Source organism: Pteropus vampyrus, unplaced genomic scaffold (assembly GCF_000151845.1).
Source record: "Pteropus vampyrus isolate Shadow unplaced genomic scaffold, Pvam_2.0 Scaffold543, whole genome shotgun sequence".
Lineage (NCBI taxonomy): Eukaryota > Metazoa > Chordata > Mammalia > Chiroptera > Pteropodidae > Pteropus > Pteropus vampyrus.
In genome coordinates, this window is record NW_011889324.1 from 380,875 (window position 1) to 521,009 (window position 140,135).

The 140,135-nt window shown below is 39.7% G+C and overlaps 5 protein-coding genes, 1 non-coding gene and 1 pseudogene across 7 annotated transcripts in view; 5 read left to right on the plus strand and 2 right to left on the minus strand.

Annotated features, from left to right (window-relative positions):
• LOC105308074 (60S ribosomal protein L36a) overlaps nt 1–2,080 on the minus strand; it is a 16,706-nt gene extending 14,626 nt beyond the window's left edge. Inside the window, exon 1 of the mRNA XM_023525234.1 lies at nt 2,047–2,080. Coding sequence (XP_023381002.1) covers nt 2,047–2,080 — 34 coding nt within the window. The remainder of the gene's footprint in view (nt 1–2,046) is intronic.
• Nucleotides 1–24,502, plus strand: part of BTK (Bruton tyrosine kinase) — a 32,115-nt gene extending 7,613 nt beyond the window's left edge. The window contains exons 2-19 of one of the 2 annotated variants that reach the window (XM_011383804.1): nt 3,264–3,434; nt 3,961–4,059; nt 6,060–6,128; nt 7,683–7,764; nt 14,163–14,291; nt 14,611–14,678; nt 15,600–15,787; nt 16,032–16,094; nt 16,695–16,749; nt 17,022–17,101; nt 17,280–17,407; nt 18,281–18,355; nt 18,865–19,036; nt 19,546–19,762; nt 20,750–20,814; nt 21,412–21,530; nt 22,062–22,219; nt 24,001–24,496. In XM_011383804.1, the coding sequence (XP_011382106.1) occupies nt 3,294–3,434; nt 3,961–4,059; nt 6,060–6,128; nt 7,683–7,764; nt 14,163–14,291; nt 14,611–14,678; nt 15,600–15,787; nt 16,032–16,094; nt 16,695–16,749; nt 17,022–17,101; nt 17,280–17,407; nt 18,281–18,355; nt 18,865–19,036; nt 19,546–19,762; nt 20,750–20,814; nt 21,412–21,530; nt 22,062–22,219; nt 24,001–24,072 (1,980 nt within the window). In that variant the 5' untranslated portion in view covers nt 3,264–3,293 and the 3' untranslated portion in view covers nt 24,073–24,496. Of the gene's footprint in view, nt 1–3,263; nt 3,435–3,960; nt 4,060–6,059; nt 6,129–7,682; nt 7,765–14,162; nt 14,292–14,610; nt 14,679–15,599; nt 15,788–16,031; nt 16,095–16,694; nt 16,750–17,021; nt 17,102–17,279; nt 17,408–18,280; nt 18,356–18,864; nt 19,037–19,545; nt 19,763–20,749; nt 20,815–21,411; nt 21,531–22,061; nt 22,220–24,000 lie in introns of both variants that reach the window. The other variant, XM_011383805.1, reaches the window with a different exon arrangement.
• On the plus strand, nt 9,626–9,744 carry LOC111733249. Its single transcript, XR_002777914.1, has one exon. It is a non-coding gene; the product is annotated as a 5S ribosomal RNA (ribosomal RNA).
• LOC111733257 lies at nt 12,732–12,850 on the plus strand (annotated as a pseudogene).
• An 861-nt stretch (nt 24,503–25,363) lies between the features above and the next one.
• On the plus strand, nt 25,364–28,195 carry TIMM8A (translocase of inner mitochondrial membrane 8A). Its single transcript, XM_011383806.2, has 2 exons — nt 25,364–25,587; nt 27,165–28,195. Exons 1-2 carry the CDS (start codon nt 25,456–25,458, stop codon nt 27,324–27,326), a joined length of 294 nt encoding a protein of 97 aa, XP_011382108.1. The 5' UTR covers nt 25,364–25,455; the 3' UTR covers nt 27,327–28,195.
• Nucleotides 28,196–54,187: 25,992 nt separating this feature from the next.
• TAF7L (TATA-box binding protein associated factor 7 like) lies at nt 54,188–71,195 on the plus strand. Its single transcript, XM_023525241.1, has 13 exons — nt 54,188–54,486; nt 57,340–57,407; nt 58,233–58,311; nt 58,900–59,033; nt 59,670–59,796; nt 60,038–60,093; nt 62,347–62,388; nt 63,261–63,333; nt 63,675–63,770; nt 64,187–64,429; nt 64,627–64,739; nt 66,832–66,891; nt 70,424–71,195. Exons 1-13 carry the CDS (start codon nt 54,231–54,233, stop codon nt 70,466–70,468), a joined length of 1,392 nt encoding a protein of 463 aa, XP_023381009.1. The 5' UTR covers nt 54,188–54,230; the 3' UTR covers nt 70,469–71,195.
• A 6,331-nt stretch (nt 71,196–77,526) lies between these two features.
• DRP2 (dystrophin related protein 2) lies at nt 77,527–115,824 on the minus strand. The gene is made up of 23 exons (XM_023525236.1): nt 115,785–115,824; nt 103,961–104,137; nt 99,834–99,997; nt 98,057–98,213; nt 96,555–96,675; nt 94,764–95,032; nt 94,225–94,371; nt 93,699–93,777; nt 91,904–91,964; nt 91,548–91,609; nt 90,444–90,518; nt 89,313–89,514; nt 89,004–89,089; nt 87,232–87,389; nt 86,729–86,895; nt 85,026–85,137; nt 83,710–83,846; nt 83,332–83,397; nt 83,013–83,078; nt 82,048–82,191; nt 80,015–80,252; nt 78,731–78,851; nt 77,527–78,406 (listed from the first exon to the last, which is right to left on the minus strand). The coding sequence occupies exons 2-23, from the start codon at nt 104,066–104,068 to the stop codon at nt 78,282–78,284; spliced, it is 2,865 nt and encodes a 954-aa protein (XP_023381004.1). The 5' UTR covers nt 104,069–104,137; nt 115,785–115,824; the 3' UTR covers nt 77,527–78,281.
• Nucleotides 115,825–140,135: the final 24,311 nt, after the last annotated feature.

Consider the following 140,135-nt stretch of genomic DNA (forward strand, 5'->3'; position numbering starts at 1 on the left):
TATCACTTAAAATGTTTCTTTTATTTAAATGTTCTACAAATTTTTATTTTTAAAATTATGGTAAAATACATATAATATAAAATGTATCATTTTAATTAGTTTCAAGTATACAGTACATTGGTTAGACATCAATATAGTTAGTAAAATGTTCCCCCCAATTGCTCCCTCCCCTGACCCTCCACCGAGCCAATGTATTAATGCTAATTCCCATCCCCGTGACCATCCGTCAGCTACTAATTTGTACTTCTTTAACCCTTCACCCCATTCTTCCAGCCCTTCAAACTCCCCTTCCCTCTGTCCATCACCATATTGTCCACTATATTTGCTAGTCTGTTTTTGATTAGTTTGTCCTTTCCATTCCTTAAATTCCACAGATAAGTGAAATCATATAGTGTTTATCTTTCTCTGTCTGACTTAAATATCTTCTAGGTTCATCACAGCAATATCTTTTTCCATCCCCTTCCTTTTCATATGTAGAGGTCTTGTTTTCTTACCCTTTTAGCCGCTCCATCCCTTGGTTGGAGTACTTAATTCTTTTCCATTTAAGGTACTTATTGATAGGAATGTAGTTGTTACCATTCTTTATTCCTATTTTTGATACATGTTTTTTCTTCTTAAAGAAGTCCCTCCAACATTTCCTGTAATTCTGGCTTGGTGATGATAAATTCTTTTAGTTTATTTTTGTGTGGGAAGCTCTTTATCTGTCCTTCAACTCTAAATGATAGCTTTGCTGGATAAATTATTCTTGGTTGTATATCCTGGGTCTTCATTCTTTCGAATATTTTTTTGCCAAGTCCTTCTGTCCTGCATAGTCTCTCTTGAGAAATCAGCTGCCAGTCGTATGGATGTTCCCTTCTATGTAATTATTTTTCTCTTGCAGCTTTAAATTTTTTTTCTTTGTATTCAACCTTTGGCATTTTAATTATGATGTGTCTTAGTGTGAGCCTCTTTGGATCCCTGATTTTTGGAATCCTCTGAGCTTCCTGGGGTTTTATGTCCATTTCCTTCACCAGGTTAGGGAAGTTTTCCATCATTATTTCTTCAAACAGTTGTTCAACATCTTGATTTTCTTCACTTACTTCAGATGAATATTTGGAGCCTTAATAGTGTCCCATATCCTCCTTAAATCATCTTTATAGTCTTGGCCTCTTTTTTCTTGCCATCCTGTTTGAGTGTCCTGATTGGCGTTCCTGTCCTCTAGAAAGGGCATGTGATCCTCTTCTATATTCACTTTGTTTATTCTTTTGTTTATTCCATTTAATATGCTTGTCATCTCAGATAATGTGTTCTCCATTTCAGACTAGTTCCCTCTTATAATCTCCATCTCCATTTTTATCTCTTTGTTGGAGTTCTCTACATTTCTCTAAAGTTCATTGAGCATCTTTATAACCAGTGTTTTGGACTCTGTAGAAGTTACATTACTTGACTCCATTATATCTGGATCTCTGTTCTGTTCTCTCATATGGTTTCTGATTCTTTGTCTTCCCATTTTGGCTGCCTTTCCATGTCTGTTTCTATGTACTAAGCAAAGCTCCTAAGTTTCCTGGTCTTATTAGTGTGGATTTGTGAAGTAGGTGTCCAGTGGCACAGTCCCGAGAGGGGCTCAGCTGCAGGCCAAATTTAGCCCAAGCCTCTACCCCTCCAGGGCCACCCGTTAAGATTCAGCAAGCAATCCACAGATGCTGTGCTTATAGTTGCCTCAAAAGGCCACACCAGAAACCGAGGCCAGCTGCCTCCAGTGTGAGTCTAAAGACTGCTCAGCAAGGAGCACCTGACTTGCTGAGGATATACCTGGATGTGGCTTGGTTGGAGCCATGAATTGGGGGACATGGGGTTTCAGGAATCCTCTGAGTGGAGCAACCTCTGTTATCTAGTTTGATGACATCACAGTTATGGCGGCTCTGTGTCCGCGCACTGGGAGTGGAGTGGGCTCAACAGGGGACAATGGATACCGCCAGCACTTCTGTACAGAGAGAGTCTTGCCTAAACTCTCACATCGACAATATCTTCCTGTAAGTCTCTCATGCCCCCTGCATGCAGACAAACGGGCACTGGTGCTCAGAGCGAGCAGGTCCGTCATCGTGAAAATCCCCTCACAGATGAGGCCCCTTTAAGAGATGTCTGCCGCTGCCACTGTCACTGCCACTACCGCAGCTTCTGTCTCACTCAGCCACTCGAGACCGGGCAGCCCCGCATCCTTGCCCTGTCCTGCCTTCTGCCGTTGCAGGTGATTTCTTAGATTTCTCCCTAGTTGTGTGGCTTGTTCACCTAGATCCCAGGTGATTTTTCTTTGCTGCTGCTCCTTGTTTCCATCGCAACTTTGATTTGGTCACTAGAGGGATGAACAGAGCCTCTATCATCTATGCCATTTTTTTTTCTCCCCTCTCCCATGGTGACTTTTTATAACTTTCTTTGCCTTTCTCTATTTCAGTTACCTAAACTAAATCTTTCCGGGGTACTGTAAATTTGGAGAGGCTAATCAAGTTACTTTTCATAAACGATCAGAGTTGACACCCATAAGAGTAAGACAGTTGCATCGCTTTTGCATGATGCTGTTTAAAAAAACTAATGTAATCAGAAAGATGGGGAAAAGCCAAAAACAAAAACAAAAACGACTCCCTCCCAAAAAATTATTTTTCAATTTTAAAATAAAGCTTTCATCCTTTATAGCTCAGCCAGTGGGTGATGGGCAAAATCGGTTGGGCGGCAGTTAGTATACGTCTATAACTGCAGGTGCAGCCTCCATATCCTTATTAGACCTCTTGGTTACAGACCTCAGTGGGACAATGTTTGAAAAATTATATTCACTGTCTAGGAAATTGGGAACTGAAAGTCCAATATCTGCCTCACTGGAGTTCTGGCACCTGCATTATCCCTTCTGGGGATATCAGGGTCAACAGCTGCACAGAGACTTTTGCTGTTCACAGATTCTGCATGTATCATAAAAGGGCAGTTAGTATAAATTTGCCTCTAGACATTACCTAGCACACAGGTACATGTCATTTGGCATCCAGAGTGCTCCAAGAACTCAGTTTATGTGAGTTCACAATGTAGAACCAATTCCTCCAATTCAATATTCATCTACTATACCTAAAAACTGACAGAGATAGGGGATGTGGAAGGTGGATGGCAAGGTAGGAAGAAGGTCTTTTGTTAGCTTTATAAGTTTCTGTTCCATTCGAAACTAGGTGGCTAGGCTGAGGGGGAACCAGGGGAGATGAGGATTAATGTGCTGGGTTGACAAGAACTTTCATTATCAACAGCAAACAAGTGAGCTCCAGAAATAAGAAGCTATGGCTGCAGTGATACTGGAGAGCATCTTTCTGAAGCGATCCCAGCAGAAAAAGAAAACATCACCTTTAAACTTCAAGAAGCGCCTCTTTCTCTTGACTGTGCACAAACTTTCCTACTATGAGTATGACTTTGAACGTGGGGTAAGTTTCTCTGCTGTGAAACCCGAGTATCAAAAACTTGGCCTTAGATATCCGTTGGGGAGGAAGTAGAGGCTTTTTGGTGGGAGGAGGAAGATGGAAGGGGCCCAAGTACATTTCAAACTCAGCAAAATGTTTCCTAGCCTAGAACTAGCTACAGCCATGCTGGAAAAAAAAAAAATTCAAAGGTACTGAGAAGCTGTGGGGAAAATTTTACCATGGGATCTTGCCATAGGTGAGCACTCATTAAATGATTGTTGAGAATGAAATCTAAGACTTGGAAATTGCTTTCTTATTTTTTTAAGATAAAGACAGTCATCCACTCTTCCATAGTATTTCCCCTCCATCTGGTAGTCAAAAGAGATTAGATTAATAGATCTGAAAGTTGATTTTTTCAAAATGACAGGTCCTGATAATAGAGTGTGGGTGTCACCTCACTATGTTGAATGATTAGATAACAAAATCTAATCATCTGGTTGCTTAATCACCCTTAATCTTTCTCCATTTTCTTCCTCATTCACTTTCTTAGAGAAGAGGCAGTAAGAAGGGTTCAATAGATGTTGAGAAGATCACCTGCGTTGAAACAGTGGTTCCTGAAAAAAATCCTCCCCCTGAAAGACAGATTCCGGTAAGGAGAGATTATTGTCAGAGGAATGGGGCGGGAGAGCAGTTAAGAAATTTGGAACACTGCAGTTCTCTGTAAATAAACTAGTGGTGTAATGTGGAACACAGAAAAGCTTCTGTATAAAATTCTTCACTCTGCCATGTATTGATTATAACGAGTCTTAGCATCTTTCCCCCAGATGGAGAACAACTCACTTAATCTAGAAAATTTGTAACACCAATTTTAAGATAACATCATATCAAGTTTACAAACTGATCAGAGATCATGGGTTTTACTCTTTCGGGTACCAGGATCAGATTTACAGGCTTGAGTTTTTCTCCACTAGCAACGCATACAACCACACTAAAATATATGTTATATATTTGAAACATAGAATTATACTACACATCTTGCTTTGCAAACTACATTTTCAATTTAACAACATATGAAAACTTTTCCCAATGACAATACTCTTTAATAACATGAGTTTCGTGACTGCATAATATTCCTTATCTTGGGTATATTGTATTAAAATTTGTTTAATCCATTTACTATTATTGCACATTTAAGTTATTTCTAATTACTTGATATTATAAACCATTTTGGAGGAACATCTTTTCATGCATCTGTACGTGCTTTTATTTTTTTCCTTATAATAATTTCCTAGTAGTAAAATTTTGTCTTCTCTTTATGAAGTCTGTGCATTTTGGTTACTTTTACCTTTTTTATTCTATTTTGTTTTCTAGAAGTGAAATTTGAATTTCATACTCTCCTACAAACTATGTGTGAGAGTTTCTATTTCTCTGCATTCTTTTTTAATACCAGATTTTTTTAATTTTTGTTAATTTGGCAGCCAAGAAAAATGGCATTTCACTGCTGTCTTATTTTGCAATTGTTTTTGTTACTCATAAGGTTAAACAATTATACATCTATAGCTTATTTATATTTTTTCATTTGCAAATTGCCTGTTAATTTTTGCCCATCTTTCTACTGAAATGTTTACCTTATTCCTAGTAGTTTTTAAGATATTTCAATATATTAAGCATATTAATCCTTTAACTGTAATAATATGTTGAAAATGTTTTTTAACCTTTTCATTTATCTTTGAATTTTGTTTATGGTGGGGGTGTTTTTGTTTTTGTTTTTGTTTTTTACCATACAAGGTTTTAACGTCTATATCATCAAATTAGCTTACTTTTTCTTAATGATTCTAATCTTTAGCATTATATTAGAAAAGCCTTGCAAGATTATATAAATGGGTAAACTTTTTCTCAGTCATTCCTAGTTTCATTTTTTATATTAAGCTCTTGAATCCATCCAGAATTTACCTTGGCATATGGCATGAAATAGCTACCTAACTCCTCACTACCAATATCAGTGGTTAATGTTCTAGCACCATTTATTGAGTAACCTCCCTTTCCTTAATGATTTGAGATGCCTGATGGTTTTTTAAAATTTTATTTTATTATTAGTTTCAGGTATACAGCACATTGGTTAGACATTTATACAGTTTATGAAACATTGGTTAGACATTTATACAATTTATAAAACAACCCTCCTAATTGCTTTTTCTCTCCTCTGGCTCTTCACTTAGCCATTACATTAATGCTCAATGCATTCCCTATGCTATGCTCCCCATCCCCATGACCATCTACCAGCTACTAATTTGTACTTCTTTAACCCTTCACCCCATTCTCCCAGCCCTTCAACCCCTCTCCCCTCTGGCCATCACCAGACTCTCCTCTATATTTGAGTCTGTTTTTGATTGGTTTGTTCTTTTTGTTTCTTAGATTCTTAGATTCTTCATATAAGTGAAATCATATGATATTTATCTTTCTCTCTCATGTTCTGGATTCCATGGATATGTGTCCTTATCGGGTTATAGGAATTAGTCACTAAGAATTTGCATTGTCTGTGCAGGGGAGCCTTCTGAAGCTACAGCGAAGAATTCCCAGTACCTAAGAAAATCCAGAAAAGAACAATGCATCAACTAATAACCATGTTTTCTTCTTCTTTCATTGCAGAGAAGGGGTGAAGAATCCAGTGAAATGGAGCAGATCTCAATCATTGAAAGGTTCCCTTATCCCTTCCAGGTGAGGTATTTTCTCTCACCAGCTCTCAAAGGGACTTGTAATTGTTAGGGACGGAGTGGGAGATATAGGGAAGGATACTAGGTCCCAAGGAACAGAAGTTGAGGTAGACAAGAAGGTTGGACTGAGAAATGAGACTGCCATGGGCTGAGAGCATTTGCTTTTTTATTTTCCCAATCTAACATAGTTTCTTTTAGTCTCTACACCTCAGAGACTCCATAATGGCATTAATTCTGTTATGGTGTGTCTTGTCTATGATAACTACATTGAGGAAGATGCTGGGTTTGTCGAGTGAGCATTTCGCTTCCTTCTGGTTCTGCCTATCTGTCTAATGGTGGTCACGTGAGTTGAAAAGTCAGAAAAGGGGAGAGAAGGAGTAGTATTAGGAAGTTTGGTATGGGGAAGGCTTATTAGACTTACACATAAATTTAAATTCTATTGTAGTTTGAAATAACTAAGGAGGCACGTAGACATCTGTTTGGTTGATGCATTGTAAGCCATACAAGAGAACGAGAGCTTCAGATTTGGCTTGCTTATGTCCTGAGAACTCTGTAGGCCACATGTCATGAATATAGCAGCCTCTGCAACAGTGAAAGACAGAAAAGGAAGTGGAAAGTCTCAGGGGAGGGGTCTTTCTGTCATGGATTTATGAGCACAGCAAGACTAAAAAGCAAAAAGAAAAATGTAAAAGGATCTTGTCCATGTCCTTGATTGTATCAAAGTTTACAAAACCTGTGAAGGAAGGGTGTTTTAGACATACTTTTGCTACCGTTGTGTTTCAACAAGATGACATTGTTTAGCTGGGCTAGTTGATAATGGTAAACAGATAATTCAAAATTAATTTACATTTGACTTTAGAATCCATTATATGATATCTAGTAAGTCTGCGAAACATCTTATATGTTTTATGCACCTCCACAACACTTAGCACAATGCCTTGTATATGTGAAGTGTTAAAAAAATCCTGACTGTTTGATTTGATGACAATGCTTAATTTACTTTACTCTTTTTGAAGTAGGGTTGTGGTTCCAAGTTTGGTTTATTTTGGCAAATATTGGCAAGGGGAGACTACTAGGCAGTGAGGGGAAAATTAGCCATGAGTTAAAATTTTACTTCATATTTTCCAAGTGAATAATCTGTATGTACTAACCAAGACTTAAGTTATACAAATCATTACTTCAGTTCTTCCTTATACAAACTCAAAGTTTAATAAGGTCATAAAATAGCTTTTGTTGGTTAAACAAAAATCTTGTCTCCACCACAGCTGAAGGAAACGTCGTGAACTAAGTTTACATACAAATTGAAACATAACTCAAGAGAACCTAGGAGTATTCAGTAAGCTAAGACTTCCTAAATCCTACATCCTGAATTTGAATTGCTTAGGAATTCTGCAGATAATTCACATGACACTGGCCCAGTTACTGACTGAAGACTTTGCCTTCCTTTGTTTTCCACTATGCATATACAAAGTTGTAGCTTAAGATTTGATCCTTCAAGGGTTTTCTTCTTTTTTTTTCTGAATTCTAATTGCTGAAGTCTGTGTGTCCATTGTCTCAGGTTGTATATGATGAAGGGCCTCTCTATGTCTTCTCCCCAACTGAAGAACTGAGGAAACGTTGGATTCACCAGCTTAAAAATGGTGAGAATTGTTTGTAAAATAAACAAGTTTCCAAAGAAAGAAAGAAGGAAAGGAAGAAAAGCGGAGAGAAGCGGGGGCGGCAGAAGGGGGAGAGATTGGAGAAAGAGAGGTGGAAGGGAAGGAGGACAAGAGAAGGAGGGGGAGCAGGAGAGAAATAATTTTCCCCACATTACTGATGCAGCTGAGTTTCACATTCCATCATATGAATAAAAAATTACACGCTAGACTAAAAATTTCAACCCAGTTCCACCACTATCTCTGTAGTGCAATTTTGTCATTGTAGGTACCTCCATTTCCCTATTTACAAAAATCTCCATTCTTTACACTGATTACAAGGGTGAGGTGGGGTGGCATTTAAAGGTTATTGAAATATTTTGAATCCTCAGTATGTAATACTTGGTCCCCAAAAATTAAATAGATGATTATGAGAGTGCTTGAAGTCAGAGTGGGGAACCTTATTCCAAGCCCTCTTCTACCACTAATAAGCTGAATGACCTTTGACAAATAGGTCAACACACTTATTTTAGGCTCAGTTTCTTCTTCTGATATAGGAATAATAACGATGTCTGCCATACCTACCTCCAAGGTTGTCCTAAGGATCAAATGAAGTAATATATGTGAAAGCACATGGAAAACTGTAAAGCACTGTACAGAAAGCACTATACATATCTTCACTGTGGATGAATATTTTCCAAGGAACTATTTCATATTCCTAGCTTTGTGAAGACCTAAAGTTAAACAGTTTCAGCATTTCATATAAACCATACAGTGTGCTCAGATAAACTTGACTGTAAATGCTTGTAGCACAGGATGCATGCACACACATTTGAGTGTATATATAGCCACATGTCAAGTGACCGAGAGATTAACTGGTTGAATTAACATCAGGAAAGGCTGCCTAGAGAAACAGGAAGGATGGCAGACTGATAACAGCATGGTTGGGTTATTGCGTGACAGCAATAACCTTTGTCTTAATAAACATGTAGATTCTGATACCTGGTGGCTGACTATACCAGCTTTGTTCACTCCTTTGAATGCAAGTCAATTAGTTGAAATAAAAATGACCAAATTTTTCAAGCTGAAAGGGGAAAGGAGTAAGGAAGAAAAGGGTCATTTATTGAATTCTTGCTATGTGCTAGACTCCAAGCTAAATACTTTATATTTATTATTTCATTTAATTCTCATAGCTACTCTGGCAAAACAACAACAACAATAATAATAACACTTAATGAGCACTTACTGTGTACCAGGCTCTGGGCCAAGTGCTTTGAATATAATAGCTCATTAAATCCTCACAATAAGCCTATGAAGTATGTATTATTCTCTTGTTTACAGGGGAGAGAACTAAAGCTCAAAAAGATTAAGTAATTTTTTCAAAGGCACACAGCTTGTGAGTGGGGAAGCATGGATTCTTACCACATCCCTAGGTCTATATGATTCCAGAGACTAAGCTCATTACATAGTTTTATGCTGCTTAGTTCTCAAGTTCAGAAATTGCACTTGTGGTTGGTAGCAAGATACAGCCATGCACTGCATAAAGACATTTCAATCAACAACAGATCACATATGCGATGGTAGTCTCAAGATTATAATGGAGCTGAAAAATTCCTATTGCTTAGTGACAATGTAGCCACCATAATATTGTAGTTCAGTGCATTACTCACGTATTTGTGGTGTTACTGAGCTACCAGTTATATAAAAGTAGAGCACATACAATTATGTACAGTACATATTACTTGATAATGGTAAAAGCGACTGTTACTGGTTTATGTATTTACTATACTATACTTCTTATCATTATTTTAGAGTATACTCTTTCTACTCATAAAAAAATGTTTTCTGTCAAAAAGTGTGCAGTGTTGTCTACAGCCATGCCACCCTGAACAAACCCGATCCCATCTGATCTCAGAAGCTAAGCAGGGTCAGGCCTGGTTAGTACTTGGATGGGAGACCACCTAGGAAGACCAGGTGCTGTAGGTGTAAAAAATAAAAAATAAGGGATTGTAAGCTGGCAAGGTCTTTGCAATCTGTGAGGTCAACTAAAGGTTGCCTCACCTAAAAAAAAAAATGTGTGCAATGTTATACAGGCAGCAGCCTCACACATCTCATGTTTACCACATCTCTTGATTACATCATTTTCTCTTATACTTGATTTCATCTCATGTAGTTTTATACAGTAACTTGCTGTACAGGCTTGTAGCCTAGGAGCAATACATTATACCATATAGCCTAGGTGTGTAGGCTCCACCATTTAGGTTAGTGTTGGGTGTACTCTATAATGTTCGCACAATGATTAAATCATCTAATGATGCATTTCTCAGAATTCCAGTCATTAAACAGTATAAGTCTGTATTCTAGAGTAAGGCTATGCTGAGTATTGCAAATGGGTGATATCTTGCACCATACAGTTAAGTTCTTAGTATGTTTTGAGATAAGAGGCCTGCATTAGACCTTGGGGTACAAAACAAGCAAACGCTTCAATAGTGCTTATTAGGATCCAGGATCCTCTAAGTTCTTTACATGTGTTAAGTTATTTCTTTCTAATATTAACCATATAAGACAGTTGTTTTCATTATTCCCATTTACAGATGAGAAAACTGAGGTACAGAGAAGTTAAGTAACTGGCCCAAAAGCACTCAGTAAGTGGTAGGGTCAGGCTTTGAATTTCATGCTCTGAATGAATAGGCTATTTCCAAGCCAGGGAAATATTTGCAGAGGCTGAAATAGGAGCTCCAGAGGTCATATATATTTGTACTTCTTCAGTTCTCTCCACAGTGCCACACACGGTGCCTTGCACACAAAAAGGGGCCAATAGTTCTGTTAATTGATTTTTCTGTTAGAGTACACAACTACCACCAACTTGTGCTCCACATTGATGGACAGCTAGGATTTAGTTTGGAAACAGGGGAAGGTGGATATGTTAGCTGAGGGAGAAACAAAAGAGAAAAAATGTGGCATGTACAAGTTAGTAACTCCTTTACACTTCAAATACTAATTTCAAAACCAGTCGTAGGTTAGCCCAACAAATATTTATTGACTGCCTACTATATTCGAGGTATGAGTAATGACCAAGGATAAGAATATCCAGCTTATAAACTTGGTTTATTTACTCAGATATTAACCTTACTATATTGATTAGGCACTGCTACTAAAGTTCATTAGGTAAAATTACAGTAAAAATAAAGCCAAAACAAAAATAGAACACCACCACTTCAGTTGGGTCATTAGCATGAGTAGGTGCAATTTTGCCTTCTCTTCCTTTATGTTTTACTGAAGGCATTTTTTTCCAGTTATTCCAGACCTGGGTGTATGTCTTGTTGAACCTGCTTGGGCTGACAACATGAGCCAAGATGTAGATGCCTTGCAACAAAGATCATAGTTGTTGGAAGATTTAGGTGCAAGTTCTAACAACCCCAGGGCAGCCCAAGGTGCTAGCAATGCCAATAGAAAAATAGTCTAGGAGCCATAAAATCCCACTCTGATGATGATGTCCCACTTTAGGGTAAAAATGCACCAATTAAAAATCACTAACATGAGAAGGGGACCTCATCAGAATCCAGGTGCTGTGAAGGGGCATGAGGGAGCCTTCTGAAGTGCTGGATCTGAGTGATGGTTAAATAATTGTAAACAAACGTGGTTAGCTACATACCTTAGATCTGTGCACTTTATGTGTAAGTTATATCTCAATTTAAAAAGTAAGGTCTAAGTAACCTAATATCTATCTGCTACCTTTTTTCCGCAGCACTTTCAATGAAAAGTTGTATGCCTGAGAACTTAGCCATGGGCTCTCTCCTTTCATTTCTTTGAACATGGTAGTGGACAATTCTACGTTACAGCACCACAGATGTTTGGCTATATTCACTCTAGAATCTTTGTTTAGTCAAGCTGAATAGAGCCTATCCTAATAGCAACTTCAAATATAATCAAATGATGTGACTTCACCAAAATGAATAAGCATGGCCTTGGCAAAACTCCAACAACCAATATGGAGAGGAATAATTCATTCATTCCTGAAACAGAATTTTAAACATTATCCTGATAAATATGTATATGAGACAGTAGACCATCAAGTATTTGCAGAATGTGTGCCAACCATAAGTGCTTCCCATACAGGGCTGGCTCTATGCATTGGTGAAGTAAGCAGTCTCTCCTAGCATTCCCACTTGAACACTGTCTTAATCAGCTCTAGCTGTCATAACAAAATACCATAGACTGGGTGGCTTAAACATTTATTTTTCACAGTTCTGGAAGCTGAGGAGTCTAAGATCGGGGTGCCATGTGCTTTGGTTCTTAGTGAGAACTCTCTGCCTGACTTGCAGACTGGCCACTCTCTCATTGTGTCTTCACATGGCAGAGAGAATCTCTCTCTTGAGTCTCTTCTAATAAGAGCACTAATCCCATCATAAGGGCTCCTCTCTTATGACCTAATTACCTCCCAAAGGCTCCACTTCTCAATACCATCACATTGGGAAGCTTCATAATGTGAATTTTGAGGGGACACAAACATTCAGTCCATAATAGACACTCTGCTTTTGCAATTCTCTCCTAAGTAGCTAAAAATACCAGCTCCGGATTAGCCAACAAAGAAAGGGCAATCCTTTTAAAGGGACCTCTTCAGAGGCAGACATTATTTGGTAATGTAAGCTTGGTTTTTAATGAGTATGCTGGAGGTGAAGCGAGCAGGAAGCCTTATGTCCTCTCATTATCACATTAGCATAGCTTAGTTTACGAGTAACTAGTTGTTAAGAATTGTTAGCATATCTACTGGTGCCTAGGCCTGCATCTGAGAGTTTTCAAATCTCTGGGTGAAGTGTAGTGCCATGGGAGGAGGGGCAGAGTGTAGAGGCAATAGAGATAATCAGTCCTTGCTGGGAGAATTATACAGAATATTATTCAGAATTTCCAGTGCATGGTAATAATAAAAGTCAAACAGACTTTTGGTTGGTTTTACTATTATTTTAAAATTCTCCAACAGCCATACCACCCTGAACACGCCCAATCTTGTCTGATCTCAGAAGCTAAGCAGGGTCGGACCTGGTTAGTACTTGGATGGGAGACCACCTAGAAAGACCAGGTGCTGTAGGCTTTAAAAAAAAATTCTCTACAGACTGTGCAGCTCCTCACAACCTGGACCCCATCTGAATAGCTCCCACCACCTTGCATTTGGTACAATGGTGTAAGGGAGTGCTGAAAAAGTGAAGGGTGAGGGTAGGCAGGGTAGAGTAGATACAAATCTTCAAATACAAAAAAAAAAAAAATGCTATCTTAATGTTTTCTAAACAAATAATGTTTAGAAAACATTAAGATAGCATTTTTTTAAGACAGCACTTTCGTTCCTTTGCCTTTAAAAAGCACCTGGCCACCAGAATCTTCTAGGCCTTCCCCCAAACCCTAAGTGAGTGGAGCGTGACTAGCAAGCTCTTAAGGGCTGGAGTTGGTCTCCACAAAGGAAGGTTTTGTTTGTTTTTTATCTTTTTAAAAAAGTTATGCAGGGCTTCCTAGTAGTAGTAAAGGCTGAAATGTGTATGTCTTCAAATGTGCATATTCTTAGACCACCCTAGGTCTTTGCCCTAATGCTAGCTATTGTCAGTTATTTCAGTTGTCTTTGCTCCTCTGTTATCTAACAACATGATTCTAGGATGACTTGTCTAACCAACTTCATGTTAAGGTTCTTGAGTTGCCACAGTATTAAAAGCCATAAGACCAATTCCTCCTATCTACAGACCACTCTATTCTTTCCAAAGTACTTTGGCTTCTGGGATATCTTTTGAGCCTCACAACCCTGTGAGGGAAAAGGAGCCGCTGTGTTTATCTTCCGCAATGAATTCAACCCACCTCGGTGGCCCTAGGAAGATTGAAACTCTGTTTATTCTACAGGCAGAATCTAGAGGCAAAATCACCTTCATTTGCCCCTGAGCTCACTCTGTTGACTATTCTATGAACACAGAAATCCTGATGCAGAAGTTCTCATTAAGGCAAATATCGCTAAAAGATCACTCAAGGAGCTAGGACATTGGTATATTAGAAGCTGGAGTGAGAGTTTGGCTTGGGCAAATTGTGTCCCTTATCTGGAAAAGAACACCATAATCAACACCTGTCTTACAGGAAAATTGTAATGACTACCGGGAAAACATAGATAACGTGTTTTTGTTCTGGGCTCTGGAGACATCAGCTATTCTTATCATGTTGGTCAGGAGATAGTCATCATGGCTGACCACTGAAGATAACTGCACAGAAGCTCTCTGGGGCCAGACAACTGGCCCTGTTGTCTGCTTCCCTTCAGGGTAGCAGAAGAAAGTGCAGTTGTTTGAAGTTCACTACTAAGCTCAAAGAGGAAAACACGCAAATGTTGGATTTTCCCTCATCTCAGATGTGATCTCTCTTCTCTCCTGTTACAGTAATCCGGTACAACAGTGATCTGGTACAGAAATACCATCCGTGCTTCTGGATTGATGGGCAGTATCTCTGCTGCTCTCAGACAGCCAAAAATGCTATGGGCTGCCAAATTTTGGAAAACAGGAATGGAAGTAAGAGATCTGATCAATACAATTTCTCCCTCTTTTGACTGTGTCATCCACTCTCTCAAGGGTCTATCAAACCCAGGTTTGTACATTTTGGTCACTGTACAAAAAGACCTGGGAGAAGGGATCTGTGGGGGCCAAAATTCAGCCGGTGCTCTACTCTCCACGCTGTGCAACTTGGCACAGGACTGTTATCCGCCCAGACTTTTCCTAACTTGCCTAAAGGTATTGTGGACCAAGAGCAAAGTCCCTAACCAAACCTAACCTGTCCCGGGACCCTTTCCTAAGATGCATTCTATACCATCACTGGTTTCTTATTTTGCAGGTTTAAAACCTGGGAGTTCTCATAGGAAGACAAAAAAGCCTCTTCCTCCCACGCCTGAGGAGGACCAGGTATACAGGGAAATTGGGTGCTGCTACTGCTCAAATGGAAACTTACAGTCACCCTGGAAGACATACCAGAGTCTTAGAATTCCCCTGGGATTTGGCACTGTTAATTGGTGCTCTTGCTGAGACAGGATTTATTCTAATTAGGACTTCCTTTTCAGTGGAATGATACAGGGCTGTTAGGAAGCTCTTGTTAACCATTTAATCCAATCATTTGTTTAAAGCAAAATAAAGCCCAGTTTTAAAAATAAAAAATATTTTCAAACATAAAGTTGAAAGAATTTAATCACGAACACCCATATACCCAATACCTTGATCCTACCGGTAATATATTACTTTAAAACTTTACTTTTTGGTTACTTTTTGAGGTCTAGAAAGCCCTTCCTCATACCTAGGCGGACCTTGGAGATATTGTGAGTTGGGTTCCAGACCATTACAATAAAGCGAGTTGCAATTTTTTGCTGATGGGAGGTCTTGCCTTGAATTTGTAAAAAATGCAACATCTGTGAAGCACAATAAAGCAGGGCAGGAATTATGCTCATTTTACAAACAAGAAAACTGAATTTTAAAGCCACTTATTAGGTTCATGTACAAATTTAGTGCCAAATAGGTTTCCTGATCATATCTGTACATGGTTTTTGTCTGAAAAGTTTTAAAAATACTGACGGCTGGGCCCCATCTCCAGATATTTTGATGTAATTGTTCTGGGAAACTGCCTGGGTGTTGGGATTGTTAAATGCTCCCTAGAGATTCTGATATGCATTCCAGCTGGGAACCCCTGTCTAAGTACTTAAGAATGGCTGCTGAGTAAACTTTTATTATGCCTGATTTGGGTTAGAATGGTGTTTCTAGTAAGCCAGAGAGTTGGGAGAGGAAAGTATTCGATGTCTAGCCAAACTACCCTACTTTTTCCTCCTACCTACACAGATCTTAAAAAAACCACTGCCCCCTGAACCAACAGCAGCACCCGTCTCCACAAGCGAGCTGAAAAAGGTTGTAGCCCTTTATGATTACATGCCAATGAATGCAAATGATTTACAGCTGCGGAAGGGTGATGAATATTTTATTCTGGAGGAGAGCAATTTACCCTGGTGGCGAGCACGAGATAAAAATGGGTGAGTCCACTCCAGCCCTACACATGGCCACCTCTCCAAGTCTGTAGGGTCTGGCCCACATGTTATTGTACACATATAATCTATGCTGCATGTGCAGAAGCTACACACTTCATGGACCTAGCCATGTGTTAGTGACATGATCCTCTTTGAGGGAGAGGCGTGATTTATATACCTCCATTTGAGACTGGTTTTGAGCCCAGGGATGGGGAGTGCTGGAGGATCTACCACAATGTCTCCTCTACAGGCAGGAAGGCTACATCCCTAATAACTATGTCACTGAAGCAGAAGACTCCATTGAAATGTATGAGTGAGTATGCTTATGGTCCCAGCTCAAAATCTTCCAGAAGGAATAAAATATAGCATATACTTTTTTGTAGTTTCAACAAAATTTTGATTTCAAGATACTTATTAAGATCACTGCCAGCTAGGTCAAATGATGTCACCACCCCCAAGTTAGTAGTACCTACGTCTTACCCTCCTCCCAAACACCTTCTGCTTATGAGAGTTGGAGAGGTCACCATGCCCCCCAAATCCAGAAGAACCACACTCAAAGAAAGAATTGACAGCCTGATAGGAAACATTTGAAAGAGTGAACGTGTCAAACTTCTGCCGTCGTTTGTTCTCCGTAAATATAGAGGTGGATTGTCCTTGAATGCTCCATCCCTGATCCCTTCCCTGCAACCCCTGCCGCCTACCTTTGCCCTCTACTCTCCATATCTATGAATTTTCAGTGCCAACTAGGTTCTGGGAAAGGAATGCAATTGTGTTATGCACATGATAGGCACTCAATAAATAGGGGTTCAGTGAATTGACTGAATCACTGGCATGGATGAGCCCTAGAGGTCGCTCTAGTCTCAGAATCGCTTACACCATGGCATAGAAGCCACTCGAGCACTCTTTTCATCAGGTGGTATTCAAAACACATGACTCGGAGTCAAGCTGAAGAACTGCTAAAGCAAGAGGTAAGGGTGCGACCACAAACAAACAGCATTCTCCTTGTACAAGTGAGGATCTTGAGTTGAAGGCTTGCTGCTGCCTGATACCTCCATGCAAGGCAGTGTCAAGGCCATCATTTTATGGGGTTCTCATTACAGTTTTCAGTATCATCACCTGAAACATGGAATGTGGCAGTGAAATCAGGGGTGGTTATATTTTCTCCCTGGTTTGGGCAGGTGGGATGCAGGTGTGGGCACCACTTCCTCCTTACAGTCAGCTTCTTTTTTTATTGTTTCAGGGGAAGGAAGGAGGTTTCATTGTCAGAGACTCCAGCAAAGCTGGAAAATATACTGTGTCTGTGTTTGCTAAATCTACAGGGTGAGTGCTACTGTTCCAAGGCCTTGGGGACAAAGGACAGGGGTACCCATCCAACAGCTCCTTAATGGCGTGTCTCTCCTATTTCCTTTGTCCCTAAACTCAAAACTCATCTTGCCTCACTTTTTGGGTCCCACTGACCCTTGTTCTCAAGTTGCTGACTCAGAATCCACTTCTTCAGGGACCCTCAAGGGATGATACGCCATTATGTTGTGTGTTCCACACCTCAGAACCAGTATTACCTGGCTGAGAAGCACCTCTTCAGCACCATCCCTGAGCTCATTAACTACCATCAGCATAATTCTGCAGGTGAGTATCAATGGCACCAAAGATGAAGGAATGTGATAAGTAGCAGAAGTGATTCAGAACAAGGTGATGAGGGGAAGAATAAGCCTCACAGGGCAGTGCAAATCAATCAGTGAAAGTCAACTCTTGTGATGCTGGTGGAGGTCAACTAAAGAGTTGGTCAAAGGCAGACTTTATACCCATAGGGAGTGACTTCTTATTTGACGATTGATGCTCAGTACTAAGGATAGACATAAAAGAGACTGGTGATTAATCAATCAGCAAGTATTCATTGAGTTACTACTGTGTACTCGATAGTAAAGGAGAATGCAGGAAAATTATTAACCGAGATCTTTGCCCTCAAAGAATATACAGGTTAGAAAACATCAGAAGACAGTTTCTCAGTACAGTAAGTCCACACTTAACATTGCCAATAGGTTCTGTGACTTTAAGTAAAACAACATATTACAAAACCAATTTTACCATAGGCTAATTGATATAAACAGGAGTTAAGTTCCTATGGTATCTCATCAACATTAAAACAAAATGACATTATTCAAGGACATGCTGTAGTGTAGACATTCTAAAAACTGGAGATCGATGAGGGAAAAAGCTTCATTGAGAAGGTAGAATGTGAGTTAAGCCTGGGCTGGGAGGTTGGGGTGTATTTAGTTGGGGAGTATATTTCAATTAGTATTTTCTCTTTTTTGTCCTTGAGAACTCTTTTATGAGAGGAGACACTTCCAGACCAAAAACAAAAGGGTTTGTGGAGATCTTCTGGGATTCAAAATGTACTAGGAAAATGAACATCAGAAGTGTGAGGTTTCAAGTGAGGGTGTGTGAGGTATCCTACCTCCTATACTTCACTAGGAGCATGACCCTCTCTGTATGTTTCAGGACTCATATCTAGGCTCAAATATCCAGTGTCTCAGCAAAACAAGAATGCACCTTCCACTGCAGGCCTGGGCTACGGTAACTGCTTATTTCTCTAGGGTAGGGTGGACTAGCCAGCCATTTGTCCTTGCAAATCTACCTTTAGCAGATCCAATTAGACCTTGCCTCACAAGAGTCCTTGCAGCACACTGTTCTGCACCAACTGCCTCAAGGAAGGTTAAGACAGAGCCAAACACATTATTTAATGATTTTTCTCCCTCTTGTGGCTCCTACTGGAACTGCAAAAACATAGATTCATAAATTATTATTATTATTATTTTAAATTGTTTAAAAAAATCATAAAGGGTTTTAAGAGGTTGTCTAGTCTATCTTCTTGCCTTATGGCTGACTTGCATCTAAAATCCCCAGATTCTTCCAATCAGTAACCTCTTGTCCCTGACATTTACCCGAGCAAAGATGGATTAATACTCCTGAGAATTTCCCTTTTACTTCTTGCCTATTTCTGCACCCAGTAGGTATTCTTACCTATTGTAGGAATTATACATACATGATTCCCAAAGGCTCACACCAAGGCTTTGTTGTTATAGGATCATGGGAAATTGATCCAAAGGACCTGACCTTTTTGAAGGAGCTGGGGACTGGACAATTTGGGGTAGTGAAGTATGGGAAATGGAGAGGCCAGTATGATGTGGCCATCAAGATGATCAAAGAAGGCTCCATGTCTGAGGATGAGTTCATTGAAGAAGCCAAAGTCATGATGTGAGTTACAGACCAAACTCAACTCTTAATCCAGTGGCTGGAGTCTAGGAATTACCAGGACAACCGACTGTGGTTTAAGATGACTTTCAGAGTAAGAGATTTGGGACCAGGGCCTCCTTTGATTGGTGGGAGTCCTAACTGCTAGGGTAATCATTTATCTGCTTTAGATATTGGTTGAAATTAGTGTTGATCATGGTGTTTACCATCTCAGTAGCATTTGGGGGTGGTTGTGGAAAATGAGATTTTCAAAAGGAAGACTGATTCTGATTTACCCTTAGTGTTCATTCAGCCCTGGGCTTCTTTCCTGATCTATTAATGGACTCCAAGTCCCTGCTCACTTCATATATTAGGCCCTCTTGGGGTTCAGAGTAAGAAGGAGGAAAGTCAACTTGCTATTGTCATCCCTTATCTGGCACTCTACACCCAGGCTGACCCCTTTCCACCCCAGCTCCTTTCTGACTGGTATGCAGAGCCAGAAGGTGTGGACTGGTTTGTGGCCTCTCCTATAGGAATCTTTCCCATGAGAAGCTGGTGCAGTTGTATGGGGTCTGCACCAAGCAGCGCCCCATCTTCATCATCACTGAATACATGGCCAATGGATGCCTCCTGAACTACCTGAGGGAGATGCGCCACCACTTCCAGACTCAGCAGCTGCTGGAGATGTGCAAAGATGTCTGCGAAGCCATGGAATATCTGGAGTCAAAGCAGTTCCTTCACCGAGACCTGGTGGGGCCTCAGAAGGATTGGCCTGGGACCAAGGGCTGAGGGGTGGGAAGTAGCAGAGAAAGACGTGGATGAGGAGGGTTGCTGGAGCCATCATTTCAATTTTATCTAGAAAACACTAAAAGTTAGGTGAGCCTCTGCCCCAGTAGTCAGCCAGTAAGGATCTTCCTCCTCAACACTACAAGTTCTGTCATGGTGGGAGTTAGAGCATTCACTCACTCCCGGCCCCCTCCCTACCACATCAAGGAAATGGTAGGGGCCGAAGGACAATCCTGCTTCCCAATGGGACTACTCCTGGCACAGAGCCATCATTTGGTTAAAGCAGAGTCACAAACTGGGGGCCTGTGGGTATATATTTTTAATGTTATATATTATTTAGCAAGCACTTAACATTTCACATTAAAAAAAAAAAACCTGAGTTTCCAGCTTTTCTTGAAAATCTAGACCATCTTGTAACACCGAGTCCACAGTCTCACACAGGGCATGCTAACAGTGGGCTGGAGTTGAGGAGCAGCTGCTTCCTTTAGACCAGCAGAGTGCTCTTAACTCTCCTGCAATCTCCACTCACCCTGCTTCACTCTTATCACTTTGCTGCCTGGCCTTCAGAAGCATCAGAGTTTTCGCCCCTGTTTATTTGTCAGGCCAAGGCTCATTGTCAGAAAAACAGGAAACAAAACACACTTGCCCTTAATTCTCCCTTAATTCTCTCAGCATTTCAGTGCAGACAAGGGTGTCATGGAATTGCCGACATGAATGAAATCATTCGCATGTCCTTAGTGTTTTACTTATGACTACACAGCAGGTTGCTTTACATGTGGTAGAAATACATCGACATTTCTCAGTGGCATCGATGGACTCCTATTAGGTGGGAAATGTCTCTAGTTGAAGGAGATGATGCTGTCCTGGCTTCACTCCCTTGGTGAGTGGAAGCTTTGGGCCTTTAACCTGTGTGCCAGGGATGGAGTTTCACTGCTATCTGTTGCATTACAGGCAGCTCGAAACTGTTTGGTGAATGATCAAGGAGTTGTTAAAGTATCTGACTTTGGCCTGTCCCGGTGAGTGTGCTTTTTCATTTTTCCCTCGAAAAGTAAAAATGGCACAGTACAAAATGAGGAGGCATTATAATTTGTAATCCTGTCCCTTTCTTTTATTCTCTTTCTAGTCTTTCCCGACATCTTTCTATACCTTTTCTTTCTCTGAATGATATGTCACTTCTTTCATCCTTTTGTTTTATTGTTTTATCTTTTTCTTCTCCTTCCTCTCTCATTTTAAGCGAATTTTCCCAATACCTTATCTTGATCCGATAGTCCTGTTCACTTTACTCCATCCCTCTTTCTTTCCTGATCAGTCTAAGTCCTGCTGGCAACTACAGAATAGAGGGTGGGGAAGGAGAAGAAAAAAAAGAGAAATAGAGAAGAGGACGGGAGTACCTACTATATCTTATTTTATTCCATCTTTGCTGTTACCATATTGTCAATCAGGAAAGCTAAATCAGATAGGAAAACAGGAATATGTTAACAATAACATTCATAAAAGACACTGGCTGGCCTATAGATGTGTATTTATGTAACTCTTATGACTGTGCCAAGAAAACTTAAAAAAATATCAAGCTCTCCAAATCCTAACAGTAACAAGTCCTGAATCTTTTGCAGGTATGTTCTAGATGACGAATATACAAGCTCAGTAGGCTCCAAATTTCCAGTCCGATGGTCTCCACCAGAAGTCCTTATGTACAGCAAGTTCAGTAGCAAATCTGACATTTGGGCTTTTGGTGAGTGGATACGATTATATAGATTATACAGCTCAAAGGAAGAGGAAAGCATTGGGGAAATTGACACTTTGCAACCTGCACAGAGATTATTTGTTCTTGCTTTAATTCATCGAATCCTTAGAAAGTGCTTACTATGTCAGGAACCACAGGGTTTCTGAAGATAAAGCCAGCAAACTAGACATGACCCTTGCCTTCTTAGAACTTACAATATATTGAGGAGAACAAACAATTCATTCAGTGTTCGACAGCTTCTGAATACTGATTATGTACCAGGGACTCTGTCGGACACTATAATCACAAAGACAAATAAGATGCCGTCTCTCTCCTGGAAGAGCTAATTAGGCCCAGTGCAACCCTGATTATCCCCAAATATGGTCAGTACTATAGCAGAAGTTTGAAAAAAAAAATGCAAAAAGCATAGAGTGGGGAATCAGATGAATCTAATATTCGAGGTTGATATAGAAAGATTAGGATCTCTACTCTCCGAAAAGACTGTAAACTGACTTAATACTTTTAAAAATCATTTTCTAGGGGTTTTGATGTGGGAAATTTACTCTCTGGGGAAGATGCCATATGAAAGATTTACTAACAGTGAAACTGCTGAACACATTGCCCAAGGCCTACGTCTCTACAGGCCTCATTTAGCTTCAGAGCGGGTATATACCATAATGTACAGCTGCTGGCATGAGGTAAGTGTTTTATTGAGACCTCTTAAATCATTTCCTTGAACCTACTTTCCCATTTAGCTGGCCTGGCATCCAGTCCCCACTCTCCCTGGCTGCATGGAGCTGCACACATTTTCAGACCGCAGCCTGCACCCCAACCCTTTGATGGCCAGAGGCTTTCCCAGGCCCACTCCAGTTCCCACTAGAGTATTACTAGCAGACCCCAATACCAACTCAGCCTTAGGCAGAAGGGTTGTTGTGAGGCTATGTCACCTAGCACACGCAGGCAGCCAAAGGCACTCAGACAAATTGGGCATTAAAAAAGAAAAGTCATTAAAATTCGTGTTCATTCCTTTGGGAGTCATTGGCTCTTTCTTTTAATTTACTAACTGCCAAACTTTTCTGGCTGTGGTCTTAAGTGAAATTTAAAACAAACAAATAAACAAACAAAAACTCCTATGACCTTAAAGGAAACTAAAATAGGTAGCGTTCTTTTTTTTTTAGTGTGGTATAATATGGGGCATGTAGATAGATGTGGTAGTTTGAAAATAAGAAGCCTGTCCCACTATTACTAAAATGCTTTGCTGCTATCACCTTGGATTCTTCCATTTTTCAGTAGATACTTGGCAACCTTAATTCAACAACCTGAATCTCTAGTAGGAAATAAAATGCTGTGCTCTTAGTTTTGCCCCTCTAGAAACAGGGAAAGACAGCATCCAACAAGCACATATGTGAATCTGGAGCCCATTCGATGGGGGTGAAAAATTGGGAATCTGGATCAGAGCGTGGCACTTTTCTCTTCAACAAATGACCGAGGTCACAAAGAAAGTGTGGGGAAAGGAAGACCCCGTTGGAGTTATGTTCCTTCTCTCCACTGTGCCATGCAGGATTAAGGGCGATTGGCCATGCTCCCTCCTAACTAGGACATCCTCACCCTGCTAGTTAACTGCTTCAGACAGGCACTTTCTCCATAATTTGTTTAAAGTAGTAGTCTTGAAACTGGATGTACATCAGAATCCCTGTGGAACTCTTAAAACTACAGATGACTAGGCCTTATCTCCAGAGATTCTTATTAGGTAAGTCTGGAGAAGGACCCAGTAATGTCTTTTTAAACTTCCCAGGAAATTCTGATACTCAGCTAGTTTTGAGAACCACTAATTCAAAGTAACAAGAAATTGATGGCTTTTTGGTTCTGATGGATTGAGACCTTTTCTGGCAGGAATATGCCCTGAATCACTAAATACTTCAGGGGCTTATGGACCATGGCTATCACAAAGGGCCTTAGTCTGGAAGCCAGACAGTATAAATGAAAGATCCCAAGTGCTCAGGATGCCTGCCCAGTGATACAGCTGGTGGTCTTGAAATGTTAATTCTTTTGTTAACTTTGGCTATGAGATGGTAGAAACGATGTTTGAAACCAAATTAAAAATTATCACAGCTTGTAGTATTTCAGTTCTGTCAACCACTTAAACTTGTTTGGTAGCCATTTTTCAGTTGAAGATCCAAAATAAGAATGCATTGGTATGTAGTGATTCAGGACAATGAATTTGCCCTGTTTTAATCAATATGTTTGTCAGTTTAGTTTGCAAATTGTCCTCATCACATTAATAACCTGAGTTACTAAAGATGAAAATTGTACAAGAATTTTATGGAACACAACTATTTTTTTTCCTTTTTCTTTGTAATCTACAGGTTATGTTACTGGGCATATAGTGTATACTTAATAAAAATTTGCTGCTTACTACGTTTCTCTTAGATTCTGGATTCTAGCCCACTATAACACTCTACTTTTTCTTTGGTTATAGAAAGCAGATGAACGTCCCACTTTCAAAATTCTTCTGAGCAACATTCTAGATATCATGGATGAAGAATCCTGAGCTCACCAATAAGCTTCCTGGTTCTATTCTCCTCCACAAGCCCCAATTTCACTTTCTAGGAGGAAAACCCAGGCTACAGGTTCTGGAGCCTTTGTGCTCTAGCTGAATACACACAAACCCTTCTCTATATTTAGGACTGCCTCTCTTCTTTGATTCCCTGGGATAGTACCTCTGAGCAAAGGCTAAGGAATTATTGTGCCTGGTGCTGTCACCCAAGGAAATTTCCCAAGAGTATTAAGAGACTGAATTTGGGATAGAAACGGTTTTGGGGAGAGAGGGATGTAAATAGCCTCACAAGGGGTCCAACAGCTCTTTGGGTAGACATTAGAGCTTGGGGGAAGGGAGACCGAATTTGGCAAGAATATAACCATGTCATAAAAATGGGAGGAGAAGGTGTTTTGATAAAATAAAATTATCAGAAAGCATGAAAGTTTCTTGCTATCTCGATTAATCATGCAGCCTCCCTGGAGCACCCTATCCCAGTGTTCCAGGAAACTGTTGTCTGACATTGGTTTGGCATAGTCCTACTTCGACAACTGGACAGATCCTTGGCATTTAATCCCTCTGGCTCTTGAAAAATTCTGCCTCTGAATCAGAGATGAACTGACAAGCCAAAGCACAGTGCCCGGCACACAGTCAGCATGCAATATTCTGGAATGAAGTTGATGGTTGGGAACAAATTCTGCTGGAGACTCTTTTCCCCACATCAAGAGAGGACAACCATTACAGAGCCAGGGGCCCCAGACGGCTAAGAGATGAGCCTAGCAGTCCGGGCAGGGAATCAACACAGCAGCTGGGAAAGCGCGGGCCAATTTGGAAGCGGGCAGGGGCGGGGCCGTTGGGCCGGTCGGGAATGGGCCACGTGGTCTGCAGTAACTTCGTTTTCTACTTTTCTTTTGTTTTTGGAATAATGTCGGCCAGCGCAGTGACCCTGACACCTCAGGTGCTGGCGGGAGCATGGCCCGAGGGCAGCCGGGCGGAGGGCAGGGGGTGAGGCTGGGGGCGCAGTGGGGATCGGGACGCGGGGGCAGCTGGGGCGGAGGAGTGCTCGGAGAGGTCAGGGGCTGGAAGTGTGGCAGATGGCACAAGTGGAGGGCGCGGCAAGAGGCGGGGCGCGCTGGCAGCCGGAAAGGGCACCCAGTGAGGGCGCGGGGGCTGGAGGAGGGGCTGACGGCTCCGGCGGGAGAGGGACGCACGGGCAGCCGGGAGGACCGCCTGGTAGAGAGTAGGGGGTGGGGCGCGCACGTGGCCTCGCGCAGGCGCATTGCGCTCACAGGGGGCGGTCCCTTAGGTGGTGGATTGTGGTTCCGGTTCCTTCGCCGAGACACGTGAAGGTCGGGGAGTTGGTACGGAGTTGGTCTTGGCACGCGTGGCGGCGCCGGGATGGATTCCTCCTCATCTTCCTCCGCAGCGGGTTTGGGCTCGGTGGACCCGCAGCTGCAGCATTTCATTGAGGTGGAGACTCAGAAGCAGCGCTTCCAGCAGCTAGTGCACCAGATGACGGAACTTTGTTGGGTGAGGATCCTGGGGCCGGGACCTGGCCACTGTACCTACGTTCCGCCTGTCCTTGCCCCGCGGGACTAGCTACGACGTCCGGGATTCGGGGAAGGGGAGCATTTGACAGTACCCTTTGGTTCCCTTAGGTTCTTCAGGCCCAGCCGGGTGGGGGAAAGGGTGACTTCGCTTCTCAGGGGACTGTCACTCCAGACTTCGGCTTTCTTGGTACAGAGGATTGGGGATCATAAGACTGGGGATTATACCACTGTCCCAACTAGCACTTTAGGCACTGAAGTTGAAGCTGCCTAGTGCTGCTCAGCAAGACTGATGGGAGTCCCCGATACTGGGCTCTAGTTTTTGGAACCCCCAGTCACAGGGAGTCAGTGAATCTCCTGTTCCGGGACTCCTCAGGGTTTACCTTGATTACCTAGTTCCTCTAACCGTTGTCCGTGAGAAACGAGTGGCTCTAGCCCACTATCCATAAAAGTAGTCTAATCTCTCCCAACATACACAGTTACTTGCCTTCTTGTTGGATTGTTGTGTAATATCAAGCCGTTTTGGATCTGAAGTTTGGAGAACTGAGTATGTCCTGTGAGGGGACTTGGGCAAAAGGGTGAAAGGCATCTGCAGTTTGGGATCAAAGTGTTCTCTGGCTGCCAAGGACAACATAACTGCCTTGACATACAAAATTCACAGAATTCAGAGGATAGGGGTAATTTTCCTTGGAGGCAGAGGTCCGAGGCTTCTGTACACAGCAGAGAATAATGAAGGAAATTCATTTGAATCGCTTAACTTGAATTATATACAGTCATCGGTTTTCATAGTCCTTTTCCCATAAACTTATGGTATTGCTGGACTCTGACCCTTAACAAATATTTAACTCTTGTCTCTTGGACCAGAGTGCTTTCTTCTTCTTTTTTTTTTTTTTTAAGAAATCTGTGATTCACTACATTTGGGCGAGGGGAGAGGGGCGGTTAAGGACTCCTCTAAGAATCTGTAAACTTTAGGAAAATTCATACCATTTCCCATTCATCTTTTTCCCCCATTCATCTTGAGAAGATTCAAGAACCTCTGGCTTAAGTAGACAAGGTCACTTAATTACAGAATCTCGGGTCATAGATTTTCCTTTTTTCCTTGGTAGGTTTTGGGGTGTCTTGCTGCAGTGATTTCTCCTTCCACCTCTTTATTCTGCAGTTAAAGGTATTTAATGTATTTGGCATTGTGGAGTTGTAACCAAATTCATTGGAGGATTAATTCACTTGTATTTTGCCATTTTCTTTGTTCTGTAACATCTCAGCTCCACAACTTTCTGGCCCTATGACTTTAGGCAAAATATCACTGTGCCACAGCTTCCCTCTTTGTAAAATGAGGATTAATAATAGTACCTATTTCATAGGTTTGTTATGAAAATTTGATGTAAGGCTATAGAAAATTGTTTGCCACAAAGTAAGCTGCTGCCAAATGTGAACTATTATTAACATATCATTTTACTATTTTTAGGTGAAATGTTTTCTTTAAACACTAAGAAGTTATTCCCCCTCGCCCTTTGTTTTCCCCCAAGTTCCCTTTGTGATTCTGTATTTTGTCCTGAGCAGGAGAAGTGCATGGACAAGCCTGGGCCAAAGTTGGACAGTCGGGCTGAGGCCTGTTTTGTGAACTGCGTTGAGCGCTTCATTGATACAAGCCAATTCATCTTGAATCGACTGGAACAGACCCAGAAATCCAAGCCAGTCTTCTCAGAAAGCCTTTCTGACTGACTTTAGTGTTACCTTTTTGTAAAAGGAAATTCGTTCAAGAAATGAAGAGTAGTTGATGGGATGGTTGAAGAAAAGGCCATGGGGGGATTGGCTCCCACCTTTGTCACTCTTGGGACATCCTGTCATCTGAGAATGAACAAAGACCAATTTTTTGTTTGTGTTTGGCGTTTGAGGGTTATATGCATATTTGGTTGTGTTTTTTTTTTTTAATGTTAATCTTGTGAAAACAATTGACAGATGAATGGAAAACTTTACTAGATGCATATTACTGTATGTGGGACTATGTTTTTCTCAAAGTCCCATTAACTGCTTCCTATAATTTGGGTAGTGGAACTGCTTTCTATAATTTGTTAGTGGGACCACATGGGTAAAATCTGTCATTTGTGTGGATTCATTTCAGATTTCTGACATGGATAAACATCTTTATGTCTCTGAGAAAGGGCAACAGTGAGGGAAGAGTAACTTGGTACTTAACCGTAGGCCTCCTGATCTAGTGTTTTGACCATCAGTGCTGGAAAAAAATCTATGGGATATTCATACAATGCAGTTAGCTTTCTGAGTTATCTCCCTTCCTTATACTGTGATTGAGGTAGTACAGATAGCCTGAGTGTCTAGAGGCCTTTGGTTTTAAAGGCATCTAGCCAGTGAACATAATTCTCATTACTAAACTACCGCAAGGAAGAAGTGAACTTACCCTGAATATCAGGGTCCAAGAAATTCAAAGATGTGCCTAAATAAATTATGAAGATTTAGGCCTGTTGAAAACTAACAGCAGTTTCAGGTAGAGGTGCATGCCTAATGTTAGTCAGTATAGATTCCATTTACTGTGTTCTTTTGATTACTGAAATAAATGCTTCCACAAGATTCAACTCTGTGATTGAGAAGGCTTTTTATTCTGGTTATCACCTGCATCCTGGAGAGATTTGGTGTGGGCTGGTTCCAAGGCTGAAATGTAGTCAGTGTGGGTACCTGCTCTGGGCAAGGTACAATACAGTATTCCAGGGACCTCTCACCTTTTTGCAAGAAATGAGAACCTTTAAATGAGATGGGGAGGGAAGAAATTCAGTGCAGATAGTCAATTCCCTGAGTGTAGTATTAGAGGTTATATTGACTGGATTTCTCTCTTCTTCAAATCTCAGTAGACTGGAGTATATACCTGGAGTGGAACTATCTGTTGGGTGTTTCTAGTACAAGTCCATGAAAGTTGGGGAAATACACATTTCCAGAAGCCTCTAGTCCTTTTAGCTTTCCCCCATATAGGCACAACAACGAAATTTTTAAAAATCCTGATGAAAACAATTCGACCAACATTTAAGTGCTTACTTTGTGTCAGACACTGTTTTTGGTGCCAGGGATTCAGCAGTGCCCCAAAACAAAGTCTCTGCACATTTGGAGCTTATATTCTAGTGAGAGGAGACAGGAAACAAACATGTAAATGTGTCAATATAATGAGTACCACAGAGAAAAAGCAAAGGGAATATTTGTGGGGTGTTGTTATTTGAGGTAGGATGGTTAGAGATGGCCTCCTTGGGTCAGTGGCATCTCAGCAGAGACCTGAATTAAGTGAACAAGCCAGGTAGGTATCTGGGAGAAGAACATTTCAAGCAGAGGTGGCGGCAAGTCCAAAGGCCCCAGGGTGGGAGATGCATTCTGTGATGCTATAGTAGAACAGTCAAAAGGTCAGTATGGCTGGAATGACATGAGTAAGAATGATAAAGTCAGAGAAATCTGCCTGAGATGGATTGAGGCTGGCAGTGGGGGTGTGCACTGATCACGTAGGGCATCGTAAGCCATTGCAAAAACTTGGCTTTTACCCAGCATGGGTAGCCATTTGAGAATTGTTAGCAGACAAGTGATGTGATATAACAAATTTTAGGAGGGTTTGGCAGCTGTATGGAGAACATGTGCCTGGTAAAGAAAGTAGTAGCAGCAGCAGAGTAGTAAGAATAACGTCATTTTGAAGTCCAGGAGAAATCAGCCTTCTAGGTTAGGTGTCTTAACACATATACCTTGTATCTATATGCCCCTATTGATTTTTTTTCCGTACAAAATTTAGTGTGTTGATGTAAAACTTCAAGTCAAAGGAAGGGTCCTTTGGTCTTTTCCTTCTTCCTTTCTATTATATATTATTTATTATTTACTTTATTATATCAATATTCTTATTCTTTCATCTAGTATTAAAGTATTCTCATTACATTTAGAAACAAACTTAAATGTCTTCTACAGTTTTATTGCTTGCTCAGCTAATATACATAATGAGAAAGAGGTTCTGTCAGATTCACAAAATATGCTTAAGCACCAAGGATGTGTCCAACACTACTAGGCTCAAGACAATGAGAAAGAAGAGGTAGAATATCATTCTCAAAGAGGCAAAGCCTATACAATATAATTACGGTACTTTTGGCTACACAGAAATGCATAAAAGGGACAATTAGGATATAGCAAACCAGGATTCAGATGTGCTGATCAGGAGCACTAAAACAAAGCGGCCAACAATTTTGAGATGTATCTGCAATATGCTAATAATAGTTATGCTTTACTGGGGGTGTGCATAATATTTGCCACACATTGTACTAACTATGTTACATGGGTCATCTTTTTAAAAATTATACCAACTCTATGAGAGCGGAACTATTATTAACATACTCATTTTATAGATGGAGAAGCTGAGGCTCTGAGGGATAAACTTATTCAAGTTTACACAGCTAATAAATTGCAAGAATGGAATTTTAACCCAGGCAGTTTGACTCCAGAGCTCATGGTCTGAACTACTATACTAAATTGCCTCCTAATATGTATTTAAAGATAGGAAGTAATGTTTCTTTAAAAGGCAGGGCCGGAATGACCAAAACATTTCATTCCAGAGATAGCATGGTATAGTGGAAAGATCATACGTTTTAAAGTTAGCAGAACTGGGTTCAAATCCTGACTCTGCCAACACCTGTGTGACCTTAAGGAAGTCACTTAACCTCTTTGATCCTCAGTTTCTTTATAAAACTGAGATAGTAATGCCTACTTTACAGGGTTGAAGTATGAGATCACCTGTAGAGTGCTTGGTACACCGTAGATGCTTTAATTGATGATATTGGTATTCAGAACTGAGCATCTTTGATAACTCTGGCAGAGTCATCTGGGAAAACAAGAGAAAAGCAAGAAGTCACTTAATGAAGTTGACTAATTGATGAAGTGGCACAGCTAATGGAGCATGTAATATTAAGAATTTTGAGTTTTGCAATCAATGGAAACTGGAGGAGGAGTTTAAACAGTGGAGTGATATAATATTTGTACATTTTAATGACAAAAGTACTACACACTTGTTTTAAAATTTTAAAACGATATAGAATTACTTAGAAGTCCTCTTACTCTCACATATGCATTGAGAAAGATCACTTTAGCAGCTATATGGTAGCTGAATTAAAGCAGAGAAATAGTAATGAGTATTTCACTAATTCAGGCAAGGGAGTATGGAGGGTTCAGTTCAGATAGTGGAAGTGGGGATGGACAGGAGGAAACATTAGGAATATGGGGTTGCTGTGAGAGAGAAATCTGGAGTAAAGTGGAAAGGAAGTAAAACAGATGATAGGGAAGGAGGTAGGGTATAGAATAATGTGCCAATGCGAGGATGCTGTGGGGTTCGAAGGTCAGCAAAAGTGACTGGAAGAGAGGAAGATAACAGAACTGACCACGCTGAACGGGCCACAGAGAGGAAGTTACACAAATGGCACTCCCCAGTTCCATAGCTTCAGTATGTGGGTAAACCCTGGAGTTGTTTCTCATCACCTTCCAATTTAAGGACCATAAGAATACCCATAAAGTCAGAAATATTTAAAAGATTACTCACAAATATAGTCTTCTATATTTTTAACAGGAAAATTTAGAAACAAGCCTCAAGGGAAAAAAAGATAAAATATCACTTGAGTTTAATTTTTCCAATGCCAGATTTATAATTTATTTTTTAACAGGGAATATTTTCTTTCTTTAAAATTAAGTTTATTGGAATAACATTGGTTAATGCAATTATATAATTTTCAGGTGTGCATTACAATTTGACATCTGTATATTCTATTGTGTGTTTACCACCCAAAGTCCAGTTTCCTTCAGCTACCATATATTTGATCCCCTTTACCCACTTCACCCTCCCCCGACGCCCTTATATTTGACCCCTTTTAATCGTCTACCTACCCCCTCCTACCCCACCCCATATCCTCTGGTAACCACTAGTCCATAGTACATGTCCATGAGTCTCTGCTTGTTTGTCCTGTTCATGTGTTGCTTTTAGTTTTATATCCCATATATAAGTGATATCATGTGATTTTTGACTTTTTCTGTTTGGCTTATTTCACTTAGCATGATTATTTCGAGATCCATCTATGTTGTCGCAAATGGCAGAATTTCATCTCTTCTCATGGCTGAGTAATATTCCATTGTATATATGTACCACCGCTTCTTTAGCCAGTCATCTGTCATAGGACACTTCGGTTGCTTCCATGTCCTGACATTGAATAATGCTGCTGTGAACATCGGTGTGCAGATATCTTTTTCAAATCTTTGGGGAAAATAACCAATAGAAGGATTTCTGGATCATATGATAGATCAATTCTTAGTTTTTTGAGGAACCTCGATACTGTTTTCCATAGTGGCTGTACATATTTGCAGTTCCACCAGCAGCGTATGAGAGTTCCCTTTTTCTCCGCATCCTCTCCAACATTTATTATTACTTGTCCTATTGATTCTAGCTATTCTAACAGGTATGAGATGGTATCTCATTGTGGTTTTGATTTGCATTTGCCTAATAGCTAGCAATGTTGAGCATCTTTTCAAATATTTGTTGGCCATTTGTATGTCCTCTAGGGGAAAGTGTCTGTTCAGGTCCTCTGCCCATTTTTTGATTGGATCATTTGGTTTTTTATTCTTATTGAGTTGTATGAGTTCTTTGTATATTTTGGCTATTAGGCCCTTATCGGAGGCGTTGTTTGCAAATATATTTTCCCATTCAAATGGTCTCTTTACCTTGTTGACAATTTCTTTTCCTGAGCAGAAGCCTTTTAGTTTGATGTAGTCCTATTCATTTATTTTAGCTTTTACTTCCCTTGCTTTTGAGGTCAAATTCATAAAATCTTCTTTAAGTCCAAGGTCCTTGAGTTTAGTTCCTATGTTTTCTTTTATGCATTTTATGTTTTCAGGTCTTATATTCAGGTCCTTAACCCATTTTGAGGTAATTTTGGTGTGTGATGATAGATAACAGTCTATTTTCATTCTTTTGCAGGTGATTTTCCAGTTTCTCAGCACCATTTATTGAAGAAGCTTTCCTTTCTCCACTGTATGTTTTTGTCTTCTTTGTCAAAAATTATCTGCCCATATAAATATGGGTTTACTTCTGGACTCTCTATTCTGTTCCACTGGTCCGTGTGTCTGTTTTTCTAAAAATGCCATGCCGTTTTGATAACTGTCGCTCTGTAGTATAATTTGAAGTCAGGTGGAATGATGCCTCCAGCCTCATTCTTTTTTCTCAGGGTGGCTTTGGCTATTCGGGGTCTTTTGTGCTTCCATACAAATCTGATGATTTTTTTGTTCTATTTCTTTAAAAAAAAAAGCTAATGGGATTTTGATGGGGATTGCATTAAATCTGTATAATGCTTTAGGTAATGTGGTCATTTTAACTATGTTGATCCAATCCAAGAACATGGAATATCTTTCCATTTCTTTTATCTTCTTCAATTCCTTTTAATAGGGTCTTGTAGTTTTAATTATATAGTTCTTTCACATTTTTCGTCAAATTTATTCCTAGATATTTTATTCTTTTTGTTGAAATTGCAAAATGAATTATTTTTTCCAATTCTTTTTGTGACATTTCATTATTAGAGTGTAGGAATGCTATGGATTTTTGAACATTGATTTTGCATCCAGAAACTTTACTGTGCCTCCCTATTGTTTCTAGTTGTGTTCTTGTGGAGTATTTAGGGTTTTCTATATAGAGAATCATGTCATCCACAAATAGTGACAGTTTGACTTCTTTGTTTCCATTTTGGATGCCTTTTATATCTTTCTCTTGTCTGATTGTACTTGCTGGGGCCTCCAACATTACATTGAATAACAGTGGTGATAGTGGACAGCCTTGTCTTGTTTCTGATCTTAGAGGGAAGGTTTTTAGTCTTTCAACATTCAGTATCATGTTGGCTGAGGGTTTCTCATAGATGGCCTTTATTATGTTAAGGTAGTTTCCTTCTATACCGATTTTGTTAAGAGTTTTGATCATAAATGGATGCTGTATCTTGTCGAAGGCTTTTTCTGTATTTATTGATATGATCATATGATTCTTATTTTTTAATTTGTTTATGTGGCATATCACATTAATTGACTTGCGTATGTTGAACCATCCCTGTGCCCCTGGGAAGAAGCCCACTTGATTGTGGTATATAATCTTTTTTACATGTTGTATTCGGTTTGCTAGTATCTTATTTAGGATTTTTGCATCTGTGTTTATGAGAGGTATTGGTCTGTAGTTTTCTTTTTTTGTGTTATCCTTACCAGGTTTTGGTATTAGACTAATATTGGCCTCATATAATGAGTTGGAAAGTATTGCTTCCTTTTCGATGTTTTGGAAGAGTTTGAGGAGAATCAGTGTTAAATATTCTTTGAATGGTAGAATTCACTGGTGAAGTCATCTGGTTCTGGACTTTTACTTTTTGGTAGGTTTTTGATGATTGTTTCAATTTTCATACTGCTGATTGGTCTATTTAAATTTTCCAGTTCTTCTTGATTCAGTCTAGGAAGGTTTCATCCTTCAAAGTACTGGTCCATTTCTCCTAGGTTATTAAATTTGGTGTTACAAACTTTTTCATTGTATTCTTGTATGATCCTTTATATTTCTGCTATGTCTATTGTAATTTCCCCTCTTTCATCCCTGATTTTATTTGTCCTTTCTCTTTTTTCTTTAGTGAATCTAGCCAGGGGTTTGTCAATTGTATTAACCTTCTCAAAGTATGAGCTCTTTGAACCATTTATTTTTTTCTATTTTTTTTTCAATTTCATTTGTTTGTGCTCTAATTTTGATTCTTTCTTTCTTTCTTTCTGCTGACTTTAGGCTTATTTGTTCTTCCTTTTCTACTTTTTTAACATGAAGCGTTAGGTTGTTTATTTGGCGTCATTCTTGTTTTTGGAGATAGGCCTATAATGATATGAACTTTCCTCTTGTGACCGTTTTTGCTGTGTCCCAAAGGTTTTGATATGTTGTACGATCATTATCATTTGTTTCTATGTATCTCTTGATTTCTCTTTCTATTTCTTCTCTGACTCAGTTATTCTTCAGTAGCATGTTGTTTAATCTACATGTATTTGTGCTTCTTCCTGATTTCTTTTTTGCAATTGATCTCTAGTTTCAAAGTATTATGATCAGAGAATATGGTTGGTATGATTTCAACCCTCTTATATATGTTGAGGCTATCTCTATATCTCAGTATCTGGTCAATTCTTGAGAACGTTCCATGTGCACTAGAGAAGAATGTATAAGCAGCTGTTTTGGGATGGAAGGCTCTGTAAATGTCACTTATGTCCAGTCGTTCTAATGTGTCATTTAAGGATGTTATTTCCTTATTGATTTTCTGTTTCGATGATCTGTCCATATCTGACAGTAGGGTATTTAGGTCCCCTACTACGATAGTGTTTTGGTCTGTTTTTCCGTTTAGTTCTTTAGTAATTGCTTTACATATTTCAGGGCTCCCATATTGAGAGCATAGATATTAATAAGTATTATGTCTTCTTGAGCCATGATTCCTTTTATCATTATGAAGTGTCCCTCACTGTCTTTATTTACCTTTTTTATTTTGAAGTCTATTTCCTCCGATATTAGTACTGCTACTCCCACTTTTCTCTAAATGCCATTTACTTGAAATATCATTTTCCACCCTTTCACTTTAAGTCTATATTTGTCTTTGGAGCTGAGATGTGTCTCCTGGAGGCAGCATATGGCTGGGTTCTGTTTTTTGATCCATTCTGCAACTCTGTGCCTTTTTATTGATGAGTTCAGTCCATTTATATTTAGGGTGATTATTGAAATATGAGGTCTTCTTATAGCCATTTTATCTTTTGTTTTCTGGTAGCTCAGGGTTTCCATTGCTTCCTTGTTCTTGTGTTTCTGTTTTCTTTATTTTGATTGGCTTTTGTGGGTTTTCCCTATAGTTCTTCTTGTTTTATGTTATATACTTCAGTTCTGAATCTTTGGAGTGTGGTTATCATTACAAATATGTAAAGAATAGTTATATATATACAGTCATCCATTTTCTTCTGCACATGTCTTATCTCCATTCCCCTTTGCGAATTTGGATCTTTGAATTCTCCCCTTTTCAGTCATTGTTATCTCAATTTGTCCCTATGTATGCTGAACATTCATTACTATCTTGCTATAAAAATTCTCTTCTTTTTATTTAAGCTTCTAATGCCCTGTTCTTAGTAAGGGTTGCACTCCTCTGCTTCTATTTGCCTAATTGTCACTTTACTCCTAATTATGTTTTGTTTTGTTTTGTTTTGTCATTTTGTTTTAGGTGAGCTGACTGCTTTTAGTATTTCCTGTACTGCAGGCCTCGTAGTGGAGAATTCCCTCAATTTTCTTATGTTTGGACAGGTCTTAATTTTTCCTTCATATCTAAAGGAGAGCTTAGCTGGATACATTATTCTAGGCTCATAGTTCCTTTAACTTAATATCAAATATTTGATTCTATTCCTTTCTGGCTTGTAAGGTCTGCGCTGAGAAGTCCGAGGATAATCTAATGGATTTTCCTTCATAAGTAACCGTTTTCTTCTCCCTGTGTGCCCTGAGAATACTTTGTTGTTGATTTTTGATAATTTTAATACAATGTGTCTTGGTGAAGGCCTTTTTGGGTTGAGGTAATTGGGTGTTCTGTTGACTTCTTGAATTCCAATCTCCAGCTCATTCCTTAGATTTGGGAAATTCTCGTCAACTATTCATTTGAAAATGCTTTCTAATCCCTGTTCCTTTTCCTTGCCTTCAATAATGCCCATTATTCTTATGTTTCCTCTCCTCATGGTATCAGCTAGTTCTTGTATTTCTCTTTCATTATTTTTCATTCTTTGGTTTCTGTTTTTTTCTTTCTGATTTATTTCTAGATTTCTGTCTTTGATATCACTGATCCTTTCTTCCATTTGGCCCAAGCTTGCTATTTAATTTTTCAACTCTTGCAGTGTGTGTGTGTGTGTTTGTGTGTGTGTGTGTGTGTGTGTGTGTGTGTGTGTGTGTGTGTGTGTGTTTTATCTCCAGAAGTTCTATTTGGTTCTTTTTGAGGGTTTCAATCTCCTTGCTCCGCTCATCTAGTTGTTTTTTTTCAATTCCTGAAATTGTTGATAGGACTCGTTTTGAAACTCACTGACTTTTTTCAGAAGTACCATCTTGAATTCTCTATCATTTATGTTGCATATTTCTATGTCTGTAAGCTTATTTTCTGGAGACTTTTCTCTTTTTTTCTGAGATGCGTTGTCACCTTGGTTGTTCATGGTGTTTAATGGACTATTTCTCCACCTGGGCGTTAATGGAAATGTATTCTGCTGTTTTTTTGTTTTTTTTCCAGAAAGAAGATTTATTATATAAAGGTCTCTCTTTAGCCTGCTGCAAAGAAGGTGCTTTTCTTTGGTTTCCAGTAGGTGGCTTCTTGGATCTGCGCTTTATATAAAGCCTTAATAATGCCTTTATATAATTCCTTTATTTTCTTGTAGATATTTAATCATGCTTGCTACCCTCAGTTTCAGTCCCTGTCATTGTTAACAACAGTTTCGGTAGCATTTGCTCAGATTCCCTTGGGGCTCAGTGGTGATCGGTCTCAGTGGGTATGTGGGGAGGAGCCCTCTGCATCGGGAGTTGGGGGCTGGGGCTTAGCCTCGGTTTTGCAACCGCGGCTGGTAAAAATCAACTGTTGTTTCTCTGCCGTCCGCTTCTCTTCTTTCTGCCCTGATGACTGGGCCCTGCCACTGGCTGCGTGGAACTCACAGATTCTCCCAGGCAGGGCTGTTCAGGGAAGTTGCCAAACCTTCTCCCCTTCCTCTCCCCCTACAGGTAGCTCTGGCAGCTGTAGGAGGCCGCTTCTTTATTTTTCCCAGTCTGCCGCCTGACACCAGGGTTCTGACCCGGGTGGTAGCTCTTATGCACAGATCCCACATTCAGATGTGCTGCTGTGCAGTTTGGGTGTTTTTTGTTGAGTTTTAGATATTCAGCTTATTGTTGTTTCAAGTGGAGAGATCTGGGGATGTATATCACTCCTCCATATTTTTCAGGAAGCTCACTAGAGTTTTAACATTGTACTTTGATAAGGAAAAGAGGAAGGAGTAGAAAGACAAAAAAGAACAAAGGAAACAATGAAGAGTCAGGGACTCAACAGTATTTGTTAAACTGTACTTCAGACACATAGTTAATTCCTTAAGGCTTAAATTATTTGCTACATAACATGACTGATCTGTGTACTAAACCACTGTTGTTCAAATTAAAAATCTAATGTGGTCACAATATTGCTAGATATACCTTGTCACTACAGAGGAAACATCATAAACACTACCTAGTTCTTTTCCTAAATAGCTATCCTTCAGCGTCATTGTATGGCAGGATATACCACCAAGCTGAAAGAGCTGATCCCCATTTTTCAAGCACTTTCTTCTTCATAGGACAACGCACAGAATAAACATGGGGAAATTGCAAAGGTTGTGGAATTTTACACATCTTACAGTCAACTCTGACATTCCCTCCCTTATTGATATGGTGATTACCAAGATTTCCCTCCGTCTTTATTCTTGAGTGGGTTTTCATCAAGCTTCCCCACTTCACAAAAACTCAGGAGCCACAAAATAAAAGGTTGTGAATTTTGTCTACATAGAAAAATCTTGAACAGCAAAAACTTCCATAAGAAAAGTTTAAAAAAACAAAAACAAAAACAAATGGGGAACACATATTTGAAACTTTTCTATGAAGGACTAATTTCTTCATTATATAGGGTCCCCTAAAAGTTAATAATAAAAGACCATTCAATAGAAAATTGGGCAAAGGCTATGGAGGGACATTTCAAAGAAAGAGAAATACAAATGGCTCTTGAACGTGTGAAAAGATGTTTATATTTAATAAAAATTTAAAAAACCTACACTGAGATATCTCTCATGTATAAGACTGACAAAACAAAAATATGATACTATACTGTTGCGTGTAAGGAAACAGGCATTCTTACATTACTGATGGAAGTGTAAATTGGTATGACTTCCAGGGACAACAGTTTAGTGGTATCTACCAAATTATAGGTGTTAAAAGCTTCTATTCCGGAAATCTGACTTCTCAGAATTCATCCTAAAGATATACTCACATGTGCAAAATGACATATAAATAAAGTGATTCACTGCAGCATCATTTGTAGGAGAAAATGACTGAAAACATTAAATAATGATCCTGCAAGGGGATACTTACTATGTAACTTTAAAATAGAATGAGGAACCTCTTTATATACTGATATAGAATGAGCTCCAATACATATTGTTAAATTAAAACAGCAAGATTCAAGACACACTATGGGAGGATTAAAATATATATACACATTTGCTTGAATAAGCATACATTATCTGTAAAAGGATATTGTTAGCATTGGTTGCCTCCAGGGAGAGGAACTGGGTGGTTAGAGGGAGACTTTTTTACTCTATTTCTTTTCTCTTTGTCTTTTAAATTTTGAATCACATGAATGTATTACCTATTCAAAAATATTATTAAAAAATAAAATTTATCCCAATTTTGCAATTCTGAACTCTGTACTAAAAAGTAGAGAGGTGTGATAGAAACCACTTCCAGGAATAAAAGCCCTATATTTCAACTACAATACTTTCAAATGCACAGTAGTCTCAAAGAGATTATTTATATCTAAGGACCTCAAGTAGGGCTGGGATAAGGGTGGGGTGAGTAAAGCACTTGCTTTGTATGCAAGCGGTTGGAGGGAGGTAGATAAGAGTATAGGGGGTCAAATATATGGTGATGGAAGGAGATCTGACTTTGGGTGGTGACGCACAATGCAATATACAGATGACGTAATATACAATTGCACACTTGAAACCGATATAATTTTATTAACAAATGTCACCCTAATACATTTAGTTAAAAAAATTTAAGGGGATGCCAAAAATCTCAGTAATCCAGCGAAATACTATTTTATGCAATATTTTAAAATCAAAATTAATGCAAAATTGCATTATGAAAAAAGTATCAAAATTTTAAATAAATACAGTGCTATGCTGAGCCATACTGGAGCCTGAGGCAAAAGGAAAAATATGGCCCCCATATACATGTTTTATGTATTCTTGAACAGTTAATTTTTCCCAGAACATTAAAGCAGTTGAAAAAGTAGATTAAAACTCACAGCATTAAATTTAAATATTTTATCTACACCAAAAGCAGAATTTATTAAATTTTACTTTCCTGGCTTTAATGGAGATAAATTCATAAATAATATTTTCATTAAAACCAATAATATTTTCATTAACTATTTTCTTAGGCCTAATAAGAATACATAGAATTTGGAGGAAGTGGACTATTTAGTTATGCCATGTCCTTAGAGTTTGGATTTTATTTTGAAGGTGATGGGAAACTTCTAAAGTATTCTAAGCACGTGTGTCAAAGACTGAAAAAGGATAAGACTGGGAATAGAGACCTGATAGATTTTTAAGGTAGAAATGTAATCCTGAGGTACATAGACTAGGTTTTGATGACTAAATAAGAGGAGTAAGAGGGAAACTATCAGGATGACCAGCCATTCAAGAGTTGCCCATTTACAACCTGTTCTGTATCAGATTATATTACACATTTGTTTCTGAAATGTGTGAAGGGAAATAAATTACTCTCTCCTTTCTAAGAAGTATGCCAAACATCTTTTATTTTTGTAGCAGAGCTTGCCAAAAAAAAAGTTGAGAATCATAAATCTGATCAAATTTCCTCATTAAAACAACTCATCATATATATGGATGTGTGTGTGTGTGTGTGTGTGTGTGTGTGATGCATCCTCCTCACCCTCACTATAGTCCTTTACAAAAAACTTATTTTCAAGAAATGGGACCAAATCTGGTATTCTGCCAAATATGCCAAGATTAGGATAAAAAATAAAGAGGCAACAGACCTTAGGTTACTGGTAGGTTGACAGTTTAGTTTTCTTTCTTAGGTAAGCAAAAATATTTAAGATGATGGAATAGGCAGAAAAAAATCCATTTACATTCTTCCGTGAAAAAAAGGAAGATGGCTTTTTAAATAAAGAATTAACATCTAAGCCAATGCTGCCTGCCATCCTAAGATTATTTTCCTTTAAAAATAAACTTTGTGCTCATTTCCAGTAACATGGTAGCCAAAATACCCTGAAAGTCCTCCTACACTACAAAACATTTAGAAATACAGAGTAAAATATAACATCCTTATAAATGCACAGATGAATTTCTGAGTAAGTAAAAGAAATCACTAGGGGTCCGAACAAAAATGGAAAACCAGAGTGTTTAGTAAGAGTTGAAAGTTTCAGCCGCTCTGATGGTGGCATGCAGTTGGTTTGGTTATCCACTAAGGTTTTGATGGCCACGTAGAGGCAAGAGACAGAACCTTGGACCTAAATAAGGTAGGGGTTTGAAACTGAGACAACTGTCAAAAGTTGGGACTTTCAAAGGACTAGACCTTCAGTAAGGGTGAACTAGACAAAAATCTATTCACTAGCTTAGGGAGATGACCTGAAATCTGGGAAGGCAGAAATAGGGTCTCTCTGTAAGGATTTGTAACCTTAAGCTTCTTTCACATAGGTTTGGGATTCAAAATATATACATCTTGCAAGGTCTGGGAATCCTCCAGGTCAAAAAATTAGCATGAAGTGGTTTCTAGCTGTTGATATCCATCAAACTACCTGGCAGAAGCAACATAAAGCAGCTCTAGAGGGACAAATCCTCCATAAGAACCCCACAGGTAAAGCTGCACCGAACACGATTTTACAGTACAAAATTACAAAACACATGAATAAATGTCCTACCACAAACCAGTGTCTGAAGACACAACAGCAGGATTAGATGCCAAATCTTCAGATAATAGAATCATCTAACACACATTATAAAATAACTATGTTTAAAATGATTAAAGACATAATTGAAAATATGAGAAAAGAACAAGACACCATTAAAAAAAGACCAAGTAGTTCTGAAAGAAAATTCTGAAATGAAAAATAAAGTTTCAAAATTGAAAACTCAATGGATAGATTAAACCACAAATTGAGCATAGCTAAAAAGTGGTAAACTGGGATATAGATATACAGAATACAGCACAAGATAAAGAAATAAAAATATGATAAAAGTTAAAGAGACAGAGGACAAATGGGAGAAAAAGTAATATTCAAAGAAGTAGTGGCTGAGAGTGTTCCAGAACTGATTAATTAAAGAAGCAAATTATTAAATTCAGGAAGTATGAGTCATGAGCGAAATAAATACAACAAAATTCACATTTTGACCATTTTGGTGAATTTTCAGAACATCAAAACAAATTATCATAATGATAATACTTGACATATTCTATGTGCCAGGATTGTTCTAAACACTACTCAAAATATAATTATTTCAGTATATTAGAATATTTTCTTCCAGTCTTTTATTCATGCATGTTTATGTATATGTACAAAAATTTCAAAGCAAAATTGGAATAATACTGCACATATAATTTTGTATTCTACTTTTTTATTCAACATTTCTTCATAAGCATTTTCCTATGTCATTAAGCAGCAGCAGCAGCAGCAGCAGCAATAGCATACATAACAGCTAATTTTAGTGTTGTGGTTATGAACATGGTTTTTGAAGTCAAACTTTCTGTGTTGGAATCCCAGCTCACCACTTGTCTATTAGCTGTATGACCTTGGGTAAGTGATCCATCGTCTCTCTGCTCCCATTTTCTTACCTGTAAAGACCCACATCCTAGAGTTACCGTGAGTTACTATTTACTAAGCTATCTGCCAGTCACTGTGCTAAACACATGAATAGTCTCATTTAATTTTCACACAACCTCTATGGTTAAAATGGTTATTGCTCCTACTATACAGATGAGAAAACAGAGCTTAAAAGACTGTCAGGTGATTTGCCTAGAATCTCATAGCCAATGACAGCGCTCTGACTTGATTCAGATCTCTCTCCAAAAGCTATGCTCTTGATTTATTATGCTTCACTCCTCTTCTTCGATATCATTTGAGTGACTTCATAGTATGTGCGAATCTTATATTACTATTATATATACCTAGCAAAGTATACATACCTAGTAAGGCAAATTCTCCTTCAGTATTCTTATTTTTCAGACTTGGCTACTCATTTTATCCAATTCTCCCTAAAAATCTCACTGGGATTCTAACTGGAATTGCATTACATTTACATATTAATTTTAGGAGAATTAACATTTTTATGATATTTTATGATATTCGAGAACACTGCATGTGCTTTTTCATGAGCTCATGAGATTGTTTTATATTTATAAAACATCCATAATGAGATCTTATAGTTTTCTTCATATAAGTTCTGTGTCTTTCTGGTTAAATTTGTTCCAAACTAAAATAGTTTGTTCTTTTAAAATATTTTTTCAGCTTTGAGGTGTACTTGACAAATACAAAAAGTATATATTTAAGGTGTAAAATGTGATGTTTTGATATATGCATATATTGTGAAATTATTGCCACAATCAATCTAATTGACATATCCATCGGCTCACAAATTTATGACTTTTTTTGTGTGTGGTAAACACACTGAGGATTAACTTTCATATCAAATTTTAAGTATACAATACGATGAATATGTCCTGAAAATCTAAAGTATTATGCTGTACTTCAGATTTTCAGAATATATTCATCTTATGTAAATGAACCTTTGTATTTTTGGACCAACATCTCACCATTTCCTCCACCTCCTAGCCCCTGGGAACCACCATTCTACTCTCTGCTTTTATGAATTCCACCTTTTTAGATTCCAAATGAAATACAAATGAAATTATGCATTATTTGTATTTTTTGCCTGGCTTATGTGTTCTTTTTTCTGCTATTGTAAATCTAATATTTTTCTCATTTTCATTTTTAAGTGTGTGTAGCTATAATATAGAAAGTTATTTATTGTTGGGTATTTATCTTGAATCCAAATTCTCTTAATGATATATATATTTCTTTTTACTAAAGTCTTGGGTTTTCTATGTATATAAGCATACATTAACAAAAAACATATAGATCATTTAATCTCATCTTTCGCATGCTATATACAGATTTTCTTATCTTACTTTATTCTCTAGAACTGCATTTTCCAGTAGAATTTTTTGTGATGATGGAAATGTTCTATAGCTGTGCTGTCTAATACAAGCCACCAGACATATGTGGCTCTTGAGCACTTTAAATATGTCTAGTGGGACTGAAGAACTACATTTAAAATGTTATTTAATTTTAATTAATTTAAATGTAGATAGCCATATGTGAATAGCAGCTACAATATCGAACAGCACTAGTCTAGAATATCAAAAATTATGTCAAATAATAAAATAATAATAATAATAATAATAATAATAATAGTGGGTATGTCTGATACTACTCACTTTTAATCAAAATGGATTTCGTCTTTTGCTACTTAGAATATTCTTCGCTGTTGAATTTTGATAAACAGACTATTATATTTAGGTATCTTTTTATTCCTATAAACTTAGAGTTTTTATTAGGAATTCCTGCTGAATTTTTCAAATTTCTTTTCGCTATTTATATATGTGATCATAGGGCTTTCTCCTTTAACTTGGTGATATAATGGATAGATTTTCTTATATCTAACCACCATCATTCCTGGAATAAACCATATTTGGTCATAGTCTAACTTGTTATTAACTGATTTTAAAATAGAAACCAAAAAGTGATTTTTAACTAGAAATTGTTTTCTAGCTTCTTCATCAGTACTCGGATCTTTCTGTTTCTTTGCCATCTGGGACTCTACACCTCCTCCTGGGCATAGACCACCATTACTGTAGAGCCCCAAATATTTAGGATACAGTCATGTTCCCTTGCATACTGAATTACTCATTCAAAGAGTAAGAAGTTAAAATGGAACTGTAGAAAACAGATCAAAGGTAAATAAACCTAGAATTCTTTCTCCAGATCTAGGTTAGGCAAGTCTAGGAATAATGGTAAAAAAATGATCAAGTTCATTATAATTTCCCTATACAACACAGATTTTTTTCTAGTGTTTCAAGAGGAATAAAAAAAAATGGCTGTTAATTTAATGAACGAAGTAAGAAGTAGCAAAGGACATATAAGACAGACAAATTAAACTAAAGAAAAAATATTGGAGAAGAAACAATTTAAGCAATGTTATAGTTGGTGGGCTTTATACATGGGAAATATTCATTGAAATATATAGTATCTTTTAGACACTCTAAAAGTTAAAATTTCTCCTAAATAAAGTAATAAGGGAAATAAAAGACCATTCTAGGCAAAAGTAAAATATTATCAGAACTAATTTGGGGGTATAAGAATTAAAAATAAGAATGAGAAAGCTAGAGTAAATATCATAGTGATACTAACAGAAGACCCAGATAAAGCACCTTCTGCTTACCTGACTAATATATTCAGTGAACCCAGGGGCTGCTAAAGCAAAGGCAGAGGCTACAAAATTGGCAGCTTCTACAATTCCCACTGCAAGGGGGACACAAAGTTCATAGTTAAGTGAGGGAATGACTATACACAAAACTTGGCATATCTGTCCAATTTTTTTGCATATACTACATTTCTTAAAGTTGAGTCCAGGCCACATAAAGAATCAAAAGCTCATATATATATATATATATATATATATATATATATATATATATATATATATATATAATATATCTGTGCTGTATGAACTCTGAACTTCTACCGAATTTCAGTTTAGCACTACCTTTTTTTTTCCAATTAAATAAATCCCAGCAGCTATGAAACAGGATAGTTCTTACTGATGCCCAAGTAGATTTTATCATTATTCCAGTGAGCCAAGATTGATAGTTTTTTAGGTTGATAGCTTCTAATAGGTTATGATTCACTAATCAGTAAATGTGCACAAATGACTGAAAAATAAGGATCAAATGCATCATGTTTTCCAGAGAAATGAGCAGCAGATAAGCATTTAATTTCTATTTTACTATGATTAAGAAAGCTCTACTTCTGCCAGAACGTAAGACCAAAAAGGAAGGATTTTATTGAAAGGCTCAAAGGCATTCCCAATTTCTAGAGTCTGATATCAACTTTATCCTTGTCTCTTTCTATTAATTGTTCTCAGGATGCCTCCCTCATTTGGATAATTTTCATAGGAACATTGCTTCCCTATAGTGCAGGCTTTGAGCAGTGAGATCCAACTGTAACTCTAGGCCAAGGTAATAAGAGCTGAAGTGAAATTTGCTTTTGACTTAGCCACACAGAAATAGATCTGAATGTAGGGAAAAAATAAACAGAAATATACTTGAGATACTTTTTTATTATAGGAAAGTAAATAAAAACATACTTACACTTATGTAACTATGTCTGTGTATGTGAATGTACATGTAATTATGGGAGGAAACGAGATTTTACTGAAAATATCTAGGAAAAGGAGAAACTCTGAATGCTTGTTGGCTTATTCTAAACCTGATTGTGATCCATGAAAAAAACAAATTGTTTTTTTAGTAGAACATTGAGTTAAATATAATTTCAATGTAGAAGTTAAATATAATTTCAATAGGTTGTAAGTTGAAGAGCACTTACTGAATATTAGTCCAACCCACCAGAACCATTCCTTCAGGTATGTATGGCCACCATGACCTAAAGAAAAGCAGAAAATTTTATTAATCTATCCATTCTAAAATACTGTAATATAATAAAGTAATACAATTATCTATATTTTTTCTTCAGGTGAAAAGACGATTAAAAAATGTAATTGTTCTTTATGAACTTTAGTAAGGAGCTTGAATTTTTTCCTCTGACATTTTCCTATTTTGAAACGCCTTGATTTTTTAATTATAAAATTAACATGTGTGTTAACTGCCAAAAAAAATCAGAAAATACAGAAAAGTAGAAGGCAGAAAATGTGCTAATGGAAAGAAAAGCAAGAGGAAGAGAATAAAAGATAAAAATCAATTTTTTAAAAAATGTAGAGATTATTCTAATAGAACTTCTGCTGGTTATTTTAAAAAGGCCTATCTTCTTTAAGATAAAGTTTCTTCCAATGAAAATGCTGCAGCTGAGAGACAAGACTAGGCCAACGTAGAAGTTAGAGTGGCCAGACATTGTTTCTTTCCAGCAATTATTCTCTGGTTGGATAAAATACTAAGATAGACAATTTGCCCCAAATTCCTGTATTTATGTGACATCAGAGATAATGGCAGAGTAGAAAACACCAAAAGTTCTTCCCTTCACAAAAGTAGCAAATAAAGTTTCAAAATCAACTTTATAAGAACTCTGGAAACTAATCAAAGGCTTACAGAAAGTATGTTTGTCGAGAGACATCACCAAAAATGGCTATCATCATACCTAATAGTAAAAGACTGAAAACTTTTCCCCTAAGATCAGAAACAAGACAAGGATATCCCCTTTAACACTTCTATTTAACATGGTATTGGAAATTCTAGCCAGAACAGTGAGGGAAGAAAAAAAAGTCATCCAGATTGAAAAGGAAAAAGTAAATTTATCTCTGTTCATAGATCATCTGATCTTATATATAGAAGAACACAAAGCTTACACACACACACACACACACACACACACACACACACACACACACACACACTGTTAGAGCTAATAAACTCATCAATGTTGTAGGATATGAAATCGATACTCAAAAATCAGTTGCATTTCTATACAATAACCATGAATGATATGTAAAGAAAATTAAGAAAACAGTTCCATTTATAACAGCATCAAAAAGAATAAAATACTTATGAATAAATTTAAGAAGGCAAAAGGCTTATACACTGAAAACTATAAATATTGATGAAAGAAATTAAAGAAGACAAAAAGACATCCTGTGTTCATGGATTGAAATACTTAATATTGTTATGATGGAAGTACTACCCAAAGTGATCTACAGATTTAATGCAATCTCTATCAAAATTTCAATGGCAGTTTTGCAGAAATAGAAAAATCTCTCCTAAAATTTATATGGAATCTCAAGGAACCCTTAAATAGCCAAAATAATCTTGAAAAAGAAGAATAAATCTGGAGGACTTACACTTTTTGATTTCAAAACTTATCACAAACCTACAGTTATCAAAAGAATGTGCTATTAGAATAAGGACAGACATATCGACCAATGGAATAAAGAGCTCAGAAATAAACCTTTGCATATATGGTCATTTGATTTTTCACAAAGATGCCAAGTCTATTCAATAAGGGAAAGGACAATATCTTCAACAAATGGTTTTGGGGAAACTGGATAGGATATCTACATACACAAGAATGAATTTGGACTCTTATCTCATACCATATAGAAAAAATTAACTTAAATTGGATCAAAGACCTAAATGTAAGACCTATAACTATAAATTTTAGAAGAAAAAATAAAGGAAATCTTCATGATATTGGTTTTAGCAATGATTTCTTGAATATAACATCAAAGTTACAGGCAACAAAACAAAAAAGATAAATGGATGCCATTGAAACTAAAGCTTTTGCGCATCAAAGGACACTATCAAGATTATGAGAAAAAAAATCTACAGACCAGGAGAAAATGTTTTCAAGGCATATATCTGATAAGGAGTTAGTTTCTAGAATATATCAACAATTCCTGCAACTCAACTACAGCAGAAAATAAAAACCAACCAACTCCATTTTAAAAATAGGCAAAAAGATTCCAGTCAAGATGGTGGAGTAGGTAAATGCTGTGTTTGCATCCTCTCACAACCACATCAAAATTACAACTAAAGTACAGCACAATCATCATTGATAATCACCTGAAGTCTAGCAGAACAGAAGTCCTATTGCTAAGGACATACAAAAAAGGCCACCTCGAGACTGGTAGGAAGGGAGAAGATGCAGAATGAACTGATCCTACATCCATGGTGTGGCAGTTAAAAATAGAGAGGGATATCTCGGCTGCAGAGGACTCTTTGAGGAGCAAGAGATCCCTGTCCCACACCAGGTTCCCAAGCCCAGGGCTCCAGTGCTGGGAAGTCCCCAAAACTTCTGGCTGTGAAAACCAGCTGAGATTATGGCTGCGTGAGATGGGGGGCAGCTGGATTCCCAGGCATCCTCTTAAAGGGCCCAAACACCAACTTGCTCGCTGACGGTGTCACTTGGTCTGAGCTCCAGTGCTGGGGCAGCAGCTTGAAATGTGCCAGAGACAAACGGGGAGGAACTGAATTGCCTGGCTTCTGGGTAAGGGCCAAAGGGGCAGCTTTCTTCCAGTGAGAAGTGGTGGCAGAAGCCACTGTTTCTTTGTTGAGCCCTCCCCGCACCTAGTCTACATGCAAAGGCAGGTCTACGTGAGTCTCCATTAACTTAGCTAATACTGTTAGTCTCACTCTGGTGATTCCCTAAGACTCCACCACACCCAATTTGCAGGCCCACACAAACCACTCCCAGAGGTTTTTCCATACAAATGACCTGTCTTGGCTCAGGTTGAGAACTTTCCTAAAATCTCTCAAAGTTTCACAAACCCAAAACAAACAGCTTCTGGCCTCTATGTGCTCTGTTCCACTTGATAAGAAGCTCTAAGCCCAACACTAGTGGCAGCTGGCCTTGGTTCTCAGCTTAGCCTCTCCCACACACCTCCAAGTCCAGTACAAGTGGCAATCATCTGAAAATCACTTCGTAGCTCATATTAAGTGGCCTCGGGCAGGGCACAGGCAGTGGCTGACCTTGGACTGCAACAGAGGCACTCCCAAGAGGCCCCAGAACTAACACACCTGGTGGCCAGCTTCAGACCACACCAGAGCACTACTCAACCACCTCCACAAAAGACATACCCAAAGGGCAGACTGAGCCAGCCCCAGGGGCCTGCCAAAGCAAATCCTGTTCCATAGGGTCAGCCTTTCCACAATAGCTCCTCCACTGTTGTTATGGGCCAATCTTCGCAACTAATCAGCATTAGGGTCAATCCCTTCCATTGATGTGCAAGTAGCAACCAAGGCTCAACTACAACAGGAGGGCACACACAACCCACACAAGGGACATAACTGGAGCACCGAGCTCAGGTGACAAGGGAGACTGCACCCCTGGGCCCCAGAAGACACCTACTACTTAAGGTCACTCTTCTAAGACCAGGAGACATAGCAGCTCTACCTAACACAGAAATAAACACAAGGAGGCAGCCAAAATGGAGAGACAAAGAAGCATGTTCCAGATGTAAAAACAGAAAAAATACTCCAGAAAATAACTAAACAAAATGGAGACAAGCAATCTACCAGATTCAAAGTTCAAAACACTGGTTATAAGGATGCTCAATGATTGCAGTGAGAACTTCAACAAAGAGATAGGAAAGATAAAAACAGAGATAGATAGAAAACATAAAAAAGAACCAGTCAGAAATGAAGAATACAATAACTGAAATGAAGAATACATTAGAGTAGGGGTCCCCAACCCCCTAGCCGCAGACCGGTACCAGCCTGTGGCCTATTAGGAACCAGGCCGCACAGCAGGAGGTGAGTGGCGCATGAGCTAGCAAAGCTTCATCTGTATTTGAAGCTGCTCCCCAGCACTATCAACACTGCCTCAGCTCCACCTCAGATCATCAGGCATTAGATTCTCATAGGAGCACCAGTCCCTGGTGCAAAAAAGATTGGGGACCTCTGCATTAGAGGGAATCAACAGTGAATTAGATGAAGCAGAGGATCAAATCAGCCATTTGGAAGGCAAGGGAGCAGAAAACACCCAGTCAGAACAGCAACAAGAAAAAATAATCTAAAAAAATGAAGATAGTTTAAGGGGCCTCTGGAACAAACAACACCTAGCATACCAACAATTGCATCATAGGGGTACCAAAAGGAGAAGAGAGAGAGCAAGGAATTGAAAACCTAATTCAAGAAACAATGACAGAAAACTTCCGTAACCTGGTGAAGGAAACAGACACAGAAGTCCAGGAAGCGCAGAGTCCCAAACAAGATGAACCCAAGGAGGCCTGCACCAAGACACACCATAATTCAAATGCCAAAGGTTAAACTCAAAGAGAGAATCTTAAAAGTAGCAAAAGAAAAGCAGTTAGTTAACTACAAGGGAGCTCTCCTAAGACGGTCAGCTGATCTCTCAATAGAAACTCTGCAGGCCAGAAGGGATTGGCAGGAAATATTTAAAGTGATGAAAAGCAAGGATCTACAATCAAGACTACTCTTCTACCCAGCAAAGCTATCATTTAGAATCCAAGGACAGATTAAGAGCTTTTCAGACAAGAGAAAGCTCAAAGAGTTCATCACCACCAAACTAGTATTAAAAGAAATGTTAAAATGAGGAGGAGGAGGAGGAGAAGGAGGAGGAGAAGGAGAAAAAGAGGAGGAAGAAGAAGAGATAAAAATATGAATAATAAAATGGCAACAACTATCTATTTATCAATAATTAAATATAAATGGATTAAATGCTCCAATCAAAAGACATAGGGTAGCTAAATGGATAAGAAAAGAAAATCCTTACATATGCTGCTTACAAGAGACCCACTTCAGATTGAAAGACACACACATACTGAAAGTAAAGGGATGGAAAAATATTTAATGGAAATAGAAATTAAAAAAAGGCTGGGATCACAATACTTATACTGAACAAAATAGACTTCAAAATAAAGGCTATAACAAGAGACAAAGAAGTACCCAGTAATCTCATTTCTGGATATTTATTCGAGATACCCAAAACACTACTTTGCAGGGACATTTGCATCCATATGTTCATTGCAACATTATTTACAACAGCCAAGACATGGGGGCAACCTGGATGTCTATCAATAGATGAATGAATAAAGAGGTGGTACATATATACAATGGAATTTTACTCAGCCATAAAAAAGAATGAAACCTTTCCGTCTGCAACAACATGATCAAGCTAGAGAGTATTGTGCTGAGTGGAGTAAGTCAGACAAAGACAAATGCCATATGATTTCACTTATTTGTGGAATCTAAAGAATAAAATAAACAAATAAACAAACAAATCAGAAACAAACTCATTGGCAAATAGGAGGTGGGTTGGGTGGATGGGTGAAAAAGTGGAAGGGATTAAAAAGTACAAATTGGTAGCTACAAAACAGTCATGGGGATGCAAAGTATAGCATAGGGAATATAGTCAATAATGTACTATGTATGGTGTCAGATGGGTAATAGATTTATTGGAGTGATCACTTTGTAAGTTATATAAATATCTAATCACTATGTTGTACACCCGAAACTAATATATTGTATATCAACTGTAATTGAAAAAATTAAATATATATATATTAAATTTTTTTTAATGTGCAAAAGGACTTGAATGGATATTTTTCCAAAGAAGTTATACAAATGGATCTATTATGAAAGGTGTTCATCAACACTAGCTATTAGGGAACTGCAAACCAAAAACACAATGATAATGATGGCTATATGAGTGTTCTGTGCAAGCTATTTTGACAAGAGTGTTATTTCAGGGATTGAATGTGATCACTCTCCTGTAATGTTTTAGGGATTTGTTAAGAAAATACATATAATAAAGATGGATATGAGTGCTAAAAACAAACAAACAAAAAACCAAATGAACAAAAAAAAAACAAGAAGCTACTACTACATACCCATTAGGATAGCTCTTATTTTTATAAATTGGAAAATAATAAGTGTTGGTGAGGATATGGAGAAATTAGAACTCTGTTCATTGTTAGTGGGATGTGAAATGGTGCTGCCACTATGAAAACAGTTTGGTGGTTCCTCAAAAAATTAAGCATAGATTTACCATATGATCCAGCAATTCCACTTCTAGTATATACCCCAAACAATTATAAGCTGGGACTCAGAAACTTGTACACCAACGTTCATAGCAGCTTTATTCACAATAGCTAAAATGTGGAAACATTCCAAATATCCATTGACAGATGGATAAACAAAATGTGGTATATGCATATAATGGAATATTATTCAGCCTTTAAAAGAAATGAAATTCCGATACAAGCTACAACATGGATAAACTTTGAAAACATTATGCCAAGTGAAAAAAACAAAAACAAAACAGATACCAAAGGACGAATATTGTATAATTCCGTTTATATGAGGTACCTAGAATAGGCAAATTCATAGAGACAGAAAGTAGAGTAGAAGTTGTCAGGGACTAGGGGGAGTGGGAAATAGGGGAATAATTGCACATTTTATTGTGTAGAGGAGGTCTGAGCATGCAGACATACATACAGAGTCAAATAGACCTGGGCTTAAATTAAGTATTGGCTCTGCCATTTACTAGATGTGTGACATGGGTCAAGTTAATTAACTTTTTAAAATTTCAGTTTACTCATCTGAGAAGAAAAAAAAAAAACCAGGATCACAGTCACACGAAACTCACCCAGCAATTGTGAGGATTAAATGAGATAATGCATATAGAGCACTTAGCAAAGAGCTTAGAACCTAATAAGTACTCAATGAATTTTATCTATTATTAATCTTAGAACAATTCTTGCCACAAAACTCAATAAATTTCTGTTGAAGAAATGCTTGCAACTGCATATTTGTTATAATAAGGAAATTGAAGTTTTAGTTAGGGGAGGGGGAGGAGGACTTGAGAGAGGGTAGGTCCAGAAGGACTTATTGGAAAGACAGCAATGTGACAGAACAGAACCCAGAAATATACTCTGTAGGTATTTGACAACATGGTAGTATGTATATGACAGGTTTTTATTTGCATATCAGTGCTACTTCTGGGATCAGTTCTCCCCTATCAAGAAAAATCATAATTCATGTCCTTTCCTTTTTTGCACTCTTCATTCTTTTCTTCCTTAAGAAGGGGCTGGAAATCTGGCAATAAAGGAAAAATTACATGTGTATGCCCGTGTGTTAATTTTTGCCGCCTTCCATGAAACTCATCATATTTTATGCATTTGATATATACTTCAAATCAAGCTTGGCACATTAGATTCTCAATTAACATTTGTCAGATGACTGAATTTATAAGTGAGCATTTACTCGTTATGTTCCTCTCCTCCACCCGTAGGGATGCTTCCTATGACCCTATTTTTATTTATCTAATATTTATATCTGATTCTCTTTTTAAAAGGTTTTGAAGCAGCTTTCAGTATTTCTTATCACACAAGGTAAAAATAATCAGAGAATTGGGAGAAACTATGGTAATTTAAGATAAGTGAAACATCAACATATACCAATAAAGTTCACAGTTGTTAGAGGTGGGTCGCAAAATGGTTTCTGAGTGTCCCAGCAGCCATCACAAGAAAAGGTAATTCCATAATTCATATCGTCTATATGATTCAAAACACACAATTACTCTGATATTTCAGTTACTGAAAATGGAATATTTTTCTTTGAATTTTTATTAAAGAATTATTTTTGATGTAGTAAATGCCTTCAAGAATATTATACAGTCAAAGAAAAGAGAATTTTATTGGTCTATTTGTATTAAAATCCTCGATGTAGCCCCGCGACATAACGCCAAAGTAAGGATCAGCAGATGGATTCTAAAAGGATCCGAAACGATTTTGTCTAGGTTTGAAGCTCTTATCCAGAAAAAATTATTGTATAATAGTCTTCCAAAAATATATATTCTTTACAATTAATTTTAGATAAGTGTTAGGCAATAGATACTTCGTGCTATAATCTCTAATAGTCGCCCGTACTGTCATTAATATTATCCCTATGTCTTTAAGGAGGATACCTTTGACATCATTTTTATGAAAGTTCTGGAACCTTTCAGGTCACGTGACTGAACCGGGAGCCATTTTAAGACTCCAACGAGGTAGAACATGGAGTACCCTGAGGGACAGCCCCCTGAACTCTCAGCAAGTGATTCAACACCAGCAACTTCAACATCAGCAGTAAAGAGTTTCCAAAATCTCCAAATTCTTGTCGACTATGGAGCTGAAACTGCCGATGATCCAAGTGCCAAAACTGCCAGCGACCAAGGCACCCAAAATCCCGCCGACCATGGCGCCCAAGCTGATGCCGGCAACGGCACCCAGGCTGCTGCCAGAACTCTGGGAGTCTTACTGGAGGGGATAGGTAAGTGTCTTTACATTCCTGTCATCCCTCCCAAAAAAGTTAAGGATTTTTTTGGAGGAAACAAACTGCTAGAAGTATATTTGAACTGTGTGACACCCCTTTAGGATAAAAAAGTGGTGTAACTTGTATTCCTCTCCAAAAGATGTAAAATAATGACTGTGGAGGAGAGGAAGCGGCTAATATGTTAGAGTAGTTTGGGTGCGGATTCTAGTCATTTAATAGGTTGGAGCGGTGGTGTGTTTGTCACCAGGCGAGGTCGCCTCGCCGAGACAAATCGCTCCAACTTAACAGATCTGAGGAGTAACCGGATGTGGCGCCCTTTACAAGTATCACTGTGCACTGGTAAATGCTCTGTGGCCGCCCCGAAGGCTGCCTCTGTGTCAAGGGAATTTGTTCGGAAGCTTTGTTCCGGGAGGTCTCCGAGTGGCCGCGTCCGCGTCACGCAAAGCGCCCCTCGAGCCTTTCCGCCTGGGCACGCGGCGACCTCGCCGCCGCCTCGAGGCCATTAGCCTGTCTGCTCTGCCCGGCAGCCGTGGAGGCGTGGCGAGGCGGGGAGGGGCGGCGCGCGCGGCCCCTACCTGTCGCTGCACAGTCCACCCGCCGCCTGCCGTCCGACTCCACGGCCCGTCGCCCAGGAGCCCGGCACGTCTCCACCGGAACCCCCGGGGCAGAGAGGCGGGTACCCACACCTGCGCGGCCTTTCCGGTGCTGGCGCGAGTCAGCGGAGTTGAGGGTGAGTAGGGGTCGGAGAGGGGGGCCGGGGAGGGCTCCCGGGGCGGGTCAGCGCCCTGCGCCAGCGCACCTTGCTTCCCTTCCTTGGCCACCTTAACGGCAAGGCTGGGACCCGTTAATTTTCCTGGGAAATGGGATCAAAGTCTAGGAGCTGGACTCTCCCCTTGGAAGCTTAGTGCCCCTAGAATAAGGATGGAGTGGCTGTTGCCTCGAAACTGCAGCCAGCGGCTATGAACTTGAGAAAAATGCCTCTTTCTGCTGGTGCCGATTTGTGCCGCCTGGACCATACTGTCAAGCGCCTTCCAGCTAACTATAATTCTAATTCCAAATCTAATTCCACCGACGCGAGATGGAACTGGGACGGGGGTGAAAGTGGAGAGCGGTCCTGTTAATTTAATTAGGTATTAAAGAGTGCTTGCTGGAAAAAAAGTACATGCCTTTTCTTAAATACAGTACAACCTGTTCATTGGCTAAATGCAGGTAACAAATTTTAAAAAAAATATTAAAAACTAATTTCAGGCAGTGTTGTCCACCTTCTCTGAAATAGTTTCGGTTTTAAATTCTTTCATGGGAGAGGAGTTGCCAGAAAGGCATTGAAATGAACAAAATGCCCTAGTCTTAGTTCTGCTGAGAAATCTAAAAGTTACTACTGATGTGATAAAATCTTGCTTAGCAGCTCGTCCTCCAAATAATCTGTATTTCTCTTGCAAGTCTTACATGTTTGTTACTCTTTGTTCTGTTATGCAATGTTCCCAACCCCCAATTTTTTATTTAATTTGCTTTATTTTAATTAACTATCCTTCTTATGTTTACATTGTGCGTGTGTGTGTAACTGTATGAAGGAGGAAAAAAAGAAATGATTATCACAAATAATCTCTTCTTTTCTACTACTGGCCTCTCTTGTGTTTTCTATGATTTTCTGGTAGTTTCTGAAGTCATACTAAGGGACTGAAATCAAAATTGGTGAGTGATTTCACCATAAGAGGGTCTCAGACTTACGTATATGTGTTATTTAAAAAAAGATTTCACTGTTCTTAAATGATATCCAAATTCAAAACTCAGAGCCCAGTAAATAGTTTACAGAATTAGGAGCTGTACATTAATCTAACTTAAGGTATAAGATTTTATAACTTGATGTATAGTATAGTATTATGTCCTTAAAACATTAAAAAAAAATGTCAGGTTTCATATATGAACATTGCTTTCTTTCTACCTTTGAGAGAAAAAGTCCTCAGAAGTATGGGCCCCAAAACCTAAAATGCAAACCACTTCAGATATATCTCAAATAGATGGAAAATAAGATGAAAAATAAAGATTAACTTGGAGGGAATTATTCACTTTACAGAATGTGCAATATATAAATAGTTTTTAGGGGTATTTAAAATACTCATCGTAGTGGCCGTGCATAGAATGCATGAAATAAATGTTAATAATGAATAAATCAAATGTGATTTTATGTTCTTTCCTATCACCTTTCAGGAATGTGTGAGTCCCATGAAGTTAGGTGTACTCATATAGATACCCTAGCCATAAGAACTGAACTTTTCCCAAAGTAGCTCTGAGCTGTTTATGCTGGTTCTAGAGTCATAAAAAGCTGCCTGCTCTCCCATGGGCTTGTTAATTCCTACCAATCCATTAAAGTAAATGAAATATTGAAAATTAAGCTCTTGTTTTCCTTCTAATCATCATAGAACATTTTTGCCAGTGGTTTTAGGGTTGATTTCGGCCTTTGGTTGGCACACTTTCCTGCAGAGGTATGTAGTTTGCTTCAGTAGCCCCCACTGTGTTAATGAATTGCAGTCTTTTACCTGAGAGTCACTAAATATCATTAAAAAGACTAAGTCATGTTTCATAACAGCTCTGACTTCATTTGTTATCATGGTTTTTAGATTAATTTTGGAAAATCTGTACATATTGGAGAGGAGATAAAATGACTTTTAGAAATTATAAAAAAGTTATGTCAAATGTATTTCAGAAGGGTACACACACCATTCCAGTGAAAATTATGGGCAAGATTTTGTAATTTAACCAGTACTACCAGATATGGTCAGCAGAGGAAGTAAGGTGTTTTTGGTGACTTTCTGTTGGTTTTGTTTTTGTTTTCATGAACTCAAAAACAAGAGATGAGTAAAAGCCAGCATGAACCTCCTTATGAACTTGAGAACCAGTTTATATTGCGTCTGCCTCCGGTAAGAAACCCTTGTGTCTCAGAACAAATATCTTCAGTGCATAAGTATTTGATCTGCTTAGATTCTGTAGCATTTCTATTTTAGGTAGGCTATAAAAACTGAGAGCATTTGTTTCTCAGGAATCATGTTCTATTAAGAAGTCTTAGCCTAGTGTGTGCACTTTTAGCAGTATTTCTTTTGTCCCATACATACCACCTATTGTGTAGGTAGATTTCTTGACAAACAGCTGTGACAATGATGGATTCAGTCACTTATCACAGATGCTAACAGCCTGATCACTGGACAGCCAAAATAAGACTCTTCTAAAATCCTTTCTGTCACCTCAAAAGGGGCAGTGAGAAGGACCAGCACTGTGTCCTGCAAATTCATCACCATGCAAGGCTGTTGAAGCCCATCTCAATATTGTGTTAGATCCTCTTCCCCCATTGAGACCTGTATTCAACTATCATTTAGTCTATGAAAGCTATATTAAGTATGGGCTTCAGAAAGCTATTTCCCCAATTAGGGTTAATTAATATACTCAGTAAACTGCAGCTAAGCCTTTTCTTCCTTAGCAACTACAAATGAAGGGCAGCAGTGAGTGGCAGGAATATAGAGGTAGGAGAAGGCATTAACTGTAGCTACTAAAAGACAGAAATGAGATTAGAGTCAGTCTCATCCTAACTTGACTTGCACGATGCATGGTATCTCATGGTACATTGCATTGTTTCAAAAGTTTGGGAAGTTTAGGTTTTATTTAAGGGGCACTGTCTCTGAAATATCAATTCTATTAGCTTCCAAATAGACAATTCATCCTTCTGATTTGTCAATTTACCTCCTTTTTAGGAGCATGCTTCTACTGTCAGGGAGATGGTACATTCCGGAAGTGCTGCCATAAAGGATAAACTAAAAATTAATTTATCTCGTAAGTAGTTAATATCTATTCACCATACACTGAACAGTAATTTCTTAAGAGATTACTATGCGCCAGGCACTATGCTTGACTCTATGGATGCGACAAAGAATAAAATGTGCTCTCTGTCTTATGGATTCTAGGAGAGGCTTGAGTCACTCCCATCTCTTCTTTTAAAAAGGAAGGAAGAAAATATTATGCAACTCGTAATTGTCATAGTGTGTATAAGGAAGAACTTGGGGGTCAGCTGTGGGATTTGCATACTGCTGATTGTCTCATACATACAAGCTTTGTGACTTCTGACTAAGGGAACGACGAATATACTGTTCTTTGTTTGCAAAGGTGACATAGTTTTCTCTCTTTTTCAGTAACATTTTTTAGGTTTTGATGGAGTGACATAAACTGGAAAAAGAGCTTTATATACTCTGCGTTCTTTTCTCTGGGGAGTTACTAATTGCATACACAGTTGTGGTATTATAAAAATAGCAGGTTTCATTAAAAGACTAGTTTGTCCCACAGAAGTCTTCATTATTCAAACCCTAGGAGGGTTAAGAGTACATTGGGAAGATGTCAACTTTAATCTTTTCTGCTTCTCTTCAGCTGATGGACGTCATGCAGTTGTTGAGGTGGAAGATGTCTCACTAAATGCTAAGCTGGTTGACTTGCCTTGTGTTATCGGAAGCCTGAAAACTATCGATAACAAAACCTTTTATAAAACAGCAGATATTTCCCAGGTATGGACGAGTTTTCTTAATCTTCTAGCCCTCACATCCTTGCAGGTATCCCTTTCTCCCTCTTCTCTTTATTCAGTTCTCCTTTCCTCTTGGTGAATGGCTACCTGTCATTTCTAATTTCCAGCTCAATTGCACAGGAATATAGTGGTGTGTTCTGGTTTGGTGTTTGATCCATAACTTTTCACTACTTTATTTTATCCAAATAGCTCTTCGAGCCTCCTGTTTGTCATTTATAGTGACTTTAATTATTTGAACATCTGGGATTTTCTTTTGAACTTTCTGCTAAAGCAGTACACTGTTAACTGTGGAGGTTAACACTGATTCTTATTCACTATCTCTATTGTTGATTTCTTGTTTCCTTTCTAAATCAAAATGCTAAGATATATTTATTTTCAAAACATTCCTTCTGCAGTAGTAAGCACTCAAGCTAATAAAACACTCAGAGCCTGCATACAGTGCTGCCGAGACAGAAAGAGAATGAATATGAACATATATAATACTTGGTTTTCAGGAAATGCCAACTAACATTCTCCTTACTTCAATGCTCCAGGATTTCTAGTGGTAAGAATGATCACAATTCATTACTAACTCAAGGTTTGTGGCCATAGTCAACTTTTTTGTCTTCGTTAAATGTAGATGCTTGTGTGCACTACTGATGGTGATCTCCACTCTTCTCCGGAAGAACAAGTTACCTCTACTGATATTAAAGTAATTGGGGAAAATGAAAAGGAGAGACAGAAAAAATATGTCTGGAAGCATGGCAGTAAGTCACCAACCCCCTACTCATTCTGGCTGACTACATTTATCTGCTGAATCCTAATTACTTGTGATCCAGGGACCCGTTTACCACACTTAAGTGTTTGGTTCATTAGGCATCCAGACACTCTTTAAAGGAATGTCATGAGCCAGTAGTTTATGACATGACCTTTTTCCTTATCAAATTCAGACAGATATGTGACTATCATCAGTCTTATATTCATTTCACCATGTTGAATTTATTTTAGTTACTCCACCACTTAAGAATGTCAGAAAGAAAAGGTTCCGCAAAACAACAAAAAAGGTTAGTTGCATGCTATTTCTGTGTCTACTGGGTGTATTGGAAAAGGATTATGAGTGTAGGGAAAGGGAGACAGTCAGTTGGAGATTAATTTGTTCATTCATTTATATGTTCAATAAATGTTTACTGAGTGTGAGCTAAATGCCAGGCACTATGTGCTAGCAAACGGGAATATATAGTGCAAGATCTGGCTTTAAAGTGAACCCATCCAGAACCCGAGAATTGGGAATTGTGGTTATGTTCCTAATCTTACCTCAGACTTGTGGAGCCTTGGGTAAGCTACAGAATCACTGTGGCTTGGCTTTTTTTCTTAATCAAACTTTTTTATTTTGAAATAATTGTAGATTCCCATGGAGTCATAAGAAATAAAAGAGAGATACTGTGTACCTTTACTCAACTTTTGCCATCGTAACTTTTTTGCAAAATTATAGTACAATTTTACAAGCAGGAAATTGACTATTACAATTCACCAATCTTATTCAGATTTCTCCAATTTTACTTGTACTCTTTTGTGTGCGTGTGTGTTTATTTCTGTGCAGTTTTGTCCTATGTGTATGTTCATGTAGCCACTTAGAGTCAAGATACTAAACAGTTCTGTTACCAGAAACATCTCTCATCTTGCCCTTTTATAGCCATATTCACCTCCCACCTACCCTACAGCCCTAGTCTCTAACCCCTGGCAATCTCTAACATGTTCTCTATCTCTGTAATTTTGTCATTTCTGTAATATATAAATGGAATCATACAATGTATAACATTTGAAACTGGCTTTTTTTTCCCACTCAGCATAATTTCCTTAATATCCATGCAAGTTGTTGCATGTATCAAGAGTTCATACCGTTTTATTGCTGAGTAGTATTCCATGGTATGAATGTACCACAGTTTAACTGTTCACCGATTAAAGGACATCTGTGTTGTTTCCAATTTTTGATAATTATAAATAAAGCTGTGAGCAGGTTTTTGTGTGAATATAAGTATTCATTTCTTTGGGATAAATGCCCAGGAGTGCAATTGCTGTGTTATATGTTCATCACATGTTTAGTTTTATAAGAAACTACCAGACTGCTTTCCAGAGGGGCTGTACCATTTTACATTCTCACCAGCAATGTATGTTGATCTAATTTCTCTGTATTCTCACCAGCATTAGGTGTCATTGCTATTTTTTACTTTAGCCATTCTGATAGATGTATCACTATTCATTATGGTATTAATTTGCATTTCTCTGATGGATAATGATGTTGAACATCTTCTCATGTGCTTATTTGCCACCTGTATATCCACTGAGTGGAATGTCTGTTCATGCTTTTTGCCCATTTTCTAAATGGATTTATTTTAATTATTGCGTTTTGAGAGTTCTTTTTATGTTTTAAATACTAGTCCTTTGTCATGTATCTGGTTTGCAAATATTTTCTCCCAGTCTGTAACTGGTCTTTTCATCTTTTTCACAGAGTCTTTCAGAGAGCAAAAGTTTTTGTTTGATGAGATCCAGTTTATTGATTTTTCCTGTTAAAGATCTGGCTTTTTGTGTCAAATCTATGAACTCTTTGCCTAGCCCAGATCTTGAAGATTTTCTCCTATTTCTTTTTTTCTAAAAGTTTTACATTTTACATTTAAACCTGCAATCCATCTTTGAGTTAATTTTGTAAAAGGTGTGAGGTTTAGTGCACGGTTATTTACTTGTTTGTTTGTTTGTTTGTTTGTTTGTTTGCCTTTGCATGTCCAGTTGTTTTAGCTCCATTTGTTAAAAAGGCTGTCCTTCTTCCATTATATTGCTTTTGTATCTTTGTCAAAAATAGGTTGGGCATATTTGTGTTAGTCTTTTTCTGGGTTCCCTGTTCTGTTCCATTAATATATGTGTTGCTCTCTCCAGTGATATCACAATATAGTGATACAGTAAGTCTTGAAATCAGGAAGGCTGTTCACACTTTATTTTTCTTTGTCAAAATTGTTTTAACCATTCTAGAGCCTATACTTTTCCACATCAATTTTAAAATAAGTTTGTTTATAGAAAACCTTGTTGGAATTTTGGTAAGAATTGCATTAAACTTAGAGATTAATTTGGGGAGAATTGACATCTTTACTATGTTGTCTTTCAGTCTGTGAACACGATTGTCTTGGCTTTCATACTGTCAGTCAACAGCATTCATTGAGTGACTGCTAAATGTAAACTTAGGAATGTTTTTAGAACTATTTAAGCTTTAGTGAAGTAGGACATTCATACTATAACTTCATTGTTTATTGTGATTTATTTCTTAGGAGGTTGATTTCAACCAAGTCGAAGAAGTCAGCTTTACTGAGGTAGAGTGGTCATTATATAACTTTATTGTTTACCTTTAGTGTGTTTTATTTCATAGCTCATTAATTTCAAATAAATTAAATAAATTATAAAGGTTACTTTCAAGCCTTCCTTCCTACCTCTAACTCTCACTCCCATACACATACACTAAATTTGATTTACTGAAGAATGAATTCATTGTTTAATGTCTGATAACTCCTAGAGGAAAAGATACATCATGGTCAGTGACCATGTGTATTCTAATCTGCTTTTATTCTGTGATACTTATTTAGAAAGCCTTTTCTTGGAAGCCAGGGTTCACTTTTACCAGCAGTTGTTTGCAACTGCTTATTCCCCCTCAAAATTCTAATTTCTATTTGTGGCATGATGAATTGGTTGCTGTGGAGATAATTGTCTAAAACTAGATTTAAGGGAGAATATGTAGCTAAGACCCAGTTTTTATAGGAAAATCTCTAATAATAAAGATGTGGGGAAGTGGACTCTGGGAATTTGTATCTTTAAACCAAATTACTTCTAAAAAAACAAATAAGGAATTATAGTTTTTTACCAATGTGGGTCAAGGCAAATAATTAATAACTGAGGCCTAAGGGCTGCACCTCTGAGAGAGGTCTTTACCATAGAGTTGCAGATTGGAAAGATTAAATGTCACAAGTAATTTGATTGGGAAAAAAAAATAAGCTTATTGTACAAATCTAGATCCTGGTCAAAGATTCCTTCATATTTAGCATTACTTGAAGTAGAAATTTGGCTGGGTGGATATCTTAAAGAGGGCTTATTATTTGAATTCATTCATATGTAGGAAAAGGGCAATTCTGCAAAACGCAGGGTAATAAATGACATGACTGATATTCTCCCTTCCGCCACTCTGATTCAGTACATTGACTCTCCTGATGTGGAAAAAGAAGTGAAAAGACTACTGTGTTCAGATGCTGAAGCTGTCAGTGCCCGTATCCTTTTATACTAAATATGTTCTGCATAGTCTGTTCCACCCCATATGCACTAGTTGACAAGCCCTCACTTCTGGTATTTGCATGCCAATTTTGATATGTAGAACTTAAGATTTTTGGAAATGTTGTTTTCTATCTGAGAACAGTAAATTCACATAATAGAAATTTATTTACTTGTGTAATTCAATATAAGGCACTTCTCCATACTGGGAATCCAGATACAAATGGCCTGAAGTTGGACTAAATTAAATAGCATTTTCAGCCGGAGAGCCTTTTCCCTTTCAATGGGGCCTTCTTCTTTCTTTCTGTTTTTTTTTTTCTTTGACTACCCCTTCTTTCAGGATGGGAAGTCATTGCCGAAGGTGAATCCAAGGAAATAGAAAGTCACGGTTCCATTCCAGATGCAAGTGGCTATAAACAGGGTCATAGCTCATCAGGTACATTAATAAAAGCAAAGTAGGAGCTTCAGAGAAGATAGGTGTTGACTGTATGTAAGACCATTCTCCATAGACTTACAGGCCAATCACAGAAAAAGGATGCCTTTGCCCTCTTTCCTCTTATTGGTCCCTCACTATTTTAGAGATTCTAATCTCCCATCAATCCCTGGCATTCTAAATTGCTATGATCCCTTAGATTCTCTAAATATCTTGATCATTGAGTGCATGAATGAATGTTATGATGTTTTGCATTTCCTGTCCTTGTTTTTTGAAGAGAATAATCTTTCTACAAGAAAAATTATTTATAAATTTCATTGGCTGCCCAGGAAATTTTAAGGGAAGGAGTATAATTGCAGCTGGAGTGGGAATCATTGAAAACTTTCAGATAGTTTCACCTTCCTCTTGCTTAAAACCAGTAGAATATGATATGTTTCGGGAGAAGCTCAGTGATTCTAGCAGCAGCGATGATGAGGATGAGGATGATGATGATGAGAGTGATGATGATGATGGTGATGATGATGATAAAGAGGAGGAGGATGACACTGATGATGAGGATGAAGAGGAGGAAGATTATTATGAAGAGAATCTGCAAAGGGAGCTACAGGCCAAGTTAATTGGATCTGCCCAGTATGAGGCAAAGGAAGGAGCCAGTTCAATAGGTAAGTTAGAAGAAAAATAAAGGGATGGGACAGAGTGGGTGGCAGTGCTAAAAATTGACTCTAAATACACATTAGATGCTAGAGTGAGTTTGAGAAGTTATTGCTTAGATGTGTAGTGGACTTTTAGTTGATTTGAAAATTGTTCCAATAGTTCAGGCTATGTTTAGATACATAAAGTTTCTGTCTGTCTCTGTCAGTCATGGAAATTCAGAAGCAGATTCATTACTTGGAGAAAAAGCTCCGAGAGGTTCAATGCAGAGCACAAAGACAGAAGGAACTCATCATGAAAGTGGAAAACCTGACACTCAAGGTAAATTCTTGGCTGTTATAAAGATATTTTGGCATCTTTCAAAATTACATCTTTGTGTTTCCACTCATGTCATCTCTTTGCAGCATTCTCGTTCACTCGTGAACTTAAACAACCTCTTAGAAACCCCTAATAATAGATATCCCTATTTCCTTTTACCTGAGTGATTTTGATCATCTCATATAAGCAGTTTTGGGGAAGTGACCAGGAGACTTGAGATAATTGCCAATATCGAGCATTTCTTATGTGAAAGAGCTAAGCATTTTACATGCATCATCTCATTTCATCTTCATATCCCTGAATACAGGTATGGTCACTATTCCAATTTTATAGATAAGGAATTGAAATTCAAAGAGGTTAAGTAACTTGCCAAAGACCATAGTAAGTGCTAGAGCATAGATTTAACCCTGTCGTTTGTACCAAAATGTATTCATTGCAATAAAAGAGAATTAACTAAATTTATTTTGAAAAAATTTTAAAATAAATTTATTTATTTAAATTAGTTTCAAGTATACAGTACATTGGTTAGACATCTATAATGTTCATAAAACAATCCTCCAGTGGCTCCCTCCCTCTCTCAGCCCTCCACTTAGCCATCGTATTAATGTTAACTGCATTCTCTCTTCCATGCTCCCTGTGCCCAACTATCAACTACTAATTTGTACTTCTTTAACCCTTCACCCCATTCTCCCAGCCTCCCAACCCCCCTCCCCTCTGTCCCTCACCAAATCGTCCACTATATTTGTGAGTCTGTTTTTGATTAGTTTGTTCTTTTTGTTCCTTAGATACCACATATAAGTGAAATCATATGGTATCTTTCTCTGTCTGACTTATTTCACTCAGCATAATAACCTCTAGGTCCATCCATGTCATTGCAAATGGTAGGATTTCATTTTTTTTATTGGCTGAGTAATATTCCATTGTATATCTGAACCTTAATTTTTTTATCCAATCATCTTTTGATGGGCATTTAGGTTGCTGCCATATCTTGCCTATTGTAAATTGTGCTGCCATGAATATTGGGGTGCATAGATCTTTATGAATTATTTGTTTTGGTTTTCTTTGGATCAATACCCAGAAGTGCAATTGCTGGGTCAAAAGGTATATCCATTTTTAATTTTTTTGAGGAACCTCCATACTGTTTTCCATAGCAGCTGTACCAATTTGCAATCCCACCAACAATTAGGAGGGTTCTCTTTTCTCCTCATCCTCACCAACACTTGCTGTTTTTTGATTTATTGATGATAGCCATTCTGACAGGTGTGAGGTGATATCTCATTGTGGTTTTAATTTACATTTCTATGATGATTAGTGACCTTGAGCATCTTTTCATATGTCCGTTAGCCAACTGTATTTCCTCTTTGGAGAAGTATCTGTTCAGGTCTTCTGTCTATTTTTTAACTGGACTGTTTGTTTGTTTGTTTTTATTTTTAAATTTTATGATGCATGCTTGAACAAAAATAAATATCTTGCTTTATTTTTATTAATACACATCAACAAAAGGAGAATGTATTTTTACTCCATGTTTGCTTTTCTCCTTATAGTGAGGGAAATTCTGAAGCATCTGGATAATTTCTTACCAGATTTCATATTTTTTAGAGCTGTAGTCATTGAAGAATAGAAACTTGACGTGAAACTATACCTATTTAAAGTGTTGTCTTTTAGAATAACCAAGTGAGACAATAGATATGGACATACTTTGAAAGATACAGATATATGATATTGTTATGATTGCTGTCGCATGCAGTACTAGTTAGGAATGGTAATATTCTGCCCTAGTGCAGAGAAGTGAAGGAATCGGCACTAAATTCCAAGCTAGCTTTTTTAAATAGTTCACCACAGTTAAAGGATTTGTGCTAAACTAGAAAAAGGCATTTCAACCATTTATTTTAGGACAAGAAAAAAAATGCTGTATAGGGTGTATAAAATCAAGTTGATGATATTGTAGTTAGAAGGTGCCGTTTTTATACTCTAAATTCTTTAAAAAGAGTGTTCTTTTCTTGCAACTAAGGCCAAACTCTTTGTGTCTCTTGGTTCTTTTTTTTTTTTTTTTTTTGAGACTCAGAATTCATCATTTATACAATTTGTTTTCCAGACTCATTTATACTCCGTGCTGGAGCAGCTTAAGTTAGAGGAAAAACAAAAAAACGAGCAGGTAAGAAGTGTGTTTTCAAATCAACCAGAAAACATTTGATACGAAGAATACCCCACCCTACCCTCAATCTTGTTTCTGGCTCTTCTTTACAGAAATTGTAATGGCCAAGTCTTCTAAACGAGGGTAGCAAGCTGTAACAAGGTCTTTGTGAAAATTCACTTATTTAACAGATATTGAATGCCTATTACATGAAAAGCCCGGGATGTACATACAGTGTTGAATAAGACAGATACAATACTTGTCCTCATGGAGCTAACAGTCTAGCAGGGAAGATAGACAGTAAACAAATTATCATACAGATTTAAAGGTGTGAATCGTGAAGAAGTGCTGTGAAGTAGAAAAAGTCAATGGTGCTATTTGAATAGAGTCTTGAATTAAATGGGGAGAGGAGTCATGATCAGCCTTTCTGAGGATGTTATATTTAGGCTGAGATCTGAGGTATAAGTGCAGGCAAAGAGGGAATGAAGAGCTTCTTGGATGGAGCCCGTGCCAGGTACCACATTGGGAAAGAATTTGGCCTCTTTGAGGACCTCTGTAGTATTTAAAACAAGGATGAGGTTGGAGAGGTAGGCAGAAGCCATATTGTATGGTCCCTTGCAGGCCATGATAAGGAGGATGGGTTTTATTCTTTAGTGCAATTGAAGCCCTTGAAGAGTTCTAAGTAGGAGACCCACATTTAATTTAAACTTTTAAAAGATCACTGGTCCTTATCTGGAGAATGGATTGTAGAGGGGCAGGATTAAAAGGAAGGCCAGTTAGGAGGCTGGATAGTAGTCTAATAAGAGATCATGATAATTTGGACTAGGGTGGTGGGAATAGAGCTAGAAAGGATATAAATTTTTTAACTGCAATAAAAAGGTTTTATAACAGCTTTATTGAGATATAATTTACAAACTCTACAATTTACCCATTTAAATTGTATAATTCAATGACTTTTAGTTTATTCACAGAATTGTGCAACCATCACCACAGTCAATTTTAGAACATTTTCATTACCCCAAAGAAAACTGTACCCATTAGCATTCATTTCCCATTTCTTCTGGATCACTCTCCCCTCACCCCTAGGCAACCACTAATCTACTTTCTACTAGTCTACTTTGTCTATTTTGGCTATTCTATATAAAAGAAAACATATATAGTCTTTTGTGTCTCACTTCTTTCACTTAGCATAATGTTTTCAAAATTAATCCATGTTGTGGTATATATCAGTACTTCATTGTATGTCTGAATAATATTTCACTGTATGGATATACCACATTTTGTTTATCCACTCATCCATTGACAGACATTTGGGTTGTGTCCACATTTTGACAGTCATAAATAATGCTGCTACGAACATTCACATGTGAGAGAATGCATTTTAAAGGTAGGGTTGATGGGACTTGGGTCAATTACTGGATGTTGAAGGAGAAGGAAATGTTAAGGTTGTGTGCCAGGTATCTAACTTGAATGGCTATTATTTAAAGCCACAAGGGAGTGAGCAGAGTAAAAAGAGAATAGGGAAGTGTGTGATAAGTGAAGGTCAAGTAGCTGTATAGAAAATGTATGCTGACTCCAGCCTTATGCTGTTGAGGGTAATAATTTTAAAGACTGGAGGTCGTATTATGAATATGGGCTTAGCATGGGTCTCTTAAGGTAGAGATAATGGTGTACCCTATTCCCATCCTCATCCAGCAAGGCCAGGGGAATTCTTAAGTTCCATATATTCCCTTCCCCTCAGTAAATGACATATCCAAGTAGTGTTTATAAATAACCATTTGAGCAGTTAATGCCAAGATTGCTTTAGCACCCACTAAACATCTTTGTTATCATCAATGTAAGTAGTTAGTATTGGGGAGTGCTATTATCAACATAGAAAGATAGCTGTAAACTTTATTCACTCAGAGCCCTTTATATTAGCCCATTTATTCAATGAAGATTTATTGGGTGCTACTTTAAGCTAGGTTCTGCAGGAAGCTACAAAATATTTGCAACTCAATCTCTGCCTTCAATTGGGGAGAGATCCATGAAAAGGATAGGAATTGAAAGGAATGAGAGCTCACTCTTGCCCATGGAAATTAGGGAAGACTTCATGGAGAGATGGTGTTTGACTGGGGCCTTAAAATATAAGTAGGATTTTAATGAGATAGAGAAAGGAGGACATTCCATACAGAAAGTTGCAATCACAGTGGCTCAGAGGTAGTGATGCCAGGCTAAAGAGTTTAGATTTTTGATGTAGTTCATAATGAACCACCACAGCTTTTTTTTTTTTGACCTGGGAAGTAATGCAGGAAGATTTCTCTGCCAGAAGTATATAGGATAAATTTGAATAGAGAAAGACTAGAGGAAAGATGCAAGTAATAGAAGGAATCAGAACTCAACAATTGATTAGATTCATAGGATAAAAAGGGGAACAAAGAGGAGTCCAAAGCCTGGGCAACTAGAAAATGGTATGCCACTAACTGAAATGAAGACAACAGGAAAAGAATTATTGGGGATGGGGAATGGAGAAAATGATGAGTTGAGTTGGAAGCATGTTGACTTGGAAGTACTTGAAAATGGGAGTTTGGAGAATGGCTCATGTGTAGAAATGATCACTGAAGTTGTAAGGACAGGTGAAGTAGCCAGGTTGAGTGTTCAGCAATAAGTCTGAACGCAGGGAAAATTTTCCCTTTAGAGGGTGCTGGGAGGAGAAAGAGCCCATGAAAGAGAAAAAATTGGAGCAGTCAGTGGTTGTAATCATGGTCAGAATCCAAGTGAAAAGAACCTCTAAATTACTGCAAGTGGAAATTATAACAGTTTTCAGTAGATGGTGTGCAGTATAGGATCATTTTGTAATGCTCCATTCTTTCTATTTCACAGAATGAAAATCTACACTGGTATGGAGCTATCTAAATTGAATAACATTCAAAAACCACCTTTGTCCCAAAGACAGTATACTTCTCTGAGTGTTATTGATCATTTTGCCATTTCAAGTAAAAAATAAAATAAATCCTACACCACAAAAGGTTCAGGGCTTCTGACTCAGAAAGCATCAGGATAAGTAGAACACTGTCAGGCTTCTGACTGGTCAAGACTCTGAACCAGTTTCCAAGTATCTCATAATGTTGCAAGTAGCAGCAGCTAAGACCCTGTGTGTTCATTGAGACAAGAGGCTCTCCCAATTGCCTTTTCTTCTGACTCTTAGAATATGGCTACAGTGATCCTATCCCAATTGCCCCTACACTGAGCTGTGACCTCTGTACACTCTTCCCAAAAGTACAAATTCTTAACAGCAAGCATATTTAATTGTTTTAGCATATTCAATTTTAAAGCTTCCTTTGATAAGTTTGGCATAATAAAGGACAGTATCGTGGCCACAACATTGTGTATGCATTCTTGACTGCAGCACTGTTCTTTGGAACACCACAAGACTAAGATTAACTTATAAATGCCAAATTACAGTAGTTCTTTTTGGTTCATATAAATAAATTCTAGATCGATAATGGAGCTTAAGATTTCAGATGAATTTTTCTTGTTTTTTGTTTTTTGTTTTTTTTGCCTCTCCCTACAGATCATTTCCCTACAGGAAAAACTGAAATACTTTCTGAAGAAGTGACGAGAGCCTTCAGCCTGGCACATAAACCCTGGATTCCCCATCCAGACTGAAGAGTGCATGAAATTGTTATGTTTCTATTTATTTCATTCCCTTATGTTGAATCATTTTTATTTGTTGCTCTGAGCCTTTTTTTTTTTTTTGCTAATTACATTTGAAGTTTGTAGTCGTGTAGAAAGGAACAGAATATAAAAACGTAGTAGACCTAAAGAACCAACTCAACTATGGGACTTTGCTTCTCTTTATCAATTTGAGAATTACTTATATTGCTCTGTTCTATAGTGCCTTCAGATAATTCAGCCATGCTTGCCAAAGACAGTCTAGCCTGAAGACCATACAGCTGATTTGCATATATTTTAGCATTTTTGTCTTCTGTTTGCTTTAAATATTTCCTAAAACATAGAACAAATCAATTCATTTCTACCAAGGGCTAGGACTGGCCACAGTGAATTTAAATGCCTACCTCGTGGCAGCTAATAGGTTGTGTCCTGTCTCTGTTCAGCTAATAGGGGCTGCTTTCCTGCTCAGGGATTATTTCTTGCTGCTGCTCTTTGTTTTGCTGTTGTGTTTTTAGGACTGTGTCTGGTTATTTGCCAGCTATGGGACTAGAGCAGAGGTGGAATTCCGAGCTGTTGTTCTTATTCTGAGCCACTTCATCCTAACCCTCATCAGAAAAGGTTGGGAAAAACTAGATGCCTGTGAAGACTCCTTTAAAAACCCTAGGTGGGTTTGTTTTTTCAGCTATATCGTTAAGGTTTTCCACTCTGTATTCTTTAAGCAATAAATAAATTCCTCATTTTAAATGGATTGTTGTCACTTTATTAAACTTGTCATATAATCAGTGCACTCATATCCACACTGGAGGCAAGCAGTAAACTCCAAGATTAGGAAATGCCACAAGATGCTGTCAGTAAAGGAGTTCCGTCTAAAGAGCTATATTAGCCATAAGAAAAGATGAAACATTGCCATTTGTGACAACATGGTGGATCTTGACATAATCATGCTAAATGAAATAAGCCCCACGAGAAGTTGAGAACCATATGATTTCACTCATATGGGGATATAAAAAAAGCAACAAATGAACAAGACAAAGAAAAACTCATAGATACAACAGTTTAGTGGTTATCAGATGGAAAGGGAGTGGGGGGTAGATAAGAGTAAATGGGGTCAAATATATGGTGACAGAAGGAGATTTGACTTTGAGTGGTGAACACAATGCAATATACAGATGATGTATTGAAATCTATATAATTTTATTAACCAATGTCACCTTAATGAATAAAAAATAAAAGTAAAAAATTATTTAACTAATACTAAAAAATAGAACTCCTAGGATAATTCCTAATGAACTAAGCAAATCATCTCTTATTACTCATACAGCATTAGGATTTTGAGAGAGGGCAGAGAGAAGTGATAAAAATGGCAGCTTCAATATTTACATTGAATTCTCTCGTGATGGAAAAAATAGAAGGTTAGAGTCCCAGTTCTGCCACTCACCTTGGGCAAGTCCCTACACCTCTTAGGGCCTCTATTTCCTCATCTAGAAATCAAGTGTGATAACATTAGAACTAGTCCAGCTACACCCAGGTATGGTCCCAATTGATGAAGTTGGTATTGCCCTAGGAAATATACTCCCAAATTTTCTCTGCAACATTTAGTGCCCCCATTCCAAGTTGAAGTTAATAATCCAAGGGCAGAGAAGAGTAGGTCAATATGTATGGGCAGGGCCTATGGAGGAGGGATGAAGAGAAGGAATGCTTGGGGTTAATGGAGGGAAGAATTGAGGCTAAGGGAGATAGACATGTTAAGGGCAAACAAAGATAAGATTAAATGAGAAGTTAGAGGACAGCTTGAAAACCAAGATGATATAAAAATGATTTCCACTGCAGAAAATCAGAATTTAAAAGAGAAGAAAGAGAATGGGGAAAAGGAATTGACTGTCAGAGGCAGAAGGTGGGGAAGAGGCAGAGTTTGTAAAGAAGATGGGCCTTTCCAGATGAAGGAAGGCAGAGGACTGGAACAGAAACAGATAAAAAGTACCCTGGGGACATGGCTGGAGAGACTGAGGCCAGCGAGGGTGGCATATATGCTACAGGTGGCATCCGGGGGTGATAGAGGTAGAAGAGCCCTATCCAGCCTCTGTCTAATGCTGCTGCTGAAGAGCAACCGGAGCTCTGCTGAGAGGCATGAGGGAAAGGAAATAACAGGAAGGGGCAAGGTCAAATTCATATGTTTGCTGTACTCTTTCATTCCATGCTACCATGTCTCATTGTAACCCAAGGTAACTGCTTCAGCACTGCCTTCCAGTCCCCCAAGGCTTATTGCTGCCCTGACACTCCACCCCAACACACACACATGATATCTCATAAAGTTTTCTTTTTCTATAGCCCAGTGATTCTGACTTTTGCCTGTTAATAGACCTGCACTGTCAAATATGGTATCCACTAGCCACACCTTATTTTGAGCCCTTGACATATGGCTAGTCTGAATTGAGATGTGTGGTAAGTATAAAATATACACTGGGTTTCTGTAGGGGGACTGCTCTGTGCCAGGGCTCTGACAACCTTGAACTATCCTCATAGGCCAAGGAGGCAAGGCTCAACTGCAGGCTGCCTTGGGCCTTGGTGGAATGTCCTGTAATCCTCCTGGAACATGAGAAGATAGTCAATCTCACGAAGAGCTTCTACAAGACCATTCCCACTCACCTCCCTATCTTGAGGGAGGCTGCCATGAGGCAATTTCTCATCCACCTTCCTCATCCTGGTGAGGCATGAGACTTTCTGCCTGCCCTTCACCCCAGCCCCAAAGGGAGCATCTGCAGGCCATATAACTGCTTAGCTGGAATTGGCTACTCAGCAGCAACAGGGTGTCCCATCATCCATGATACATGTCATTGGGTCTCTTTTGTTTCAATGTTGTTCATGGGACAAAGGATTCAGGGAGCCGATACCATTGCTGTTCTTGCTTTTGCCATCTCTATAAGTAATAAATTGTCTGGATCTATGTATCTTGTTTCTTTACCAGCAGAATATGTCAGGCTGTTTGAAAATTTCTAAGACTTATTTTTTAAAGGAATATAAAATATCTCATTAATAATTGTTTTATACTGATTATATGTTGAAATGATATTTTGGATAAAATAAATTATCCAAATAAATATATTATCTAAATAGATATTATCCAGTAAAATATATTATTAAAATTAACTTCACATGTTTGTTTTTACTTTTTAATATGATTGCTAGAAAATTTTAAATTGCATATGTGGCTCACATATTTCTATTGGACAGTGCTGTTATAGATTGGTGAGAAAAGAAAAATTGGTGGTAGGGAAGAGGGACTGACAGTTTTATTTTGCTAGAAAATAGCACTTGTAAAAAACTATCACCACCAACCAATTCACAGGGATGTTGTATATATCTATAATCTAAATCTAAGAGATAGAACTTTACATTGAATAAATGTTACTTTATGGAAACTCGCTGCGTTGTTCTTTTTCCAATATTTTTTCAGGCTGGTAAAAAAAATTCCTCAGATTGAGGATGGTATTGAAGAACTATTGCCATAAAGAGCTCGTTCCATGAGGGGTTAACTAGCTAATTTGTGTAAGGTCTTGAGAGGTAACCACTCCAGGTAACTGTGGTGGATGCAGCTAGTGGGGTGTCTTTTTGGTCCAGTAGGTGTTGGACCAGAGAGGGATGTGAAATATCAGAGTCAAAGAGTATAACCAGAGGAACCAAAGTAAACAAATACAAATTTATTCTTTTCAAAGCAGAATTCAAGAGAAAGGGGAAAAGCACCCCAGTGAGTGGCAATCGAAGTTAACCAATTTGTTCCCAGTCCTGCCCCTTTGTCCCAAACTTTTCTAGACTTATGTGCCACCCTTGCTACCTCCCCTGAATCCCTTCCCCAGCTCCCACCCTCATGACCCATTCTTGTAGCCAGCAAGGAGCATAGCAAGCCTCAGTCTGGCCTCAATACTGCCCTGGGGACAGCAAAGACATTTAGCAGCCCGCCCCCCCAACCAAATGCAGCAGCTGTGGGAGGAGATGGAGGCTGGGAGCTGAGCCCTGGCCTTGAGCCTTTCCCTCTCCCACAGAGTTGGTGTTAAAAGAGTAAGAAAAGAGCTGAAGTATTCCTTTGTTCCCAGGGCTGGATTTTGGCAGGGAGGCCCAAAGATAAAAGTACCCACTGAGCAGCTAAGTCTCCCTACCCCTTGGGCAAATCCCCCAGTTTCTCTCCCAGGACTGTTTTTCTCAGGAAGCTACTTTCTTGGTTATCTGTCACCTATGTCAAGGGAACTATGATGAGATTCTTGGCCTGAAATTGTCTCAGAGGCCATAAGTCTGCCACTGAGAATGTGTATTAAAGGAACACTCTAGCCTGAAGCTGCATATGGATCCCAGATCCCAAACACACACCTCAGGCAGTACAGGTATTTCTTAAAATGAATCTGGAGGCAAAACATCTCCCAGGATTGGCCTCTGCCTGGCCCCCGGGTTTCTCATTACTGCAGTATGCCAGCCCAGTTCCTGGAGCACAAGAACTTAAACAAGTTTCTCTGAAAGAAAATATTTCCAAACTTTGGGTCTTGAAGGAATTGGGTACTTGAGAGCCTTGATTTCAGTCTTTCTGCTCTAGAGGGAAGTGCACATGTCATTCTGGGTAGGGCTCTCCTTAGGGAACCATACAGCCTGATGTCCTCCAGCCAATCAGCCTCCCTTAACAATTTCCCAGTCAACATGACTCCACCTTGCTCTTGCTTCAAGCAGAGGCATCCTCATAATGGCTTTTTGGTCTCTATCAGATTCTGTCAAGAATAAGTCTTCTATCAGTCCTAACTGTTCCCTGATACTATTTGACAACAACCCCAGCAAACGCTCACATTCCTTATCACAGATGCTAATCACAAGTCAGAGGTTTTCCTCAGGCTGCCTACCCAGCAACTCCCCCCACTATACTTCCAAATAAGACCATAAACTATGCAGCATCACATACAATACCTCTAGGAGACATGATACATACCAGATGCCTAATGACATACAACACTTCTCAGTAAATCCCACCCTAATTTGGATTGATAGCACCCAAGGATCCATTTACCTTACTGCGAGCAAAGAACCCACACATGCTGCAGTAATTGCCACTGGACCCTTGAGCGATACACAGGCATACCTCAGAGATATTTTTAATACGGTTCCAGACCACCGCAATAAAGCGGGTCGTAATATTTTTGCTGGTGGAGGGTCTTGCCTTCAATTTGTAAAAAAACACAACATCTGTGAAGTGCAATAAAATGAGGCATGCCTGTACTTACCTTGGGCATTAAGGTAAACACAAGACCACAAAGTGTCAGTGACCCCTTTAGTGAAAATTCAACTCTTGACCTGCTGCTTCAGTCCACCTACAGCACAAATCCTACGTAACAAGATCTATATCTTCCTACCATCCCTGGCCCAGTGCAGATGCCACAGGCCATCAGCAGCCCAAGATCTATTGAGCGGAGTGGGGGTTATGCAAAGAATTTTCCAGGACTTTCCTGGTAAGATTGTTTTATAACATCTACCCTCCTAAAGCTGAGGCAGGTATACACTTCGAAGACCTTGAACTCTCTCTTGTATAGCAAATTTCTTCTATCTCATTTCTGTCCACTATCTAGGCCCCTACAAATATAGCTTCCCCCTCCCTATTCATGAACAGATGCCCAGGCTCTGTGTTTGATGTCCTATGACCTGCCCATCACATACCCAGATACCCAAGTCCTCCTGCCCAGAGACCTTATGAGCACTAAGACAGACATTGTGATGAGGTCTGATACCCTGGACATGTGGCTTAGCGTCTCCCTGGCAATTCCAGAAGAAGGCAATCCTAGGCTTTTGGACCCAAGTTGCTGCCTTCTCTCCCCTGCAGCAGATTAATCTAGCTTCTCAGCAGTTCTACCCACTGGCCCACTGCTCGATTATAGCATAGTGCCCCAACTATCTGATACCCTCCTGACCTCGGTGGCAACCATGGCTTTCTTTAAGACCCTGAGCCAGACTTAAAAATTGGAATGAGCTAGAAGATATACTCTGTGCCTTAGCCTGACAAAGGCTAATAAAAACCTTATTTGTTCTTTCTTTTCTGGTTGGGGTGAGTAAAGCTAAAATTTGCTCTGTTTTGGTACCTGAACCATTGTTTAGAGGAGCCCAGGAAAATTCATCCAAGGCCTAGGTCTCAAAGCAAGATTTGGAGTGAGTGAAGAGAAGAAAGTGACTCTACCTGTTAGATTCCTCTGTAGCCATAGGCTTCTGTTGCTTTGGTCTTGATGACAGCTCACCCTAAACATGAATGGAGAGATATCCTAGGGGGAAAAGCCAGGATACATCTATCTGTTCGATCAGAGGCTTAGGCTTACAAAGAGTAAGGCAGAACATTAATGCTTCAAGAGGTATTAGAATTTAATGTGTGAGTGAGGCCAAGGAAGTACTGATGTACAGTACATAGGTAGGATAGATATGTAAGCATATAAACTTAGGCAAATGAAGTTGACTGCAGGGTTCTAGGTTATAAAGCCCCTTTTGATAGAAAGCTGCCTAAGTGGGCTCTGTCTCTGTTCAAAGTTCCAAAGCACAACACGCTACCCTTGCTATCTATTCTGAACAGTTTCTGGAAAAAGGGATCATGGTATATGCTGCTTAGGAATAGTTCAGTTTGAGGATCGGGTTCACATCCCAGAGTTAGAACAGTTTTATACACAAGGTCTTACTATTGTCTGGGTGGAAAGTTGCCAGTGGCTCCTGGGAAGGGGCCACTATTCTAGGTGGCCCATTGCATCTATCTTATGATTAGCTAGGGACAATCAGCCACCTCATACGATTCGGTCTAAAAGAAACAAGGGTGTTGGGCAGTCACATTCTTCCAGGTTAGTAGATGGCTTCCCCTTCCTCACCCAAGGAGAACAAGAACTCCTTGCTGAGCAAGCTGCTGGCCTTCCCCCAAGGCTGTGAGGGTAGACTCAGAAGAGCCAAGAGTGGCTTCAGCTGGATTCTCAGAGTAACTCAGCTGGTCTCTCAGGACGCTAAGGGCATCAGGAAAGAGGAGGATCAGGGGGAAAAATATCTAAGCTCATAAGTATTTCTTTAATGTTTCCAAATATAAGATGGAAGTAGGAATCAGAATGAACTGTTCCTGCCTTGAGGAAGGTCTGTCAAGGACTGAGGCAGAGGAACTGAAGATATCTGAGGAAGAAACAACATCTAGGTAGCAGTAGGATGGCTAAAAATATGCCCTCAAGCTGAAGTAATATGACACATGCTGCCCAGCATTTTTCAGGGGCACTTTGCTAGAGAGGGGATATCTTGGGAATACCCTTTTACCTCCCTGAGTTGGGCCAGAGAGTAGGGCTAACTCTTGTGGATTCATAATGCTGGAACCCTGGGGTCATTAGGCTTCCCTATCTCCATAATTCCATGGAGAAGGAAAGACACCAGTGGGCACTGCTTAACTCTGCAAGGGAGTTTATCTCTTCCCCATCTGAATGGCTTCTGAGTGCCATTTGCCTGGGTTGCAACAGAAGCGTACTTAAGGGACTGGTCTCAAACTTGAGGATTAGAGAGCTGATTTCTAGTGTCAAAAGAATCATGCTTCTCCCTTCCCTGGCCCCCACACACCCACCTCATATTGCAACAGATCCTTGCTGCTACCCAGAGCCCAAAGAACTCTGGCTGAGGAATGTGGGGCCAGTGGGAACTGGAAAGGTTGGGTGAAGGCTGGGGGAAGGCTTTGACCAGAACTGGGAGGGGACTATGGACTATAGGATGGGAATCTGGCTCCATCAAGAGGCCAGCAGGGTGTTGGCAGTCACATCAGAGCTTCGCACACTGGGGAAGGCATGGCGGAGCTTCTCCATGATGTCCTCCAAGCACAGGCTGACATCTTGGCTCTTTGACCCCACATCATCTGCATTAGAAAATAGAAATTTAGGAAGAGAGCTAGATAAGAGTCCCTGATGAAGCCAGGGGGCTGAGGTAGGATGTGGCCAGCTGAAGGGCAAGTCCAGAGAATTTGTGTCTTCCCAGCACAAGGCATAATACATGGGAGGTGCTCAAAATATATGTGTAGAATAGAAAAATGAATGAATCAGTCAATAAGCCAATCATGCCTGATGCTAAACCCAAAGCCATGAGGAGAAACTAGTCCCAGATCTAGCAGAACCTTAGACAGAAGATATGGGGCAGGGCAAAAGCATGGAGGTAGGGGCCGGGAGGGGCTGGAAGAACTCACCTGCAGCCTCAGTGTCTGGAGTAGTGAGTCCCTTCTCCTGGGGATGACTGCCTTCTGACTGCTGTGGAGATGAAGCTAGGGACGAGCTTGCAGAGCCATTGCAATCTGATTCGGTGGGTGGCTAGCAAGAAGTAATGCATGACTTAAGTGGCTTTGCTTTCCTGATATCACTTTGATAGACTCCTGAGCTTAAAAGGGGCCTTAGAGATCTCATGTCCATCCTTTTGTCCTTGGACTTTAAGAAATTTTCGTAGTGCCCTAAATGGTGGCTTCCCCTTTAAGGAAACTTCTTAGAATATTCAATTACTGATTATATCTTCTTCCTTCAACAACATGTGTCAAAGTTTCCTATATTATAAGAGTGGTATTGCACCTAAATGTCTCTTGCTGTCATTTTAGCTACAATTAAGCTATTTAAAACCCAATTCTCTCTGGAAATGCAGAGTTACACACTTGACCCTCAGTTTATCCATCATATGTTAGAGACCTCCGGCGTCTAGAAGCTATCCCTTGGAGAGTCTGGGGAAGTGTCAGGGGTAGTATCACCTGGTATGTATAACGACAATAATAGGTAACATTTATGAAATGTTTACTATATTGCTGGCATCATACTAAATTCTTTAAATACATTATCTCGCTTTATGTTCACCGCAATTCCATGAAGTTGGTATATTATTCCTGTTTGACAGATGAGAATATTGGAGCTTAATGAAGCTAAGTAATTTTCCTAACACCCCACAGCCACTAACAGGCAGAGCCACATTCAAGCCTAGGGCTGTCTGACTCCAGAGCTACACCACATCATATATACTACCTCTCGAAGAAGAAAAGGACAAAAAGTGACAAGAGCTTCCTTCACAGCAAAAATCTTTCTCTTGTCAAGCATGTCCAAAACTGCTTCTATCCAGCAAACATAATAATAGTAGAATCAATGTTTTGGATGATTCTTTGACCTTTATTCTTTTAATACTGAGTTCAAAAGTGTTGTAGGGATGTGAGCCTTCAGAAGTCCTCCCTTTGTCCCAGGCCCCACAGTGACTTGAGAGTAACACACAAGGGTGGAGTGGAAGCTAGGTGGAAGAGAATTGGCCAAGAAATGAGACATACCAGCCCCTTCCTTCTGCCACTTTCCCCAACTTTCAACCCAGTTCTCTTCAGAAGGTCATCTAACAGCCACTGCAAAGGAGCTCTTTCTTTTCTCTTCATTGTCATACTCCCCAGCTCCCAATCTCTCCTTCCTGTGCTCAGGGGCTGCTCGGGTCCTTTCTCTGGCTCCAGCCTTACCTGCAGGAGCAGCTCCCTTAAGCGATGCAACTGGGACTCTAGTTGCTTGTTGTGGTCTTCAAGAATCTGCATACGTGTCTCCAGGCGGCTCTTGTGCTGCCGAAGGATCCGGGCCTCAGCCAGAAGCTCCTCATTGCGGTGGTCCTGTGACACTTCACCAGAGCCCTCAGCCAGGGTTGGTGCCTCAGCAGCCTCCTCATGCTGCCACTTCAGCCGTCTCAGCTCTCCCTGGAGAATCCTGACAGGGACAGAAAAGCCGAGACCTATAGCCTTAATGAGGTGTTGACTGTCCAGGTCCCAGATGCCCCTTCATACCTAGGTGTCAGTAATCCTTTTGCTCTTCCATCTCCATCCCCACCCCAGCCATGTTCTTGCTTGAATGGCCATATCCACTTTCTCTCCAGTACATATGTCATTTATTCTGCCATCCTTGGGCCTCAGAGCAGAGAGAGTTGACATTTCCTATAACAAATGTCTCTGGGCATTGATGTGCTGCTTTGGGGATTAATTCTGACCTTAAAATCAGGCAGAAACACAGTCTGCAAATATGAGGCATTAGAGCCACTGACTCGCCTACTCCATTTTAAGATTTTTAGATTCCAGGGAAAGATAACATAAACAAAAGATCACCCATTTTGCCTCTTCTATCAACTGCCCTCCTCTTTGGCCTACTTTGAACACCCATGTTGAGTCATCAAGAAAACAAATGCCAAAAAGATGGTCTACTTTGGGGGATGTTATTATTTTTTTTCCACAACAAATTACTCTCTCCCCAATATTTTCCAGGGCCTGCCCACTGCTATTGTAATGCAGTGTTTCTCAAACTATCCATTGTGAAGACTTATTGGGGTGATCACTTAGTAAGTTATATAAATGTCTAATCACTATGTTGTACGCCTGAAACTGATATATCATTGTATGTCACTGGTAATTGAAAAAAATTTTTTTAAACTATCCATAGTGATAAAAAAAATTTTTTAACTATCCATAGTGAAAAACAATAGTGGATTTTTCAATTCACTGTGGACTAATATGTAGTCCAAATGCGCATAGTTAGTACACAGCTCATACCACATGTGACTTGCCACTCAAGTTCAACAAAACTCAAACTGGTCTTTACCCTATTCAATGAAGACAAATCTACTAATTATGTGCTGGGATGTCATGACAATGTCAAATTGAAATACAAGTTTCTAAAAGCTTACTCTTTATTTATGTATTTATCTTGCTTTCAACCAGTAAAGAACACCTCATAGACTGGCCCTGTTTAAAGGCTTGTGACTCCTAGTACAATCTGTGGGCTAGCAGCATGGATACGCCCCAGAAGCTGGTTAGAAGTGTAGGCACTCAGACCACCCCCTCCAAACCTGTGAATCACAATCTGCATCTTGTCAAACTCCCCAAGTGCACACTAATGTTTGCGAAGCACCGTTCTGAGGGATGTTACAGATTCTACTACATGCTCACAAAGTGGCTTGGACCCTCCTTAGGCCCTGCTGCCACTGGTACTTTATGGAGATTAATGCCATCCCCTGTCATCTTCTTTACCTTCCCTCATCCAGGCCTCAAATGGGCTATGCAGTGTTACCTTCCTCTTCTTTTATTACTTTCACTAAATGCTAAGTATCCCTTTCCATTCCAATCCTGACAATTCCTTGAGGGCAGAGACATGTATACTCTTCTGTATTCTCTGGATTTTCATTTTTCTCTTTATATCTAGTGAGTACTTGGAATTATTTGGGTTGAGTTAAAAAGATGCAAATAATTACTAGAATAGCTAGCATTTATTGAACCCTTACTGTAAGCCAGTTACTGGCTAACACATTATATGCCTGATCATTTGATCTTCCCAAGTGCCTCTAGGAGGGAGGTATTATTTTCATCATCCCCATTTTACAGATGAGGAAATGGAGGATCACAAAATATAAGAAACTTGTTTAAGGCTACATAGCTAGGCTGTGGAAATGGCAGGACTTGAATTCAAGCTGTCTGACTCTAGAACCCACACAGAACTGTGCCATTACCACACCCACCTGTTCTCATTCTCTAAGTGGGCCAGGATCTTCTCTAGCTCCCCCTTGCTTTCTGTGGCCATGCTGCATGGAGCTAGCTGTCCGAAGCCTGGTTCCCGGTCAGTAATGGGGCTGGAGTGCCGCAATAGGTATTGATCCTCGTCTCTGCATGGGTGTGGGGAGAGGAAAAGAGGTGGCCAGGCACTGAACTGAGAAACAGCTCAGGGCATGAGTTCTCAGCTCCCAGCTCAGGCCTCAGGAGATGCATGCTGAAGGATTCGCTTCTAAGTCATGTAGAGAAGGAAAGGCCTTAGAGGAATCAAAGTGTTCGAAGGTAGAAGAGTCGTGGTTAGGGGTACTAGGAGAGAGTGTTTTCAGGATGTTGGGGCTTCTGGGTTCTATTAAAAGCCCCTGGGAAACAATGAGCAAATCACTCCCTATTTTGTGCTGTTCCCCTACTCTTTACTTTTCCACTCCCAGGGAGGGATCACAGCCTGCCTGAATCCCAGTCAGGGCCAGATTGATCCATGTAGCCAGCAGCTCCTAGGCCTCTGAGCAGGCCAGGTACCTCCATGGAGATGAAGGGCCACACTTTCGTCAAGTCCCTGGTGTCTCCCCAGGATTAATGTGGCACTAGATGAGGCTTTGGCATCCTGATCATAAGATAATGGCTCACTTTTGTAACTTTAGATGAGAGCATATTCTTTTTCTCTCAAAGTTGGGCATAGAAGGGTGGGATCTTGCAACAGGAAGGGATCTGGGCAGATGGCAGGGAATAGTGCATTATTAATTCCCCAGGTCATTTAATAGAGGGCAGACTGCTTCTCTTACTAAACATTGTGCCCAGAAATCATCCTTCTTTCCTTAGGGCATCAAGGACCCTAACCACCACACCTCCCTCCCCTTGAGGATATACCCTATCCAAAGGATGGCAGAGGGATCCTAAAGAGAGCTATTCCAGAAAAGAAGCAGCTGTGGAAACTCACATGCTGTCATCTGGGGACAAGCTGTCATTAAAGAAGGAGCAATTTTGACTTTCCATCTCAGCAAGCCTGGGAAAAAAAGATCAGGAACAGAAGGGAAAACAGGATGTGAGGCCTGCTTTCATTTCAAGGACTTTAATTCCACAATAGAATCATCAGTTTTGGAGGCTGCCCCAACCACCCGTAAGTGTTGGGTCTTGCTGGCTGCCATGTACCCCGCTGTGCATGTTCCCATAGCCCTGACCCCATTCTCTTTGCCTCAACTGAAAACCCCTTCCCCGTGACACTCCTTACAATCCCTCTCCCCCAAACCTGGTAGTACCTGCTGGCAAAATGCTCAATGCGGGAGTGTGTGTCAGCATGTGGCAGCCTTGGGGAAGAAGCCGGCCTAGAGGAAGGAAGCAAAGACTCAGAGGATCAGAGACTGGGTAGCTGGGCAGCCTGTTTCCTCGCCGCCACCCTCCTTGCCCCCTGTTACCACATTAGGGAGATGGGCAAGAGCTCATGGGAACAAGACACTGAGACTAGATTTACAGGGTCTATTTTTCAGGCCAGATTCCTGGTCATGCCCAGGTTGAACTGTCTCGTCACTAGTCAGGTTTGCCCTGGAACATACCCCTACCCATGTGGGACTCAAACCCTTCACATCCCCAGGCTCAGCCAGGCTGCCTTCAGCCCATGCCCAGCCACTAGTACTCACGTCTCACTATAGTCGGCCTCCAGCACTGATTGTACAGGCAGATAACCTCGCTGAGGGTGTTTGCTGAAATAATGCTTTGAGCGAAATTTGTTCTTTAAGGTTATGGCAAAATCCCTCATGTTCTCACTGGATGTGGTCTGAGAGGAAACAGGGTAGAGGAACTCACCTTAATGGCTTCAGGATATTCTGGGGGAGCTGTAGCTGTTTCCCTAGAGCAGGGAATGTGACTGGTAATCCACTTTTGTTCATGTCTACCATACCCTGCTCCTAGAAAAAGGTCTCAAAGACACATGCCAAACTGTGAACATTGGTTGCCCCTGAGAAGTTGGACCAGAAGGGTGTGGGCCAGGCTGAGGACAGAGGAGGACTTTCCTTTTATATTTTAAACACCTCTATGTAATTTGAACCTTTTACAATGAGCACATATTTGTTCATTTTTAAAATATCATTTGTATAAATTCTAGGGATGTAGAAGATAAGCCGGAGGTAGAGGATTACCAGTTTACCATCTTGAGCCAGTTTTCATGACTTTTAAAATGTTTACTTTAAAATGATAATGAAAGAAAAATAAAGGGCAAGGTCTCTGCTCCCACTGGGTCACACATGTTTCTGTGCCAAGAGAATTTAGAGAAGAGATGACATCTTGGAGGGTGGATTGTGGGGAAACAGATTGAAAGATGGGGAGGTAGGGTAGGAGAGTCAGTTCAGGCAGCAAAGCCTGAAGCTGTGGATCCTGAACACAGCAGTGTAGAAATTCTGTGGTTGGAATTCAGGGATGCTGACCAACCTGGACTCAGGTGGCTATGAAGTGCATGGTTGCCAGTGAAAACAAGGTGGAATTAGGGACCTAGGTAAAGAACACCCCCCGCCCACACCAAGAGACTGAGTAATTAATTTGAGTACAAACTTTGGTATTGACTAGAAGGGATGGAAGCAATGATAAAGCAGCAGGTAAAGACCAGGTGACAGGAGCAATACAGAAAACTAGGCCGGAAAAACTAAATTGAGCAATGAAAGGCTCATTCCCTAGAACTGCCTTTCTCTACTTTTTCCTGAGACCTCTGTCTAAAAATAATGAGTGCCTTTTAAATGGCTAAGCATATTCTGGGCTGCTATAGCCAGCTGCCACTCTGGTGAGAGAGAAGCTCTGCTGGAAGAACAGAGAGGCCTGAAAATCTTGAACTGGTGAATCACCAGGACTGTTTGGAGAATGCTCCCCAGAGGAGAGCAGAATACAGATAGCTAGTGCTTGGCCAAGTAGGTCAAGGGCCCAGAACCTGAGATCTGCCCTCCCGCCCAGCCCAGAGGCTTCGTACCGGGTTGTAATACTCCATGATGGGGTAGTGCAGCTTGTTGCCTTTGCTGGCCCTGCCTGTCAAGAAGCAAGTCTGGCAGATGTCCACATTAAACTGTTTCAGACTCCGGTACCTGGAGGAGAGGACAGAGGATCCAATGTACCATAGTGACCTCCCTATTCCCCTAACATACAAATATACACACACATTAGAAGGGGGTGAGGCATGGAGCTATAACATACTCAACCTCCTATGCATAGCAGTGACTGAGTCTTCACTAAATGACTAGCCTTATCTTAGAGACCATAAATCTCCATGAAATCATATGCTCAGACTCCAAAAAGTGTGGGAAACAGCATTGTCTCACTATCTTTTTTAAAAGGAAGGGGTAGCAGGGGTAAAGAGATCATGACATCAAACAACTTTCTAAACAAGAATGGCCCCAAAGGGTCCAGTCTCACAGGTACCACCACCTACATTGGAGAAGTTACGCTTTCAATACAAAGTGGGTTCTTCTACCAGCCCTGAGCAAGTTGGCTAAAAGTTATTTCCAAAAGTTATTTATAATAATAACTCTATTATTAACCAATATGAATTAGCTCTTCAGATCCAGGTCCAAAGCCAGGCTGAGCTGCCCAGACCTAGTAGTGTAGAATGGTGAAACACTTGGAGAAGTCAGAGGATCCAACATCTACTCCTGGATCTACACTGTATCTATATTATCCAGCTGCATGAACTTGGGCAAGTCACAATCCACCTCTATGCCTCATTTGCTTATAAAAAGCAGGATGATTGTGAAAAGAGTGTGCGTTAGTGCTTTAAATAGTTATAAAAAAAATTGAGCATTTTATGATGAAAGCCAAATTCAGGATAGTGGTTATCCCTGTGGAAGGAGGTGAAGAATGTAATCAGAGGAACTTCAAATGTATTATAATAATGTTTTATTTCTCAAGCTTGGTGGTGGGCACACTCTATGGGGTGTTGAAGCTGGCTCATCACAGCTCATGACAGCCAGTTGTTAAAATTTCAAGGATTTTCCAAGTTGGCTGTTAAATAGAGCCATTATTTAAAAAATAAATTACATAAATTCACAATTAAGTGAATTATATTAAAAACAAAAGTAATAAATGCTCAAAACTCATCACCTCATAATTAATTTACTATTATCTATGCTCTCGAGGTTTACGTCTATTGGATCTACATGGTGGAAATAAATGTGTAACTGCATATCTCTTCCCAACCTCCTATGGGTAGCCAGACATCGGCCACAGTGGGAGTATTTACATCATGGAAATCAGCAAATGCTGCAAATTAGGTTTCTTTCTTGCTTTCTAGAGAGTTGGTTGTGAACCATTTGCCAGCATACTATTTGGTACATAGGTATTCTTATGTCAGGATGATGGGGCTTCTGGGTTCTACTTAATGATTCCTGGGAAAACATGAGCAAATTATTTTCCTTTCTGTGATATTCCCTCACCCTTTCCCTTTTGCTTCTCTATACATTTTTGTAGGTCTAGAATATTTCATAATACAATTAAAACAAAAGAAAATATTTCATCATTTCCAATTTTTAAAAAATTTAAATATTCTGCAATAGAAAGGATTACGATGATATATAACAATGTATAATAGATTAGGTGTAATGATATAATTTTGTAATACATGATTTATATGCAACATGGACTATTTATTATTATTATTCTATCAGGTATTGTTTTCCCTACCTGAAGCCCTTGATGGGGCACTGCCTACAAATAGAGCACTTGGTCTGATGCTTCACTTGCTCAGCAATGGTGACCCGATGCAGAACAGCCAGCCACACCATGGACTGGGGCTCCAAGTTGACCCACTCTAGGAACTGTGAAGCTTCAATGACTGGCTTCCCAGTGCTCTAGGGAAACAAGAAGCCCAATGGCAATGATTGAGACCTAAAATGTCTTGTGCTTAAAATTGCAGCCCTCAGAGGAGCAGGAGAACTGGCAAAGCCTGGGTTGGCCTATTCTCCAGAAGTGTCTACCTTCTGCCCTGTCCTAGGAGAGCTGGAGCTCTCTCTAGCAGGACTCTGACTCTAAAAGCCCAGAGAACCCTCTGCTCTGTTGTTCCATCCCAACAAACTCCCTTACATCTGAGTAGTTCAGATCAGAAGCTTAGCTCTTAGTCCTTCCTCTCTTCTTTCCACCCTCCCCCCACCATCCCTCCCTTCTACTCTCTCCAGTTCCATACTCACAAAACGGAAGCAACTACGGACACTGGGCTCCACGTTGCTGCCCCCAAAGGCTGCTACTTCCCCCAATTGACGAGGAACCTGAATGGCCTCATGAAGCAGGACACCAAGGTGGCGTTGGTCACACTGGCTGCCTGAGTTGGCAACTTGGCTGAAGAGATCTGCTGGCCCCACCATAAGTTGTAGCCAACCCAGATGCAGAAAAGGCCAGAGAATGGTATCAGGAGAAAGAACAGAAAAAATAAGACAAAAAAAAGCATACAGACTTAATTAATGACTTTTGAAATTGGAATACCTAGAGGTCCATCCCTGACCTTCTAGAAGCCCAGGAGTTCTAAAAAGAGCATTCCCTGAGTTCAGAGAGAAAAACTGAGACAGACATGAAAAGAGGGAGAGAGAGAGATGAAGACAAAGAGTGAGCTGTGTGTGAAAGCAGTGCCAGACACAGATATAACACTGTTGGGGAAACAGATTCTCAAGAAGCAAGATGCGGGGGAGGGGCTCAAGGGCACCTGAACATGAGTCACACTTGGTCTGCTCTATCTTCTCCTATTCATATAGCTTATATAGTCTGATACTGCAGTAATCTCTCAATTATCCACATAAATGGAAAGAAACTCTGGCATAGATAATCCAAAAAGAGGAGATAAATCAAAGCATTTGATCCTCTAAGTAACTGTGGAATAAACTGTGGTACTTATATTTGAATATGGCTAACACCTGCCCTTTTGGGAACTCCCCCATCCTACCCCAATCTTACAAAAACTTCTCCAGAGATTATTGTCTGTCTGCTTCATGCTTCACCTAAGGCTTAGAAAACACAAATGTAGAAGGCAGAGAGCCCAGATTTTAGTTCTGGATCCATTACTGACTAGCTTTAGAAACTTGGGTAAGTCATGAATCTCTCTATGCTGCAGTTTCCTTACTTGTAAATTGAAGATAAATAATCATTGTCAATCCCAACTCAAAGGAATGTTGGGAGAAATAAATAATATCACAGCTATGGACATGCTTTGAAATGTAAAGTTTTCCCAGATCGCTGTCATATCTCTTCTGCGATCTGATGTAGTACATATCCTTTGCCATTCCGATTAGTCTAATTAGTGCTTTGTAAAAAATGTTTTCTGCGTACTTCTATCTCCTACTCTGGACTGTAAACTACTTGAAGCAGGGACCATGTCTAATTGAACCTAGTACTCACCACATTTAGCACAGTGGTAAACACAAAGAAAGCACTTGACAACTAATGATGTTGCTGCAGAAAAGTACAAAATGCTGTACACAGATGGAGGGTGAAGAGGAAAGCAAAGGTACTAGACTCCAGAGAGGTTAAAAACTACAGAATGATATACTGTCTACCTCCCAGTAATGGATTATTGTGCCATTGCTGTGTAATCACATGGGAAGTCTCCAGTAGAATGTGACATGCTTGAGCTCCAGACTGGGAGAGGGCTAAGCCTGATAAGTCATGGGGGAATGAAACCAGGAAGTCTGGGTCCTGGGTACCCTAGGATGCCAACTCAGATCCTGGCCAAGTAATTACATCAAATCTGAAGGAACTAAACCCCTTGCAGTGACACAGGAAATAATAGCAGGCCTAAGGTCCATCTTAGCCTTTGGCTATCGTGGGTTCTTTGCAAAAGCCTGGACCAGGAAGCCTCACAAGGTAATCCAAGTAGCCCTCTGCTAAGTCATAAGACCTACCTTCTGCTTGTCTTATATCCCACACCTCTCCCTCCACCCAGCTCCACTCTAGACTTTGGAGTTGTACTCACACTGCAGTTTTTCCTTCACTTCTGTGCCACACAGGCATGCAATGCCAGTCTTAAAGGACAATGCCCGCATCTTTCCACTGCGACCACTAGGTTTAAAAGAAGAGACTGAGAACATGAATATATGGAAAGGGTTAACATATTGGCAGCCATTTCCCTCACAGAGTTGATCCCAGCAGGGCTCTGTGCCAACGATGCCCCAAGCTGAGCTGGGTGCAAGTTTACCATGAGAGTGAACCTTTTCCCACCAGGTCTACTCTAGATGTCCCATTGAATTTCATACTGGAGGCTGCCAGGGCTGCAAGCCCTTACCTATCAAAAACATTGAGGAGCCAGTTGAGGCTCATGTCCACACAGAGCGGCACGTTGACCAGGATGCCTCTTTCCTCTTCCAGCCGTTCGTATAAGGCAGTCAGGCAGTGAATGACCTCCACCACGTCCATCACATGCTCACTGGCCTGCAGATCATGTTCATTGAAGATCTCCAGGGCTGTGGTTAAAGTTACCAGGTCCACTGAGAAAGAGAGAGGGAGAAAGTATAGCCAAAAGAAGAACCCCAGGGGCTAGACAAGGAGATGAGGCCACCAGCTTCACCAAATTTGACAATCTTCAGACCAACTGTAAGTATGATACAAGCTTGCCCTTTACAGAGCTGCTCATACCAAGGAAGGAGGCAGCAAAAGGCCCCCTAAATTAATCCAAAATGTTTCTATACCCATATGTTCTTTGACATTAGTTTCAAAAAGATGGTGGGATGTGAGTAAACTCACCTCCTTTGTTGTGTTAACTCCCAAGAGGTCAAATCCCATTTTAAATTTCTCTGTCTTTACACACATTTCAACTGCAAATAGGTTTGTCCATAAACCTTGTTCTGAGAACCTACAGACCAGTTGTGAGGGCTCAGGTGCGCCTGGGTAAATGCGACATACCTCAGGAGGACTTTTAAATTGTCCCCAATGCTGGAATTAGTGAAGGCAGACACAACAAGAAGATTAAATGAACAGCATCTCTGAGAAAGGCCAGAAGGCACATTATATCTGCAACCATGTTGTCCCCTAACCACTGGCATTTGTTTCAACAGTTCTGCTGCTACATGCAATAACCCCAAGATGGCAAAAGAACACAAGCTCCCAGTGGCTCCAAATCATCAGCTAAGATACTTTCTGCCATAAAAAAGTTGCTTGATTATCCATGTTGGGCAGAGAAGGGACAAGGAAGAAGATAGCTGTGGGTTAATTTGGAAACAATTCCAGAGCTTGGGGAGAATGGAAGGGCCCTGGAAAGTGCAGGTTTCCACAGCTAGTATATCCCAGCCTTTGGAGGGTTCCCATCAAGCCAATCAACAACCCTGGTCAAGGTGGGATGAAAGTGGGAAATATCCGACAGATGAGGAAGAGCAGGAGTGGGTAGAAGGCCTTAAAGGAAGTGCAATGGGAGACTTACAGCGCAGTGCCTTCTGGACTCTGCGTAGCTTCATGGCAGTGCGGTAGGCTGAGAACTTAATGTTGTTGAGGTCGGCTGCAAAGAATGGAAAGAAACCCACTCAGATCAGGGAAATGCAAATTAAAACCACACAAGATACCATTGTATAACCACCAGACTGGCAAAAACTAAAAGTCTGACAATAAGAAGTGTCAGCTAAGATGTGGGTGAATGAGAACTGCTGTTAGAAGTGTAAACTGATACAATCACCTTGGAACAAAAATGTGGTACTACCTAGTAAAATTGAACATTTATGTATCCTACAATCCAGCCAGTTATTATCCCAGAGTAGTGATTTTCAAATGTTTGTTGACTAAGATGCATAGTAAGAAATTCATTCTACATCATGGTCTAATATACATACACTCATGTGTGCATGTATAAATAACTGAATCAAACATTTCAGGAAACAATGGATTTGATAAAGTAAAAACATAACAAAACTAATATCAAATATGACTTTTGCTAAGGATATGTTGCACCTTCATATTTCCTAGTCTATTTCAATTTTTAAAATGCTTGTCATAACATGCTGAAACAATGTTAGATCTGTAGACTGAAAAACATGCACACATGCACCAGAAGATATATACAAGAGCTCTTTAGCAGCATGGTTCTTATTAACTCCAAACTAGAAACAACCTACATCAACAGTAGACTGAATGAAGAAACTGTGGTATACACAATGAAAGACTACAGCAGTGAAATTAATGAACTATATTCGCATACATCAACATGGATAAAATTAATTTGTAACCTAATGGTTAGTGTCTCTTAGTAGCCAAAGATAGGGCATGTGAGAGTCACATTCATTGCATTCTGGACAGTGCCTTTTAAAGTAGACCTGATTCACATCTGTAAGTATAATTCCCTAATGCGATGGTTAAATGGTCCAGGGGAAATGTAGAGCCTCCAGTTGAGGGAGGTCCAGACAGGATATGAAAGAAGGCTGCTGGGGGACAAGGAACTCACTTTCATTCCCACCTGTTTGTTGAATGGGATTCCCTTCTGTTCTTATAGAACAAAGGCAGATCTCCACCCTATACAGGAACCCCACATTCTTACCGAGGGTTTGGTATAACTCAGTCATCTTGGGATGGTCCCAGCATGTGGTCTGAGCCTGGTGGCTACAAACAAAAGCATCAATAGCATGAAGGTCCACACTACCATTCCCCCCACACATATGCATGCACCACTCAGTGATAGGTTGGATGCAAAGAGCTTCAGGATCTGAAGGTGAACCTTGAAGATCCCAAAGCACAAGGGTTCACCTTCACCCAGGCAGAATCTTGAGATGAGTAGGAAGAAAACTTGGACTAAATGGAAGAATCCCAACAGATAAAGAACAACAGGGAAAGGTAAAAAAAAGAAAGGCGAGGGAGCAGGTGACTGACCCGCTTCTGATTCAGATGGTCACTCACTTGATGTAGTAGGGAACTTTGTTGGGTGAAATTGCTCTCTCCCAGGGAACCTGGACAGAGGCTGGTAGGGAAGAACAGAAAGAGAGAGAAGCTGGCTACTATTGCTCTTCAGGCCCCTGGTGACTCCCTTGATATATCCTCTCAAGTAGAGGTCAAGCCCCAAAAGGGGATTCCTGACTCTCATTGCCAGCTCTTAACAGCCCCTGAAGGTGTGGAAAAACTAATGAACGCACTACTCTCCCTGAGGATAAGGGAAAGAGAAGAGGTTGTTACTGATATGCTCATGTGCCAGAGACAGGGCAAGGGCATGAATGGGAATACCTGGCCTCTACCACTATTACAATCTTCTCCTTGAACAGGCTGCTATTTCTATCCATTCAGCTGCAGGCAGCTGGAGTGCTGCTGTGGATATGAAGTGGACTCCACTTTCCTCCTGGGGCTTAAAGCTCTTTCCCTAGAAGTTCAAGCTTCTCAGTCTTATGGGACAATGGGGACTGGCACTGTCCATTTCTCCCTGGTGAGGAACTCTGGAAAAGGATGCTCCTCTCTGCTTCATGTCTTTATCTTCCAGATCTTCTAGGAGAAGCTCAGTTACCTGGCCAACTGCCTCATTGCAGTTTCCCTGGATACAAGAGCCCTCTGCAGGTATAGCTGCATACCAGTGATTATAATAGCAATGGTTCTAACTGCCATTAACATTTATTGAGTTCTTACTATGTGACCAGATACTCTGTTAAATGCTTTGTGTACATGTCTAATTTTCAGATCTATATATTGCTACCACCTCCACTGCTGCCGCCCTGATCTGGGTCACCACAGTACCTCACCTGGATCATTATTATATGCTTCCAAATAGGTCTCCCTGCTCCCACTCTTGCCCCCAATACTCTGACTCTTTTGAAACATAAGTCGGATCATGTCAACCTTCTGCTCATACCCCTCCAAATGTTCTGCATTCTATTCAGAACAAAATTCCAAGTTCTTACCCTAACCTATAAGGCCCTCTGCGCTCTGGCCTCCTGCCACTACTCTGACCTCCCGCTCTCTTTCTTCCTTGCTCATTTCTATACTGGCCTCCTTGCTGGTCCTCAGGCATGTTCCTGCCTTAAGGTCCTGGAAACTGTTGTTCCCTCTCCCTGGTATGCTCATCCCTCAGAAATCCACATAGCTCATTCCCTCACCTCCTCTCCATTGCAACACTCTCATTGATGCCTTTCTTGACCACCCTATTCAGAATTATATTGCCGCCCTCCTTAAGTCCAGCACTTCTTATTTATGCCTTTCCTGCTTTGCTTTTTACCATAGCACTTGTCCCCAATTTACCTTATATATTTTATACTTATTTGCTTATGGTCTGGTTTCCCTCACTATAATATAAGCTCTACAGATCTAAAGACTTTTATTCACCGATGTAGCCTCAGTGTTTAGAATACCTGGCCCACAATAGGCCTTCAATAAATATTGTTGAAAAAATGAAGTCATTTAATACCCATAACACTGTGAGCTAGGTAATATTTTTTCCTTCTTTTTACATATGGGAAAACTGAGGTTCAGAAAGTTTAAGCTATTTTTTTTTCAAGCTTGCACAGCTATTAAGTTAAGGAGCTGTGACTCAAACCAAGGTCTCTCACTTAAGAACTTGTCCTTTAAACCACTATACCACACTGCTTTATCTTTACTATGTCTTGCATGTCAAGGTATACTGGGCTCCCACTAGGCTCCCAAGAGACAACAGTAGACTTTCTCGGAAGGTGGCTGAGTTTCTGCTAAGTGAGGTCCAGTTTGTCTCACGTACAGGAAAGGAAGTGCTGTGACCCAGGCCCAAAGTCCCGGTGGGCATCCTGGAGCTGCTTAAGCCTCTCGCCAACTGATACCTATGGAAAGAACAGGTAGGAAGTCAACAGATTCATTCCAGATATTTAGTGTGGGATTTCCAGGTACCTCCAGGAATCTTTGTGAACTCCCTCATTGGCTGGTTCTTCTCCGATTTCAGCTCCTCTCACCGTCACCCAACTGCTAGTCCTCCCACAGCATTCCCAAGGGTAAGAGAAGAATACCATTAATTCCAGGCCACAGTCACTCTTCAACTGTCCCTGTCTATCCCAAGTGCCCACATTTAGACAGGACCCTCTCAGATCTTCATTTCAATTATTACCCGGTGGCTTAGAGGTTGAGAAGCCTGTTCCTTGGCCCCTAATTCTCTACTATTCATCATGTAGATCCCATTGCAATGCCCCTTTACTTCCTTTTGGCCTGAAAAAGTTTGCCCTAAGCCTATTATATTGAGGCTCTTCCACATGACTCATTCCAGGCTTCTCTACCTGCAGCTGTTTCCACCGGATGTTGATCTGCTCCAGGGCTCGGGAATTCTCCATTGACAAGTGCACATCAGAAATGGCAAGTTGATGGGCCAGATCATTCACCAACTTTATTCCATCTTTCACGGGGGAGATTTCTTCTTTGAATAGCTGTAGAAACAGGGCCCAAGTGCCATAGGAGACAGGGAGTGGGAAAGAGGAACCATTAGTCATTCACTGCAACTCCTCCCTCTTCACTCAGAGATTTTGTCTCAATAGCACAACCTAGGTGCTTGCCTATTAGGGCAACAGGGCTAAGATGTGGGTAGCTACTATCTTTATCCTCTTCCTTTCCTACTCTCAGAAAATACCAGAGAAAGAGAAGACAGTAGAATGACAGAGGCGACTCTAGCAAAACCAGCCCATGAATTCAGCACATAAACTGATAAGCACAGTTGTAGTATAGGTCAACAATGGAGTCTCATCAGTAGGAACATTGTCAAGGTCTGAGAAGAGTTTCAGGTCTCAGGGTGGACTGTAGCCAGGTGAGGGGACCTGCATACCTTAAGAGTCTGGATGTGGTCAGGGAGTGAATCAATGAAGAGATCCCCAATGGGCTCCCAAGTGGCTCTGACTCCCTCAGCCTGGGTCAGAGTAGTGCTTAATTCCTCCATTGCCCCTTGGATCTCCAACAGTTGCTCTAGAGTGCGCTCAATATGGCGGTGCTGATCCACACAGCGGGCTGTAAGCTTTTCCCATAGTTCACTGGCCACCGTTGCCTGCTTCCACACAAAGCGGCTAAGGTTCTGGATCCGCTGTCTGGGAGAGGTATCTGCAAGGGCAGGCAGGAAGCCAGGTCAGGCCAACCACGCAGGGGGATCCCAGGAAAAGACAGGGACAAAGACAGCCCTTTGTAAGATGTGCATGTGTGTGCACACGTGTGTGGATTTGTGCATATATTTATATACATGCAAATATATATATTTTCCATGGTTGAACTCTTTTGCACATTCAGGTTTTTTTTTTTTTTAATTCAGCTTTTTATTTTGAGGTCATTATAGATCCATATACAATTGTAAGAAATAATACAGAGATCTCATGTACTCTTTACCTCATTTCCCCAAATGGTAGCATCTTGCAAAAGTATAGTACAATATCATAACCAGGATATTGACATTGATGTTATTCACTAATTTTGTTCAGAGTTCCCCAGTGTTACCCATACTTGTGTGTGTGTGTGTATTTAGATCTATGAGATTTTATCACATGGATTCACTATCATAGCCAAGAGATCATGTTGTTGTTTTCCATCTATTATATCATGGATCTCCTCATATTCTTAAAAAATGGGCAAGGTAAATAGTGAGTAAAATATTTTAAGAGGCACAGTGAGGCCAATCATTCAGAGTCCTATTCACATGACCCTGGAATGTAATTTTGCATTAGTGTCTGCAGCTCACTTCCATCCAAAGAAGGGGTGCCAAGAAGGCGTGAAGACCCAGCCAAGGAGAGGTTAGTATAACTTGACCAGTTTTGCCACCTAGGCTCCTAAACTATAGGTTACCTCTTCCTCTCTAAGACCTCCCATCCTCAGAGGTAGATTCAGAGTCTTAAAACTTCAGGGTATTTGGAATTGTCCTGCTCTCTCTTGAGCTTGTCCTATCTGAGGCCTGTCAGGCTGTAAATTGTGTACCAGCCTCCTTTTCAGGGACTCAAGGTAAATGAGAGGTTCAACAGCATTGACAAAGGGCTCAATTAACATAAGGCTATTCATAGCCAATCTAGGAGGGTTTAAGACTCTTCTGGAAAAGAGGGCTTGCTGAGCCACCACTCAGACCTAATCCCAGCTGCCTTATGTGAATCTAGACCTAGAGTAGCCCACTCTATTGGGGGAAGGGGCCAGAAGTCATCAGGGTCAGTATCAGTATTTACTTCTCAAACATCACCACCTAACTTTTTAGATTTTAAAAAGCTTTTTTTAGTTCCTGGTTCATTAGAGCATTGCCACATGTCTCTATGTTAGAATAAAGCAGTATGTTTTTAAAGGACATATTAATAGTTTGATTCACTGAGCCAGTTCAATGCATTTCAATCTTTTGTTTATTCTTTTTCATGCCTCATTAGAAGGCCACACATGATGCTCCAGAGCCACATACAGCTTTGGGCCACACACTTGCTCCACCCTCTAATCTCTTTACTTTTTCTTGCAGTATGAATCTTGCTCCTCTCCAGCTTTGGACTCCTAGGAGAAAACTATCCTTCTAGATAACAGCTGAGAAAATGAGTTTGGGGAGGGCAGGAAGGTGTTTAACAGTTCAGAGTTCAAGAAGGGGAAAGAGAGAAATACTACCCACCTTTCCTCTCCAAACGAGGCTCCTCTAATTCCTCAAATGGGTGCTGGGACAGAAAGGCCTGAGCTGACTCCAGCACAGAGTAGATATAGGGGCCTCGAGACTTGACATCTTCCATAAAGGCCTGTGAAGTTTAGCAACATGGTCAACAAGGAAGAAAAGTCTTTCGATCACTTTAAATTCCATCCTGCAATGGACAACCTTTCTTCTCCTAAGTGTAACTTGATCCTTTGGCATTATCATGTATCTTTGGGTTACCCAGACAAAAAGAGGTACAGTCTTCCCTATGGGCAGAATAACTATGACACTGGGATGTCTATGTAGTATAAACTGGGTCTGTCTATGCCACAGGGTAGAGAGAAATGTGGGATTTGGGGTTGGAAATTTTGCTTCTCTGCAAGACTCAGAAAGTCCCCTGTAAGGGACTTAGAGAAATCAAAATGAGAATGGGCAGGATTTATATTAAGATTTTAATTAATTTTTTTCTTGAAATGCACATAGAAAAAAGTACAAATATAAAAAGTGTACAGCTCAATGAATTCCATAAAGTGATTCCATCTCTGCAACCAGTATTGAGATCAGGAATCAGAACTACACCAGCAACCCACAAGTCTCCCTCATGGTCCCTTCTGGTCACTATCTCATCCCCTCTACTCCCCCGGTAATCACTATCTTGACTTGTAATACCACTGATTAGTTCTTTCATTTTTGAACATTATATAAATGGATTCATACCATATGTATTCTTGTTGTATCTTTTTTTTTTTTTTTGCACTCAACATACTGTCTTTAAGATTCATCCATGCTGTGGCATGTAATTATAGTTTATTTTCTTGCTATATTATATTCCATTCTGTATGAATTTTAATTGTGATATGATTGTCATATAACCTTGTGTAATTTTAAGGTATATGACATATTCATTTGATATGTTTATATTGCAATATGATTGTCATTGTAGCATTAGCTAACATCTCTGTCATGTCACATAATCATTCCAGTGCATTCTGTATTTATTTTTAAGAAACATCTATTGTTATTTTCTGATTATAGAGGTGATGTATGTTATAGAAATCTTAGTAATTTCAGAAAAGTATGAAGAAAATTAAACAATTTCATCACCTAGAGTTAACTACTGTATTTTGATACAGTACCTTCTTATATTTTTATATGCATGTATAAACATCTATATAGATTTTGAAATCTACCTGTATATAGTTTTATATCTTATATTTTTTTCTTAATATTACATTATGTTCATTTTCTCATGTTCTCATTAAAAATCAGGGCAGGATTTTAAGGGAGGCCAATATTTGATGGGAGGAATAGAGAGGAAAGTTTAACTTTTTCTGTGAAGAAAAAATCCATAGACTAAAGAGACTGCACATAGCTTCCTGTTACTTTAAGTGTCTAAACAGAAGCTGGGTGTCCATCCGTCAGGGTATTGCAAGAGATCCCTTCCAACTTAGAGGCTATACACCACAGCCTCCATGATTCTAACCTACCACATGTATCTCCTTCTCCTGTTGCACCAGGGCCACATCCCCTTGTAGCGGCAGCTGAGCTGACAATTCCTCATCCTTTTGGCTGAGCCAGTCAATAATCTCTTGGAGAGGGAGCTGAAGCTTTCCACTGTGGTCTGAGAAAGCCTCTAGGCGAGCACTGCACACAATGGGTAAGACCAGTGATTTTCAATCTTCTTTTTAAGTGGTAAAACATTTTTTTTCCAAACGAATACTTATGTATATCATTAACATATAAAACATATTAAAGAGGAGCTGTGCTAGTTGAAGTGGCAGGAAGTCCGGAGCCCTCCCTCCTACCCACCCACAGAGACACCTTCACATGGTGCTCAGTGCTAAAATCAATGGGTAGGACTATGGGTGGGGAGGTATCCCAAACTTAACCACTTAACATGTCACTTTGTGGACATCAGTTAACACAGTTGGGTGCCCAGCATCAAGCTGGAAAGGGCAGGAAAGTGAGCAAGGCATTAGAGGTGATGGCTGTCTGCTTGCCCTCTTGCCCAGGAGGAACTCCAGTCATGCCAAACTGCTCTTCCTCAGAGGCTTCTCAGAGCCTGCCCTCTGAGCAGGAGAGGACGCAGTAAGTGGAAAGGGCAAGTCTAGGGGTTGAGTGTGGCACACATGGGAGGAAGCACCAAAAATAAGAAGCCCAAGGGTCCCAAAGGATGATAGCGACAAAGGCTAGAGGTTTAACATATGAAAAGTGAAAAATGTGTACTGTATAATCATCCCTCTCTGCCTTGCTCAATAAATGAATTATGAGTTGAGGTCCAAGTGGTAAGAAGCCAGAGGCGAGCCTAGGCTATGTGCAGCCATTGAGCTCATTCCCCTTAGATGACAATAATAATTATTCATTGCCTCCTTACCACCTGAGCCAAGCCCTTTAGCTACATTTTTGCTTCCACTAATTTTTAAAGCAACCTTATGAGGCAGGCACTACTATTACTCAGAGAAGTTAAGTAATTTGCCCAAGGTTACACAGTTAAGTCATTGATAGAGCTATGATTTGAATTTGGGTTTGTCCGATGCCAGAGTCTGCATTCTTTCAACTTCTTCACACTGCTTCATCCCTCCCAGAGCCTCCCAGAAGCCAGGGGGTTAGGCTTTGATGATAGGGAGTGGAGAGGAAAAGTATATGTGTGTAAGAGGGGAGGTTATACAGAGGAGTACAGAAAAGAAGAACAACTGATATAGAAATTGTCTTCCAGCTCTTACTGACTTGTCCTTAGTATGGGGGAGGGCTAGGTGGGCTATATAACCATTGGATAGGAATAGAAGGATGAATGGATGGGAGAGAGAGCAGATGAGATCTACTAAGATGGAGGACAGTTATGAGAACAAGAGGAAGAGAGTAATCATATCCTTCATTTATACACCAGTGCTTTTCATATCAGAAAACATTTTCATATCTTATTTGAATATTCACAACAACACTGTGAGGTAGTTAGGGCAGGTATTATTATTCCACTCCTTTAAAAAAAATCCAAACAAATGGAAGCTAAAATTCAGATAACCCAAACTACTTATCCAAGGTGATACAGCTACTTAAAACTGAAGCTCAAGTTCAAGTCTCCTGACTTCTGATCCAAGGTTATTTCCCTAGCACCAGAGAAGGAAAGGGAGGAAAGGGGATAGTGAGACTGATGAGAGGGTGACACATAGGCTGAGAGGAGATTGGCAAGCTACAACACGCAAAAGGAGCCCAACACCTTCAGAGCATGGTCCCTAGATCCTGTTTATAGAGGCCCGGCCTTACCGGAGATTGTGAGACTTCTTCTTGATTTCATTCCAACACAGATTCATGGCTGGTAATTCCAAGGGTCCAGTGGCACCAACAGACCCGTTGAACAGCTTTGGGCTTAGACAGGAAATCCCAGCACCATCCTGAGGAGGTGCAGGGGAGGTGGCAGCAGCTCTAACCTGGACAGAAACACAGACATCCTGTGATCTCTGGTGCGTGCCACACTTTGGTCTGCACCAAGCCAAGAGTGGGATAGGTGTGAAGAAGAGGAGAGAAGGGCTTGTCCCATGGTGTATTCGGGAGTGAGATAAAGGAAGACTCAGTGGCTCTGTTCATTATAAGGTCCTCTCTTGGTATAGGTTGGTCTCATATAACTGCTGACTACTATCATTATTACTCTTATTATTGTAAGTTCTGCCAGGACAGCTGCCTGGATAGAATCCCGGAAGTCCTTGCATTAGGTAAGAAATGTTCAGAATTTCCAAAACACAGGCAACCACAACATTCAAGGCGAGCTATAGGTTCCTATTTTAGGGTCCCATAGTTTACCCAATCTTTTGGAAAAGGAAGCTGAGGGGCTGCCCCATAAAAATTCGGAGAGAGAGAGAGAGAGAGAGAGAGAGAGAGAGAGAGAGAGAGCGAGCACGAGCGCAGACCAGCCAGAAAGAGCTATTTGTAGTAGATGTCCTACTCCCCCAATAAATCTAGACCTTGATGTCCCCTCTCCCTCTTCCCCACCTGCATTTCCCACCACAGTCAGGAAGCCTGGAAATTATCCTAAAGAGTATTGTTTATCTTAGGGGGATTGAGAAAGGGCTAAAGCAGCATTTTGGATCCTTCTCTCCAAAGGACTCTGACCAGAGTTGGCAGTTAAGAGGACCAGCCATAGAGCCTGCCAAAGTCTTGCTTTGGACCCTCAAGCTCAGAGCCCATCACTTGCTCACCTTCTGGGGTAACGTGGGGTTTGGGAAGTTAGCTACCTCCAGCACAGTGCCAGGACTGCACAGCTGAGATGGGGGACAGTCAAGGGTGGAGGGAGGGAGAGTGTGGAAGAAGATATGTCAGCTGAGTTGCTCCATGCCAATCTGGGGAAACCCACCAGCCTGCCTACCAGTCCCCATGCTTGCCTGGTCCAATTGGTGGCTGAGACTCTCTGGTCTCCCTTTCCCCCAAGACTTCTTTCTCACACAAGACTTCTGCCCCACAGGCAATTTAAGAAATCGATCATCCCATTAAAACCACAGCTCACAGCCACATACTGAAAAGGAAGTAAGGGAGCAGACAGGCTCTGGGGCAAAGCTCTGAACTCAGTCACCATGTGTTCCCATGAGCTAATCTTACCTGTACTGCCTGGGTACTCCATTGCAGGATTGAGTAGCTCCATAATTATCTCTTAGCATGAATCTGAACCCAGAGCCTGGTGAGCCACAGGCAGAGTCCTGACAGGCTCTGGGCAGGCTCCCTCAGAGGGCAGGAAGAGCTGGTCCAGGCCAGGAGGCAGGAGCTGTCACCCTGTTTGTTTACTGACTCCTCAGGAATCTGGAGGGGGCGGCTATATCAGGGCTCGGCCCCTGAATCAGAGCTTTGTCTGTGGAGAATTCTGGCTTGCTCCCAACTGAGCCCGCCACACCGGGGCCTGGAGGGCCCTCCTAGGCTGGCAAGGTTGGCAGGAGTGGGACTGGGCATTCCATGGTGCTGAGGAGGGCATGCAGAGGGCAGCTTCTGTTGATTTATTTTCCCTTGCTATGGAAGACACAAAGGACTCACTCTGCCTCCAGGCCCACCCTTCCCTGTGTGGAGGAAAGGATCAGACCATTCTGATGACAAACCTCTAGTAAGCCATTTCTCCAAGAACTGGCAGAATGATGGCCTTGGAAACAAGCTTTGTCTTTGACTAAGTAAGTGTCCTCAGAGGCAGTGAAGGATGTGTGTGGCACACCTGAGGACTGAGTCATGGGATAGCAGGATCAGGTTGTTGGGCAGCAGATTTATCTGAGCCTATGGTAAAAATGTGGGGGTGCTCTGTCCTGCCTTTAGGAGGCAGACACAGTGGAGGGAGTGTCATATCCTCCCAGACCTCTCACTGCACCCTAAGGCCAGGGGAAAACAGATGGTCTATGGGCATCCCCTTGGACCTCTCCAGGGGAGGGAGAGGGCAAAATGGAAATAGCAGCTCCATATGGGGATCCAGTGTCAGGGAAGCTCCTATGGCTTGCCTGTGCTGCCTTGGGCCACTGGCCTGAGAGGCAGGGCCCCTTCTTGAAGCAACCACTCTCTTCCAGCTGACTTGCCTGGGGGAAAGTTTAACATTCTCAAACTGGGCCCCCACCCCTCAGCACTGAGGGAAACACTTCGTTTTTACCAAAAAAGATTCTGTTTCCACCCTCATTTATCTCCCACAGAGTCTTCTGGACTTTCCACAATTTCACATTGTTTTCATGTTGAAGCCAACCTACAGGAATAGTTGGAGCAGCTGCCTGACCCTTTCTCGGGATCTGGGGTGGAGTCATCAGGGGTGGATGGGGGATGGCAGGGGATGGCAGGCCAAGAATAGGGAGTGGCTCTAGCTCTGGGTCACAGCTTTGCTTATGCTGGCATAACTGGGTTCAAGCCAATCTCGTGGAGTTCTTAGACTAGGAATGCCCCAGATTTAGAAACCACCCCTTGTGACCAACTTGCCACAACCAACTTGTCCTGGTTCAGAAGGAAGCACCCATGTTGAGCTGATTCCGCCCATGTTAGCTTTTCATTCCCTCTAGTCTTCTTCTTAGTTTCCAAAACCCCACTTGACTTCCTTACTGTGTCCCTTCACCATGTTTTCCCCTCCTAGCTCCCCCTTCTACTCATAAGTTCCCCTAGCAGAGTCAGGCACATAATAGGCAAATAATGAACAGTAATTGTTTTCTTTCCCTATCAATGGCCTACATCCAGTCAAGATGTTTGCTTCTCACCCCCACTCCACACAGGGCTCTCTCTTCATCTCTTCAAACTTTAAGATAAAGTCAGGGCTGTAGGGAAATAAGAGAAGTAGCTGGACAGTGGCAAAGGAGAAAGGTTGGTTCCACTATTCTCAATCACAAAATGAAGGCCTCAGGTCCCTGTGCTTAGCCTGTTAAGTTTGGAGGGGGCAGACAATGAGCAAGGTGAGCCTTTTGGAAGGACCTAGGCTTCTCAATTCCATGATCCTATGAAAGTCCCACTCTGGGGAAGGGGTAGGTACCCTGAGGGTCTCTAAGTTAACACTGGCTTTGAGAATATGTTAGGGTCAGTCCTTTCTCTCTGGGTAGATGTGGGAAAACAGCTCGGGAGGACCTGGGTCTTATGCCTCTTTAGACCTTGACTCTCTCTCTTTATTTTCCTCATATATTCAGCTGCTGACTGTAATCCCAGCAGGGACTCAGCACCATAGCCCTTCTGTGAGATACTAGGAAACATAATACTTTCTCACACCTTCATGGCCTCTGGATCCCAAACATTGTAGGGAAGGCAAAATATGCTTATGCTTCTTCTTTGTCCACTCGACTTTCCTGTGGACCTCTCTGTTGTTAGGAAAGGAGGCTGCCCTCTTCAGATTACTACCTCTTACACATTCTCTGCCCACCCACCAACATATACAGGCAGGCACACACAGCACCACCTCTCCACTCCTAGAGCAGAGAGAAAGGAGAGGCAGGTATGAAGCTCAGGAGATTCTTAGTGGGGCTGAGACGGGAGCTTCAAGTAAGACTAGGGACTTGAGAGGAATAAATGGAAAGAGAGAAAATATTCTACAGATGCAGAATATGAGATACACCAAAGAGAAGCCAAGGCAAAGGAAGGTCCTACTTTGCCTAGGCCATGCTCTGAAGGATCACGCTCTTCTGGGATCCCAACTTGGAAAGTTAACATGGAAGCAGTCCTCCTCTCAGCTCAGGTGGACCCTTTGGCTTGCCCAGCCCAACGTACTTCCTTGCCCCATGCTCTCCATAAAAGGCCTCACGAGTGACAATGGATGGGCCAGAAGGAATCCCCATGTTATCCAAGGGGTTTTATGTATATTGAGTATCCCTGAGCCCTAGAAAGCATAGATACCCACAAGAACATACACAGATCCCATGTTCACCCTTTCTCCACACATCTTTCTTTTGTTATTGGCCTCTTACCTGAAGCTGGGGACAGGCACTTCGGAGGCTGCTGCTGTGATGGAACTGGTCAGCTGCCTGCCAATCATGACATCTTGGGAAGGTGTAAGGGCATCCCTGCATGACCATAGGTTATGTCAGAACCAAGGATCATGGGAGGTGAGTATGGGTAGTGCACCAACCATTGCACATAAGCACCTGGAAGAGTAACGAGGAGAAATTTAGAGTTGAGACCTATAAAAAGCCTATGAATTCAACACTTACCCAGAGGTGCCTTGATCAGTTATGTAAATAAGTATGCAAAGCTTACTGATTTACCTCATAGTTTTTCCCAGGCCATTGTGTAACATAAAAGACTTTATTTAATTATTGATCAATAAAGTATTTATTGTTTATCTATTGCACTTTGTGCTAGGAACACAAAGATAATTTGCTGTTTGAAATCTCATTGCCTATGGATGGGGATGGGGGAGATACAGGGGCAGTCATGTAAGCTGATAATTTAAAAAAAAAAAATTTATGTGGCAAATGCTATAATCAAGGTTTGACCAGAGGGTAAGGGGAGCACAGAGTGGAGAACAACTAACTCTATCTGAGAATGTAGAAAGATTTCAGAGAGACTGCATTTGAGATGACTCTTGAAGAATGAGTAGATATTTGTCTTTGCAGAGAAGGGGAGAAAAGAAGAACAGTCCCTATTCAAGAGTGAATGTCACAAAAGACTTAGAATGTTCAGAGAACAGTATATTCATTATGGCTAGAGTTTAAGAGGCACAGAGATGAAAAAGACATGCTGCCTGCTCCTGAGGAGTTCACATACAGAGAGAACAGATATGGGAAAAATAAGACCATAAAGTGTCACTTGCGTTAATGACAGAAGTATTGATGTGATGGAGTGAAGGGATAGATGAAGTGAGTTCTACCTGGTTATGTCAAGAAAAGTCTCCCTAGAAAAAGTGTACTTGAGGTGAGTCATGAATGAGAAATTGGATTGTTATTAGATAAAACAAACAGAAAAAAAAAAACATTAAAAACAGCATGGAAGTAAAATGTGTAATGTGACCAGACTTTAAGGTAGGTGTCTTGTAGGGAGTAGCAGACGAGGTTAGAAAATGAGACTGTGGCCAGATTGAGTCATGCCTTGAATGACAAGCAGAGGATCCTAGGCTTTCTCTTGTAGACAACAGGGAGGCACTGAAGACTTTAAGCTGGAGAGTGACATGATCAGATTTGCATTTTAGAAAAGGTCCTCTGGTTGCCTTGCGAAGTGATTCTCCCAGGGGAAGAACCCATTGAGAAGCTCTTATAATAGGGAGGCAGTTGCGGTAAGGATGGAGCAGAGAGCATGGCTTTGAGATACACTGAAGAGGTAAAATACATTGGGCTTGCTGATCAGTTAGATGTGAAATGAAGGGTGAAGGAGGTAAAGGAGTCAACTGTTTCTAATTTGGAAGCTGGGTAGAGAATGTTGCCAACAGCAAGAGAGAAAAGGCAGGAGAAGGAGCAAATTTGGTGAGGCAGGGGGTATAATAAGCTATACTTGAGACATAGATTTATTTTATTTTATTTTATTTTTAAAGTCATGAAAATATAGTTTGAGCATAGCAATTTTATTTTTATTACTTTATTTTTAATTAATTTATTTAATTCATTAATGTCACCACATATTTGACCCCTTTTATTTCATCTACCTCCCTCCTCCTCCCTCCCTCCTACCCTCTGTTAACCACTAGTCTATTATCCATGTCCATGAGTCTCTGTTTGTTTGTCCTGTTAGTTTGTTGCTTTTAGGTTTATATCCCACATAAAAGTGATATCATGTGGTTTTCGATTTTTTCTGTGTAGCTCATTTTGCTTAGCATGATTATCTTGAGGTCTATCCATGTTGTCACAAATGGCAATATTTCATCTCTTCTTATGGCTGAGTAATATTCCATTGCATATATGTACCACCACTTCTTTAGCCAATCGTCGATCATAGGACACTTTAGTTGCTTCCATTTCTGGCCACCGTGAATAATGTTGCTATGAATATCAGTGTGAAGATAGCTTTTCAGATATGAGTTTTCAAGTCTTTGGGGTAAATACTCAGTAGAGGGATTGCTGGATCATATGGTAGATCAATTCTTAGTTTTTTGAGGAACCTCCATACTGTTTTCCATAGCGGCTGTACCAATTTTCAGTCCCACCAGCAGTGTATGAGGGTTCCTTTTTCTCCGCATCCTCTCCAACACTTGTTATTACTTGTCCTGTTGATAACGGCTATTCTAACAGGTGTGAGATGATATCTCATCGTGGTTTTGATTTGCATTTCCCTAATAGCTAGCGATAATGAGCATCTTTTCATATGTTTGTTGGCCATTTGTATGTCTTCTTGGGAGAAGTGTCTGTTCAGGTCTTCTGCCCACTTTTTGATTGGATCGTTTAATTTTTTGTTGTTATTGAGTTGTATGAGTTCTTTGTATATTTTGGATATTAGGTTCTCATCAGAGGCATTGCTTGCAAATATATTTTCCCTTTCAGATGGTTGTCTCTTTACCTTGTTGACAGTTTCTTTTGCTGTGCTGAAGCCTTTTAGTTTGATGTAGTCCCATTCATTTATTTTTGCTTTTACTCCCCTTGCCTTTGAGGTCAAATTCATAAAATCCTCTTTAAGTCCAAGGTCCATGAGTTTAGTTCCTATGTTTTTTTCTATGCACTTTATTGTTTCAGGAGACATAGATTTAGATATAAAGAGCTAAGCTTAAAAGGAAGATATGAGTGAAAAAGTTAGATTTTCAAACCAATTGACGGCATAGTGAATGTACACGAGTATGATGAGAATGGAAAGCAAAGACAATACTTGCAAATAATAAAAGTGACATCTTTTAGTGCTAGGCAAAAACATGCAAACCCTGATCCAAAGGGTAGAAAATGAGCATCTTTGACTCCTGATTCTGATGATTAAATAGCTACCACTATTTCAGTGGTTCCCAACACTTTAGGTATAAAGGCCCCTTCTTAAGATTAAAATAAAAATCTCACTTCACCCACTCATACCTACAATAGATGTCCTTTTAGTACTTACAGACTGAGAAAAACACTTATCCATTTAAAGATCTGTAGACTCCTTGCATTAAATACCTTTCCCTCCTCTTCAGGGGTCCATGGTCCAAAGACTGGAAACTATTACAGATCATGGAGGTGCAAGAGTTCATGGACATTTTATTGTAGTCAAAGCCCCTATAGATTACACAGCTACATAGCTCCTCATCTGCAAACAGATTCCCAAAGAGTGCTTGAAAAGGTGGCTCTCCTCTGATTCAACATCCATACAAAAGAATTGGTACCTCCGATAAAAACGAAGTATTAGTATGGATGTGTTATAAGCATGAAGGCTACAAAAGGCTTGCTTTCAGACATCTTTTTATATTAATATTTTGATTTTTGCTGATTATTCAAGTAGTGTATGTCCTTTATAGAAAAACTGGAAAATACAAAGAAATCATAAAGATGAAAATAAAACCAGCCTAGAGATACTACTACCACCTAGAGATAATCATTACTAACAGATGTGAAGCCTTACATAGTTCTTCTATGAAAAAAATACACTTTTAAAATAAAATTGTCATCATATATGCATCATTTTGTATTATGCTTTTTTTCATTTGCCGTTTATATCACAGTTACTTTAGAATGTCACTAACTATTACTCTAAAACATAATTTTAATGGCTACAAAGGTGATAGAGAGCTATGGTTGAGGCCAGGGGCTTTGGCATTAGACAGATCTGGACTCAAATGCATACTATTCACCTATTAGCAGTGTGGCCTGGGACAAGTTAACCTCTCTGAACTTTGGTATCCTCATCTGCAAAAGGAGATGACAACAATACTACCCTCATAGAATTGTTCTAATGATTAAAATTAATAATATATTTAAATAACTTAGCATAGTGTCTGGAAATAGTATACTGCTCAATAAATGTTAGCTACAATCATTGTTGTATACTATGCCATTTAATGAATATATCATAATTTAAGAATCAGACATAAGTCACACTGCAATAAATAGCCTTGTGCACATTCATAATTATTTCCTTAGGATAGTTTCCTAGAAGGGAGAATTCTTGGATCAATATGTATGAACCAATTTCAAGCTTGTGATTGGACACTTCTAAATTGCCCTAGAAAAGAAGTTAGATCACTTTATACTACCACTAGCAATGTATGAGAGTGCCAGTTTCCCAGCACATTTGCCAACAGTGAAATAATCTTATTTTAAAAATATCTTTGCCAAATTTGTAAATGAAGATGGCATCTTGAGGATTACTTTGTAGTTCCTTAATTACTAGAGATGCTTAATTTTTTCCCTACGTTTTTAGTGGCCAAGTATATTTCTTCTTTCATGAACTATCTATTTTTATCTTTTGAGATTCACCTCTCTACAGATTAACTTCCTCACCTGATCTTAAGTTGATGGTTCACAAACAAAAATAAAACAAACCCAGGGGTCAGAGAACTTGGATCTTCGAATCTCAATACAGGCAGAAAAGGAATAAACTCCTTCTGGTCCTAGCATGACTATCTTCTGCTATTTTCAGACTGCCACTGACTGTGACTTCAAGTCATTTCACCTCTGTAGACCTTGGTTTGCTGATCTGTAAAATGTTAATCTTTAAGAGCTGCCACATATCAAAACCTTAGCACTCCCAGCATTTGTATAGCATGCTTTTGTATCCTGTTATATTGTCTTTCCTGATTCTCACTGCAACCTGGTAAGGTTGTCCCAGTCGGAATTATGATCCCATCTGACAGATGAAGATGCTGAGACACAAGTGAAGCTGGGCTTCCTGACTCGTGACTAGTGGTCTTTGTTCTACACAAAGATTCTCCTTTCTGCTTCTCTACCTCCATCCTGTCCCAAATTACCATCTGTATATACTGAATCTCTTCCTATTCCTCCTTCTAATTTGCAGAGGCTGTGAGGAATTGGAGGTGAATCCAATTTGGTCCCCAACTGGTCAAGTATAGGAAATAAGACATATAAACAAAAGAAGTATAACTTAAGGGAGAAAATTATTTACATGTCAAGTGGGAAATACTATGAGAGTCTTCACCTTAAGCTAGAGGGATTTAGGATGTATTTATGGAAGAGATGCTTTTGAGCTAAGGTGAGAAAGAATATTTGGACATGTGGAGTAGTGTGGAGGATGCTTTTGAGGTGGAGCTAACTCTTCTGTGCTCTCCTCTAGGGTTCCTGATGAATATCGAGCTGTGGCTGTTTGTCAGTAGGAATACACTTTTCCTGGTTCTCAATGCCACACACACACACCTTTCCAGGAAGACTGGTGGTGGGGGTGCGAGTGGGGGTGGTGGAGAGACATTGTGTCTCTTGGGCAAAGATAAAAGCTTTAAAAACCCATGAGAAATACCAGGATTCCAGCATGAAAGCAAGATTATTGGCTCATGGAGGACAAGGTCCATGTCCGATATCTATTTCTATCCCACATATTTTTAACACAGTGCAAGGCACAGTTGATTTATTGAATTGGACTCCAATTAGGTAAGTGTATAGGATTTCAACTTTGTAGGTACAAACCCCAGGAGACATGGAGAGAAAGGCTTTGGATGTGTGCGTGTGTGTGTGCGTGTGTGTGTGTGTGTGTATTTCCTTGCACTTCTGTGAAATGATGTATGCAGAATGTTAGCATTTGAAGCAAGGTATGAAATGGGGTGTGTGTGTGGGGGGGGAGAAACTCTGCAAACAACCTAAATGTCCATTACTAGAGGACTAGTTAAATAAATAATTGTATATCCATATAATGGAATTTTATACAGCTATTAAAAACAGAATTAAGAACTCTTTATATGCCAATATGAAATGACTTCTTAAGATATATTTTTGAGTAAAAAAAAAAAGAAAGAAAAAATAAGGTGGCTAATTTATACTTGTGTAAAAAAAGAGGAAAATATGTGCTTATATATACAATAAAATATCTTTAGTAATATTACAAAAGAACCTGTTAACATTGATTGCTTTTGGAAAAGGGAAGGAAGTGGCTACTAGACAGAGGTGGGACAATTCTTTCTATCCCTCTGTGAATTTTCCCTCTTTTTAAAACTGAGAAATATAATGTGGTTATTAAAAAAGTCCATAAAACACACATGTAAAATATATTGAATTATTATAAAGCAAATCTCCATATAATCACTGCTCAGGTTGAGAAATAGAATAATAACCCACATCCACAAAAGCCCCATGTCACCAATAAGAGATGTAGTTTTTACAAAATATCCTCTTGTACCTTTTGAATATTCAACCATGTGAACATATGAGCTATTTAACAGCTACTTCCTCCCTCTCTCCCTCCTTCCCTTCCTCCCTCTGCACTCCTCACCAAAATGCCATAGACATCTTCAACTATTTTTTTGAGGACTGGTGTAGCAGCTTTTCTATAGCCAAATAAATAATAACAATTAGACTGATTGTATTCCATATTTTATATATATTAACTAATCAATCTACATACATCAAGCCATTTAACTCTATAAAGCAGTTACTATTGTTGTCTTCATTGTATAGATAAAAACATGGAGGCACAGAGGTAGTAAGTAACTTGTTCAAAGTGATATTGTGAACATGAGATGAGGAGCTGGGCAGGTGTGTCCCAGAACTCAAGCTCTTCGCTGTTATACTATTCTGCCTCTGTAAATTCTAGAACCCAGGGTCTGAGGCATTGTAGTCACTGACCCCTAGCAAGTAGAGAAGATTTTGACTATGGGCTACCGGGGGAGGCGGGGAGCCCAAGTGCTGACTCAGTCATGCCCTACCCAGGCAAAGACAGGAGCAATTGAGAAAAAAAAAAAAACAGAATGCAGTGAGTCTGGAGTCTAGAGTATCACCCAGCTGACAAATGCTATAGAGCATTTAAATGACCTTCCTAGGACATCTGAGAAGTTAAATTCTGTTCAACTCTCCTAGTGTGAACTGAGAGCTTCCCCAGTATCTTAAATCTCAGTAAATATTTTTTGAATGAAAGAATAAGCAATTTCCACCTATAAACTGAACAAGTCTAGGAACCTATCCTACAGAAATACCTGCAGAAGTGGACAAGGATGTATGTTGTGGTATTGTTTGCAATTAGCAAAACTCTACAATCAACTCAAATGTCCATTCACAGAGGGCTAGTTAAGTGAACTATGTCAGAGATGCAGCACAACATGACAGTTAAGGGTACGGGCTCTGAGCCAGGATGCTTAGGTTTGCATCCTGGCTCCACCACTTCAGCACAAGTTTGGTCAAGCTCCCTGACTCTACTGTGCTTCATTCTCCACATCTATAAAACAGGGATAACAAAACGACCTACCTCTTAGCCTTGTTGCACGAAGTTAATTCATAGTTTTTGACATGGAGTAAGTGTTCGAATCCTATCTATTATTGTTGGCACTCACACAATGCAATATTGTGTAGCTGTTAAAAAGAAAGAGGTAGATCTGTATGTGCCGATTTGAATTTGAAATGTCTGTTAGGTCCAGGAGGGCTCTATCCCTACTCCCGTAGTGTGGAAACTAGACTCCTCCCTTACCTTTGTGTGAGAACCAGACCTTGTATCCGGGTTGACAACACTACATGCTCACTCATGTTTCACTGGACTTTTCTCCCTTCCCTGCCAATTTACCCAGCTAAAATATTCCCACCAAAAAAGCCCTCCTCAAGCCCCATATAAGTTTCAGGTCCCCTTGCACTCGGGGCTGACGCCATCTTTGGCTCAACCCAGCTGTCACTCTGCTCCAATAAACCTTGCTTCACCCCTTCGGCCTTGTGAGTTCCTCCTTCGGCAAACCTAACAATGTCAAAGATATATATTTTAGGTGAAAGAAAACAAGTAAGAATAACATGTACAGTACAACTCCAATTTTATAAAAACCTTTTGGAAAAAATCTATATATGTGTGTATATACACAGAGAGAAAGCCTGCAAGGATACATAAAACCAATTAGCGACATTACTTCTGGAAAATTGTATGAAAGGGATTCTCCTTTGACTTTTCAACTTTATACACTTTGTGTGTGTGTGTGTGTGTGTGTGTGTGTGTGTGTGTGTATAGAGAGAAAGAGAGAGAGAGAGAGAGAGAGCGAGAGAGAGAGCGAGAGCGAGCATTTATTATTCTTGGAAGAAATAAAGAAATAGGGAAGACTTCTAAATCATGAGCAGCCTGGGAAAGAACAGGGCAGTGGAAGGAAGGACCCCTTCCCGTAGACTGTAGATTCATCTTTCCAATCCAAGGTAATGCTGCATTATGGCCCTCTAACAGCACTACTTTTCTACCTGAGAGCATAGAACTAAGAGATGAGACACACATATCATTGGTACTGAATCTTGTTTTGTGTTTCTAAAATAATTCCTGCGGTGTAGTCAAAGACCAAGGTTCTGCTTCAGATGCTCTCACTTAATGAATAAATCATGGAAACTCGGATTGTCAAGCTGGAAGAGATGTTAGAGATTATCTAGGCCAACCCCCTCCTTTACAAACAGAAACAATAAAATATGTTCCTGAGAAGTTATTAGCTGTCAAGCAATTTAGAAAAATAAAATGTATTTTCCAGTGATAAAATCAGAGACTCATCCCATGGGCAGATTTTATTCTAAGAGCCAATTAATGCACTGTATCTGAAACCATTAGATACTGCTGGTGGGATTGTAAATTAGTAAACCATTTGGGAGAGCAATTTGATGGTAATTCCCAAAGGTAAAGATTCTCAGACTCTGCGATAGGACAATTCCCTCCTAGATATATACCTGATAGTAACAGTCACATAAGAATATCTACACAAGAATGATCATAGTAGTCCTGTGAACCAAACACTGGAAACAGCCTAAATGTCCATAAACAATAGAATGGATAAATAAATCGTGGTATATCCATCAAATAAAATGCTATATGATAGTGAAAAAATGAACTAGAGCAACTTGTCACAATGTGAATGAATTTCACAAATATAGCACTGAACAGAAAAAAAACAAATCGGAGATGTCATACCATTAATATAAATTTTTAAGACATATAAAGCAGCAAGATATGCTATTTAAAGACATAGAAATATGTAGTAAAAGTATAAATAGATGCATGAGAATAATAAACACCAAATCCAGGAGAGGGGTTACTTTGGAGGGAGGGAGGGAGGGAGGGAAGGAGGAAGGGAGGAAGGGAGGAAGGGAGGGAGGGAGGGAGGGAAGGAGAGAGCTTTAATCACAGACGGATAGGCAGGGAGTTTCAACTTTACTGGTAATGTTTTTTCTTAAGCTGGGTGGTGGGTAAGCTGATTTTCATTATATTATTCTTTATATCTCTTCAAATATATAAAAATTTTCATAACACATTGTTTAAAAGAATGCAACAAATCCCATGATGAAAGGATAATACATAGTTTTCAGATATAACAAAATACTAAAAAGAAATGAATATGATATAAATATTGTACTCAGAATGGCAGGATTTTTCCTTAAATCTGCTTCATTTTCCTGTGACTAGTTTCACCAGAAGGAACCTGCTAGAGAAGCAGCAGTTGGGCACAATAAACTAAGAAGTAGGAGGTTCCCCTCTCTCAGATACTCATTGGCTATATGAAGGAAAGCAATTTGATTAAATTCTCAATCTTTTTCACATTTAAAAAATGCGGTATTGGACTATATCATCTTACTAGTTTTTTCCTATGTGACAATTTCTCCCAGCTTTTTTGTTTGTTTGTTTTTGAGCAGCAATTCCCAAAACTGTGTCTACAAGATGCTAAAATGTTTCACATGTAGAAATGTGTTCCCTGGTCAAATCAGTTTGGAATATATTGGGTTAAACAAAATAAAATAGATTTACTTACAGCAGTGTTTCTCAGAACCTTTAATATGCTTATATATGATGTGATTCTCCAAGAGAATTCAGTTTTAAAGCATTTTCAAAAAAATTATTGGACCATAGACTGCACCCTGCATTACCACCACCACCACTCCTTATTTTAAAACAGAATCTATTAACATTCTCTCAGAAGAGTGTTGGCTTGGTAAAAGCTGTCCTCGAAAGATGTATCTCACTTGCTATTTTAGTCATTGCTGTGTGTTTAGAATCCTTTGTAAGAGAGGAATGTAGTTTCATAGTATGATTTCCACAGAATGGGTTCCCTTTGAGTGAGTGAGTGTCCCTGGCAAGTTTAGAAGTATATTTCTGGGGTTGTATTAGTGAGAGCCCATCCTATCTGGCCTTGCGGCAGGTTTAACATGAGAAACTTCTGCACAGATATGGTTTGAAGTGCTGAATCCCAGATGTGTTCTCTGTGTCTGGCTCTTGGGCCTTTGCTAAGTTTGCTGTTTGAAGCCCCAATCCCCTGCTTGGGATGACTGTGGAGTTGAAGGGCACTCAGAGCTACTTAGCAAAGGACAAACACCTGGGGGAACAACTCTCACAGAAGGAGCCCTTTTGATGTGCCTTCATCTCCCAGCAATAGTTTGCAGGAAACAGGACTGTAGGGCGGAGGCTGGCTCACCAGGCAAAAAAGGGGCTCCGTCTTATTTAAAGAACAGAACACCTATCACTTCTCACAGCACTACATTTTTTTAGGGGTGGGGGGATCCTTAGAATGCCCTGAGGTTCTCTGGAACCATCTCCCCATCTAGATCTTAGAGGGCAAACCTCCTGAGGTTTGTGGTCCCTATAGGGCTTTTTAAAAGGTAATTTACCTGAGGGCCTTTCATCTAGAAATAAGGATTCCTTTGGAAAAGTCAGGAGCTAAGGTGAACTAGACATAGAGCTTTTTAAAGGTTTTGGTTCTTTTGAACAATCAAGAAAACAGAGAGAAAAGTATGTGTTTTTTTTTTTTCCAGACAGCATGCACCATGCTCTCAACGAAAACAAGTGACTGCAACTGCTGCCATCCCTCTTTTTCTACTTCACTCCACGCCAGCCCAGCCCCAGCCCAGCTACCTTCTTGGACTCAACACCTAGGAGGCCTACATACCAAAAGCGGAATAAGCCTTAACTCCCCACACAGTCTCAGGCCCGCTTTCCAGGCTGGGGCTTTGGGCCTGATACCGGGGCAAGGTAAGGAGAACAGAAGGAACCGGGTAGTTGACTTCAGGAGTGATAAGCCCGATTTCAAAGCACTCCAAGCTATGATCTCAAGAATACAGAGGTGCGTCCTGATTACAGGGGGTAGAAAGGAAACCAAAGCAAGAGCAAGGGGAAAAATGCAACAGGGAAGACAGATTAAGACGGGAAGTAAATGCAGAGATGAGGATGTGCCTTCCACCCCTAGGTTAGAACCCACTTTACTCCAGGGAAGCACTCCTGTGTCCTGTCTGTAGGCCAGACACTCATTTATTTAGGGCACCTGCTCCGAGGTCCCATGTTTCCTCTTGCCTCCCTTTTCAGCCAATGCTTTCCATACCCCTTCCTTTCCCTCCCAACAGGAGATACACTCAGGGACAAAAAGCATGTAATTGAGAACAAACATAAATAAACAAATGAACAAATAAATAATACCCCTCTCCTCTCAAAGAAGCAAACTGTGGACCTTCCTCTTATCCATTAGTTGCTCAAATTGGCTTGAGTTTCTATTTCTGGGCATTTTTCCCCTCTCTATGAATCCAAGTGGTGGCCACTTCATTACAGGTATGTTTTAATGCAAGTTTTTCCCCAAAGGCACACGCAGGCAGCAGGTAGGCTGGGGTGTGCACGCGCACGCGCGCGCGCGCGCACACACACACACACACACACACACACACACAGCACCTCTGGAGCTTCCTTTCTCTCAGTCATTTCTCCTCAGCCAGTAGAAAAAGGGTGAAGCTTAGAAATCATTTCTCTGTGGCCTACCTTCAGAGTCCGTCAGGTCTGAGGAGCAGGCGGCAGCTGGGAGCTGGGAGGCTGGAGATGGACTGCCTCTGTGAATCAGCAAAGAAGTCCCTGAGACAGGGATGCTGACAGCTGCTGTATGCACACTCTCCCTCTGTCTCTCCCACCTCCCTGCCCTCCTTCTCCTTCTCCTCCTCCTCCCCTCTCAGAGCTGCTCTGTGTTGCTATGCAATCATATCACTAGAGCTAACAGCATCACTCCACCCTCAGGCAAAGATACCCTTGACTGGGCAAATGCAAAAAAAGCAAGGACAGTTTTGTCAAACTCCCAGAACCTTGGCAGCTCTCGGAGATTTTAATTCATTAGAAGCAGAGGAGGAAAGCGGAAGAGGCTGAGAGGCAGACAGGGAGAGGGGGAGAGGCTTCCACCAAGGAGGAGGAGACAAAAGAGGCCCAGAGATCAATGCAAGCTGCGGAGTGAAGAGACTGGGCCCCAACTTCCACAGATGAAGCCCAGAGCCAAAGCCAACTTCAGAGCCAGCAGCTGGCAGGGCTCTTTAGTAGCCAGTCCGGGATTCAGTTTCTGTGTCAGAGGTTGAAACACTCAGCTCTAGAATCTGCTCTGGTAGGTACCCAAGGTACAATCTCGTGCCCAGGGCAGTCTGCCAGTCACCCCTAAGTTCTGTACTCACCCCCTCTTAGATCTACGTGTAGAAAAAGCCTCAACAATGAGGGAAACAAAATGGACCTTGTATGATTTAAGAAAATACAGCTCTTCCATGTCTCCCCTCAACAATTACCCCAGTTACTCTCCCTCCTTCTGTCCACACCAGCCTTATTCTTTTCACTGTCATCCCTGTTAGAGAGTAGGATCTCCAAACACACTGAGAGACCTGGGTGAAGCCACTAAAAGGATGGAGGGGATTATACCCCTTTATAGAGTACATAGCACACAGTAGTTAACCTAATAAATATTTGTGGGATGAGTAAATTAGATGTATGGATGGAGAGCCATCAGAAAGCCCTATCCCCATCCTCCTACATAAACATACATACACGTAAAGCCCTAGAAGCTCCATGCCAAGACAAAGGATAAGAGTAGCATTATTCTGAGAACAGAATATGTATATGAGAGAGAGAAACAGATTGGTTTGGGGGTGGGTTGCTTAACTTCATTGATTTGCCTGTAAAAACTCTATAAGTTCTGATGGCACTGGGATTTAGTTAGAACAGAAAATACTTCCCAGCCCAAAGGACCTGGGACTAGTGTTTAAAAAGTGTTTATAAAGCTGAGTATTATTATTAATATCATTATTATTAAAATCCTCAGCTAGGAAATAACTGGTGTGTATGTGTGTGCATTTTCTTTTGAGAGGAGATTTTAAAAACTTAAGCTTCAGGTTTCAGTGAAAGGTTAGTGATAAGGCCTCATTTCCTCTTCAAAACAAGCAAACATAATGGAAACCGACTGTTCCCTCTCCCAAGCTCAGCTTTCAGAGCTGAGCGAGTGGCTCCTCTTGCCGAAGTGGCTACAGCCAGGCCCCCATGCAGGCACAGAAAGGGCCTTTGATTTCTGAAGGAGCTTTTGGAATCACATCTGGCTTCCTAGTCTACCTAATATCAACAGTGCATTTCTTAACTACCCAGCCCCACCCAGGTCTGGCCCTGAGTCTCAGCCCATCTTAACCCTGGCAACTTGCAGAGTTTCTCAACACCATCCAGATCAAGGGCCCCAGTAGTCCTTTACAACTGACTTGGAATGACTTGGAGAGGTGAGCTGGCCAGAAGACCAGAGGAAACACCCTGAGAAATTGTTTGGGGTAATACACATACAGAATGACTACGACAGACACACATCAAACACATGGGAACCTGACTCACTGCTCACCCCTAGCACCAGCTCATTAGCATGCTAAACAACACCAGAGTCTAGATCTCGAAGTTGGAAGGATAGTGAGCTGGGTGGGACACTTGTTCCCCACTTTGGCTGCAGCTGGATTTGCCCACCCAAATCACAAGGAGCACTTGGAATAATCCTTTACTTTTCTCTTTCTACCTTTAGAGAAAGCATTTGGGCTGCAGATAAAAAAATACAGTACCAGTCTCCATGAAAATAAACCCAGAGTTTGTTTTGAGGAATGTAACAATAGGCTTCCCAAAATCTCTCTCCCGCCGACCCCATTGTGATGAAAAAGACTTCCCTCCTCGTTCCTTTGCTTAAGGCACTAAGAGCTCCTGTGAAAAATGAGATTATGCATGAGACAAAAAAAAAGCCATTCATTATTAGCTAACATCTAAGATTTAGGCCTAGGTAGGTCATTAAGACAAATGTGACTAACATAGTCACAGAATAATTCCCCAAATAGTTTTTCTTTTCTCAAGCTATTTCATCGACTCCAAATGTCTTCCTTCCCTTCAGAGGTCAGAGACACAAGGAACCTTAGAGGTCAGACTTCTCTCTCTGAGGAGTCCCAAGTGAGCAGACTCTACAAAAAAAAAAAAATTGTATACGACTATGAATGGAATATTAAAGGGAAAAGACAAACAACCTTGAGATGAGGTGGAGCTCTCCAGTTTGCTAGGGTCCCCGCACAGCCTACTGTACCCCTCTACTCATTTATACTACCTTCTTTGCTCCTGCGGGATTTTCAGTATGTGCTATTTCATAGAGCACTGACAGTGCATTTGTTACTGTTGTTGGTCTTCTGGGGTATTTGGAGAAGAGTTGTTTGGTTTTTCTCCTTGGAAGTGTTGGGATGGATAGAGTTTCTAGCTGTGTTTTGGGAGATGCGACATTTTCACCCAGGGGAAATCTGGACAAACCAGGGCAAGCACATAGACTAGCTTCAACTATTTTTCTGAGGAGGCTAAAGAAAGATCAAAGTGGTTAAGCCACAAGCTTTGACTATGGCTCCACCCTGAGAACCTGTAGGAGGATGTTTGAGACTCACCCTGGTACCACTGAGCAAGACTTTGCTAGGTGGACAAGGGTAAGTAGAGCATTTCAGGTAGAGAGAAAGCATGTGCAAATATACAAAGGTCAGAGAACGCAGCTTGCTAAGGGGCCTGCAAGTGATAGTTAAGTATGGCTAAGTTAGGATAGGGTAACAGGTTAGAAATGGGAAAAGGTGGCAAAAGATAAAGCTATGGAAGCACATAAGGAAGTGCTAGAACACTGTGCTAAGGATCATTTAATATATATTTTTTTAAGGCAAGCAGCCTTTTGGTGGTGATCACTTTGTAGTGTATACAGATGTTGAATTATAAAGTTGTACACCTGAAATTTATATAATGATATATACCAATTTTATCTCAAGGAGCATGGTCAGATTTATATTTTAGAAATATTATTCTAATGGCTTTCATCTGAAGAACAATTATTTTTATTATTATTATTTTATATTAGTTTCAGGTATATAGTACAATGGTTAGACATTTACAGTTTATGAAGTGATCCCCCTGATTAGTCTAGCACCCAACTGGCACTACACATAGCCATCACAGTAATATTGACTATATTTCTTATGCTGTAGGGAATACTATACGTTAGGTCTGTGCTAGATTCCAGGGGCACAGAGAAGACTAAGAAACTGCCTTCAATTTATAGCCTAATGGGAGAGACAATTATCATATACAACAGAGTGGTAAGTGCAATGAAGGATGAATTGGAGGGGAGACAGGCTGGAAGCTTGGACTCCTAGTAGGTGGCCGTTGCAGTACTCATTTGATGAGGGTCTGAAGCAGGGAAGTTGGTAGTAAGAGTGAAATGATGCCCCCTCCCTCCTCCCGCCAGTGGATCTTATTTATATTTTCCTTTCCTTTTATCATTTCTTCCTAGCCTTACTACATGCTGAATTGCTAAAGGAGAAATAAACTGTGAGCAGCATTTTTGTCCTTTGGCGGTGGGAGAAGTGGTATAGATAATTCCCACTGTCATTCCACAATTATATTCACTGGCTGCCTGACCATGTTTACCAAAAGTACTACTTCGAATCGTTTCTACTTTTCTCAAATGCCCAACCCGAGCCCACCTACCTCAGGCAATAACCTCCCTTCCTGCTTTATTGAGAGGTGGAAGCTAGCCCTGCAAAATTCTTCTCTACATCAGAATTTCTTCTAGTTTTCTTCCCTTTCCATCAACCTCAAAGTAAAATCCTTTTTTCCCCCTCCCTAAGGTCAATACCTCCACTCATGATCTGACACCAGTCAGATCTCTTCTTATCTCCTCTGGGAACTTCTTCATAAATTTTCTCTCTCTTGCTTTCATCTTCAATCTTTTCCTTGCCTCTGACATGATCCCTGCTATCTAAAAATATGTGAAGAGCAGGAATTTTGTTGACTCCTGTGAGCCAGAAGTGGGAAGACTATTTCCCCACTAGAGAAAGCCCTTTCACTGCACACACACACGCACGCACACATATACACACACAACCAGGTCAAGAATGTTTTACCAACGAGTTGGAAAAAGTTTGGAGGGAAGTAACATCATCAGGACAAAGAATTTCTAGGTTTTAGGTAAGGCCAGGAAGTAAAATGCAGCACTAAGAAAATGCAAAGGAGAAGAATAATAAATCTTTGTCAGTTATTTGTAGTGTGCTTCTTTTGCCACATTATTTTGTTTATCTGGCAGAGATTGCTTCCAATGAATGGGACTTTCATGCAGCAAAACCAAAGGGGTTAAGTGGAGGGGCAGACAGAGGTGAAATGCCTCAGGAGAAGTTGGGATGTGAGAATGAGTCAGACAGTATGAGGGAGGGAGTTTTGCCAAGTGTGTATGACATGGACAAGGAAGCAGGAAATTGGGAGCTATGTTAGAGGTGAATATGTTAGGAATGTTGGGGCACAATGTTGAAAAGGCTGGATTTTGTCACTGGAATTGATAAAGAATAATGAAAAACCACGACAGTCTAAGGGTTGAAGGTTCAGTATTGTCTCAGTCAATGTTCTAGGCACCCTCTGCCACTTTTGTTAAACATCTCAAAATGTGGAACTCAACCTTACGCACTTGGTTACCTTCCACCCTCTTCTGGTGTTCTTCAAGCTTCTGTGAAAGCAGTCCCAGTAGCTGGGATGTTATGTGACCAGATATTATGTTCTATTTATATTTTCAAATATATTCTACCGAGACCAAAACCATTTAAGCTCCAGTTTAAGTGCTACAGTGGACAGAACACTAAATTAGGAGTCAGAAGACACTAATCCTAATTTTGTTACTTAATTGTTGTTAACCTTTTTGAGTCTTGGGTATTTTTTTTTCTCTACCAGAAAAGATAATATCTTCCCTGTCACTTGCTTAGGCTGAGACTCAAACAGGATAATGGCTGTGAATATATATTGAATATACTGCAATTATAAAGTACTATTCAAATGTAAGTTTATTGTTTCCATTGTTTCAAGGTCCTGGTGGTTTTCCTATCTGCAGAAGACATAAATACCCAGAATAAGTTATAGCAGTTAAGGAAGCACTGCCAGGAATGTAATTAGCTCCCTATTTCCACCCTATTCACAATCCTTCACATTATCAACTTTTCCACCTTTCTGCCAGCCCAGAATACTAGACATACATGCACACACACTAATAATTCTCACATATGAGGTTCCATGATAGGCTATACAACACAACAATAACTACTTGGTTTCTAGGCTAAAGAGAACTGCTACTGATTCGTACTTTCATCATGTTTAGGTTGCTGGGGCAAGGTAGGTGTTTCTTGCTTGTAACTTTCATTGAGAGGAGAAGAGAACTAATAGTTTTTAAGCTCATACTCTGGGCCAAACACTGTGTAAGGCACCTGACATCTGTTACCTCCTATAATGCTCACAACTTGATGATTGGATTATTGTTCCCAACTCTACAAACAAGGAAACTGCAGTTCAGAAATGTTGAGTAACCTGTTCAAGTTCATTTAGCTAATAATAAATGCAAGCTGGGATTCCATCCCAAGTCCATCTGATTCAAGCACTGATGCTCTTTTCAATTCTCTCCTTCTTCCAGGAATGGTCTCAATATTAAAAGTAGGGCTCATCCTAAAAATTATCATTTCTTAGTACACTCGAAGGCACAGATGGATATAACATCTGGCAAGTACCTTGGCCGCCAACAGGTAGAGGCCCCTTTCTGAGATACCTTTAAAACCTGTTGTTGTTTTGGAATCTAAAGCAAAGCCTGGGACTCAAAGACAAGAGCCATCTATCTTTTAAATCTAGTAGTGAGCTCTATGCATCTCTCTAAAGAAAGGCAAGATATTTACCTGACAGAGACAAAGTGACAATTTCAAGGTGAGGATCTGTCAGTGATAAAAGGATGGCTCACATAGTGTTGTCTGACCAATAACCAAACAAACTCAGAAATACCTCCTTAGATTCCATCTTAAACTCATCATATGGCGGGGAGGATAGAGTTAATAGGTACCTATTTGTTATGATTTGAAGGGGACTGAAATGCTATCACTAATTAAAATGACTTTTCCCACTGGCCTTGCCATGAGACATGAAATTCCATATAAATCACTTCTTTCAGGGTAAGGCATTTGTCGAAATATAAGCGCTACCTTTAGTCACTATATATATACTCATTAGTTTATAACTTTCATTCTAATCACCAGACAGGTATGGAATACAGGGCAAGTTATTTTGAAAGGGAAGAGGCCGAGGGAAATTCAATGTAATCTATGATGGGCAGCTAAAGTCCAGCAGGGCCAGACTGAGACATTTAGAAACCTCAAACACTGAAGAGATAATGGTACAAACCCTACACAGTCATATATAATTTAAGATAAAACTAATACTTACCTGTAAAATAAATATAAGATGGTTCAACAAAATCTGACCTTTCCCATAATTACAACTGCAATTCTTTTTTCTCATCATATAATTCACCTGTTAAAGTGTACAATTCAATGGCTTTTGGTATATTTAGATTTGTGCAAGCATCACCACAATCAATTTTAGAATTTTCATCACGCTTTCCCTTAAAACACTCCACATTAGTCCCTCCCCATTTCCCTACACCCCCTCACAGCCCTAATCTACTTTCCATCACTGTAGATTTTCCTATTCCGGGCATTTTACATAAATGGAATCATACAATATGTGGTCTTTTGTTACTGGCTTCTTTTGCTTAACATATCATTAAGGTTCTTCCATGTTGTAGCATGTATCAGTACTTCATTCCTTTTCATTGTCGAATAACATTTCATTGTATTATGCCATATTTTATTTATTCATTCATTTGGGTTGTTTCCATGTTTGCCGCTATGAAAACTTGTGTACAAGTTTTTGTATGGACATATGTTCTCAATTCTTTTAGGTATATACCTAGGTATGGAATTTCTGGGTTATATGGCGACTCTATGTTTAACTTTTTGAGGAACCACCAAACTGTTTATCAAAGTGGCTGCACCATTTTACATTCCCACCACACCAATACTTGTTATGCCTATCTTTTAGATTATAGCCATCATAGAAGTTATAAAGTTGTATCGCATTGTGTCGATCCTTTTTTGATATATCAAATATCCAATTCTTAAAAAAAAAATCTAATGCCTGTTCTGTATTTAGCTGATTTATTAAGCATATGCTTGATCTGCCTATTATTAGGCCATCTAGGACTGGGGTCAGCTTGAATGGATTTGGTTCCTGTGGTTGGAGGGCATGTAAGAGAGGGCTACCATGTAAAATATTTCCAACACTGAACCAAGACACAAAGATAACTAAGCCACACTACCTAATAGGGGAGGCAGACACCTACTCAAATAACTATAAAACAAAGTAGAATGACAGAGGTACTATAATAAGGCAATGGAAGTACAGAGGGTGCTAGGACAAACCAGATACAGTTCTTCCAAAGGGCAGTGTTAAGCAGCCCCACATGTCACCAAAGCAGCCCAGTCTACCCAGCCACAACCTGAAGCCAGAGTCTTCTTGGAAACAATTATGAGAGCAGGAAACAAGGCTCTTAGAGGCATATTGTTTTGGGCCTGAGAGAGATATTTGTCATTTTCTCATTTCAATTACTATTCATGCTTACTACCCACTGGCTGACTCTTTCAGACTTGGTCTCATTACTTTTAGTCTTATGTCAATGTGTAGGACTGCACTGAGGAATGGCTATAAAGTGCTTTGTAATTCTAAAGTGCATTATAAATAATAATCTCCCCTTGCAACCTTCTTACCAACAAGCAAATTCTACTCCAGCAGTTCCTCATTGCCTTCTCTCTAATCTCCTATTTTACCTGAATCATTCCCATTATGCCTCTTTGCATCAGTACACCCTAACTTCTGGAGATAATGCTTACAATCAGCTAAGCCTTCAAAGATCCTTTGCAGTTGCAGAAACACTTTGATTCAGTATTTTGCTTTGGAAACAGAAAGCAAGCCATAGAGACTGTTCTCATTTAATAATAGAGAGGCTGAGAATAAGTGACCCAATAATTAAAATCATGTTATCAGACTGAAATTCTATGTGTCCTCCCTGTCTTACCTCCACCTCTTACCATGAGGAAACTGAAGCTATTAAGGTTGTGGGTTTGGGGTACCTACTCCCCAGGTCAGAAGCCTTTTTCCTGAGAGTAGCTAAGAGTAAGCAGGCTGCCTGAGTACAGCTAACTTCTATTCAACAGACCAGAGAAGGTAATTTCACTTTTGGACTGCTCTCTACTTTCCTAAGTGGGACTCAATTGTGCTTGAAAATGTCAAGCACAACCTAATTGCCCTCAACCATCTGTCTAAACCCTGCTCAGAGGAATGGGCCAGCATGTTATAAAAACACGACTCTGCCTGAGGGAGGTCTTGAGGGAAGACCTTTGAAAATTAGAGCCCTCTAATCATTTATTTATTCAAATATTGATTGAGCACCTACTAATTTTAATACTTCAGAGTAGTAATAGTATAATGGTTACCAGCATGAGTTCTGGAGGCCAACTGCCTAAGCTCGAATCCTGACTCTGATACTTGCTTATTGACTTTAATTTCCCTCTTGGTAAAATCAAAATAATAAAATTACTCACACCATAGGGTAGGTGTGAAGATAAAATCAGATCCATATGTGAAGTGCCTAGCACATCGCCTGGCTCATTGGATAACTAACACTTATCATTGTTATTCTTGCAGAATCAGAGCAAACCTCTTAGGGATCAATGAAGTGAAATTTTACAGTCCTTTAGCTCGTTTCATGGGTCCATCGCTGGAACCACTCTGGAGAAGCAACACATGCTGAGAACAGTGGTAAGAAAGGTGTCCTGATTGTAGAAGATAAAGTAGGAATGACACTTAGACACCAGAAAACTACTTGGTGCACTACGGAAGTTTCAGAAGAACATTAACACCAAAGAGGAAACGATTGCCTATCAGTACATTCTGTTCTAGGGTAAATGATTCCTGCTAAAACAGCTAAGCCACTAGCAGTCCTGTTTTCCATCACACGACTAAGAGCACAATGCAGACTCAGGACAGTGATTCCTAGGTGCAAAGCCTGGAACCTAACAAATTTTTTCAACTTTCTCTCGGTAGCATGTTTCCTGGAATTAGTCCTGCAAGTTGGGGTACCCCAGTTGACTCTAAGAAAAGGCAAAATGTGGCAGAGAGGAAATCCAACTGATGAGCTAACTGAGGAGAGGACTGATTTAGCACTAATTTGAGAGGGTGGAGGGGTCTTTTGTTGGGACAAGGCTCAAAAGGAACTAGGGAGGGAGGGTAGGGAGTGAAGATAAAAATACTGTTTTGATCATGCTAATGGCTGTCAAGCAGGAATATTTAACCCCATTCCTGGCTTTCATGCTTATCAGGTGTCTACTCTGAGCAGATCCGTGCTAAGCATTGCCAGGGACACAAAAGAGACAACAAATGAGCTTCCTGCTTCTAAATTGTGATTAAACTGAAGTGAGAAAAATATTCTTCATTTACTGCCTGCAAATTAATTCCAGATTAGAGAGTACAATGGTAACAGCTGCACTAATTGCTTTTACTTTACATACAGCACTTAGAGTTAGGGCCTATTGAACTCAATTCATAAAGTGACATAAAACCATGCGTGGGCACTTCTGTCTATTATAGGGTTGCAGCCAGAATTGTATAATTCTGTTTGTGTTCTCTGCTGCACCAGTCTCTCACTGAAATGGCATTCCATAATCTTTAAACAATAACTAACCCAATGAAGCATCTCTGGTCCTCCAGGGAAGGGCTGGAGAGCCCCAGCGGCATACACAGAATAGTTTCACATCATTGGGTATTCTTTTGCTAGCTCTGCTGTTTTCTCTCAAGTCTCTTTGCCATTTGGAGGCCCTGTTTTTGTTTTCCACTCCCAATGGGCTGAACCTCAGAAACAGTAGGCTGGTGGGCAATCATTTGTGAACAATCTAATTGTGAAGGAACCAGGGCAAAGGCAGACTGCGCAGAATGAACTCTGAGCACCGTTGAACTACCAACCCACACACTGGTACTCTCTTCAGATTCCTGTGTCTGAGTTTCTCACACCTCCCACTTAGGGTAAGAAGGTTCACAGTGAGGAGGAGGTAACAGGTGAGGCAAGTCATGTTATATGATTACTTTCTCTTTTATAAGACAGTCTCAAAAAGTTCTTTTTTGCTGATCAGGGGTAGCTGTAGTTCTTAGTTCTGCTGAAAGCAAAAAGACAAGTTCTTCTAGCCACGTGAATCCCTGGTTATACTTCCTGGCTCCCACAAAGATGCACCAGGTTTAGTGCCCATGCTGTCTAGTCTTTTTTGTTGTTCAAACCTACCAAGGGCCAAGTTATCCAAAAGATCTCTGTTTATTGAAGGCTTACTGTTACTGCTATTACTACTACTTTTTAAAACATTTTTATTGAACTAAGTTGGCATATAATATTATTTTAATTTCAGGTGCACAACACAGTGATTTGACATTTATATAATTTATAATGTGATCACCCCAATAAGTCCAGTAAACCACCTGTCACCATGCAAAGTTATTACAATATTATTGTCTATATTTCCTGTGCTATGGGACTAAGAAGTAAAATTTCCAATTACAAAGTAAAGATTACTACTACTTTTATCACTGTTTCGTCCTTTTGGGGAAGCTCACTCAGCCTGATTGCACAGTGACTGAGAAATTAATACTAACCTCAAGGGGAGAGAGTCTATGAGACTTCCAAGGGGAGCTGATATTTAAACTGGTCACTAGGCAGAAAAGGGCATTCCAGGCTGAGAGAGCAGCATGAGCAAGGACATAGAGGTATAAAAGTGCATGGCAGGTTCAAGAAAGTGAACAGCTGAGTGGGGCTACAGTGGAAGGTATGAGAGTGATGCCCAAAAGGGAAGATGAGTTTTTAGTTAATTTCGAGTATGGCCTATGCAGCAAGTATATCTACAGAAGCAGAACAAAGAGCCGATTAGCCTTTTGAGTAAAAATTCCTCTTCATTGGATCTTATCTCTGAAAAATAGTAATTCCAATATAAATGTTAGGCTCAGTCCTCATTCATTCAACAAATATTTAATGATCTTGTACTATGTATACTAGATTCCTTGGGCTACCACGACCAAATACTATAGGCTAGATGGCTTCAACAACAGACACTTATTTTTTCACTGTTCTAGATGCTGGAAAGCCCAAAATCAAGGTGCTAGCCAATTTGGCTTCTGGTGAGAGTTCTCTCCCTAATTTGCCTGCAACCCATAGCAACTTCCCCACTTTGTAACCATCTGAAGACAAATTAACCAATCAGCCCATGCCAAATAAGTTCTACATAAGGAATGTTGCAACTGAGCTCTGGGCCCAGATCTTCAGAGCGCTAGCTCCTCTGGGACCACATGTAATAAACCTGAGTTCTCCAACTCTCCAAGTGCTGTTTGGTTTCTCGCGGGTCTGATTTTTGCAACTTTTCTGCAACACTAGTAGGACATCAGGAAGAAACAGGAGTAAAGAGCGGCTCCATATGATAGATCTTTGGTGGTGGATTTTCTCTGTGGGACTACTGAGGGGTTTCTCGCCAGGGTTTACAACGACATCACTAACTGAGCCTCAAAAATACCTTTTCCTGAGGATCATCATATTCCACTTCCTCCATTTTTGATTTAGGACGTTAGGAATGCAACGAGAGAATTACAAAAGTAGGCATTAACTTAACAAAAATCTATTGAATCTACTGTGCTATACAATATATCCATTATAATATTATTTTTACCACAAGCCAGAGAGATAGTTCATATTATCCCATTTTGCCAATGAAAAAATTGAGGTTGGTAGAGGCTAAGCGATTTGCTCAAGGTCATCTTATAAGTGGAATCACACATTTAAACTCCTGTTTGACTTTTAAACAGATTATCTTCTCCCGTTCCTTACCCCTACCAACCAGTAGAGTGCCTCTTCAGCTCAAAATCTTTCCTTCACCTCTTAGCTTCTGTTCATTTCAATATGGGTGTATTGTGCTAACGGCTCTATATGCATTCGTTTATTTCATTCTCATGGCAACCCTATACATCTAGTGCAGTAGCTAACTCATGGTAAATATTCGATAAATACTTTCTGGAGGGATGACTGTCATAATAATAGCAACTAACATTTATTGAGTCTTCTATGGGTCAGCATCCATTCTAAATACTTTACATGCATTAACTCATTTAATTTCCACAACAACGCAATGGGGCAGGAACTGTTATCCATATTTTAAATATACCTACTGATTAACTTTTTGGGTGTTTCACAGGTATTTCAAATTTATAATGCTTAAAACTGAGTACCTCTTCCCCATAGCTCCTTTCCATACAACCACCCTTCCTTCTAACACATCCTGCTCTCCTGAGTAGACATATCCGTCTGCCCAACATCCTATTGTCCCTGTTTATGGAAAAAGCATGTATCATTCTTTGAGGAAACTGGCCCTCTCATTTCATTGGTTCTTGGAATTATGAATCACAGTACCTCCACCTCTCTGCCACAGTGGGGGGCATGTGATCTGAGCAAGGGCAGATTCTCTCTCTTAGGAATCTGAATTTCAAGTGCATATGAAGACGGAAGTTGGCTAGGGTTTGGATATCTAATGACAATACCCTAGATACATACACAATTTCCTGTTGCAGAGAAACCCACAGTTGCTCTGATCCTGTCCTTTCTAAAGTCTGGTAGCTCAGCTCTTCCTTCAGGTGACTTATCCTGTGTCCTTCTAATGAATTTTATATTTTTGTTGTTGTTGCTGTTGTTGAAGTCAGTTTGTTATTTTTTATTTTTATTTTCTGTTTGCAGCTAAAGGACTCTGGTTAAACCAAACTCAGTGAATTGGTACCATTTTATTTACATAGTAGCTTAGGTTAGAAACCTGAGAATGCTAGGCTGAATCCTATACCATCAGTCACAGTCTGATATTGATTCTACTTCTTAAATCTTTCTAATTTGTGTCTCTATTCTTATTACTACTGCCTTAATTCAGGCTTTTATCTTGCCTTAATTGCAACAAAAACTTCTTAATTGGTCTTCTTGCTTCTGGTTTAGTCCCTTCAAATATATTCATACTGAGGTACATGTTTTCTGAAAACCCAAATCTGATCATGTTACTCCACTATTTAATATTCTTTATGGTTCCCCCACCATTAAAGATGAGTTTGAATTCCTTAACTTAGCACAAAAGACAATTTATAACTAAGACCCTCTCCACAATTCTTATTGAATAAAAGATAAAATAATATCAGTTTTTGTGTTAACATGAAACTACTCCCCCATTCGCCCACACACACAGTACAAACCAATAGGCAGGAGATATTTTCAAAATATTCCTCCAAAAGACCTTAACTCTCGGAGGGGAAGACTCTGTTTTATTCATCTTTGTAGTCATAATGCCTACTCATAGTAGACGCATGATATTTAATTCCCTTCACTCTCTTTCCTATGCTGGATATGCCCCAGTAATTCCTCAGTGGCATTATTTCATTCTATTTCTTTGTTACTTTGACTTTTCTCCCTAAACCAAAATGTACACTTTATGAGGCAAGGTCAAAAGAAGTCTTTCAGCTTCTTCCTGGGCCACTTGGACCACTCTCTCTATGAACCCAGCCATTATGCTGTGATAAATCTAAGGCACATGGAGGGGGCACATGTAGTTGCTCCAGTTGACAGGCTCAGCTGAGTTCCTAGCCCACAGCCAGCATCAGCCACTAGTGATGTGAATGAGCCACCTTGAACATTCAACCCAAACTTTTCAGTGAGCCCAAGCCTAGTCAGCCCATAAGGGAGAGAAACAAAAATAATTTTAACTTTGGGGTGGTTCATTACACAACAAGAGATCATCAGAACACTTTTCCTCATTCTACCGTGCAACTAAAAAAAAATTCTCATAGGTAAACTTGCTCATGTTATAGAATTTAATTTTCCTTTCCAGTCATACTATCATCTAGTCTAACAAGTTTTTCCTATTAGGACAAGCATTCGGAGAAGCTAACCTAGATGGTTCAGCCTTAATCTACATTTCAACAGTATTGATTTCCTCTTTAAAAGATTAAATATATTCATTTAATTTTTTAAAAAAATTAAGGATAATACTGATTATAGGATTTCAGTAATTACAGGCTTGTGATGAAGTATTCAGAAATTTGGGTACTCTGAATGTCTAGCCTAGAACTCTTCTATTGATAGCTATTAAACTCATAGATAGCTTCATCCCTACACTTGGTCTCCAGGAGCCAATCCCTCTTCTCTTTGCATTAGAAAGATATTTAACAACAGTATACCACTGACATCTCATTCCCATTTCTTAAGACAACATCTCAACAATCTGTAAGAAATTAATTCTAGGGACCTGTGCCAATAATTTACCCATTGCCCCTCAACTCTACTACCATCATTCTATACTTTGCTCTGCATATTTCCCAGGCTCTCTTGCCAAGTTAGCTTGCTCTTAGGGTTTTCCAATAGAAGGCACTGGCAGATCAGAACAGAAAGCCAGAGGAAGAGAAATGTTTCCTGCTTTCAGCTCTAATGAGTGGAAGTTGTTGGCAGAAGTTGTAGTAGCAGCAGTAGTAGAGTTTCTACTCCTGGCTAAGGTGATGCTATTTTCGCAGATCTACAATTGATAGTGATCTCTCTAACAGTGCAATAGTAGGTACAATCTTGTGAGCTTCATTTCAGGAATATTAGTTTCTGATCTCTCGGTATCATTTCTTCCCTTGCCCACTCCTCTTTCCCCTTCCATTCCTTTCAAAATCTTTGTAACTAATTCTTTTTATTAAATTCTCTGTTTGAAACCAAGAATAATTTCTCTTTACCTGGCTGGACCCTAAGACCACAAAGTACTCACAATGAGACTATCTGACCCACTGATGATCTTCAAGAAACTGATATAGAAATAGCATCGGAAGACTTAAAGCAGCAAAATATTGTACTGTTTAAAAGAACGTTTGTATTGTAATGAATAACACATACAGAAAAGTGAGCAAACAGAAACATATGGCTCAATGGTTTACCAAGAGTCAGTCATGTAACCAGTACCCAGATCATGAAAGAGAATGTTACCAGCACCCGAGAATCCTACTGCCTCTCTCTTCAACAAAGGTAACCATTAACCTGACTTCTATGAGAATCATGACCTCATCTTTTTTTATACCTTTACTACCGAAATATGTATCCCCAAACCTGAATCATTTAGTTTTTCTATTTTTTTGAACTGTTACATACATATAATCAAACAATATGCATTCTTCTGTCTGGTTTCTTTCACTAAACATATTTGTGAGATTCAGCCATTCATTTTTTTCATATTATTTTTCTTTAACTAAAAGTCATCTCCAAATGTATCTTAATGTATTATCCAATAAAATTTATGCAGTGAGAAATTATTTAAATGGCTTCATCAGCATATCTTTGGTAAAACTCCTGATATAGAATCCAGTTCAAAAAATGCTTCATATATGTTAGCTGCTACTACTATAGAACTTGGTAACATATTACTTTATATAAGATCTTATACTGAATCATACAAAATTTTGCACAGAGATTAATTTTATTATACATTTTACATACCTTATTTTTCTTAAATTCTCATATCAATTTTGTGAGTTTTTTTATTTTATTTATTTTATTTTTATTTATTATGGTGACACTGGTTAACAAAATCCATTAAGTTCCAAGTGCACAATTCAACAGTAAGGCATACATATATATATTGCATTGTGTGTTCGCCACCCATAGTCAGATTTCTTTCTGTCACCACGTATTTGACCCCTTTTATCCCATCTACCTCCCGCCTCCCCCAACCCTCTGGTATCTACTAGTCTACTGTCCTTGTCCATGAGTCTCTGTTCGTTTGTTGCTTTTAGATTTATATCTCACATATAACTGAAATCATATGCTTTTCAGCTTTTTCTGGCTTATTTTGCTTAGCATGATTATCTCAAGATCCATCCATGTTGTTGCAAATGGCAGTATTTCATTTCTTCTTATAGCTGAGTAATATTCCATTATATAAACGTATTACATCTTCTTTATCCAATCATCTATTGTAGGATACTTTGGTTGCTTCCTGTCCTGGCCACTGTGAATAACGCTGCTATGAACACTGGTATGCAAATATCTTTTCAGATACATGTTTTCAATTCTTTGGGGTAAATACCCAGTAGAGGGATTGTGGTTTCTGTTCTCATTTCCGTAATAATTAATGGTGTAGAAAATATTTTCATGTGCTCATTGGCCACCTGTATATCTTCTTTGGGGAAATGTCTTCTTTTCTCTGGCTGCCTTGAGAATTCCCTCAATTTTTGTATGTCTGGAAATATCTTTATTTCTCCTTCATATCTGAAGGATACCTTTGCCAGATACATTATTCTGGGCTGGTAGTTCCTTTTATTTAATAGTTTGAATATTTGATTCCCTCCTTTCTTGCTTGTAAGGTTTGTGCTAAGAGGTCCAACAATAATCTAATGGGTTTTCCTTTATAGTTTACCATCTTCTTTTCCCTGGCTTCCCTGAGAATTCTTTTTTATGTCATTAATTTTCGATAATTTTAATATTATTTGTCTTGGAGAAGGCCTTTTTGGGTTGAGATAATAGGGTGTTCTGTTAGTTTCTTGGATTCGAAGCTCCAGTTCATTCCTTAGATTTGGGAAATTCTTGTCAACTATTTATGTCTGAAATGCTTTTTGACCCCTCCTCTTTTCCTCTCCTTCTGGAATACCCACTATTCTTATGTTCCCTTTCCTGATGGTTATCAGCTAGTTCTTGTATTTCTCTTTATTTTCCATTCTTCACTCTCTTCTTTCTTCTGATTTCTAGATTTCTGTCTTCAATATTACTGATCCTTTCCTCCATTTGGTAAACTCTGTTTCCTAAGCTTGCTATTTCATTCTTCATCTCTTTTAGTGTGTTCTCCATCTCCAGAAGTTCTATTTGGTTCTTTTTAAGGGTTTCAATCTCCTTGCTACAAAACTCATTCTGCTGATCTAGTTGTCTTCAACTCCTGGAATTGTTGATATGCATTATTTTGGATCTCACTGCGTTTTTTTTCAGAAGTATCATCCTGAATTCTCTGTCATGTAAGTCTCATATTTCTATGTCTTTACACTTATTTTCTGGAGATTTTTCTCTTTCTTTCTGAGCTGCCTTGTCATCTTGGTTGTTCATGGTGTTTAATGGAAATGTATTCTTTTTTCTTCCAGAAAAAAAAAAAAAAGATTTATTACTTAAAGGTCTCTGTTTAGCCTGCTGCTAAGGTGTTTTTCTTTTAGTTTCCAGTAGGTGGCATCCAAGCTTTGAGACTTAGTAATGCCTTTTTTTTCTTATAAGTATTCAATCAGGATCGCTACCCTCAGTCTCAGTCTCTGCCAGTGTTAGCGACAGTTTTGGTAGCATTTGCTCAAATTCCTCTGGGGCTCCACAGTGTTAGGTTTTGGAGGATATGAGAGGGGAAGGTGCCCTATGGGTTGGTGGGTGGGGGTTGCTGCTAGTCTCGGTATCTCAGCCTCTTGCTTAACCACCGTGGCTGCTAAGAACCAGCTGTTAACTCTACTGTTAGTCCCTGCTTTGCTTTCTGCCCTGATCCCTGGGCTTCGCTGCTGTGTGGAACTCACAGATCCCTCAGGCAGGGCTGTTCAGGGAACTGGCCACAACTTCTCCCCTCCCTCTCCTCCTGCAGGGAGCTCAGGCTGCAAGAAGCAGCTTATTTTTCCTCCCAATCTACCACCCGACTCCTGAAGTTCTGACCTCTGGAAGCTCTTATGCACAGATCACTCACTCAGACATGCTCATGTGCAGGTTGGGTGTTATTTGTTAAGTTTTAGATGTTCAGCTTATTGTTATTTCAAGGGGAGAGATATGGGGACATCTCTCACTCTGCCATGCTTCTGACGTCACTCGAGATTCACCCATTCTGATGCAAGAAACTGTAATTCATGCATTTTATTGCTCTGTAATATTCTATTGTATGAACAACAATGGCTACCACACAAGGTCTGATCTGAGGTTGTATTAATAAAGTAGGTAACATTAGGTAAAATACCAGTGAACTAGATGGCACACTATGAAGGATGACCAATATGGTAAAGTTCTAGTTTACACTATTCTGGAAAAAGAGAAAGCTTGGGGCATTGAAGAAAAAGAGCCACAACTGCCTTTAAATGTTTAAAGAGCTACCAAGTGCAAGAGGAATTGAACTTATTCTCTGTACTATCAGTAGGAAGAATTAGGACAAATAGGTAGACAGTATAAATAAGTATATTTCAGCCATCTTGTCACTATATTCCTGTCCTTATCATCCCATAAAGTTCTTAGAGATAATCTGGTCACACAGGCAGGCTGTGTCAGCCTATCTAAAAATCAGTAAACTAAAATGATTTGCATGGCTAGTTGCGTGAGTCCAGGGTTTTCAAATGCAATAAAATAGTTACTGAAATAATCCTCATATTAGCATTCCATGCAGGCTTTCTGTTGAGAGAGACTTTTCAGCTGGAGCAAGCAGAGGCAAATCAATAGAAAAGATAGGCTAGGAACTACAGTAATACTGTCTGTATGAATCATGGGAACTAAATGTGAAGAACTCTGAATTGTTAAATTAAGATGCCATTTGAGTTTTACACTAACTTAAAAATCAATTCCTGTACCAGGTAATGTTGGAAATTTTTCTTTAAAAAGTGACCTCAAATATATAAAGTTAGAGGGAAACGATAGCAGGAACTTTGGGGGCCTCTGTGTATGTAAATGCTATCTGCCTTACAGAATTATAAAGTTCAAACAAGATAAGTATAAGCACTTCATAAACTCCAAGGCACATTAAACTAAGAAGATGAGCTAAAAAAAAAAAAAACAAACACAAAAACAAACAAACAAACAAACAAAAAAAACGCAAGGTTTGATAGAACTCTCAGAGGAATCAGACTGAAGTTCGAAACCAGGGTTTGGTCTGAATAAATTTTCAGAAATGAGACTCTTAAACATTTCTTGATGAAATTCTTAATTCTTCTTACATCTTTAAGAAGAATTAACCCTCAGAGAGGGAGTCAATTTTATGAATAATGAATAAACATAAAATGTATACCATTAAACTTTAGGTCAAAATTTTGCTAAGATAAACCCTCTTCTAGTCTATCACGTTCTTAAATACACTGTCAGAGGTTTTCCTTTTATAGGCTGGCCAAAACACTAAAGGGATTGCTTAAGTGGTAATTTCAGAGATAACTGATAAAGTGGATTTTGCTAAAATTTATTCCCTAATTTAAGCATATTGAAGAAAGAAGTATAGAATCTGATGTTAATAGTAAATGTTAGGATAAGAAACTTCTCTCAGAGCCTTCAAATTCTATCTTAAGATTTTGGAGAATTTCAATCATTTATAATAACATGAGTAAAAAGATTTCAATTATGCCTCTCTAAATTTACTATTAGTCATAGTATGATGCCTCACTGTAATTATATGTGGGGGGAAATGGAGATAAAGAACACATTATTTTTTTTTTTAATTCATCAAGTGGATGATTCTTGTTTGAAGCTAGAAAATAAAAAAGACAGAAATTTCAAAATGTTATTTAAAAATTGAAAACAGAAAATTATAAAACATTGCCGAAATTTTTTTTTAAAAAAACTAGATAGCTATACTATGCTCATGAATGAGAAAACTCATCACTTTAGTATGTTAACTTTACCCAAATTGATATATAGATTCAATACAATCTCAAAAGAAATGACAACAAGTTTTGTTGTGGAAATCAACAAGAAAATTCTAGAATTTATATAGAAATGCAAAATCTTAAACAAAAATAAAGCTGGAAAGCTTATACTATCAGATATCAAGAACTGTAGTAATCAGATATCAAGAACTGTCGTATTATAATGCTACAGTAATAAGACCATGTGGTATTTATGCACTGATAGTCAAGTAGACCACTGAGAAGAGTAACATCAGCAAAAGGGCCACATAAGACATCATTTGCTCATATTCCCCTCTCAACATCAATTAGGTATCCATCTACAGACCAAGTGCTTTTGTGGGAGCAGTGGATTCCAAGTAAGAGATTGTAAAACCCTGGTCTAAGAATGCAAAGAGAGCTGTTTTAAGAAGACAGGCCTGAACCTGGGCTGCTAACTTGCCTCCATAGCCCCAGCTATAGACCCGGAAATAGCTCTGTACTCCTGATGACTCAGCTACAGCCCCATTTACCTTTGGTTCTGTCACCAGCACCATACTAAAGGAAAACTTTATATTTAAACGATATGAAAGACTTTTTTATTGGATTAAACATGGCAGAGTGAGAGACATCCTCAGATCTCTCCCCTTGAAACAAAAATAAGCTGAACATATAAAACTCAACAAAAAACACCCAAACTGCACACCAGCACGTCTGAGCATGGGATCTGTGCATAAGAGCTACCACAGGTCAAAACCCAGGTGTCCAGTGGTGGCTGGGAGAAATAAATAAGCAGCCTCTCGTAGCCCCTGGAGCTCCCTGTAGGAGGAGGGCGAGGGGAGAATGTGTGGTGACTTCCCTGAACAGCCCTGCCTGGGAGTGCTGTGAGTTCCACGCGGCCAATGGCAGGGCCCACTCATCAGGGCAGAAAGCAGAGAAGAGGACAGCAGAGAAACAACAGTTGATTTTTTCCAGCTGCGGTTACAAAAATGAGGCTGAGACGCAGCCCCCATTCCCCAACTCCCAACCCAGAGGGCCCCTCCCCACATACCCTGAGACCAATCACCACAGAAACCCAAAGGAATCTGAGAAAATGCTACTGAAACAGTCGATAACACTGACAGGAACTGAGACTAAGGGTAGCGAGTGTGATTAAACATCTATAAGGGAAAAAAAGACATTATTAAGACTTTATGTAACGCAGAGATCCAAGAGCCTTAGAGGCCACCTACTGGAAACCAAAAGAAAAACACCTTCTTTGCAACAGGCTAGGGACTATTATACAATAAATCTTCTTTCTGGAAAAAAAAAAAAGAGCAGAACGCACTTCTATTAATGCCCACCATGAACAAAGAAGGTGACAAGGCAGTTCAGAAAGAAAAAGAATAATATCAAGAAAATAAGCTTACAGACATAGAAATATGCGACATAAATAACAGAGAATTCAGGATGAGACTTCTGAAAAAACTCAATGAGATCCAAAACAACTCAAAGCAACAATTTCAAGAATTGAAAACACAACTAGATGAGCAGAGCAAGGAGATTGAAACCCTCAAAAAGAACCAAATAGAACTTCTGGAGATGAAGAACACACTGCAAGAGTTGAAAAATGAAATAACAAGCTTGGGAAAGAAAGTTGACCAAATGGAGGAAAAGATCAGTGATATCGAAGACAGAAATCTGGAAAAAAATCAGAAAGAAGAGAGAAACCGAAGAACGAAAAATAATAAAAGAGAAATTCAAGAACTAGCTAATACCATCGAGAGAGGAAACGTAAGAATAATGGGCATTATCGAAGGTGAGGAAAAGGGGCAGGGATTAGAAAGCATTTTCAGTCAAATAGTTGACGAGAATTTCCCAAATGTAAGGAATGATCTGGAGCTTGGAAATCAAGAAGTCAGCAGAACACCCAATTACCTCAACCCAAAAAGGCCTTCACCAAGACACATTGTATTAAAGTTATCAAAAATCAGTGACAAAGACAGAATTCTCTGGGCAGCCGGAGAAAATAGGATGGTAATTTATAAAGGAAAACCCATTAGATTATCATCGGTCTTCTCAGCGCAAACATTACAAGCCAGAAAGGAAAGGAATCAAATATTTAAACTATTAAGTGAAAGGAAGTACCAGCCTAGAATAATATATCCAGCACATGGAACATTTTCAAGGATTGACCGCGTACTGGGACACAAACATAGCATCAACAAATATAAGACGGTTGAAATCATATGAGCAATATTCTCTGATCACAGTGATTTGAAACTAGAAATCAACTGTAAAAAGAAGTGGGAAGAATCACAAATACATGGAGATTAAACAACATACTACTGAAGAATAACTGGATCAGAGAAGAAATAAAAAGAGAGATCAAGAGATACATAGAAACAAATGATAATGATAGTATAACATATCAAAGCTTTTGGGACATGGCAAAAGCAATCATATGATGAAAGTTCTTATTATTACAGGCTTACCTCCAAAAACAAGAACGAGCCCAATAAAAAACCTAACACTACATTTTAAAAACTAGGAAAGGAAGAACAAATGAAGTCTAAAGTCTGCATAATAATAAAATAATCAAAATTCAAGCAGAAATAAATGAAATTGAAAGCAAAACAAAACAAAAAAAATAGAAAAATAAATGCAACAAAAGCTGGTTCTTTGTGAAGGTTAATAAAATTGACAAACCCCTGGCTAGATTCACTAAAGAAAAAAGAAAGGACACAAATAAACAAAATCAGGGATGAAAGAGGGGAAATTACAACTGACATCACAGAAATACAAAGGATCATACAAGAATACTATGAAAAAGTATAGAACACCTAATTTAATAAAATAGAAGAAATGGACAAGTACTTAGAAAAATACAACCTTCCTAGACTGAATCGAGAAGAACTAGAAAATCTAAATAGACTGATCAGCATTATGGAAATTGAAACAATCATCAAAAACCTACACAAAAGTAGAAGTCCAGGATCAGATGGCTTCACTAATGAAACCTACCTACATTCAAAGAATATTTAACATCAATTCTCCTCAAACTCTTCCAAAAAATTGAAGAGGAGGCAGTACTTCCTAACTCATTTTATGAGACCAATATCACTCTGATACCAAAACCTGGTAAAGATAACACAAAAAAAGAAAATTACAGACCAATATCTCTCATGAACACAGATGTAAAAATCCTAAATAAGATATAGCGAACCGAATACAGCAACATATTAAAAAGATTATACACCACGATCAAGTGGACTTCATCACAGGGCTGGTTCAACATATGGAAATCGACTCATGTGATACACCACATAAACAAATTAAAAAATAAGAATCATATGATCATATCAATAGATGCCGAAAAAGCCTTTGACAAGATACAGCAGTCATTTAAGATCAAAATTCTCAACAAAATCAGTATAGAAAGAAAGCACCTTAACACAATAAAGGCCATACATGACAAACCCTCAGCCAACATTATACTGAATGGTGAAAGACTAAAAACCTTCCCTCTAAGATCAGGAACAAGACAAGGCTGTCCACTATCACCACTGTTATTCAATGTAATGTTGGAGGCCCCAGTGAGTACAATCAGACAAGAGAAAGATATAAAAGGCATCCAAACGAGAAACAAAGAAGTCAAACTGTCACTATTTGTGGATGACATGATTCTCTATATAGAAAACCCTAAATACTCCACAAGAACACTACTAGAAACAATAGGCAAATACAGTAAAGTTTCTGGATACAAAATCAATGTTCAAAAATCCATAGCATTCCTATATTCCAATAACGAAGTGTCAGAAAAAGAAGTGAAAAAAATAGTTCCTTTTGCAACTGCAACAAAAAGAATAAAATGCCTAGGAATAAATCTAATAAAACATGTGAAGGACCTATATAATGAAAACTATAAGACACTATTAAAAGAAATTGAAGAAGATACAAAGAAATGAAAAGACATTCCATGTTCTTGGATTAGAAGAATCAATATAGTTAAATGACCTTATTACCTAAAGCATTATACAGATTTAATGCAATCCCCATCAAAATTCTATTGGCATTTAAAAAACAAATTGAACTAAGAAATCATCCGATTACTATAGAAGCACAAAAGAGCCCGAATCACCAAAGCCATACTGAGAAAAAAGAACAAGGCTGCAGGCATCACTCTGCCAGACTTCAAACTATACTACAATGGACAATAATCAAAATGGCATGGTGTTGGCAGGAAAAGAGACACACGGACCAGTGGAACAGAGTCAAGAGTCCAGAAGTAAACCTATGTTTACATGGACAAAT

Bases quoted from the DNA above. Each gene is read 5' to 3' on its own strand.
- TIMM8A (XM_011383806.2), top strand. From the start codon at position 25,456: ATGGATTCCTCCTCATCTTCCTCCGCAGCGGGTTTGGGCTCGGTGGAC. The intron at 25,588-27,164 runs GTGAGGATCCTG...TGTCCTGAGCAG, and splicing joins AGATGACGGAACTTTGTTGG to GAGAAGTGCATGGACAAGCC.
- TAF7L (XM_023525241.1), top strand. From the start codon at position 54,231: ATGGAGTACCCTGAGGGACAGCCCCCTGAACTCTCAGCAAGTGATTCA. The intron at 59,034-59,669 runs GTATGGACGAGT...CGTTAAATGTAG, and splicing joins AAACAGCAGATATTTCCCAG to ATGCTTGTGTGCACTACTGA. The intron at 59,797-60,037 runs GTAAGTCACCAA...AATTTATTTTAG, and splicing joins ATATGTCTGGAAGCATGGCA to TTACTCCACCACTTAAGAAT.
- DRP2 (XM_023525236.1), bottom strand. From the start codon at position 104,068: ATGGTCATGCAGGGATGCCCTTACACCTTCCCAAGATGTCATGATTGG. The intron at 83,398-83,709 runs GTGAGTACTAGT...TCCTTCCTCTAG, and splicing joins GAGGCCGACTATAGTGAGAC to GCCGGCTTCTTCCCCAAGGC. The intron at 83,079-83,331 runs GTACTACCAGGT...TTTTTTTCCCAG, and splicing joins ATTGAGCATTTTGCCAGCAG to GCTTGCTGAGATGGAAAGTC.